This window comes from Perna viridis, chromosome 14 (assembly GCF_037379345.1).
Source record: "Perna viridis isolate PV_CMFRI_1.1 ecotype Kerala chromosome 14, ASM3737934v1, whole genome shotgun sequence".
Taxonomy (NCBI): domain Eukaryota; kingdom Metazoa; phylum Mollusca; class Bivalvia; order Mytilida; family Mytilidae; genus Perna; species Perna viridis.
The window spans coordinates 30,792,032-30,936,210 of NC_142458.1; the positions used below are offsets into that span (position 1 = coordinate 30,792,032).

The 144,179-nt window shown below is 33.1% G+C and overlaps 4 protein-coding genes and 1 long non-coding RNA gene across 15 annotated transcripts in view; 2 read left to right on the top strand and 3 right to left on the bottom strand.

The window, feature by feature from the left end:
- Window positions 1-2,865, bottom strand: part of LOC148598970 (uncharacterized) — a 6,951-nt gene extending 4,086 nt beyond the window's left edge. Inside the window, exons 1-2 of one of the 2 annotated variants that reach the window (XR_015918625.1) lie at window positions 2,681-2,865; window positions 1,947-2,100 (exon numbers count right to left, since the gene is read on the bottom strand). This is a non-coding gene — a long non-coding RNA (uncharacterized LOC148598970). Of the gene's footprint in view, window positions 1-1,946; window positions 2,101-2,676 lie in introns of both variants that reach the window. The other variant, XR_015918626.1, reaches the window with a different exon arrangement.
- Window positions 2,866-7,324: 4,459 nt separating this feature from the next.
- Window positions 7,325-28,444, top strand: LOC148598971 (sialin-like). Its single transcript, XM_088560195.1, has 10 exons — window positions 7,325-7,495; window positions 11,913-12,100; window positions 13,174-13,404; window positions 14,397-14,580; window positions 15,544-15,665; window positions 19,110-19,259; window positions 21,100-21,232; window positions 22,115-22,270; window positions 23,899-23,984; window positions 24,838-28,444. Exons 1-10 carry the CDS (start codon window positions 7,396-7,398, stop codon window positions 25,048-25,050), a joined length of 1,563 nt encoding a protein of 520 aa, XP_088416321.1. The 5' UTR covers window positions 7,325-7,395; the 3' UTR covers window positions 25,051-28,444.
- A 435-nt stretch (window positions 28,445-28,879) lies between these two features.
- LOC148598972 (uncharacterized) lies at window positions 28,880-57,904 on the bottom strand. 2 transcript variants are annotated; one of them, XM_088560192.1, is made up of 11 exons: window positions 57,582-57,904; window positions 52,116-52,308; window positions 49,646-49,799; window positions 48,203-48,425; window positions 46,716-46,784; window positions 42,573-42,664; window positions 40,376-41,157; window positions 38,025-38,069; window positions 32,571-32,761; window positions 31,758-31,969; window positions 28,880-31,111 (listed from the first exon to the last, which is right to left on the bottom strand). In XM_088560192.1, exons 1-11 carry the CDS (start codon window positions 57,783-57,785, stop codon window positions 31,099-31,101), a joined length of 2,178 nt encoding a protein of 725 aa, XP_088416318.1. In that variant the 5' UTR covers window positions 57,786-57,904; the 3' UTR covers window positions 28,880-31,098. The 2 variants fall into 2 exon arrangements, with proteins under 2 accessions (XP_088416318.1, XP_088416320.1); XM_088560194.1 differs by lacking the exon at window positions 38,025-38,069.
- A 10,738-nt stretch (window positions 57,905-68,642) lies between these two features.
- Window positions 68,643-98,236, bottom strand: LOC148598973 (uncharacterized). Of its 4 annotated transcripts, none has more exons than XM_088561293.1 (13): window positions 98,023-98,228; window positions 95,313-95,561; window positions 93,889-94,056; window positions 90,264-90,422; window positions 89,087-89,254; window positions 88,641-88,706; window positions 88,191-88,358; window positions 87,363-87,444; window positions 86,218-86,393; window positions 85,443-85,613; window positions 84,051-84,184; window positions 83,353-83,530; window positions 68,643-70,595 (listed from the first exon to the last, which is right to left on the bottom strand). In XM_088561293.1, the coding sequence occupies exons 1-13, from the start codon at window positions 98,087-98,089 to the stop codon at window positions 70,135-70,137; spliced, it is 2,247 nt and encodes a 748-aa protein (XP_088417419.1). In that variant the 5' UTR covers window positions 98,090-98,228; the 3' UTR covers window positions 68,643-70,134. The 4 variants fall into 4 exon arrangements, with proteins under 4 accessions (XP_088417419.1, XP_088417418.1, XP_088417420.1 ...); XM_088561292.1 differs by having other exon boundaries at window positions 90,165-90,422; window positions 98,023-98,227; XM_088561295.1 differs by lacking the exon at window positions 68,643-70,595 and adding an exon at window positions 75,049-75,539 and having other exon boundaries at window positions 90,165-90,422; window positions 98,023-98,236.
- Window positions 98,237-107,436: 9,200 nt separating this feature from the next.
- LOC148598974 (uncharacterized) lies at window positions 107,437-128,749 on the top strand. 6 transcript variants are annotated; one of them, XM_088561111.1, is made up of 13 exons: window positions 107,437-107,655; window positions 110,297-110,545; window positions 114,085-114,252; window positions 117,719-117,976; window positions 118,847-119,014; window positions 119,348-119,413; window positions 119,711-119,878; window positions 120,631-120,712; window positions 121,675-121,850; window positions 122,455-122,613; window positions 123,243-123,376; window positions 123,897-124,074; window positions 125,017-125,885. In XM_088561111.1, the coding sequence occupies exons 1-13, from the start codon at window positions 107,589-107,591 to the stop codon at window positions 125,280-125,282; spliced, it is 2,139 nt and encodes a 712-aa protein (XP_088417237.1). In that variant the 5' UTR covers window positions 107,437-107,588; the 3' UTR covers window positions 125,283-125,885. The 6 variants fall into 6 exon arrangements, with proteins under 6 accessions (XP_088417237.1, XP_088417236.1, XP_088417240.1 ...); XM_088561110.1 differs by lacking the exon at window positions 125,017-125,885 and adding an exon at window positions 128,094-128,749 and having other exon boundaries at window positions 107,440-107,655; window positions 117,719-117,877; XM_088561114.1 differs by lacking the exon at window positions 125,017-125,885 and adding an exon at window positions 128,094-128,233 and having other exon boundaries at window positions 107,440-107,655; window positions 123,897-124,067.
- The last annotated feature ends 15,430 nt before the right edge of the window (window positions 128,750-144,179 follow it).

Here is a 144,179-nt window from a genome sequence, read left to right on the forward strand (position 1 = left end):
GGTTAAACGTATTTCTGACACTTGTTTAATATGTTGAGCATGATGAGGTCTATTGGGGAGCAAATCTGCGTAAAAATCTGTTTAGGAGAATATTATTTTGTTATTTTTAATATTTTCACTTTAAACATTCTTCTCTTCTGACATTACTGGACTTACAAGAACAAACGTTGATATAAATGTTTCTTAGGATATCCTGTCCAGAACTGATGTGAGAATTTAAAACTTTCATAAAACATGACCGTCGTTACAAAAAAAGTTCCAAAACTGAACATGGGGTCAGACAGCAGTTTTCGCATACATCTTCAAAACGGGTAGGTTCGGACATTTGGTAAAAGTGTTCATGCAGCATGATGAAATTTTTTTGCAGGCAAATTTGCGAGTAATGCGTTGAGCTGTTAAGAAGTGAATGCTCCGTTTTTTTAAACTTATTTTGCTATTCCGATACAAATACTTAAAAGATTTCCTCCTTTGACACTACTGGATCAATGAAAATCAAACTTAGTATGAGTATTCGTAGAGTTTCTGTCCAGAATTAATATGGTGATTTAAAATCATCGAAACAAAAATGGCCGTCATTACCAAAAATACAATATAAGGCCAGTCAGTGGTTTTTCGTTATTTTCATTTTTATGTTCTTTCCTAACATGCATGTTGAAATTTTCAGAATAAGTTTCCTCTTTTTAATTGGATCGGTCTTGTGTTTCGATGCTGCATAATCAGCTTAAGGTTCATCATTACCTTTTGACAAATATGGCCTTAATGTCACCACTAATTTCCCTTTGACAATGAAAAAGTTACATCAAGTTTGTGTAAAGAATAATCAAGGGAACCAAGGTTATAGCGGTAATCAAATGGGTGTAATCCAGGGACAAAACCCAGACATGGAAAACATAAAGTAACTAAATCGTACATACAAAGTAACGAAAGCAAATGAGCAATTCGGGCTCCACTAAAAACTGGGAGCATGGACCAGGTGCACCGGTAGGGTAAGCGTCCTCTGCTTTTCTAGAAACACCCGCCGAGTTGCTCATAAAAGTCATGTCCAGAGCAGACGAAAGTGGAAACGAAAACTATGACACGTTGAACAGATTTGTGTTCACTGCGCAGATGGATACACCGTAACGATCGACAATAAAACTTCTGTACTGGTGATTTCAATCTTGGAGCAACATAACCCTGTTCTAAAAGCCTATTTGTTAGAATTCCAGCGCGATACAAAAGTCTGCGTAGTTTCGGCACGCTCTGGTATAACGAATAAGTTGTGATATGAACACTCCATACGCAGGTGCTGAAGGGATGTTGCCACAGATGAAAGGAAAATTGACAATTATGAATGACAATTCATCAGTAAAATTATATAAAAAAAATTACCTGACTTTTGCAAAGTTAATGTTTTCAATTCTGCAGTGAGTGCAAAAGTGAAAAATCACCTGAGATTCACTTGATATGGTCTACTCATTTACACAGTTTAAGAGAAATCAAGGGAACCAAGAGTCTAGCGGAAATCAAGGAATGTAATCCGGACTCCACTAAAAACGGGGATCTTGGACCAGGTGCATTGGTTTAAATCACCTATTGTGAATAGGTGGCTATTGTCCTTCTATTAGCCAGCACGTCAGTATGAATGAATTTACCATAGGGAACATCTCATATCAAGACTTATTTCATTTTCGCCCTCTCTGCAGAATTGATAAAATTCCATTGCTTTGGTTTTCTTCATCGAGTGCACTGAATGTTAATAAAAGCTGTATATATTTTAATTTGCAATTATACAAGAAATTCCATATAAAGAAACGTGTGTGTATTACCTAAGTTCTTGCGAAGTCAGGCAATAGTCTCTTTTGGGAAAATTGGAAGAATTTAATCTTGGCTAGAGATGATCAGGTTTGGAAAAGGAAATTAAAGGCTTGCAAAATTTCTTTAACAGACTTGGAAAAAGTCAGTACCTTCGTGGTAATAATAAAATCAAAAGCTTTAAAGTTCAGTTTGTCCTTTTGCATCTTGGACGGTTGCAACTCTGTACCTTTTAGCCGTGATGCCATCGATTTGCTAAGTTCACTTTCCTATAGAATCCGAATATAAGAGTAGCTTCACGCTCATCTGAAATATAGTCAGTAAGGAGAGGAATTATGTTTTGCTATCAAACCTTTGTCACATTACACAGAATGTAAGTATCACAGAAACACATACATGTCGGAACTAGGATACCAATATGGTAAGGATAGAAATAGGAGATGTGGCATTAATACCAATGAGATAGTCATCCACCAAATACCAAGCAACAAACAATTAAACGTCTACTGCTCAACACACCGTTTTCAATGATGGGCAAAACCCATACAATCAAGCAAGCCGTAAAAGGCACTAAAATAAGTAATATGAAACTATTCATATAAGACGAAAATCGACCTAATCTAAACATAAAAAATATAAATGAACATAAAAACGACAACCACTGGACTAAAGGTTCCTGTCTTGGGATAGGTACATAAAGTATATGGCTGGGTTAAACATTATTGTGAGCGCTTAACCCTCTCCTCACTGGGACAGCTGTGGGGAAATAAAACAATGAAACGAACTATTAAAATCTGTCCAAATCGGATATTACTCTTGAGATTGATACGGAATACCAATACTTTAACAAACAGGGTAAAAGACAACAAGCTGTATACGTACCTACCTCTAAATAGAAGTTGCTGTTTCTGTAATCTTGTTCAAATCCAAGGGCAACTGATAAGCACACCTATAACGAGAATGGAAATGGTGAATATATCAAAGAGACGACAACCCCACCAGGATGCAAAATGCCAGATCAAGGCAACTCGTGGGTGGGCATCAATGAACGACGAGGAAACCTTCACAACTCATGACAGGATACAGCGGACTAAAAATAAATACGAATCAATATATACAGGGGTCAAACATTTCTGACCTTGGACAGGCTAAAAACAATGCGGCGTAATTAAAGTATTTTGGTGTTATCACAACCCTCCTCTTTTTTTTAATCCAGTCACTGTGGAAAACGAATATTCCGCAATTAAACACACTCTTGTTAAAACTGACATAAAGAAATTGAGTGTACGTTACACAAAAGATCAAAGAAGGGACTACTAGCAGTTATCTGACATACTAGACCAGTTTAAACCTACAAAGAGTTTTACTCAAAAGTATCAATATAAAACACGTCCATTAGGATTAAGTGAAAACATACAATGAAATGTCAAAGAAAAACAGGGTCTTCGTGCAAATGCCAAGACAAAAGGTATTGGTAGCAGGTAGGATGAAATGTATCTAAGTTAATTAATATTAGTTATTAACAAGAGAGTCAATTATCAAAACCAATAAAAACATAATTCCAAGATTAAACAATTATACGGTGTATATAACCCTTACGTTTAAATTTGTTCAAAAAGGACTGTTTAAACTTTTGAGGTTTACCTATAACATTATCATAAAAACAAGGATGTGAAATCTCACTTTTGATTTAGTATGGACAAGTACAGCAATACTTCACCAGCATATCTTTATATTTTTGAAAAAAAAATCAGTAAAAGTCTTAACTACATTTCTGTAATTTGTGGTAACGAAAATCTTATCAATTTACAGGTAATATAGAGACTTTGTTCATTAAATTCTAAATTATCGTTACAAGCAAGGGCATATCGAACTAGCTGAGAAATATATACACCGTATGGAGGAGCCAAAGGACCGTCCCGCAAAGGAAGGAAAAATTAACAATTGGAAACGCAAAATTGTCCTTCTTGACGTAAATTTTAGTTTTAAGTTTACCTTGTGAAATATGAAACAACCATATGAAAAAGGACCGTTCTGGCGCAGTGGTGTCTATATCATGGGTCATTATCTGTCTCAAGGATGTCCACTGTTTGATCTGGTAGTGGTCAATTTAGTTCTTCTTGAAAGTGTTCTGCTCCCTTGCCTCTTCTTCACTCTCTGTAGTCAGTAGTTTCCCATTTTTATCTTTCACATGGATGTTCATGTTTCACCACTGACAAATTTTGTTAATCTATAAAGCTGTTCTTGTTCTTTCTTATCAGCACCATCTCCTGCTTGTCTAGCATTTTTCTCTTGGTAATTTCTTTTATCCTCCTAGCTAGTTTCTACGTCGGCTGCTGTAGGCCAGTTTTTATCAATAGCTACCCATGAGGTAGGTGTAGGCCAGTTTTTATCGATAGCTTCCCATGTGAAAAGTGTAAACAATTTTGTTTATCAATAGCTTTTCATGCAGTAGGTGTTAGTCATTTTTTGTGATTTGGCATCAAGTTCGTTGAGTTTGATGGTTCGTCTTTTATTAATAGCTTTCCATGTGGTATAATAGACCCTTTTGTGCTAACCTTAGGGTAGTCGATGAACATGCGTGGAGCATGCTCAATATACACTTCCGTGAGGAAAATTTATTGTTCTACACAAGCCCTACCTCGCGGAAATGTATATTGAGCATGATCACCAACTTACCACAAAAGGGTCTATTTAACTGTCACTATTAGATTTATTTAAAGTGAATTCCTTTGGGTACCTTTCAGTTGTTTATTTGAACAAGCCATGGTTATTCAACCTAAAAATTGCATTAAGGTAGCGATAAGTATTGTGAAATTTGTCTTTTAAATCAGATTTAGAAGGGTCTTTATGAAATCTGGCTATAAACTGAGATTGTAATATTCAGGATTATATTTGCTATTAAAGGAGCACAATGTGTTCCAATCGTAATTGTTACAACCTGTCGATAAATTTTATTGCTGAAACAGATACAAATGTTGTCAAGAAGAAAATGAATTAATTATGCTCACATGTTAGTAGGTATAATTTTTATATTTGTGTCATTTGTCTACGAAAAATTAATAAATTTCAATATCATTTTTATCTGTTTTATTGAAATACCATTTCATTAGATAAGAAAACTTCTGTTCAATAAGATAATGTGAAGTGTAGTATTAAGTATGGAGAAATCATAACTGTCCACACTTTCTATGGGTTTATCCGAAGCATGTAATTTATCTAACATTTCCAGAGAGTTTTTCACACTCCAAAAATTGTTAACATCTTTATTTTCATAGGCTTTATTACAATAATTTATTATAAGTTCCTTACCTTTAGTGAGAGCACTGGTTTAAAGGACAGAAATTATAGTTGTAATACTCTTATTGGACGCTAAGATGAAACCGAATTTGAAGGGAATAATGCGTAGTATTTTTTCAATTTATGTAGGGACTTGGAAACATTGAGCGAGGACTTTTTACTTATCTATGTCAGTAATGTTATATTTATCATTTGACTTTCTGGTGAGTATATGGCTTGGAAATAAATGTAGAATTAAATATTTCATTCTTAAGTACATTTATAAAGTTTACCACTGCCACATTATTGGCCGCTTTGTTTGCCCGTGCAAATACGTACTGAGAATCGAGTTTCTGAAATTGGTTTTTAATTTTTGAACATGGATTAGGTTTTCTGTTGATTTCTTAGTTGTATTCAAATGAGGGATTCGAATATTCACAACGTTTTTACATTTATAGAGAAAGGTATGGAAATATTGTTTTCGCTTGTCACTCTCCAAGTTATTTTCATATACTCTGTACTATTTCACTACTTGTTTTACCGACTTTGACCGGTGGCACTTCGATGTGCCCATTTGTGCTGGAATAATGAGCTGTAATGGAAGTAGGAGATTTAGCGCGCTTTACACCATGATTTAACCCACCTTTCATTCTGTAATGCCTGTACCAAGTCCGGACCATTGTGGTGGTTTTCCAACGAACCTGTTTTTGCCCTTATATTGTCATTTATAATACAAAATTTCCCTTTACTCTATTCATTTTTACTTCTGCCTAGATTTTATTAGTTTGGTAATTTTGTTTTTACCCTTCATTTTTTTTTTCAAATTTCATAATTGTGTACGTCTGAATTACTCTAACTCGAATAGTAACTCGAATTGTTACTATGACGTGGCGTAAATAAGCTAAGATAAAATAAAACAGTTTATTCACACATCAAGTCGTAGCACGAAATACAAAAATAGATAGAACAATCAAAGCGGAGAAGAAGTAGCTAGGATTATAAGAATCTACACTGATACTCAATTGTCTTTCGTATTTTTCAAACTCTGTTAATTAACAACATTGTGGATCGTATATAGTGAATTACTTACTTACTGCCCTTTACGCCACTGGCATGTAGGGCAGCAATATATAGTGAATGTCTATAGTTATATTCATCAACCACGTTGTTCTTAGAAGTAACACGTATTTCATTATAAGCAACTGATCAATAACTTAGCAAGAAGAGAAAAGAGTGGGGATATATTAGTATTGATTGGTTCTTTATAAACAAACACTGGTCACTGTTGTTGGTGGTCTGTTACATAACATAATCTAAAGATGTCCAAATAACTAATGATAATAACCATTATGTTGCATTACTCGAATTTAACTCGAACTCAATTTTTAGTTCGATAAATGAATCAAAAATTAACATCTGAGTTTACCAGAAATTCAACTCGAACTAGTTACAGTACTGTACATGTAATTCGAACCTTCGACTGACTCGATTTGTACATACATGTAGCTTGAACTTAACTCAACCTCTAATTTTAACTCTTTAACTGGAGAGCATTGTTTCACAAAATCATATCTCCTCCACCGAGGATTGAAGTGACAAGCCAGTGAAAAACCGATTCGGTTTAACATTACTTCTTTAGCCAAGTCAATTATAACTGGTTATTGGATATTTCACAACCTACTACAACACAAGTAGGCCGCCCTGTCACACTTTCCTCACCTCAAGAGTCTTTCTACTACGATCGACTCTTAACAAGTATTTAATTAGCTATAGCTATATAAACCCCGCGGTTTATTTAGTTGGGCGCCAAATGTAATTTCACGTACAAAAATCCTCGGGGTTGGCACTCCAGTAGGTCCCACTTGGATTCTGTAACCCCACCCTAATAATATATTTTGCTTTAAAAAAATAATTTGTCATAAAGAAAAGACCTTATCCCAGGTATATATGTGTGGAGTACTGTCCCTTGACACACTAGGACATAACACTAGACTTTGAAAATAAGACAGTTTCTAACTGCTAACATTTTAATTTTAATAAAATGAACAATTCACAATAATGATCAAATTCTAAACAATAACAGTTAAAACATACTTAAGATGTTTTCAAAATTTATATCGAACTGTTTAGAAACAAGAAAGAAAAAAAATGTCTTAAAATACATGCAGGTCTCGATATACTGTCTCGATGTAAAACATTTAAAATTCCCGCCAAATTTACTTGTACTTGCTTGTCATGTGATACGTATTTATCTCCCTTTTTGTTTACATCTGATGATGGAGTAGATGAGCTCCTACTTTTTGACTTCTGAAGATCTGTATAATGTCATTTCTTTCAGAAGAGACTCCGGTCATATATTCGAAACAACCAGTAAACGGGGACTACACGAAAAATGAGGGTGGCAAATTGAAGCCTCCTCCAGGTAAAAGTAACGAGTAACTTACATTTACAACCATACCTCGATTTCATCTCTTTCGAGATTCGATGGTCAAAAAAAAAAAAATATCTCCAGCGCCGAATTCCAAAAGTGATTAGACCTCAAGGTACATATACATTGTACTTTTTAATATGTGCCATGTTTGTTTCTTTCTTAGACTTAGACCAGGGGACTTTATATCACAGGGACTGGTCACTTCTAATCAATTCTATATATGCAAAAATAACTGTGCCTCCCCGATCTTTATACTGGTTAAACTTTAAAAGCCTATAGGGTTTACATTTGACATATGCATACTGGGGGAGAAAAATTATTCAGGATTTTAGTTATATGAGTTTTAAAAATGAAAAATTGATAATGACAAAGTTATGGTGAAAATACTGAGAAAGGGTGTGTTCTCAAAACACTAAAATATAATAAAATTGTCATAATTTATCTGTAAAAATCAGTACTTACTTATTATTTATCAATAATTGCCACATGAAAAATTAATGAAACTGGCCAACTTCTGTTAATTAAGTATTTCAAACTCATTATAATGTAATAAAAATGATATCATTTTAAAGATGTTTTTTTTATATTTTAATTTGTAATAAATTCATATGGTTAAACTAAAAGAAAAACACAACAATTAACAGCTTACTGGGGCATGGTTTAGGAAAATGAAAATTTTGATATCTCTTCCTCAAGACATAGGTACATTCATTTAGTTATCATTTTATTGTTCAAAATACCCTTATTACAAATACAAATAAATAAAATAGTTTTTTAAACACATTCAATGACAAATCATATTTTATGAACCATTAAAAAAGTGTAAAAAGACCTAAATTTGAAATGGAAAATATTTATATTCCTCTTATTTTAAATTAATAAAAAAAAAAGATGTTGCCATTTTCCAATCTTCTACCTTTAATTTTGGACATCACTCATCAAAATCCATCAAGTGGTTTTGACAGACACTCTTAGTAAAGTTATCGTATTTTCAACAGAGAAATTTACGAAGAATTGGATAATAAACAGCCATATAGCAAGGGCAGTGTTCTATATAGATTATTTCAAGTGACATCTCCCTCTAACATACACTCACTGCTTAGAGCAAGTCAAGCACATGTTACAAACATAAAACATAACATTACAGAAACATTAAACAGGTACGTACATGTACATATTCTTTACATACATGTGCAAATGAATGAAAAGAGCATTCAAACTATCTATACATGACAGTCTGGGATAACACATGAAGCCTGGACAAAAATCTGTAAAAAGTATGTTATGTAATTGATACATGTAGTTATACATGTAAATATTTTAACCCTAGTGAATGTTTAAATAAATAATGTTTGTGACCATATAATAAAAATGAAAAAATAATCTGCACAGTGTACATGTAAGTAAATGAAAAAATAAATTTTGTAGCACACTGAAATAAATGATTGTTGGAAAAAAGGATCTACATAACTTCACTAAGCTCATATGTACATGTAGAGTAAATATATATGGGTATACTGTTATGTATCAGTTGAGATTAGTATGCCATTCCAATGTATACTAATGACTTATGAGAGGTTTGGTTAATTTGGCAGTTACAACATGTATGTACACTGCAATATAAGGGCATTCATGTAAATACACGATATGAGCATTCGTTTAAATACACTATAGAAGCATCAATTTTGTACATTCATTATTTACTTTATTCAGCTTTTATTTGTATATTTTTTGCTGTTATTAATTTTTGTATTTTCATTAATTCTGTTTGTATTTTTCTTTCTTCATTATTTTTAATACATATTATCATTTTTCACTTTTAGCTCACCTGGCCAAAGGCCAAGTGAGCTTATGCCATCACTTGCCGTCCGTCGTCATCATCATCGTGGACAAATTTTAAAAAATCTTTTCCTCTGAAACCACTGGACTGACAGGTATTAAACATGGCATGATTGTTCTTTAGGGTGTTCTGCACAAAATGACCCTTGGGATTTTTGATCCATGAAAAAAACATGGCCACTGTTACAAAAAATAGAACATAGGGGTCAAATGGCAGTTTTTTGCAAATAACTCAAAAACCGTTACCTTTAGCAAATTTCTGGCATGGGATATAGTTCAGCATCATGAAACCTATGCCAAAATAGTCAAAACAATTGGTCTACTGATGTAGGAGTTACTGCCCCTGAAACAGTTTTTTTTTGTATCTTTACATTTGAAACTTTGAAAATCTTCTCAAAATCCATTACACAGAATTCAATGAAAGTTGGCATATATCTTAGGGTATCCCACACAAATTGACAGATGGGATTGTTGATTCATGAAAAAACATGGCCGCCATTACAAAAAATGGAACATAGGGGTCAGATTGCAGTTTTTTGCAAATAACTCAAAACCGTTGACTTTAGCAAACAACTTTGAAAATTTTCTTCTCTAAAACCATTTAAGATCATTGAATGAAAATAAGCATAATAGTTCTTTAGTGTATTTTGCTCAAAAACAGTCATTTTTAATCTGTGAATAGATATGGCTGCCTATACGAAAAATGAAACTTAGTGGAAATAAGACAGGTTTTTGAAAAAAAATTCAAAATTGTTGCCCTTAGCAAAATTCTGGTTCAGGTCATGGAAATGCTATGAAAAGCATTTCCTGCATTTGACAATTTAGTTGACTTTAACTTAGTCTGTCTCATTCCTAAGTTTTTCAAATAAGCAAATGGTTAAGCAGGTGAACATTCAGGCTCTCTTGAGCCTCTAGTTAGTCTATCAGGTGTTTAAAAGCATGCTAAAAGGGTATGCATGTTTATTGTGTATTTAGAAGCATAGTGGGAGTATTCATTTATCAAACATTTTAATTCTCTTGGGTGTTTCTAGAGGACACTTACCCCATCTGTGCACAGTGTGAGTGTTCATTTATCATTGATGGAAATTTTTAGCTATAACATATTTTTCCAGTGTGATGGATGCATTTTTCAACAAACCGTCGGTATTCCAATGGAAACAAATTTTGCTCCTCTACTTAATGACCTATTCATTCACTCTTATTAGGCTGATTTTATCGCTGATCTGATCTGAAAGAAAGAACATTGTGTAGCTAGATTCTTTAATCTAAGTTTCCGCTATATAGATGACATATTATTGTTAAACAATCCTAGTTTTGGGGATTTGATAAATCTACCCCAAAGAACTTGAAAGAAAGGATACTGCAGACATTGTGAAGTCAGCCTCATATCTTGAACTACACTTAGATCCATGGTAAGGGAAAACTATCGACCAAACTTTATGACAAACGTGAAGACATTTCATTCAGAATTGTCAACTTTCCTTTCATCAGTGGCAAACATCCCTTCAGCACCTGCGTGTGGAGTTTTCATATCACAACTCATATGTTATGCCAGAGCATGCAGACTTTTTGTATCGCGCTAGACTTCTTACATTTAGGCTTTGGAACAGGGTAATGTTGCTACAAGATTGAAGTCATCACTACTGAAGTTTTATGGTCATCATCATGAACTCATGGAGTGTTGTGGTATATCCAACTGCACCATAAAAACGGATTTGTTCAACGTGTCATAGTTTTCCTTTCCTCATTTGTATGCCCCAGAGTTGACTTTATATGAGCAACTTAGCAGGTGTTTCTAAAAAAACAGAGAACACTTACCCTACCGGTGCACCTGGTCCATGCTCGCAGTTTTTAGTGGAGTCAGAGTTGCTCATTTACTTTTGTTATATCGTATGTATGATTTTCGTTACTTTATGTTCATTGTTGTGTTTGTCTGTATTTCAAGTCTGGTCTTTGTCCCTGGATAACATTCTATTGATTTTCTCTATAATCTTGGTTCCCTTGGTTACCTTTTTTAAACATATTTATGATTGGAGGGTTTGTTTAATCACATAATAGAAGTGTTTATCATGTATTTGGTGAGTGTTTTACGGGCATCTAGATGTTGTGTGAGCAAGAAACATACATTTTGTACATATAGTAGTATTTCATGATGTACAAGAAGTTTATACTGGAGGATGAAATCTCTTGTTATAAGGCCAAGGAAAAAATATGTCTGTTTATTATTATATTATAAAAATATAGAGTAGGCATCTAAAATGTAGGCAAAATCATTTCATTTATCAAAATTATTTCTTATATTTAAGACACTTATGGAAAGATTTCTTAACTTTAAATGTGGTCTTTTATAGAATGTTAGTTTAGGGGCATTTCATTAAAAACAAAATACCAGTAAGATGTGCATGGGTAGACATAAAAAATAGTCAGGGTAGATATGTAAGGTGACCATAAACAGACAATTGGCCTAATATATATTGAAATATGTCTCATTGCTTTTTACATCAGTTGCTCTCCTATGTAATTGAATATTTGAGTGACATTGTATAATATGCTGCATATCTTTTGACAGGAGAATGTTTAGGAACAAGACATTTTTTAGCCTTTATGGCTTTCCTTGGCTTTGTCAATGTATATTGCTTACGAGTCAATCTAAGTGTTGCCTTAGTTGCCATGGTGAATGATACTGGTACTGAAAAGAATGTGACAGAGGAAACCTGTACTGGTCCTGAATCAGGAAAAAATTCAACCAGTAAACCTGTAGGTTTTACACTATTATGCAATGTAAATGATTGACTTTCAATAGTTGTAGGAATAGCTGTCCCCCTCTCCATATACAATGTACTTTAATGCATAATTTAGTTAAGAATGTACCAAACCCAATTGAAATTAGTCATGAGTTTTTGTCTGTAAATCAGAATAAATAATTGATATTGGACATTGAATTCAGAGGTTTTACGCCCAAAGAACAAGGCAACAATTTTTTTTGCAATATGCAACTTTAAGGTAAACACACTTAAAATAATACTATTGTTTCAAAATTGTTTGATGGTCTGGAACTTTTACTCAAGATCTTTACTGAAACAGAAATATTGTCCTTTTTCCTACAGGTATGTTTTTAAGTAAAACAAAATGTAATGTAATCACCCCCAGAATGTAATCTCATCCTTCCTTTTTGTGGTAAGGAGACTTTATTGGGCATTACACAATTTTATAGCGCCATGGCATCCAAAGTTCAGGTGTAGCATGTAATAGTCAGGGACATTTTGTTTTAGCCTTGTCAATCTGTCTGTCCATCATGTGGGATTGAGAAACGCAATCATCAATTCAAGTGAAATTTTCAGAAAGTGTGTATAGTTATGGTGGGAACCTTCTTTTAATGTTTTTTTTTGTATTCGAGTTTATAATTGAAATTTGTATGTAAAAAGATCTTTTTTCAGATTTCACACAAATACATGTACTCAAAAGTGCTTTCAACAAATTATAATTATTTCTAATTTTTATAACGTTTATATTCATTGGAATCTGCCTTTAATGTTTTGCTCACCTTACCATGTCAGGTATTGCAATCACGTAGCGTCCGCCATTCTCATCTCTTGTTGTCGACATCACTTACAATTTTTACAACATCTTCTCTTTTGAAACAACTGAATTGATTTTGATAAAACATGACATGATTGTTATTTGGTGTATCCAGCACAAAATGGCCATTTTGATTTTTGATCCATCAAAAAACATTACTGTGGTCATTGTGTTTCTATTTCAAAATAGTTCCTTTTAACTTAACACTGTTTCTAAGGAAGAAGTGACAAAAGGTTTTACTTTTTTTGTAGGGAGAATTCAACTGGGACCAGGACACACAGGGAATAATACTTGGGTCATTCTTCTATGGGTACATATGTACTCAAATTCTTGGTGGAAAACTAGCTGAGATTTTTGGAGGGAAGAAGATGTTTGGATTTGGAGTTCTATGTACAGCTGTTTTGACTCTGTTGACCCCACTGGCAGCCAGGGCTGGCCTTGGCTTTTTCATAGCTCTAAGAGTAGTTGAGGGTATTGGGGAGGTGTGTTATATATGATATCACTTTAAGTATAGGTTCCTTAAGCATAATGCTGGATGTTAAAAGTCCATATTTTGGTCTAATATCTTGCAATGCAGGTTTACATGTATATCAATACTGGGGAATAACAGTAATTTTTATTATGGTCTGTTTCCCTTTCTGACTTGTACTGAGACTGAATAAAGAACATGAAACAAGGAAAACAGACAGTAAAGCAGTATGATGAATTTATTTAGTACATTTTGTTTTAAAGATCTGGCAAATCAGATTATTGATAATGCTCATTTGTACATTTCACACTTATTACAGTCTGAGACATTCATTTTTGTCTGACTTTCAGAAGAAATCTTACATGTCTTTTTGAAATGTGCTCCTAATTTGTTCATTTGCAATGCATTTGGTTATTTTTATTTGCAATAAGTATGTGAAATATCTTTTTGGAAATAGATATCCGATACTGAGTAAATCAAAAGGTAAACAAATTGCATGAATGGTAGTAAGAGTGTGGTAACATATTTATTTAATGGTGGTAATTTACCAGAGACTGTCTATTGAAAGCAATATATTCTGTTATAAGAGTTCAGCACTGTATTTCTACATTTGATAAATTTGACAAAAAAAAATAGGACCATCTCTTATCTATTATTCCTCCTATACCACTGAATGGAATTTGATAAACTTTTTTTACAGAATCTTTCGGGAATGTTTCACTTATCTACAATTTTAATCTGAATCCATTAGGGGTTCCACATAGCATAACCTGGACTTTGTCATTTATGAATATGAGGCCAGGGAGGATCCATCTTTCATCCGATACTCTTTTTCTACCACTGAATTACCCACAGCAGGAGATATTGAACTTTACTCGGAATTCCGAATGAATTACATGTATTTCAGAAATCTAAATGTAAAATTGAATGAATCTTCCACAGTATCTTTATTACATGTTCCCATGAAATTGATGGTTTTACTTAAAATGTGCACCTTTATTTCAGGGAGTAACCTTTCCAGCTATGCATGCAATGTGGGGACACTGGGCCCCTGTATGGGAAAGAAGTAAACTTGCTGGATTTAGTTATGCTGGGGCACAGTTGGGAACAGTAATAGCCATGCCAATATGTGGCATACTAGCTGATTCTAATTTCTTAGGAGGATGGCCTTCTGTGTTTTATGTTTTTGGTAAGTATGAGCACTGTAGGTTAAAGTTAGCACAAGAATATGGGGATTGTAAAATGGTAATTTATTCTGACTTTTTTATTATTGGTTAAAAATGTGACTGATGGCAGTAATAAAACTCTCATTATGGAACTTTAACCATTGATGCAGAATTTTCTTAAAATCACCAAAAAAGTTAAATACTGTATTTGCTGAAATGACAAAAGTGGTGGAATGGGGTACCCCTGGCATGCCACATGCTGTGGTGACAGACCATAATACAAAAAACCTGATTGCAAACTATAGTGGTGCAACGTGTTTGGAAAGATGCCACGTTTCTGGCATGTCAAAGATCCCTGCTGTGGTATTCAATAGAAGTAGGAAACTTTGCTGGAGGCTTAATTCTTAGACCCTTCCCCCTCGCCCTCTTTCCAGTGGCAATAGAAATTTGTTGACTCTATTATCCTTTTGTCTCATCCCATTTTTCATTTCATCATAATTTTATGTTCATTGGCCTGATTATAGCTTAATTAATATTGGTTGGGCGTTAAACAACAATCAATCAATCAATCAATCAATCGATTAATTGAATAATTCGGATACATTTATTTTAAAAGTTCATATAAGATTCTGAACAGTCTGAAAGTGGGTTTTTTTATGCTCCCACATTGATATTGTCACAGAAGGGGGGGATTGTTGATATGGGTAGGCTCCCTCCAAGAGACTTTACACCTATGTGAATAAAGACTACCGGGCAGTCGAGACAAAATGATCAAACTATAATCGTAAAATGTATATGGTGTTAGGTGTTGGTTGCTGTTCATGATAAAAATTGAGCACTGATCAACTGTGAAATTCTCTTTTTTACTTCTTGAGCCATAATTAATTTCAGTAATAGAAAGATCACACATCCTTGAATTATGAAACTCTGTTTATCACAGTTGATTTGAATTAACCTATATAATAAATATTCTATATTTTGTGTAGGTGTGATTGGATGTGTATGGTTTGTTGCCTGGATGTTACTGGTACACGATTATCCTTCAGAGCACCCCAGAATATCTAAAGCTGAGAGAGACTTCATTGAAAAATCAATAGGAGTAAAAGAGGTACATAAGGGGGTTATATATAACAGTGAAAAATATAAACTGTTTGAATATTACCTGATAAATGTCTTAGATAGTTAACCATACAAGAAACATCTACATTCTCCTTGAGTCTCAAGGGGATTACAAGATTGCTCCATTCGAGATAGTTAAATTTTATATTTCAACCCACAAGCTTCAGGGGTTGGGATAAATCTAAATTTTAACTATCTAGAGTGGAGAAATCTTGTTATCCCTGAAAGCATTGGAGGAGAATCTTTTTCTCCCATGAATTCAAAGCAAACTCAAAAAATGTAAAATGGCAGAATTTTTATCAACACCCAATGATTTAAAGGATGTGTGCATTTTTTATCCTTGGCTAAGAATTGGAGAAAAAGAAATCTAAACTCTTTTTATTTCATAGTTTTATTTAATCTAAGTTAATATCTATTGCTATCAATTGGCATCCGTAGTTGTTGTCATCCATGGTTGTTAACAATTTTTCGAAACTTTTCTCCTCTGACATTACTTGGCCAATTAGAACTAAACTCAGTTTGAATGTTGCTTTGGGTTTTCTGCATAGAATTGTGGTGAGGATATTTGATCTGTGAAAAAAAATGGATGTTGTTACTGAAAAAAGAACAAAGGGTTAAACAGAAGTTTTTCACATATTTCTCCAAAGCCATTTGGTTAATCTGAATTCTGATGGAATAAAAGTGTTTAGTATGATGAGATCTATTGGTAGTCAAATTTTCCTTTTAATCTTTGAAGCCATGCTGGAGTTATTGCCCTTTTTCAACAATTTTTTGCTCATTTTAATATATTTTCTTTCAGAAATCTTCTCCCCTGACATTATTTGACCAATTTTAACAAAATATAGTGTGAATGTTCTATAGGGTATTCTGCATAGATCCAATGTGGGGATTTTTGATCCGTTGAAAAACATGGCCACTGTTACTAAAAATAGAACATAAGTGTTGGACAGAAGGGGGGGCAGAATTTTTACATTTAAACAAACAGGACCAGAACTTAAAGGGTACTATATTGTTTTCACCCTGTCTGTCTATCTGTCCATACATAATGTAAATCTCCCTATATTCCAAGCTACTAGCAATAGTAAGTAATCAGTACAGTTCCTATGCTGTCCAATCAATTGTCTGTTGGCCAAAATTTTCACAGCTTTATATAAGATGAGTTATAGTTGTTGATTTTGGCCCTTTGGTGTGAGGGTTTCCTCGTCATTCTTTGTATACCCATTGGTGGCCTTGAGCAGACATTTTTCATCCTGATTGGGTTGTTATTTCTTTGACATATTAACCAGATCTGTTCTTGTTAAATTGTATTTCAATATGACCCCAAAATTTTGCGGTCAAATATTAATATGGTGCTGTTGTCATGTATGCTTTTGCCATTGTATTCCGAGTATACACTTGTTTTTCATGCCATAACTTGAGTATATGTTGGTTGATCTTTATAAGATTTTATAAAGAGATTTCAAAACACAAAAGGAAGGTTGGTACTGATTCTAATGGTTATGGCTTCAAACTGTTTCAGAATTTGGGGTCAAAACAGGGCCTTAAACAAGCATTTCAGGGAATTTAACTATATAACTCCAATAAAAGCACAGGAATGTCTATAATATTGTTCCTCAATATTCCATAACACAATGGTCAGACATACATGGATTAATTGTTTGGCTAAAGAACTTTTGAGAAATTGGGGAGGCAGAAACATACATTTTCCTGATGTCCTGGAGACTCCAGACAATAACTTGACTATAAGTGCATGAATCTTTTAAAAGTTGTATTATTATACAAGGTGCCATACCACAAAAGAAGACTGGGATTGATGTTTGGGGTTGTGACTTGAGCCAAGTAAGAATAATTGGTCATGAAGGGGCCAAAAATATGTGTTTTTTTTTCTTTTTTCTTAGTGAAAGCTTGTCTATTTCTGGTTTGATTCTGAATATTTTTCTTAGATTCCTCATGAAAATCCTTGCCTGCATTTTTCAATTATATATCAGATATCTTGTTCAGTTTTCAAATAATAAGGGCCAAAGATGGCCATGCCCTAAAAAATTATCTTTTTTTTTTCATTTTTTGTGGTGATTTTGAAAATTATATTTAATAGATTGCTCATAAAAATAATCAGATTTCAGATATATCTAACAATTTTTTTAGTTATAAGAGTTTAAGGGGACCATGCCTAAAAAAATGGACTTTTATATTTTTGGTGCAATTTGAAAATTATTTTTTATGGGATTCCATTAGAAATCCAAGCCAAAGTACAAGAGCTTTAAGACGTATGCATACCTTATCATTCATTGTTTTTGAGATAATGAGGTACAATGTGATACATGAAGGTACCCTGAAGCCAACCTTTATACTGAACTTGAATATCAAAATATTGTGCATTATTGTGTCCATAATGAATTGTAAGTTCCTATGTTTAGTGTGTCATAAACAAATATTGTATTCACACTTGCCTTTGTTGAACAGAGTTCAACTGTCTGCAGTCATAACATGCTGTGCCCAGAGAATCTTTTTATTTTTTCTGTTTTCCTTTCTTACAGACCTTATCCTCCTAGTAATAAGGTAATAGAATTTTGACGGTATCTTTGGTACCATGCCACCAGTACTTCCTTCATTTCCCCCTGTGTTACATGTATGACAGTATATAACATAGAAATTGATATGTAAATGACCTCCCTGAAATCACCATAGTGACTATGGACTTTTGTGACATTTACTAGTACACTCCTTGAGACGTTGACATTTCCCATTTTAGCGTTCATGCTGCGTTTATTGTGCGTTTACACATCATTTTGTGTTCGTTTAAATGCACGATAGAAGCGTTCGTTTATCATGTGTTTAAATGCATGCTGGGAGCATTCGTTTATTGTGCATTTAAACGCACGATAGGAGTGTTCATTTATTGTGCGTTTGGTGAGCATTTAGCATGTGTTTTGGTATTGTGTGTGCGGGAAACCTAAACGTCTCAAGGAGTGTAGTAGATTTGTTATCAGAGATATCTGAACAAGCAATAAACTGTTTTCATTTATTCCTAAAATCTTAATAGAGAAAGGTTCCATTTGTTAATTTCGAAGGAAGAATGTACTTAGTAGAAGTATTTGTATTTGCAATTAAAGTGATTTTTTTCTGTTGTTTTTATAGTAAGATGCATAACAGTAAGTAATACAATTTTAATGGTTTTTTTTGTGAAACTTGCTATCGCTTTTCTGCATGTTCTGGAAAAAAATGAAAGATACACTACTTTTTACTAGTATAATATTAACTTTTTTTTCACTACTTGTTGCAAATGCAGAAATTAATAACTAATTGTCCTAACTAAGTGTGCATACATCAATATTTCACACTGAAGTTATTTTGACCTATTTCCATAGAAACATGTATATTATTTGAATAACACTGATGGCTCATCATTATTAATTGTTTTCTTTCATTTCAGAATTTACCAACACCATGGCTCGCCATTCTGACCTCACCAGCTGTATGGGCAACCAGTGCTGCCCACTTTGCTAACAACTGGGGTTTTTATACAATGCTGACTTGCCTGCCTACATATATGAAAGACATTCTTAGATTTGATATTAAATCTGTAAGTATAAACTCTGCCCTGAAAATTCAAAGTGTTGTAGTTTGCTTACCAAAACTCCAAGAGAGGTATACTATTTTATCAGTGCAATGTTCTGTCTGTGCTTCTATCTGTAAGAAATTTCTCTGACAGTTCTCAGTTCTTAGTAAATGTGCCAACTTTTATCAGTTTTGTCGAAATTTTATATGGGTATACAACAAAGTGGAATATTTGTTTTTTCTTATATTCATAAGAATGTAATCCAGGGACAAAGACCAGACATGGAAAACAGACATACACAACAAAGAACATAAAGTAACTAAAATCATACAAACAAAGTAACAAAAGCAAATGAGCAACTCGGACTCCACTAAAAAACTGGGAGCATGGACTAGGTGCATCAGTAAGGTAAGCGTCCTCTGCTTTTCTAGAAACACCTGCTTAGTTGCTCATAAAAAGTCACGTCCGGAGTAGACAAACAAGGAAAGGAAAACTATGACCCGTTGAATAAATCAGTTTTCATGGTGCAGATGGATACACCATAATGATCCATGAGTTTATGATGACGACCATAAAACTTCTGTAGTGATGATTCAATTTTGTAGCAAGAGTAATCAAGGGAACCAAACTTAACCCTGTTGCAGAAGCCTATTTGTCAGAGTTCTAGAGTGATACAAAAAGCCTGCATAGTTTCGGCAAGCTCTGGCATAACGTATGAATTGTGATATGAACAGAAAGTTGACAATTTTGAATGAAAAGTCATCACTTTGTCGTAAAGTTTGGTCAGTAGTTTACCTTTCCCTTCGATTTCTAAGTGTAGGTCAAGATATGAGGCTGACTTCAAATTGTCTGTAGTATCCTTTATCTCAAGTTCTTTGGAGTAGATGCAATGTATCAAATCTCCAAAATTAGGATTGTTTAAAGATAATACGTCATCTATATAGCAGAAACTGAGATTAAAGGATCTAGCCAAACAATATTTTTTCTTTTGGATCAGATCAGCAATAAGAAAGGAGCACAATTTGTTCCCATTTTAATGCCGACCGTTTGTTGAAAGAAACATCCACCACACTGGAAAAATCTGTTTTTTCTGCTTAAATACTATTGAAATTCTTATACTTGAACCATGAATAGGTCAAATAAATTGAACATTTAATTATTATTTCACTACTATATAAAGAACATTTATATTAAAAGTACACATCTTTGTGGTACATTCAGAGATTTTTGAAAGGTTTGACAAAAAATTGTTTAGGAAGAAAAGTTAAAAAATGTGTTTAATATATTTTTTTGTGTTAAGATTAAAATATTAAATAACAGATTTGGATGATTATATCTCGAATTATGATAAAGTCTGGGTATTATTTATTCAAAATATATAAAATTTTAACAAACCGTTTTAATTCCTTAAGTTGGAAGCCCAGTTAGGTAAGCTTATGTATAGGATTCTGATTTCTTACCATCTTTAATGTGATTCCTGATTTTGTCCTGATTTTTTCATTGATCTCTGCTTTTATTCTATCACCAGGATGGTTTATTATCAGCGCTATGATTTTGTCCTGATTTTTCATTGATCACTACTTTTATTCTATCACCAGGATGGTTTACTATCATCAGTACAATTTTGTCGTGATTTTTTATTCTGCTTTTATTCTGTCACCAGGATGGTTTACTATCATCAGTACGATTTTGTCGTGATTTTTTATTCTGCTTTTATTCTGTCACCAGGATGGTTTACTATCATCAGTACGATTTTGTCGTGATTTTTTATTCTGCTTTTATTCTGTCACCAGGACGGTTTACTATCAGCGCTACGATTTTGTTCTGAATTTTTCATTGATCTCTACTTTTATTCTATCACCAGGATGGTTTACTATCAGCACTGCCATACCTGGTCTGTTGGATATGTCAGAATACTTCATGTCAGCTGGCTGATTTTATACGAAGTAGAGGTTATCTGTCAACACTCAATACAAGGAGAGTTATTAATTCATTTGGTAAGTACAATTCAACTTATACATTTCAGTGCTCATCACTTATCATTAATGACTGATCACTGATTCGCTCGTTGTCAGTCTTCATGACCCAATTAATCAGCTTTAACTAAGTTTGATCATATACTGTACCATAGGGTTACTCAATGAATATTGTCCAATACTGGTCCAAGCAGATGTCATATTACATGAATATGCAAGTGCAGTATGAAACTTTGTGAGGGCTAATATTCATGCAAAAATCCTCTGATTATATAGTGATATTTTTCATGTGTCCCTGAAAGTATTATTTTTTGCTGAGGTATGGGTTTTACAAACTGTTCAAATATTGCACTATTTCTAATAAAGCAACATTAGCACCAGTGCACTATGACTTTTTTTTCCTTTGACAGTACATTATTTTAATGATTATGAATTAAGAATATTTAATAGTTTCTTTTTATTCTCTTAACTGAAACATGAACAATTAATTTGATTTTTCACTCGTTCCTGTGAACTAGCTAAAAAATTAAACAATATCCTGTTTACCATTTTATTTTGTTTATCGAATGACAAATGTGCAATATGAAAATCGACATTTGAAATTGTCTCTGTATTTTACCCAGATTAGATAAAGAGTGAGAATTAGAGTAAAATCAATGTATTGCACACTATTTCTAAATGGATTAAATAGAAGAATGAAGCTGTTGGTTATCTTTGTTCACATTGATAATTTTTTATGAAATTTTCAATATACCATTAAAAATAAGTATAAAGATTTTTTTTACAGGAAAGTGCACATGTGCTGTCTCAACCCATGGGTGACTATAACATTTACTATATATTAGGTTTGTTTTTTTCAGGACTTTTAGCCCCAGCTATATATTAGGTTTGTTTTTTTTTCAGGACTTTTAGCCCCAGCTATATTACTGTCTTGTATAGGATTGGTAGGATGTAATTACATTGTTGTCGTGGTGATGGTGACTTTTGGAGTTGGTCTTGGGGGATTCTGTATGGGAGGATTCAATATAAATCATCTTGATCTAGCTCCAAATTTCTCAGGTAAACTTTGACCTTTTTAGTCATTTTTAAGTATTTATGAATATCAAACAGGAGTTGTTACATGCTTGTCAGAAATCCAGATGTTATAGAACATGTTGGTTTATAAAATAGCATAACTATATTTTACTGAAGTTACAAAAGGCATTTTGCTGGATTTTGTTGATGTTTTAACATGACCAATTTATGCACAAATTAAAAACAGAAGTCTTTCAGACATTTTTTTAGTTTGGAATTGTGATCCTTTAATTTCTGTTAAAAAATGTTTAGAACTTGAAGCTTTCTCCCTAATATATGAATATAGTCAGTGAGACACAGACCATTTTCATCTTGAGGGTGGCCTGTGAATTTATGTTGACTAAGAAATTTTTCAGCAGCTAATGAAATTATGGCCCTTGGACTTGGAAAAATTTCAGTGAATTTAAAATTTTCTGCACTTTTTTTTTCACATGGGACATTGGAATGCTGTTCTTTTATTCATTCAGATTTCAGGCACCTCTTACAGTTTCTGTGCTACAAAGGTCAAAGAGGCCACAACTTCTCATTTTTTGGTCCTATTTTGAAATTGATTTTGTTGGATACCTTATGAAAATGCCAGCCTGTGTTTTCATCCTTCCACATTTTCCGCACATTTTTTGTAATGCTTTTATCAAATAAGTGTGTTTTTGGTATGTGGCCGTATTATGAAGATTAAGTTTGACTTTTGTTACGGTTGAATGATTTTTACGGAAGTTATGGTCCTTGGACATAGAAAATTTTAGTGAATTTACAGTTTGCAGCACTTTTTTTTATAATGCTTTTACCAATTTATTTTATATTTTGTATGTAGTCTTTCTATGGGAAGTTATAGACTATGTTCGACTTTTATTATGGTTGAATGAATTTTACTGAAGTTACAGCCCTTGGACTTAGAAAATATCAGTGAATTTAGTTTTCCACTTTTTTTTTTATAATGCTTTTACCAATTAATTTCATATTTTGTATGTAGTCTTACTATGAGAAGTTACAGATAAAGTTATACTTTGGTTATGGTTGATTGATATTTATGTAAGTTATGGCCCTGGATGTAGAAAAATTCCAGTGAATTTAAAATTTTCTGCACTTTTTTTTTCATGGGGACATTAGAAGACTTCTTCTAGAAGTTCTTTTATTCATTCAGATTTCAGGTACCTCTGACAGTTTTTGTGCTATAAAGGTCAAAGAGGCCACAACTTCTCATTTTTTGGTTTGGTCCTATTTTGAATTTATTTTTATTGCATTCCTTATGCCAGCCTGCAATTTTCAATGAGATTTCAAAGGGGCGGGGGCAAACCCCAGAAATTGACTTTTTATTTTTTGGTCTGATTTTGAAAATTTTTAATTGAATTTTAATGTTTTGTTCTGTATTGTGTCCAAACCAGTTGTTATTTACATAGTCAATTGTAAGTCCCTATGTGTAATTGTGTCAAAAACTAATGTTGTGTCCACACTTGCCCAAACTGTTCAGGGTTTTACCACTGCGGTGGTATCATGCTGCACTCGGTGAAGCTTTACATCTGAGTTAATAATTGACTCTACATTTTAAAGTTTGATCTTATAAAAAAAACAATGATTTGTACCCTTTAAAAACAACAGTAATTGAATGCTTTCAGGGACATTAATGGGTATTACAAATATGGTAGCTACAGTTCCAGGATTTCTCGGACCTTATGTTGTTGGTGTTCTTACCAATGACAAGGTAGGCACAACAATACAGAAATATATCAATAGTAACATTTACTGTGCATATCATTGAAACACTTGTGTTATAGTATAATTGGCTTTACACATGATATTTCAAATTTCAATGAAAGGCATTTCTAGCTTTATTTATAAGCCATGCACACAATTATCGGAGTACTTTTATTGATCGCTGTTTATTGCATTTCTAAAAGGGAAGTAAATCTGAAGGAATCTGTGTTTGCTAGCACAGACTCTTTGATTAAAATGAATTAGAATAAAAGAACATGTCAAATATAATAATAAGAATTGAATGTTTAAATTTTTATGTTTCTTTCGCATTTTAAAGCATTGCGTGGTTCACATATTTGTCTCAAATAATTGAAACTTGTTACTAAACTTACCTTTTATTCCATGTAAATATCAAAGATGCTATATTAATTTGATGTTAAACTTTTGTAGTTTTATTTTTTTTTCTCACATACTTTTTCTTTAAATTTTTTAAGGTGGAGAAATAACCATGATATATTTGAACACAAATTTGATAATGATTTTATTTTTACGTTCCAACAATAATTAAAATGTTGCAAAAATACTTTTACTGTGGTCAGCATAAATTATTTATACTGCATGAGTAACCTTGAAACATTCAATTTAATCTTCTATTGATGCATGTCAATTCAGCTTTGTGTGATGTTTAGTTTTTCCTTTATTTATTCTGATGGTACAACAACTAGTACATGTACATTTGATGTACTACAGAACCTACAGTATTTTATAGGATTTATTGGTCTCTTACCAGTTTGCTAATTCATTTCCTTTGTCCATTTCAGGAGTTATTTAATTCATTTTATTTATTTGTTTGTTTTTAGGAGACCAGGGGCCAATGGCAGATTGTGTTTTACATTTCTGCAGCTGTTTATGTTACTGGTGCCTTGATTTTCGTACTGTTTGCCAGGGGAACTGAACAGTCATGGAATCGACCTAATGGTGGACTGTCGTTTAGAAATAATAAACGAAGTGTTCCATATGGCTCTTTGTCGGAGGATGAGCCACACCACGAGAATATCATTGTTAATCGATAGTATTCATGATTACTTAGTACCAATGAGTGCCAAATGATAAATTAACTTGTTCCAAGCCTACATGTTTAAACCCAGAGATTATTGTTTTATATATGAAAGAAGAAATGTATAGCTTCCATTTTATCAATATTTGATGAAAGTTGATTTTTGTGTTTGTTTCAATGATAATTGTAATTGTGATAACCAATTTTAATGCAATTCAACTAATAATGCAATGTAGAAGACAATTTGCTCCTGCTGCAATTAATTCTCAGTTTAGCTGTTTGATTAACTGAACTACACGCTATGTTAATGCCCTATCATAGACCAGGACCAATTCTGATGAAACCACGGAGTCACATGATGCAACTTACACACCCTTTACTGTGTATCAGTTATTTTTAGGTCTTCTATAAAGCAATTATTTATGGTGCTTCAACAAAATATTTCAAGATAAACAAAGATACCTCTGCTATATTGTCAGTCTTCATACCCAAAAATGTTTAAATTGTTTAAATTAAAATTGGATGTAAATTTAACAACTAATTTTTTTTTATCATTTGTTTTTCATGTTTTTGGACTTGATTTGATTATAAAATGGATTAGTGTTTTTGTGTTGTTGCCCTTACTTGCACTGCTTTACTTAATTTCAAAGGGCATTTATTAATATGATATGTCTTGTATAGTCATTTATTTATTTTGGTGCTTTCAAGATCAACATTAATACCTCTGCTAGTGAGTCTTCTTACACAGAAGTTTAAATTGTGATCAAGAAAGTGAAACCATAAAAAATGGACATAAATATGAAAAAAACTTATTTTTTCAACCATTTCTTTTGTTCTTGTGGTGGTTACTGGTACTCCTTTACTTAATTTCAAAGGGCATTTATAAACTTGATATATCTTAAAATGGCTGTTGTTTCTTTAATATGCTTTAGGATCAATATTTATAACTCTGTTAGTCTTCATACACAGACGTTTAAATTATGATCAGTAAGTGAAACAATCAAAAAATGAATGTAAATATAAGAACTAATTTTTTTTACATCATTTGGTTTTTTTTCTTGTGACTGTCACTGGTAATGCTTTACTTAATTTCAAAGAGCATTTATAAATCAGATAGGTTGTTCCTTGTTTATACATTGCTGGGCGTTTTGCAATGAGATTTGCTTAATTATATCTGTAATGTGGTATTGTTTTTGATAAAATCATGAAAATTGTGAACACAAACTGTTATTAAATATATTGTCCAACCATTCTTCTACTGTTGATACAATGATACACGTCCCTCTTTAAACTTTCCACATGGATATAATTACCATGTATTGTGTCCATCATTCTGTCCATTCATTACAATATATAAACTTCTAGAGTCATCATCATTCAATAATTTTGGAAACAATTTGGAAAAAAAAATGTCTCTTGGTCAAAGAGTCTTGTTTTAAATGCAATTATAAGCAGCAGATGTCTTTATCTTTAGTAGATTCCTGACAGATGATATTTCCAGAAGGAACTTACCTCAAGAGCTCGAAGTTCTGCTTGATACAAATCTTTTATTTAGGAAATTGTCAGCAGTATCTTAAAGATCACTTATGTAATTAAAACTAGACCTACCAATTGTTCAGCTCAGTACGTGCTTGAAAGATCTAACTAATCCATTCATTGTAAGAGGTTGCTATTTAAACATTCTTCTATAAATATGAAATATACAAAGTAATGTTGATTTCAGCAGAATACTATTTGTAGTTAATGGGTAGGACTAATTTGAACATTAATTTGTAATTAATTTTTATCCAGATGATATATTAAGATCATAACAAAGGATTGTATTCAAATTTTACCTTAATTGTTTAGTACTATAATATAAAATTCGCTTTGTATTTCATGCACAATCCCGTTTTTAAGTCTCCAGTGATGCTGCTTTAAATAATTCACCTTTTTAGGTTTTCGGATGATAAATGGATGAAAGATTTTTTTTCAAATTGCCAGAATCTGATATGGTTTTATAAGTTAAACTTTTGTATTAATATTGAAATATTGGACCAGTGAATTGCATATATATCTTACTGCCCGATAATCTTGTCCTTTTTAACATATTCTTAAAAACGTAGATTATATATATTTATCTTAAAGTTTGCCTGGCTTCTCCACTGAACCAAAAAATCGAACTGATGAATAATTAATGTGATATGTTCTTACACAGGTTTGATAACACTTGTATGGGTATATAATTGGACAGCAATTTGTTTTTCTTGTTTACTAAAATGAGGAAGATATATGATATGTTTAATAAGCTATTTAGAAACCAGGCAGTTCCTTTGATGTATGTGGCAGATGGTAAAATTTATCACACAGAAAGTTTTGTTACGATGTAATATTTATATCATATGTATTTCAAATAATACCAAGATTTTTTAAATCAACAATGGTTGGATCGGAAACGATTCTAAAATTTCCTAGGAAAGCACAAAATAAAAGTGGTTATCTCCCTTTTTCAATGAATTCAAATGCTTCAAATGTAATTTATTTCTCGTTAACCGTTGTAATTAATCAAAAACAAACATTTAACATTGAGAAAAGATGAAATGGATTAACATTTTTTTTAACTTTGTCATGTGCCACCTACTGCCTGGTTTTTACAAAGGCATCCTCTAAAATTGTCTTAACACATAGTGAAAATATATTGATTTTATATCATTCCTTGATAGCTGTTTACATTTGTTTTTTGGTTGTGAGCTCTACTGCCTATAGTTTGTTTCTGTTTCTTTTAATTTATCTTCTTATGTTTTTTTTAATATATTAAATTCAAGCAAATTTACCCAAACTCATACTCAATTAAGATGGTTGGTTTATGCATCTAGTTTTTAATATCATAGTGACAGTAGCAACCTCACGCATTATACTTTTAATGCCCTAGAGAATGTTCATCAATTGAAATATTGTTTGAGAAGAAAAGCACAGGTTTTCCTCTGTAGTCTTCTCATCTCTGTTGGATAATTAGACTTAACATTTATTGATTTCATAGATATTGATATTTGCTTTAAAAGTACATCAAAATGACAATACAAAAATATACTGTACTCGTAAATAGTTCAAAATTAAAGCTTGAATGGTTTGTATTGCATCTTTTATATGGGAGGGTGACTGCGAGAACGGAAAATTCGACAAATTATAGAATTTATTTAGACCTTTTGAGAATCCGGTATTAAAGTGAAAAAAATATTAATTTTTAGTCTGTTTGCAGTGGATTTGTATGTTGTTTGCATCTATTACTACTATATGCGTCATAAATTGAACTAGATGTAGGAGTAAATTATTAAGTTACAATAATACGCATTGGTGCAATATTTAAAAAAAATGATTGTGATATGAATTATCTTTTTATATTGATATGATAAAATATATTTAACCCTAGATTTAAAGTGCATTATTTTATTTATCACATTTCGTTTTTTTGTTTTTGTTTTTTTTTTTTTTGTTTTTTGTTTTTTGTTTTTTTTTTTTTAAGTTTCCATTTAAACAATGCATTTCTGGCACACCCATATTTTGTGATAAATTATACAAAACAGTACTTGCAAAGGCTATATCGCCTTGTAATTAAGTAAGATAAAGATCATGTTCATTTATTGTTTACACTGCCATGATTGTCCATGGCATAGACTGATACGAGTATATAAAAAATTATGTTTGACAGCATATTGCAATACCCAAACTGAATTTTTCTGTGTTGCTGAGATTATTTTCTGCCACATCCCAGTTTTAATCATATCGGACCAAGAAGGATTTGTGTTTCTTACTACTTAACTATCTATCGAACTACATGTATATCATAGGAAGATGAAAATAGCGAAATGTGGCAAATTATTTTTAAATTCCCCGAAATGAGAACTAAAACTAATTATCCTTGATGATAATATAATTGCTTAGCTAACACGACGAGACGTTCTTATTATTATAAGAAAATTTTAATAATAAAAATCATTTATTAACCAAGAAAAGCTTTTGTTCATGGAATAATTATTTTTAAACTCCGAAGTATTTGAATTAATATTCTTTCCGTTAGGTTTTATCTTGTGTGCGTGTGTGGCATGTCGGATTTATGCAACAACACAAATATATCCGACAGAGTCGATGGAATTTATCAAATCGCGATCAACGAGTGCATTTGGTTTGAAAAGGAATATATTTTACATATCTTATTTTAAAAAGAAGAAAAACACACAGACACACAAAGGGCGAATCAATAAAGATAGGACGAACAATATAATGTTTTATTTTATGTTCACAAAATATACACAATAAATATCAAGGATGTGAAGATTTGTACTCTTGCAACAAACTCACTACATGCATGATTGTCACAGCATCACGCTCAATACGACACCCTTTTGTTATACGAAATGTGCATGTAATTTAAGACAATTTAAACAAAGATATGTGTCAATTAAGTTATAAACCAATTTGCAATTCGAATTTGAACATTATAAACTGACGTGTTTCATCCCATTGGGGTTGTTGTCTCTGACATATTCACCATAGCCATTCTCGTTACACTTTATATATATATATATATATATATATATATATATATTATATAATCAAGAATCCCTTTTTTTTCCTTCCGCGGGACTCGAACTCGTACCGCTGTGACATCTATGGGAACACCGCCTGCACGAATTCCAGCGACCTAGACCACTCGGCCAGCTAGGCTATATAAAAATATAGCTTTCGCTGGCCGGGTCATTCCTCCTCGTAGGATTAATTTAGGGCTGTAACTTAGTACACGATGTATCATGTGTATGGTAGTATGGGACAGTTCATCTAGGGCTTATTATGTAGGATAGAGGATCGAATCTGTAATGATGACTTCAATCTTGTAGCAACATAACCCTGTTCCAGAAACCTATTTGTTAGACTTCTAGCGCGATACAAAAAGTCTGCGTAGTTTCGGCAAGCTCTGGCATAACGTATGAGTTGTGATATGAACACTCCATACGCAGGAGCCGAAGGGATGTTGCCCCAGATGAAAGGGAAGTTGACAATTCTGAATGAAAAGTCATCACGTTTGTCGTAAAGTTTGGTCAATAGTTTTCCTTTACCATCGTTTTCCAAGTGTAGGTCAAGATATGAGGCTCACTTCACAGTGTCTGTAGTATCCTTTATCTCAAGTTCTTTTGGGTAGATGCGATGTATCAAATCCCCAAAATTAGGATTGTTTAAAGATAATACGTCATCTATATAGTGGAAACTGAGACTGAAGGATCTAGCCAAACGATATCCTTTCTTTCTGATCAAATATGCTATAAAGTCAGCCTCATAAGAGTGAAGAAATAGGTCAGCAAGTAAAGGAGCACAATGAAAACTGATTTATTCAACGGGTCATAGCTTTCATTCCTCGTTCGTCTACCCCGGACTTGACTTTTTATGAGCAACTCGGCGGGTGTTTCTAGAAAAGCAGAGAACACTTACCCTATTGGTGAACCTGGTCCATGCTCCCAGTTTTTAGTTGAATCCGATTTGCTCATTTACTTTTGTTACTTTGTATGTAAGATTTTAGTTACTTTATGTTCTTCGTTGTGTATGTCTGGTCTTTGTCCCTGGATTACATTCTTTTGATTACCGCTATAACCTTGGTTCCCTTGATTACTTTTTAGGCACAATTTCTTAATAACATTAAGAACTTTTTAATGTAAGCAGTTCCAAATGTATCCTAGAGCGACTGTAAACTGTTTAGTGTTTAAATATCTCTACCTAGCTAGGCACCTTAAAGCTTGCAAGACATTGTACATATGTCTTTTACCTAGCACCATATATATATTTTGAATATTGGGTCCAACATGAGATTACATGAGGTCTATACAAAGACGCTTAACACTAATAATACAAAGTTCATAGTGATAATATTTCGGTGATAAGAGATTGAATGGTTGAAATCAATCGCACTTAAATAATTATCTCAAGGCATTATCAGATCAGTAACTAGTCATCTGTCTCTTTTCTGTAAATGTTTTGTAGAGATTACACATATACTTGTAATCAATGCAACCACTCATTTCATTTTAACATCAAGTTACGATACAATGCTGAAATGTCAAAAATGATTAAGATATAATTTCGTGTTTCCGTTTATATGACATTAACAAACACACGTTTCTATTTACCCTTGGTTTTATAATCAATCCGTATTTCAAGACATTTAGAACATTAAAAATGTACAGAATGCCATATGTGTTTGATTTGTAGATCATATAAACATAAAACATGACTGACCTATACGGAGTGTAACTTTCACATCGTTATATTCTTAGTTGTGTGTTATCACTCTGTTGTCTACCACATTTTCCTTGTAAACATAGATGAAAATGTGTGACCAATTGATTTGTTGCCAATTATCTTTCAATCTATCTTTCAAACAAAATATAAAACAAGTAAAACGAGCAATCACATTACTATATTAAATTGTTAAAAATCTAATTGAAATGTAAAAAATGCTTGTTTCAAATATTTTCTAAAGTAACACTAAATGATTGCTACTCGCTAATGAATTGAAACGCTTCAGTTTGCCTTTAAGGAATGATTTTTACTCCTTTCTAATACGCCATAATATGCTTTTAGTGTTTTCAAAGCTTTGACAGTGACTACTAACCATAAACTAACATGCGCAGGAAGGCTGATTATATTATTGGGAAAATTCTTTTTAAATTTCGTTGCAATAATTGAATTACTTACCATCCATTTCTGGTATCACAAAACGAGTCCTTTTCACCAAGAATCCTTAATAAATATTCGCCGTCATGCTCCCGCACTTTTACATAAGGCACTATTACGTAGCTACCCTCTTCCAGGTCAAATCTAGCAGTAATCTCCCTTTGTTCATCACGTGATTCATGATGACCAACACACTTGTACTTAGAAAAGTCTTTACACTCTGGCTGTTTGCACTTAATGAGGGAAGGTGAGAAGCATTAGATCAATTTATATAATCACAGAAAAAACACAAACAGCTATTGAAATAGTCCAGGCGTTCACAAAAAACCTGTTACAGATAGTTAAAAAACCTACTTGTTTTCACTGTAAACCAATCTTCTGAGTTATGTCCCTCTTGAACACCGAGGTTTTGTAAATATTTTCTTATATTTTTTATAATTGAAACTTTTAAACCATGAGTTCATATAGCAAAACATGAGTTCAAATAACATGTTGGGCAATTCCCATGCCTTGTTTGAATATAATGTGTAACTTTGTTCAATTCTAATTCTTTGTTAAAAGTCCTGGGAAAAGTCTGAACTGCAATATACAATGTAAAAAACTTGTATACTTTGAAGTACAAACTCCAAAATGTCTTTCAAATGATGTTAGATTAAAAATAAATCGTGCTTATTTCGAAGACCATATCTCATCATGCATATTTACTGTATATAATACATTCATTTTTTTCATATTTCTATGATCATTCTTACTCAGACTTTATAAAACTGAACATGTTTAACTGATAACTTTTATTATTACCATGATAGAACAAAGCATATACTAAACATTCACCTTGTAAATGAATACTCCTATAGGCACCAACTGGCCATTCCTTATGGGACCACGCCTATAATCCTGCGTCAAAGATAAAAGGACGTGGCATTTGCCACGAAAGTTTTGTGGTATCATCTCATTAACTACATTTGCTTTGGTTATTGTGAAGTAAACCCGTGGGCATTTTCCGACATCTGAACATTCTTGCTCTAAATGATAGAAAAATACATAACCCTTTATTACAGAAATAATAATTCATTTCAACTTTCACAATCAAGTTAGAAAGATTTGCTTCCCATGTGTTATCTTTATCTGACAAATCATTGTGTATGTGATACAATAAGAACACAAATATAAGTGTTGTTACAACTTTCAATAAACTGTCCACATAAAAGCATGCGTCTTAAAAGAGCTTCGTACGGAAAGATAAATTCTAATGGTGCAAGAAATATGAATCCGGTAAGTGCAATACATACGAGTGAAGGCTAAAATATTCGATAAGCTAAACAATAAGATATATCAGTTCAACCTTTAAATAGTTCGCTACAAGCTCAATAAAGGGCAATGAAAAAACGGTAAACTCTAGGGAATGGTCAAAAAGAAAATGCAATGGAAAGTCCAAATAACAAATGTCACAATATTTTTGTGGCCGTTTAAAACCGAAGAGTTGAAAAAAAAACTGATATGGTTCTGAACTGGTTAAGGCATTTAAGATGAATATGTTGGGGTAAACCAAGTTTTATAGCGCGCTACATCTCCTGCTTCCATTGCTTATTTTGCAATGAAATAGTTCAGGTTTTTAGTTATGTCACCAAGTGTGCTAATTCTTAACAATAAAAAGAAAGCACAAACTTCACTACAAAGATATATATTATAAAATGAAATTCCATATTTCATCACTCGTTTTTTGATAAATATTAAACGTTGAAAATATATTTCCGACACAACATGATTGATTCTCATAAATATATACCCAAATGAAATCAACTCATTTAATGAAGGTTTTTTAGCATATTTCTGTTTCTAAAAAGCAGAGGACGCTTACGCTACATGGTCCATGATTGTGAATACTCTAGAAAATCTTAAAACACATATAGGAAGGGAGACCGTATGTAAAAATCTATACTTAGTAAAAAATTTGTTTTATAACCTATGTGACAGCTACAAATCCATTGTCTCTATAAATGATAATGAAACATCGCAGTCTTTTTTTTTATTTTTATTTTTTTCTAATGTGACATATTGATAGATTTAAAAATTATAATATACACGAAATGAGTGTCTCTTTCTAATGAAACTCACTCGAGTCACTGATTAGTGATAAAAATTAAAAAAACAATATGTATGACCAGGGTAGCCATATATGACGCGCACATAAAATATCTGATGTATTGACTAGTCATCATCATTATAATTTCTCCTCCATCTGCACCATGAAAACTGATTTATTCAACGGGCCACGGTTTTTCTTTCCTCGTTTGTCTACCCCGGACTTGACTTTTTATGAGCAACTCGGCGGGTGTTTCTAGAACAGCAAAGGACGCTTACCTTATCGGTGCACCTGGTCCATGCTCCCAGTTTTTAGTTGAGTCCGAGTTGCTCAATTACTTTTGTTACTTTGTATGTAAGATTTTAGTTACTTTATGTTCTTTGTTGTGTATGTCTGTTTTCCATATCTGGTCTTTGTCCCTGGATTACATTCTTTTGATTAACTGAATGTTAATTTTTGTTTACTATAGCAATTCAAATAAAATATCAAAAATAAAAAAAAAGGCTTTTTACCCATGAATCACATTTTGAATGATTCTTAGCTGGAATGCTACTTAATAACTTGGAAAAGCACTTTTCAGGGGTTCTTTCAGTACAATCTCAAAATATTTAGGTATTGAATTGCATTTAACTAAAACACAATGAAAACAAAGACACCAATTCTTTTTATTGAACTGTAAAATATAATTGAAATATTGCCGTAACAATACATATGGAATTTATTTTTGTTGTAAATATTTCCTAGTCTATTTTGTATTAGTTCAGTTTCGTTAGTTGATATTTCTCTAATTAAAGTCTACTGGAACAACCAACAATTCAAACAGAGTGATCAGAACTTAACTAGTCTCGTTTTCGTTTATGTCCGGACATTGATTTAAAACGTCTCATTACAACCAACACTTTGAATATTTGACTTTGCCTACAGAAACAGAATTCAACTAAAACACTGAAGTACATAACTAAATGTTCTCTTTATTTCATCATCAGGTTCTAATTTTAAATCAAATATGAGAGAATAATCAACAGAACCAAGGTTATAGTGGTAATCAAAAGAATGAAATCCAGGGTCAAAGCCAAAACATGGAAAACAGACATACACAACAAAAAACATAAAGCAACTAGAATCATACATACAATTAACAAAAGTAAATGAGCAACTCGGACACCACTAAAACTTGGAGCATGGACCAGGTGCGCAGGTATGGTAAGCGTCCTCTACTTTTCTAGATGCACCCGCCGAGTTGCTCATAAAAAGTCAAGTCTAGGGCAGACTTTGAGAATTAACAATTAACTTTGTAATTGTAATTTTATGACAAGCACTCTTATCTATAGGTTTTTTTTTGCAGTTACAGTATAATCATGGAAATCTGAAACGCCTTAACTATTATTAGGTGAAAAATGGAAGGACTCAGGTCTTCAGTCCTATAAATTTCAAGCAAACTTTTTCCTCACAAAGACTATTAGTAAACGACTAAAAGTTATAATCCATACGTAACACAATCAGTTTTAGAGTCTTATCGTGATGAACATAACAAAATAATGGTCAATTACTTCATATATACGAATCACTCATATTGTTTCAAATGGGGAGTATCATTCAGTCAATCTCCATTAGAAGTTAAACACCGCATTTATATTTGAGCAAACTAGGAAGATTTTGATTCACTCAAACCATGCGTTAAAACTTTAATCATTTTAGGGGTTGTCAGTGCATATTATCCACTGATGATCTCAAATTTCGAGGAAGTTTCAATAGAAAAAATTTTTTGGGGGAGAGAATTATTTCTTTTTACTTTTGGGGTATAATTTAATAATGAAAATTTCTCATTCATATTTCATTAAAAAAACTTGAGATGTGTTTAATGGTATCTAACAAATTTAATTTCGATTATTTTCTTTGTTTGGAAAACCCAATTTTTGCCAAATTATGTCATTTTCACGCCAAGGCCTTCACTGTACTTAAATTTTAACAAATGTGTTTCGAATACATAGTACATAAAAAATGAATGCTATATTGGTCTACAAAATCTCTCTAGGAGGAGAGGGCTATGCTGACCCATAGACTATACAGACTTTTTTTATTTTGGGTCCTATTTCGAAATTCTTTAATTGATTTTCAAATTTTGTGCTATATCGTATCCAAACCAGTTGTTGTGTCAAATGATTAACCGTATGTCCGTATGCTTATATTGTGTCTACCCTTTTGTTCATGTGAACAGAGTTCGGCATGCTGCTGTCGTATAAAGCTGCGCTACGTAAAACTCTTCATTTTATGTTTTTTTCTTTTCCTTTAAAGACAAAAACAAAGATAAAAAGTATATTTTATTCTTATCTTTTTTCGCTACTTTAATTATTTTGTCTTTTCTTTTGATGTATTTATTTTTTTCTTTTTTATGTCGTTTTTTGCGTTTGTTTGTTGGCTTTGAGTGTTTTTAAACGTTTTGTATTGTTTTATTTAATTTTAATTAATTTCGTTTTGTATTGTTAATATTTTGCTGTCGTTGTCGGCACAAAGTTCCATGCACAAATCACAGTAACGACCTTGATGGCGAACTCTAAGTAATAAAATAATCAATAATTCGAGCTGTTACTATGGTATTTTTCTAGATAATTAAGTTCCCAGGTAGATATTTTCTGTAAATTATGATGTATGTATAAAATTTCCAGAACATCTTTGTTATGAAAAGCAGATAATGACTTTTCTTATTGATTATTATATATAAAATGATATATTTTTAGCAGAATCGTGACTTAGCTATTGATATATTTGTCTATAAAAAGTAAAATCATGTGACAGTACCATGTGACCTATAGAAGAGGTTATATGTTTTCAAAACACCTGAGATTAAAATTGAGTATATAAGTACTGAATTATAACATGCACTAAACAAGTGAAATATCTAAGAACTGAACTGCGTTTAGGCTTAATATATACAGGTATTGATGATTTCTGAAAGAAAAATATGTGCTAGGATTTAAACATACCTGCAAAATGAGAAAGATCATCGACGTCTGTCCATTAAACAAAAAAATGTCCTTTGAGTGATTATTAAGGTGAAAACCTGCTTAAAGACAGCAGGTAAAAAACAGTTTTGAAATAGAAATATTGTAACTAAACCTTCAACAAGTTGAATAACGTCAGACATACTATTTTTAATGCAAGGGTTTTCATTTTGCAGAAATCTTTGTTTGGCAATTGGAATAAACCACTCAGTTGAATCATTCAATCCACAAATCGACAAAAGAAAAACAACTTAAAACCTATGACAAATGCAATAACATTTTATTCCGGATCATCAATTTGTTTATAAGGACACACATGTCAATGTAATACCGACTGTTTAGGTCACTATCAAACAAACTTAGACAAATAAAGTAAATAGTAAGACAGAAACAATAAGAAAACTCATAACCAAATAAACACGACGGTGAGCGACCTTTTTCCACTAAAAATATTGGAACATGAACCCAATCTTCACTTCAAACCACGAACAATCACTATCGAAATAATCACCTACCAGATGCGCCGGTCTTCACCTCTGCTTTACTAGAAATATCCGTCGAGTTGCTCAAAACAAGAGGCTCCAGAAGCCTGAATCGCTCACCTGATTGAATTTTGCCTTTTAAGGGTAATAACTCTAACAAGGAGTTGTCATACAATTTTGACTCCATTTAATTCATGGGCACACTTGTAAGCCCTATAATAAGGGTCATTTCAGCAATTGAAAGCTATTGGCTAAACCTAACAGATTTGAAGATGTATGCAAAAATCTGTTGTCTGACCCCATTGTTCTATTTCTAGAAACGGCAGCCATGTTTTTTTCAGCGATCAAAAATATGTCACTTCGTTAAGGATACCCTATAAAACAAAAATGTCAACTTTCACTGAATTCTGTAGAGCAGTTTCTGAGGAGAGATATTTTAAGCAATAACATCATAAACAGAAAAAAACGTCCAAAAAGGGCAATAACTCCAACATGGGTCAACAAATTTTTACCAACATTTGACCACAGATAGATCTCTTCATGCTGAATAATTCTACCCCATGTCAGAATTCGGCTAAACCTAACGGTTTTCGAGATAAATGCGAAAAACTACTGTATGACCTCTATGTTCTATTTTTAGTAACGGCGGCCATGTTTTTCAACGGATCAAAAAACCTCCCATCAGTTCTATTCACGATACCCCAAGAAACATTCATACCAAGTTTGGTTCCAATTGGTCTGGTGGTGTCAAAGGAGAAGATTTCTGAAAGAAATAACATTCAAAATAGCAAAAAACAAACGTCGACAAAGGGCAATAACTCCAACATGGCTTAACATATCAAAATGAAAATTTGACCACAGATAGATCTCATCATGCTAAACACTTTTACCCCCATGTCAGAATGCAAAAATCTACTGCCCGACCCCTATGTTCTTTGTTTTAGTAACCAAATCAAAAATCCCCACATCAGTTCTATGCACGATACCCCAAGAAACATTTATACCAAGTTTTGTTCCAAGTGGTCAAATAGGTTCAGAGGAGAAGAGTTTTGAAAAATTTTTAACGACGACGACGGACGACGACGGACGCCAAGTGATGGCAATAGCTCATATGGCCTTCGGCTAGGTGAGCTAAAAAGTCAAGTCCGAGGTAGACGAAAGAGGAAAGGAAAACTATGACACATTAAACAAAGCGGTTTACAAAAAAACATAGAAGTGTATGTACATGTAATAGTAACCATCAATAGATTGTTTGAAAAAAACTGACGAAGTAGGACGTCGACAAAGTACAAACATTGGCGTCTCAAAATTGATACTTATCATTGCATATGTTACAAACCATATTATTATTATATCATGCTCGATTCACATGTAGGTATCCGCCCACTGCTGACGCTTCGGTCTATATTTTTATCGATATTTATCAATACTTCTCTCGAATGTTCCTTTGAAAATTGCTTTTCCGTATCAAAAATCAGAATCACAGGAGAAAAGACATCATACATTACATTTTAACAAAGTCAAGGAAAATGATGTCGAATAAAATAACGACAGCATAAAAACATTTTAGTATTGCTGTAAAACTTCAGGTTGAACAAGGTTCAGAAACAAAAATCTGCTTCAGATGCTTTAATGCATAATAAAATGTGTTTGAAGCTGATCGCTGAACAAATAAAACTAAAATAGGTTTATGAACTGATTACATGACAACTTAAGTGTTAGTCCCTGTAAGAATCAGGCAGTCAGAGAAACATGGTATGAAAAAATCCACCATTTTGATAGTGTAATTTGACTATTTGCACCATCAGAATCAAGAAAAACAAACAAGATTGTCCGTATCTTGCTGGACCATTGAGTAACAATTTCATTAAAATGCACTGAAAATGAACATTTTAATGGCAGCGAACTCTGTCTAAAACCTCAGTTTTTTAAGTTTCTATTGAAAATTTCTGCACAAAGCGAGTGATTCAGAGATAAAATAGTGGTATTTTCAAATAGAGAAAGAATCATTGAGAGTGCTAATGCATTGTCATATCGGTGGGGGTTTAACATGCATGTTTCTGATTTTTCCTATTTGCCTGATTCTTACAAGCACATACACTTAACGATCATATTAAGGATAATATTATATCAATATTACTTTTTAGTTTTGGTACCAGCGTGTAAATAATCCCTGGGGTGAAATATTTCTGGGCAAGTTAGACATTTTCATTACAGTGTTTCTCCTTTTCCTAAAATATGACTTGATTTTATGTCCTGTTATCGATCCATATCGTTTTGTTTTTGTTTTACTTTTACATTTTCGAATCATTTAATATTGGAAAGTTTACATGACAGAGATATATGTACACCATAAATTTGAATATCCGTTTTATAAATTGATAAGACGAGTGATAGTGATTTAGGCTATTGTTGCGGCTTTTTCTTGAAACATCTGCTACATTACGAAACATTTGATTGGTAATTGCAGCCGTTGAAGAATGTTTAACAAGGCTATGGTTTTCCCATACATATATACGCCAATTACGAATAAAATTATGCTTCTCACGAATTTGAATTGTGTCAGATGCACAACATACCTAAACCAAACGAAAATTGTTTATGTTTATTTTACATATGATTATGGACTATGTTAATTTTCGCTTATTATATCACACGTGATTCACGTGCTTATCATACGTTACAAACAATATGATTATCATATCATGCTTTATCACATGATCACCATACATTGCAATCCATATGACTCCCATCTGTAGAAGTTTTGGCTGTGTACAACTGACGTTACATGTTCATCTCCATCACAGTAATGTCAATCAACACTATAATATGAATTTGCACATTTGTATCTTGTAACTTGAATTCACTGAAACTGCGATAATTAACAAAACGATCAAAATACTATACCGCAAATGCTATATTTTGTTATAAGTATAAAGATATAAAAAAAAACTCTATTAATCTTGTCAATTTATAAGGCGAAAAGATCTAAATTATTGGTCATGTTTAAACAATCTATCGTAACGACAATGCAAAGATTTTATATTATTTAGTTAAGAGAATACTCACTTCGCCATCTGTCACGGTGTTGCACGATAAGTTTCCATCCACCATGTGACCGGAAAAAGTCAGTTTTCGTTGCTAGGAAACTACTATGCGTTAAGTGCGATAGTGAAGATAACGAGTAGTTTCTTCCTATCAGAGGAGCACTTTTACGTCGATAGGCATATGCGAAACACTTTGGATCAAGTTCTCCATTAATACTATCGCCATCTTGAGACTTTTCGGAACTGATACTCTCTATGCGGGAAAATGGATGAATGGAAAAGTCATCGGAACTTCCACGGCGCCAATTCCAGCGCTTTTTATAAGCTGGCATTTTCGAATACTCTCCATTATTATTATTGTTGTTCAACGAATTATTTCGCCCATTAAATAACCTTGTAACAATACTGTCATTTGGTGAGTGTGGATTGTGTTGGTTTTGAATTTCGGGGTCTGGCACTGAAAGGGTTGGGATAACCTTTCCTTGATTAGAAGGCTGTGGAGTGTTCTTTACCACGTATGGCGACGAAGCCAGTGTACTAGGCACAGAGTTGCTTACTGTTTTTTGTGTTGTAGGTGTGCACGATGACCGTATGTCACGCTCAATTGATTCCTTCCGTTTGTAAAATCGGTCGACACAATATCCTTCAGTTCGGAATGGATCAGTCCCACTGATTATGATAAGACCGCCAAAATTACATCGGAAGTCTTCGTACGTCATCCAATACTCGTCTTTGTCCTTACAAGAAATAGGCTTATATTTGTCCATGAACCAATGAGAAACCGAGCCCCATGATATTTGATCCCTATAAGAAATGTATATGTTGATAATTAAAAAGAAAACCAATCATATATAAACGTTTTGTACATATGTTTCAAGGAGTAACCCTTCATCATCAGCATTAAATCCAAATGTATAGGAATACTTAAGTAGCAGTCTTTGTAAGAATCATGCAAAATGTGAAAAATGTGATACACTCCAAAAAGGCTACATATTTTTATTTTTGTAATTAATTTGTTTTATGGGTCTCTACTATAAAATGTGTAATTATTCATTCAAATTTGCCTGCTTTTAGGAGATAATCAACAGTGAAAATTCAATAGATTCTATTGCATTTGAGTGTCATTTACAGAGTTATCTCCCTTAATTTTGAAATATACAGTGCATTCTATATATTTTTCATCTCCTAAGCACACGGGTTATATGAAAAGTTGAATGTTTATTTTTTGTTTACTATGGCAATTCAAACAAAATATCAAAAATAAAAATATGTAGGCTTTTAACCCATGAATCACATTTTGCATGATTCTTAGTTGGAGTGCTACTTAAATCCAACAGTATATGGTATACAAGAAGTACTGAAAACTTTTGTCCTATCTCATTTGTTATAGTTGAGAAAATACATTTTGTTAAAAACTTAACTACTAAAAACAAAAAAAAAACCAAATCTAGTACCGAGAAGTTGTACCATGTTCAATCGAGTATTGAAGCCTTAGTACTTCCATCAGCAGTTTTGAATTTTGTGACTCTACAAATTCCGGTGACAACTCTATGACATAATTGATGTAGTCTAAATCAGGGACATCCTGAAACATCCCAATGTGCAATATCTCAGGATAGAAAAAAAATAAGTCCCTCCTTTTGTTAGAATAAAAATCAACATTCCTTTTCCAAGGAAACAAAAGATGCTGTAATTATGTCTGGTATTGAAGAAGTTAAAATTGTTCACTTGTAGAAATTAATTTCATTCAAACATATACGCTATGGTGGTAAACAATTCAGATATATCAAAATCCTTGAAAACATAACGTTGATGTTACCCTTATTAATGGGACAGGGTTATCATAGGAATTCATTGCAATTTCAATCCAGTAATGACATAATATCAACCAATCTAAATCAAAATGCAGATATGTTGTCAAACAAAATAAAGGCACTCATTTACATGAACTTTTGAGTTATGAAAGTGGAACATACATGTAGTATATACATGTTAGTTTCATTATGACGATCGTCGTCTGGTATTGGCTACAGTTTCATTATAAATTCTCAAACACCAAACCTTGTAAGATAGGATTGTATTCGTCACGTGTATTAAAGTCAAATTTATATAAAAAAACGGCGTCATCCATGTGTCAGAGAAGCGACAATTATGCCGAACCATATTTTTTAAATAAATCTGCATGACAATGATGGTTATAAATAATATGGATAACTTACCCATCAGTATATTTCCCATGCCAGCACGGCTCAACCGGAAATGGACACTTCAATCTTACCATCTCTATGAGTCTTCCGTCGGTCGTTGGAAACTGAACCAAAATAAAAGAATACATTGAGTGATGCGAAAATTATAGTAACGGACATCGATACAAATGGGTCGATGAAAACAGCCAACAAATTAAAACAAATTGACGACCTTAATGAACAGTGCACGTAAGCTTACGTAAGGTAGTACAATTCAGTTAGGTCATTTCTGAAAATTTTGTCTCATTTAGTTGAACAAAGCTGTTTTGAGGCAGTTCGCACAGAAATTTCTAGTGTTTTGTCATAAAAAGTGCATAATTTTTAAATCCTTGGTGTGTGGAGGTTCAAGTCATTTATAAGTAATTTAGTGATTATTCTTATAAAATTCAGTAGCCATGGTAACATACTGAAAAAAATATTCCTGAGTTATAGTACAAATCAGGGGTGCCTTTCCAAAACTAACACCCAAATACTATGCTTAAAATTATCTTTAAACAATCCTAATTTCGGGGATTTGATACCTCGTATCTACCCAAAAGAACTTGAGATAAAGGATACTACAGACACTGTGAAGTCAGGCTCATATCTGTACTTACACTTAGAAATCGATGGTAAAGGAAAACTATTGACAAAACTTTACGACAAACGTGATGACTTTTCATTCAGAATTGTCAATTTTCCTTTCATCTGTGGCAACATCCCTTCGGCTCCAGCGTATGGAGTGTTCATATCACAACTCATACGTTATGCCAGAGCTTGCCGAAACTACGCAGACTTTTTGTATCGCGCTAGAACTCTAACGAATAGGCTTCTGGAACAGGGTTATGTTGCTACAAGATTGAAGTTATCACTACAGAAGATTTATAGTCGTCATCAGGAACTCGGGGATCGTTATGGTGTATTATCAGCACCATGAAAACTGATTTACTCAACGGGTCATAGTTTTCCTTTCCACGTTTGTCTACCCCGGACTTGACTTTTTATGAGCAACTCGGCGGGTGTTTCTAGAAAAGCAGAGGACGCTTACCCTACCGGTGCACCTGGTCCATGCTCCCAGTTTTTAGTGGAGCCCGAGTTGCTCATTTACTTTTGTTACTTATGATTTTAGTTACTTTATGTTCTTTGTTGTGTATGTCTGTCTGTTTTCCATGTCTGGTCTTTGTCCCTGGATTACATTCTTTTGATTACCGCTACAACCTTGGTTCCCTTGATTACTCTTTATAAAATATCTGGCACTTAGACACTACCACAGGATGAAAGCATTCATGGAGTAGGTGGAAAAAAGGTAAAAATAATAAGACCCTTTTCGATTCATTCTCTCACAAATGTAGTCCCAAAAGTGCCAAATAAGGTATTTTGAAAATCAGCCATCTGACGCTGAGGAGAGAACCAAATACGGCAGGGGACTGAAACGTTCCGGATACCATTTTTCATTTAAATTACACCTATAACATATATTACATCTGTCTATGTAAACATGCTTATCTACATTTTAACAATATATCCACCAAATTTCAACTTTTAATTTTAAGTTTTACAAAATTTACAAAACTTGGTTTGCGAAACAGTGCGTCTTAATGTAACTACGTAGTGCACCCTAAAACTAAAGTACACGTAAGTCTCACCGGTTTGTTATGGATTTACGCGTACGTACACATGTGTCTTACAAGTGTTTTGTGAAAAGATGCCCTGAGTCAGAGAAAATCACGTAGAAGCAATGTATACAATGCTTTAAATTTGGAAACAGGGGTTTTCACCCATCGCCGCCAAGTAATAAAGAATTGTGTTTAGAGAAAGTATTAAAATAAACCCTTCAAAATACAATGAATATTCCGTATTTAAGAAAAATCAAATAGATGTCAATTGAGAGGAAAACTAATATCAAAGAAATGTCGAATCAGTGACCACTTTAGCACTGCTGTCCCTAATGGTGCGTTACAATTGCGTTGTTTTTTTTTTCACCAGGCCTAGGCACCACAAAATTGAATTGAGTCTGTGACTTTGGTTTTGTACCAAGCCTAGCATCACACAACACTCGAGCCAAGTCTCAGATAGACTTACTACACGTTCCTCTCTTTAAATTAAGAATAAATGAAAACAAGTTAGCAGCAGTTAGTAAAGGTTTATTATATAGATATTCTGTGATTTATATATATATAATAAAAAAGTGACTTGTATCAAATCTAATGGTAATATTAATATATTGGTTTGAGGAAGATTGTCAGAAAGTATTATCAAATCAAAGCAAAACGTCGTGTTCAAGTAATACGACAAAAGTAGTCTTGTAGAATTTTTTTTTTTTTTTTTTTTTTTTTGTCTAACGCGTCATAGATTTAAACCCAGTATACTTGAATATCTCTTTCGTATATGTGTTAACTTTCGATAACAAGTCATTAGTTACTTCGTTAATTTATAACGTTTTCATGTTATTATTTACGCCACACAGACAAGATAATAAACCTTGTAACCAGATCAACACAATGTTTATAATTAGGAGAAATTTAACACATGGAATCAGTTACGACATTTTATTCATTATCAGGAAAATAAAATCTGGCTAAACGATTAGCAAGACGTGACTGTACACTTAATTCTGTCACCAAATTCATCTGTTCGATTCAAGTACACATGTAATAGTCTGACGGTACTTTATGCAATCATGTTTTAATTTTTAGTATACAGTAATGATGGTAATATTGCATGTGATTTAGTTGTTTGCAAACAAAATTCGATTTTTACCTAAAGCCACGCCAAATATTGAGAAAATGTCATATTGTAAGTTTACAAAATTACGATTATAATCTTGTAGCGCAAGACACGAAAAATCAAGACCATCTGAATAAGTTTTTTTTAGTTATAGCACTATACTTGTATTTCAGAAGTTACACGATTTTGAATTGGACAGAAAATATCGACTATCAAGTCAAGGACAGTATTTCATGTAACTGTAACGCCATCAACTCATTCTTTCTTTCTTTCTTTCTTTTTTAGAACTAGCAGATCGTTAAATTTTGATACTAAAATTGAATTATAAGGAATGCCTGTTATATTGGCTCTGTCTAATTGACATATTCTTATGCCCTTGTTGCACACTTGAAAATAATCTGGGTTGCTTAGACATAGACAGAAAAAGTAAAACAGTAATTACAAAATAAAATACTAAAATAATATGCATAACATTTCCCTACAATATGAATTTCTTATCGCATAACTTCAAAAGCAATACTAGGCCTCATCTTGTAATAAGTGTAATGGGAACTCCGACTTTCATTATTGCAAATCTTATGCTCTAAGGATAGCGAAAAAAAAAAACCTACATTTGAACCAATGATTTCTTTAAATAGTCACCTATACATCATTGCTGAAACTATCCAAAAAATAATCACTAAAATCATTTCAGAAGAAAATTAATACCTTGTTGTAAACATTAATGCTGTCTACATAGCCTGAGATGTGGCTATTACATCAAACTATTTCAACTATATTGTAAAAAGCTCAATGCTACTCTGAGTTTACATTTTTAATCATGTTCAATGACGTTGCATGCAAACAACAAACGAAAGCAACAAGATAATCCTTCGGCAAAATTCCATCTAAAAAGTCGAAATTTTTCCCATTTTTACATTTTTAAGCAGATACAGACAACATATGAAATATGGTATGCTAACAAAATTGAAATTGCATTATTTTGACACCAATTCATATTTACATGTAGAAATACATGTAACTACAAATCTTTATTTTATTTGGGAGGCTTTATGACAATTATCCTTCGTAAGATCATATAATCAATATTGAATATTGGTGGAAATGATGTATAGATGAAGTAGAGCATATATAAAGCATATACAATTTACATCTATAATACGGAAAGTTTCAGTCGCATTACGTGAAAAAACATTTTCTTACTGTTGATACTGTACAATATAAGGTGCAAGTGTGCAACAATTTGCAAAAAATAATTCTGATATTATAACTGAATGTTCAGTGATTTTAAAGTTAGTTTCGTACTTGTCACCTTGGTTACTGCAGTGACAATGTGGTTAGTGTCGTACTTCTTACATATGTGTACCATAGTTATTTCTATGACAATGTGGATAGTTTCGTACTTCTTACCTTGGTTATTGCTGTGACAATGTGCAGATAGCGAATTCTATCTTCGTGTTCATCTTCAAAACTGTTCCTCTGAAATCAAACAACGTTTATTTGGTCAGCTTATTTTCGTGAAAAGTATACCTAAATTAGTTTCTTTGTTATTGGGTTATTTTATCTACTTCTTGGATGGTTAGATATTTGCGATATCACTTTATAGGGCAATGTGATATGCAAATTTCGTCGTTACGATCGGTTGTTGTGTGGTAGTGTTTCATTTGGTTGGTTGAAAGAGGCAATGCAACGTTTCTTACGTTGTTCTCCCGTTTTGTTCCCAATTGATGACGTTATAGATGGAAGATCGCTAAAATGTCCGCCAAAGCAGATGTCAAATGTCAAGCGACCAAATATTTCAAAGGAATCATAGAGTAACGGGTTTCATAAGTCGTGAAATTTGAATATTGCAAAATATCAACTCGCGTCATTTAATTTCAATGTCATAATAATTGTGTTGAAATTAAATAACTTAAGTTGATATCTTTCACACATTGTGAAACCTATAAAAAAATAGAAAATTTTGACGTCTGTAATGAATACTCAGTCTAGTATTAAGGTCACAATGTTTAATCGGTGACAGCTGATTTATCTCTTGAGTTTTATTTGCGAAAGGACTAAAATTAGGGCGCTGACACTTGGAAAATGTTCACGATCTAAGTACAAATGTATTTGGTAATTTTTACGTATAATTACGGTAAATATTTATTTCAAGTTTTCATAAGATTCAATTTAATTGTCGTTTTTGTTAGATGTACTTTTGGTAAATAAAACAATTGAGAATCTCTGTTCAATATGTAAAAAGTCACTTTTATTAACACCTTAGGTACGTCTACTTTGGGAGAAAGAAGACAAAGAACTTCAAATCCTATACTTGCTTTCGCTATTGAAATTGCTTACCATGTACATTAAAAAAAAAACATTGCCTTTTTGTTCGACGTGTGTCAATCGTTTTAAAAATCCCGACTGATCATGGGATGAAACTTGCATGTATTCACAGTTGAGGTTTTTATAAGCGTGTACAATCATAACTCATTTGAAGGATGGTTATAATCCACTTTTATCTATTTTACATGTCATCATTTACTTTTCTGACTTGACTTCGTATTTTGTATGCTGTTTCTTTACTTTTAATATATCTGGAAATTCTACTCCTATAATTCATCATTATGCTTACTTACTTGTTACAGTAATTCTACACTTCATCCACCCACCCAGACACCCCCTCCTAAAAAAAGAGTTACTGCTAGCAGCGCTTACAAAATAATACACCACTCCCCACCCCAGTAGTCAAAATATGAAAAACGTCCAAAATCGAATCCATGATGTGGCATACATATATAAAGCTTCTGTCAAACGTCAAATGGTTGATACATAGTTGCAGAGAAATTATAACGTAAAAGTAGTGCAGGACAGAAACCAAGATTACTATAACAATAATAAATGGTAGCTCTTACCTCAAATGATTCCAAAATATGATGAAAGCCGGTATGTGTCAGTCGTTTCTCATTCCTCCAGCAGATAAGCATGGACCTGTTAGAGAAGGATTTATACATGAGATAGAACAGGTTACTGGGAGGATTTATGTCTTGGGTGTAAAATTCACATATATCCCCCGTCAGATCCGATAAGGCATTCAACAGGTTCCCGACTTCTACTGATTCATACGTCTTCATAATTCTGAAACGGAAAAATGTAGGAATTGGATATTGAAAAAAAAACAACAACAAAGCGAGTTCGATTATGAAATCTTCCTTTATTTACTGTAAGTGAGGGGCAGGTGGGCTGAATAGGAGTGTGAATGAACCGACTTCAAAAAGGTCAAATTATACAAAATAACCTTGGTTGTCAGAGCCAGCTAATTAGATGGCGTGACCACTCCTCTATCTATAAATCTACCACTGCTTTGGTAATGATGACTAATTATTACCTACATAGTTACGCGTCATTTGTATATATATTTGGTATCAAAAATGACAGAATAGTTTTGAAATTCGAGTGTATACATGTATGTAATGACTTATTTTCATAACGATATACTTAAAAACATAGAGTATGCCCTAATAGGTCCTTTCACAAGGGTTTACAATCCGTGTCTGTTTGTCGACCTCACACGTCAGAAAACTGTCTGTGTACAAATTCTTAAAACTAATAATTGAGCTCATTGGATTGTAATGTATTAATTAGGTATTGGAATGCACCAAAATACAATATTGAATACGTCTGTGTTTCAGATGGTCGTGTGGAAATGTACATGTAAAATTGTAGGTGTCGTTGTTCGTTGTTGATCAGCACATGAGAGGTATGACCACAAACCGAATTAAATGGCATCTTAATTGAAATAAAAATTTCGAGTGTATTATAGTTTTGAAAAGCTAAACTGTCATCGTGATATTTACAAAAAACTTTATATAGTAGTACTGAGTAGACAAATATTCAAGTCAACTAGACGTAACTTGGTCTCGTTTTGTCTATTTTTCAAACAAGTAGTGCCAGACACTGCTCAAGAGACCTGATTCAGATATATAGTAGAAACATGGCATGTTATATATAATTAAATTCACTTTTCTATTTGCTGGAAATATTAAAAATTGGCAATCACAGTAATGAATACCCTACATGTTTACTATTTAAACAGGTTAAAACTGATAGTTTAACATTAAAGTTGACATTTACTCTGGGGTTCTACAGCAAATACAAAATCTGAATTGATATGCCCTTCCATACACGATTTGATTTTAGTTTTCAATTTGTCTTATAATGTGTATAATTTAATAATTATCCAATAAACCCTTAAGTGTACATGGACATTTCATGTACATAAAAAGTAAGGGAGAATTGATGTATGTCAAAACTTGGATTCATTAACTTATAAGGACGCACATGAATTAATTACCTACTTGGCATAAGCTTTTTCTAGAAGAGGACCCCAGAACTCTGGTGGGTCTCCGAAGGCTTGGCAGTACATCAGGTTACTCTGTAGACAGGGAAGATTATCGTCGACTATAGTCTCTACCCAATCTCCAAATCTCCATATGTTGAAACGAAAAGCACCTACAACAAAAAAATTCACATGTAATCCTAGGTAAAAATTACTATATATGATCTATTTTTTTGTTTTTTTGTTTTTTGTTTTGTTTTTTTTTTGTTTTGTTTCTTTTTTGTTTCTTTTCTCGACATTTTCACTGATTATATATCATATATATTGCTGATGTAGTATTATTGGATGAACGAATACAATCTCTTCCGCAGATCTATAACCGCTTCCTGATGTACTACGTATCACTCCGCCATATATAGCATATATTTTTTTTCTCAAAGCATGATCACTACTCAGTACAGATCCGCGAAGCTGTTTCGGTTCTATAATACAAATAATTTTTAGTAGAGTTGGGGTTTAAGACTGGGAGCGACAGATATGTTAAAGCTTTGAAATAGTGCCATCTGTGCAGGAGATCGGAACTAATTGGCATTTAAGACCAGTCAAATGACAGAGTATGGTACAGTAAGATTGAACTCTTGTTGTAATGAAACCGGAATCCAGATATTTAGTTTCGTTCTGCTCTGTTTTATTGTTTTATTTGATTTCGTTTGTATTTGACTGAACTTTAACTTTATTTTACTATAGTTAGATTCACTGTGTTTATTATATTATTAGTTTTGCGGATATTTACGGGAGTTTTCTGACGCCGTAGTAAAATGAAGACTAATATATTCCGCTGCAGGGTCACTAAAGGGGTTGACCAGGATCGATGAAAATTTTACATCTGCTTCAAATATTGGATTTGTGAGAATCTATCTCATATTAGTGATATAACTAATGAAGACTACTTTTACAGTTTTATAAATTATGCATCTGGTGCACCGTAAGAATAATAATGCTGGTTTGATATGTCTATTTATGGACGTAGTCATTGTCAGTGTGAAACAGAAAAAAAAAATAGTCAAACTATTAATACATGTATCACTTGATTATAGATTCACATAATCGAATGCTATGACTCATCATACAACTAGAAATACTGAACATTTAAAATATCAAATCATAATACCATGTCGTTACCATAAGAATACTTTCAGTGGTGAAGTCATGACGAGAAAATGGGGAGACATGTAAAAGGCTTGCAGCAGATTTTTTTAGAAATTGAGTAACGTGGGACGGGCAGAAGGTCCAGAAGGACAGGAAAATACATATGTATAAAGACTAAGTAAACACAATTATTATAATTGTTTGCACTTGTAAGTTCTTTTTCAAAGTTTAAAACTTCCCCGCAACAGTATCCTGGAGATAGCGGACAGGAATGCATTTTTCCTACGTGGAAATATATTTCGCCAATTTAGCAAATTAGACAGACTACACAAGGCTCGTATATGGTTCCCCTATGTGTACTTTGATTAAAAACTTGAAGTGTACATTCAGAGATGTTAACGGTGTTAAAATAATCAAAATCTTATGCACATCTAATCTGTTAGCGTATCTGTGGACGGTATAAAATTCATAGATTAAAAATCGCTAGATTTCACAGTTTAAGACAATGGCCTGTCGCTTAAACTCGTGTCGTTCAACTCTTATTGCTTATTAATAAATATTCCTCTACAATCGGATCCAGTTTGGGGGAACACTGCCTGTAATAATGATACGCATTGTAAGACTGCATGAAAGGTATTATTTCCAAATTCATTAAGCGAATGTACATGTAATCACCAGCTTCCACATTTATTACGTTACAGGGGAGATTTTTTCTTTCACCCTAAAAAATGTGCCATTGATCTTTATATCTGTTTACCGTTAGCGACTTTGAATATGTTTATCCTATGATTTATATGCAAGATTCATTGTAAGAGACCACTCTAGCTGGTTTATACCTTAAAGCGAAAACGGTCACTGGGAATCTCACGTGGAAAAATCACTCAACCCAAATCAGCCGGAAGTCCCTTTAAACTGAACCACATGTAGTTTTAATAATATTCATAATGGTGTACATTGGCCCACACCTATTCCTAACACATGTGATGGTGTACATTGACCCACACCTATTACTAACACATGTAATGGTGTACATTGGCCCACACCTATTTCTAACACATGTGATGGTGTACATTGGCCCACACCTATTCCTAAGACACGTGATGGTGTACATTGGCCCACACCTATTCCCAACACATGTAATGGTGTACATTGGCCCACCCCTATTCTTAACACATGTGATGTATTATGATTAAATATAGGCAAACGTTTGGGACTCACCTCATTTGTTTCGTTTCCAGATGATGTAAAATTATTATAATAGATGTTAAAAATTTCACGAAATATTTCCACATGTGCTACATGTATAAAGTAATCAAATGATTATAAATCAATAAACTTACCAATGTAGTCGTTGATAAAATTCTGTTCACAGTTTCTGTAACCCGGAATGAGCTTCTCAAGATAGCGAACACCCAAAGAGACGACGATTATAGCCGCCTGGAACCAGTCTCTTTTGTTAAAGGTTTTCCATGGAAACGGGGCATCCCAAACACCTCCCACGCCGCAAAAAGTAATTTCATCAGAATGAAGTAGCTACAAATAGTGTTTTAAACGTTTATAAGTTTCCGTACATGTTTTGACATGTTGTACAGTATACATACAAGTATATATAATTGCATGCGTTGTGCTAAATATATGTATACCTCACTCGTACAGAAAGTTGACATCGCACAGCAAACAATTACGCTTATAACGTATGCCCCATCAACCTGAAGCCACAAACCAAATACGAAATCAATCCGTCTAGTGAGAGAAGAGATTTCTGTGATGAAACGAGACGAATGAATGACGAACGGGCGAACGGAAAGGGTGATTCCAATCGTTGGGTGGGAATATAAAAACACGACAATCACTTTACTACACAAATGTATTTATCATTATGTATAGGTTGCATGAAACTCTCTTATGTATATCAGAAAATTCTGCCGAATGCTTTTGCTTAAACTGTGAGGAATTGATCTTGTGTCATGCGTGGAATGTTTTGATGTTAAGTTTTATTTAATCCAAAATTCACGACTTGTGCATTTAACTGTTGACAGAAGTCGGGGTCTCCTTCTTCTGTTTGTGGGGAAATTGAGACTGATCATATAGGTTAAGTGTTCTACAAAATAAATGGTCTGTAGTCTTAATTCAACCAAAATTTGTCTGTCCTTGCTTTGAGATACTTGAGTAATACACCCCTCACCATAATATCTACATTTTGTTGTGACATTTAGCAATTTGGGCCGAATTGGCATCGGATCGCTCTGAAAACCCGTCTCAGCCTGAAATTGATCCAGATTATAAGTATATGATCAACTTCCGCTTTTCTTTTTACAAAAACTCAGTAGATAGTAAGATATTCAAAACAGACAGTTTGCGTAAGATGTAAATAGCCACATAGTACAAATGAATGCCCATATGTTCCTTAAAGTGCAGGTTTCTTTAAATTAATGTGGTAAAAATTAATGTGGTAATTACATTTTAAAAATGTTTATTATGTTTATAATTTCAACTTTATTGGCTTAAATGGCAAAATAAAAATGGTAGAGAATGTAATTTATTTATTTATTTATTATTTATTTATTTTTTGTTTTTTGTTTTTTGTTTTTTTTAAATGTCAGTTTTAAAACAATCTGCCTGTGTGGATGATGTACTATTGATATCAACTGTTAAAAGTGTTTTGATTCATTGCAATATCGGGATCAAAGTCCGCTTCCTTAACTATTGACGATTTAATAAGATTTAAGGTTTTTATTAAGGATGCTCGATGGTTTAAGACTTCAAAGGGTTGTAAAAATTTATAAGATTTTTCATGAGAGAAAAATATAAGAAGAAAACATAAATGGATCGGTGTGCTCGTTTTTGACATATAAGCATTTTGAAATTTTGGCGGGAAAAGGATTTCTCTAGATTTCCCATAGGTTTTATCTCGGTAGGTTTTATCTTTTAAAACCACTAAAGAAATAACAAGGATTTTATAAAAAGTTCCCAAATAACATTTAAAATGTTATAAAAAAAAACCTTCTTTTACCGATTGCCTCTGTTATTCATTTATTTTTCACTTGCAATGTTTACGTGGGATTCCTTGGAAGTTTACTTTTGCACACCTGTAAATGTATTTGGGTGAGTATTTTTCTAAATTGGATTACATTGTACATATGAATGCAGAGCAAAATGTACATACCCCTGTTTACAATAAATATAGGGAGAATTCTTCGTGGACAAGAGCAAACAAAGGAAACATTTGACCTTATCTTATAAGTGAGCACATTCGTCATTTATAGTGCCACTGGGTGAGAAAAAAAAATGATGCCTTAAACAATTGAACGATAAGGCAAATCTGTCACATGCAACAATTATTTTCAATGTGCTCAAGGGTATCAATTTCGTTTTTTTAAAGAATAACCATTCTTTTCAAATATATTTGTATGTTCTTTGTTATGCCAGATATTCTTGATTCATGATTGCTCGAGTCGTGTCGGGGACAAGACCGATAACTCCCCACGTTACTGTAACGGAGACTACCTGAGCCGTAGTAGCAAAGGGCACACACCCATAGATAGTTAAAGAGAGACATTTGAGTTATTTCTGTGATTTCTGATGAAAAGAACCATTTACAATCTCGTGCTATGATTTACTACAAAATTTAGATACCATTTAAATATTAAACTTTAATGCAACGTGTGCATAAATTATTTCCAATTAATGCTCATTCTGTGCTATTGGTTTTTATTAGTGCTCATTCTGTGCTATTGGTTTTTATTAATGTTCATTCTGTGCTATTAGCTTTTATTAGTGTTCATTCTGTGCTATTGGTTTTTATTAATGCTCATTCTGTGTTATTGGTTTTTAGTCATCTTAAATAGTAGTCATACAATAGGTATATTGCAGTTAATACATGTACATGTACATGTAAATGCCGTTATTGTTCGAACTCGTTAACAGAAGGTATACAGGAGTATATAATTTCAATTGTAGGGGTTTAAGGTGTTTCCCGACATGATTTTTATCCGGAATTATGTATAAAGACGTAATCCGGGCTATGTTTGCTCATTTTTGCCAAAATATTACATGGTATTAACGACATTTTGCAACAAAAGGGAGGGGGTTCTAAACCCGTAATTTCACCTGGATACGCCATACGTGTACATCTAATAACGTATTTGTTTTTTACAGCACTAGCTACATTTGTACAATTTACGTTGTAAAACGTTGAGGTTTTCTACATTTGTTTACCCAGGGTCACACATACGATTCCTGATGTCGAGATAATGGTGTTTTTCGTGGAAAAGAGTGATATGCGTAGTGTTATCAAAATTCAATCAATATTCATATCTGGGGCTACAATGCACTCTATGATTACGAATATTATAATTGTAAACAACATATATACAGAGGAGTAAATAAAAATAATATTTACACAACTGAGGGACCCAACCTATAAAATAAAGCCAAAAAGCTAACTCCGCAAACCCTAAACATAACCTGAGATTTCATCATTTAATGTGCAGATTTGAAAAGGACATACAAATGCGTCAGCAAATTTCTTTTTATACACATTCATATTTCAGTTAAATGCTCATGTATGTACATTTTCGTCATGAGAATGGGACTTTACTGTATCAGAGACAACTCATTTAGATATTATGGCTGTTCTTGATGAAATGGACAAAAACCAATAAAACTTTTAAATTGTCCTATATTGTTTATATAATTAGATAGATCGATGGTATGACACAGCAATTCTCAAGATTATCCTACTTCTAGCATTTCTCAATATTTTATTTTTACCCAGAACCATTATCAGCTGGTTTAACGGTTAATTGGATTCATCATTTGAGAAAAGAAAATGAAAAAAAAAAACATACAAACAAATTCATTATTACTTTTTATGATCAACTTGGCAGGTGTTTCTAGAAAAGCAGAGGACGCTTACCCTACCGGTGCACCTGGTCCATGCTGAGCCTCCCGGTTTTTAGTGGAGTCCGAATTGCTCATTCGCTTTTGTTACATTGCATGTATGATTTTAGTTACTAATGTTCTTTGTTTTGTATGCCTGTTTTCACTGTCTGGTCTTTGTCCCTGAATTACATTCTTTTGATTACCGCTATAACCTTGGTTCCCTTGATTACTCTTACATTAATTTTGTTGCAGTTATAAAGTGATTAGTTGTATAACATGATCCACAATAATAAAAAAAAAACAAAAAATAAACATAAACATAAATCAAAGTTAAATACCATTATTCCGCGGGAAATCAAAGGGGAATAATTCTGTATCTGCGTATTCGGAACAATCGCGGCTTTTCAGATAAAACGTCGCTTTAAGGTGGGACGATACAAATAGGCATTCTTCCGAATTTTTTCTGATTTTTTACACGGTCATAGATAGTATTGATGTACATCAAACTCCGTTTTTTTTAAATTGGGTGACGGATTATTTTAAAATATCCCCTGGTTAAATTTGAATAATTTGTCCTCTTGGAAAGTATTTCATACAAGATACTAGTGAATGTTACATATACACCTTTGGTTAGTACTTGCGTACGCATTTGAAATAAAACATTTTTTTACCACGAATATATTTTACCACAATTTATAAATTGTGTAATAGAAACAAATGTCACTGTAATAAAAAAGTGGCCACGTCAATAATTATATCTTTCTTATGACTTAGTTAAGGTTCTTCACAAGATGAGATTCAGTCGTAAGAAAGCACAATTACATACATTATAAGACCTCAACGCAAGAGAGAAGTGAACATATATTTTCCCGTGAAAAATGCTTTGCCCGTCTCTGCATTTTTTAAAAAATCCCAAATCACATAAAATAATGTACTTCATATAACGGGTGAAAAGAAGAAATATATTGAGAAATGTATATTGTGTACAAGCTTTTCAGAAGGGTTCCGAACATTATTCATAAAAATAATTATAATATTGACAATTTTATGTGTTTATTTTGTATACAAGCTTTTCAGAAGGGTTCCGAACATTATTCATTAAAATAATTATAATATTGACAATGTTATGTGTATATATTTTATACAAGCTTCTCAGAAGGGTTCCAAACATTATTCATTAAAATAGTTATAATATTGACAATATTATGTGTATATATGACATTGTTTGCGTCGTAGATATTAACTTAGCAAGAGCCTTAATTAGGCCAATTTTGTTAAGTATTGAAATTTCATCAAGCATACGTCTACCCAGTTTTCATATCATAACCATGAAAAATATGATACAACTGACAAAGCTGATAAATATAACTGATTTCTATCCAAGTGTTGTTAACCGCTAAGATTTTTTCGGATATCGAATGAACATGTTTTGATTAAAAGCATATAAGTAGGTCTTTTTGTTATATCAATTAATTTGTGTTTAAGATAATATAATTGTACATCGTTTTTTGAACGATAAGGCAGCAGATTTAAGTCCTTTCCGGTAACAAAGGTATACAATGCGAAAAACTTATGCGTAAATTACTTGTGCAGCGCACAAATAAAAAGACATCATACAAAACCAGTCAGGCAACTTTGATGACAAGATTTAAACTCCAACAAGCACACACTTATATTTGTATACATGTACCTTTCAGAAAAAAATTAAAAAATATTGTAAATAGCATTAACAAATAAATTTTGAATGCGTGTATAATCCTCTCTTCCTGGGCCGGGTACAACACGTAAATTTGAAAATTTAAGAATTCCTTTTTTTAAAACACAAAATTACCGTACGAAAATAACAATAAATTAATCTTGATTGCACATGCAAATCATTCCTCATTGGGGAACCGTGGACAACACGTACACGCAAACCTTACCTTTGGTCTTTTGAACACCATTTTCTCGTACCGGTCATCTCCCGTATACACGTACGTCAGTGACGTAAGATCTGGCGGAAAAGATGGATCTACGAACAAATCTGAATCGCTCAGCCGTGCCCGCAAATGACTTTTGCTTTGAACATTGCGTTTTATCAAAGTATAGTTCTGATACGGTACTTCTGAGAATGGTTTTGTAGACATTATCTCAATTGAAATGTATCAATGTTTATACTCCTTAAACATTTTTTTCTTCGACACAGAAAACGTTCTAAAATTGTTCTTTTAAATCATATCATAAATTTCCATATTTATCACTATTGTCTGTCCATCAATCTATATTACCGATATTGTAGATGTTTATCATAGCGAACCTTTCTACCTGTAATCCAAACGCTAATGTGACAGTAATTTTATGAGCAGACGACATTTTGTTCCATCAGCAGGTGTTTCCATGGAAATCGATAAAGATATGCCTATTTACAAGTATAACATTATCTACTACTAGTTTAGCATTGATTTTGGTAACGATGAAAGATTGGACCATATAATAAGTGTTAATTAGATGACAGTTAGTGTGATATTCAGTTGAATAACCTAAGTTTCGTGTATGATTTATTATATCAAATATTCATTATCAATCTCATTAACCTTTTTGCTAATGATTACTGACACAAACACAGTTTGACCCTTTATAATTATGTCGAACAGTTATGACCTACATTTTAAATGGTTGTGTACTGCTGAAATTAAATGTACCATTGTTTTAGCATCATTATTTAAGGTTTGTTTTTTGTTTGTTTGTTAAGGTCTTTCCCTGTCAAGGAAAAACATTACTACTATTCGCATGTCCACTATTATCATTTTTTTCCGCTACATTTTGACTTTGTCGTTTCAAGAGAAATCAAGTTGAGTTGTATACCAAATAAATTTCTGTTGCTTCAGAAGGTGCTACGAAAACACATGTGTCTTTACAGAGTTATTTCCCTGTCTTCAAAAATAAAACTTCGCTCTTCTCCTCCTGGGTTTTAATAAATAAATCAGAACTTTTTATGTTATCATTATTTGTAACACTTCGTGGTTTGAGTGCTAGACTTTTAGAAAAGTATGATTTGTGTAAGATGAGTTATAAACCTTTGAAATTTAACTTCAAACCGGATGTTGAAAACCGGAAGTGTTTTTTTTTAAAGTTAAAACTAACATCAAACTAAAGTACATACAAAAATATGTCAGAATATATTATAAACTTTACAGGTGAAAAATAAAAGTAAATGGTCTTAAATTGAGTTTGAAAAATCCCCCCTTTTTTCTTTCGCATATATCTTGAAAACGATAAGAGATGGAGAAAAACAATCATTAATAAAATGTTCAGACTGCAGTGCTCTATAACTTGAGACCACAAAAGAAAGTCAAAGGTTAAGGTAATTTAAGGTAAAAAACCTTACTACTATTCGTATATCCACTATTATCATTTTTTTTATTTCGCCACATTTTGACTTTGTCGTTTCAAGAGAAATCAAGTTGAGTTGTATACCAAATAAATCTGTGTAGCTTCGGAGGGTACAGAATTACCCTGCTAAGAAAACACATGTGTCGTTACAGAGTTATTTCCCTTTCTTCAAAAATAAAACTTCGCTCTTCTCCTCGTAGGTTTTAATACACAGAGGTGAAAAATTGTAAAGTCAAAAAAGGTTTGAACATTCTGTCAAGAGTTATGGCCACTATCCACTTCCTGGTGTTTATATATCTCAGATTTGGATAGGAAATTATAACTCGTGAACAATTTACCCCAAAAAAACTGTAATGCGATAAGGTATTGTATTTGCATAATTTCTTTTAGAAATTTTGTGTCATATTTGTTGCAATTGCTAATCAATAACTGAACTTTTATTTAATTTTAACTTGTATAGAAAATCTGTCCATCGATATTATATATATACTATATTCGTATACAACGAACTTGCTGTGGTGCGTTTATTATTTTTGGTAAAAATAATACACCTCAATCCATCTCAGATTTCTATATAAACGTAAAACATTAGAATTTTAGTATGCAACTAACTACAAATACTTTCCACTTTACGGCGGTTTTGTTCGTGGAATGTTTGTAATTCTTTCATTCATCATTTCTTTCCCTTGAAAACAATTTTGCGTATCGACATTAATGATTTGTTTTATATTTGACACAAGAATACCTATAAAGAATTCCCCAAATTACTAATATGCTGCGAATTGCATTTTTATGATATCATTAAAATTGCACGGTCAAAACGCCGTAACTCAATATGGTAATTTGTTAAGATTCAGTTTTTCCATTTCCTTTCATTAGAAAAGCGACAGAAGAGTTAAATAAGTTTTTTTTCCATAATGTGGAAAGTTACAATAGGAAACGATTGATTATTGGGGTTTAACGCCAGGGCAGCAATATTTATGTCAGGTATATTCAGGCGATGAACATGAAAGCTTAGCTCTGCTGCAGGCCTATTCTTTTGACACCTGGACCGGCACGGGGCAAAAAAGGCTATCATCTTTCTTTTGACATTGTTAGCTCCTTTTTTACACGATGAAGATCATTAAATTTAAAAATTTATTTCTTCAGCGTGAGTGCCTTCTGTTGCGGTTGTGACTTATTTTGTTACCTCCCTTCCCTGTCACGATGTTTACAAAAAATAGTAGTATATACTTTTGTTAACGATTCTTTTTGATTAATAAAATAAAGCTTTTGTGACTGGTACAGAATTTGAATCCCTAGTGACTCATTTCAATACCTCCTTCCCACCGAAATCACTCGTTGTATGGGGAAAATGTTATACTTTCATAACTAAGCCAAAGAAATTATTTGATGTATATGTCTGTTACCCTACCTGGTCTTTGCGCCTGAACACAATTCTATTAGAATCTTGGTTCCCTTCTTGATTACCCATCAACAACTTTAGATTAAAGATAATTTACTTCCAATGTTGCGTCATACTGTTTTTCAAAAATGTATATAAATATCAGTATTTCAGATAAACTACAGCGTTGAGTATAGTTTTTTTTTTCGTGCTACTAGGATACAATTTTTTTATTGCATTATGAGTGTTATTTATTCGTAGCCCCGATCAGATCCGGGTGTTAAAGGAATAGGCCTGCAACAGCGCTAAGCTTGTCATAAAAGGCGACTAAATAGTGCTCAGAAACCTAGCCGGGGGCTAGGCGCTCTGCCCACAGAGCAACTGGTTACATGCTGGGGTTGTCAGGCTATAATATGGAAAACCTGACCGCATACCATAGTGTTGCACCGTATTGGGAAAGATGTCACGTTCCTCGCACGTTAAAGAACCCTGCTGTGGTATTCGATAGGAGTAGGAATCTTTGCGCTCCGCCACAAGAGGCTGAATTGCCCGACCCTACCCATCCCTCCCTATTTCCAGTGGCAATCAAAATTTGTCGACCCCATTATCCTTGTGTCCCATCCCTTTTTTCATAAAGTGAAAATTTCATTTTCAATTTATCATCCATTTCATGTTCATCGTCTTAATAAAGCTGAAATATTGCTGCTCGGACGTTAAACCCCAACAATCAATCAATCAATCTTTATTCGTATTGTTACGTGTTACATGTCTTTGATCGCCTCGGAGCATAAAATACACCCATACCTCTGGCTTATGGTATGTGAATCTTTTGACCGTATATTCTGGTGGAGTTACTTTGTACTAACTAAGAAGTCCCGTATTTGTTTTATCCATACGATTTCTGATGTATATTGATAAACCATTTAGTATTTTGGGGTAAATATACACCTTTTGGTTTCCTGCAAAATATGCATGTTGTTGATATTGTCAAAACTTGTAAAGATAATAACAATAGTAATAATAATTAATAACATCTATGTTGTATTTTTGATCTTGAACTTGTTAAGCGGAACTGCAAATTTTACTGATTTAGTCTTGAACTTGATAATCGGAAATGCAAATTCTACTGTCTTAAAAGTTGTATGTAATACAGACGATCCTGTACTTGATAATCGAAACTGTTTGAAGTTTTACACAGCTGGACGTGTCACTTGCGACGTCAAGAAGAATGCATACTTGGATCTGAGTTTCGAAGAGAAAATGTGTTTTTTTTATTTTCTTATTATTCTCTTTTATTTTACCATGGTTACATTTCACTCTTAAGCTGGATACTTCTTAATCTGAAAAACACTGGGATTTAGTAATATTCATCGGAAAGACCTTAGCAATCGTTTTGCAACAATTGTTCTTTAATCTGTTTCTTCCTGCAATCTAGCGATATTTTGACAATAAAATATAACCAACGATATGATACTTTCATGTGAAGATGGTGTTGTGATTTTCACTTGTATATATATATAAGAAATATGTAGAACAGTTCAGGTGTTTAATTGCGAGGAAATCGAATCGCCAACAACTTATAAGGGGTGTTATTGATCAGGTAAAAAAGTCTGATTCAATTATTTCTCATACCAGCTTTACAAGAATGAGACTGTAGAACAATTGTTGACCTAGTCATTGAAACCTTTGTTACAAGTAGGAAATCGGGGCAAATACAGCCAAAGATAATCATACCATCTAGGGACAGGCTGCATTCTCTCCTAACTTTTTAAACTGCATTTAGCTAGTTCATCAAAACAACGCTTGTTATCCAATACTTGTAATGGTAGTAAAAGAAGATGGCTTACAGGAAATTAATTTAAGAAAACATCTTTTTTTCAAACTATAATGACTAATTAAAATCTATAGGTGACTGTCAAAACTGAAATTATCAGTTGTTTGCAGGACAATGGATTAAATAACAACATCCGTCTCTGGTGTCTTTATGCATACATATCAATTACCCTATCATGGTATACATATTTGAAGTTCAGTACCTTTATGTATGAACATAAGGACTAGAGCATTAAATCGGTTGCTCCCTATGGGGTTTTCTACACTTGATCCGGTGATCGATGTCAACGAGAGCAGATATAGAATTTTCCTTATATTTGAAAACGATAATCTACATGCCTTCTCGTCAGCCAAAGTAACTTGTATGGTGTCCGGTCGATCTTGCCAAGCTACCCACAATTGCTTCCTTAATAGCATCTCCTATTGAAATGACTCTGGTGACGGTAAGTTGTCCGAATAATGATTTAAGATCGTTGTTTTTTCAGTGGATGTTTCAAGTACACGGGATGAAAGTATTCTGAAAGCTTGGACTGCCTGAGTTGACAAGTAATTGAATCTGTCGTTAAATTGTGGTTACAAGGAATCGAGATAAGTGACGAAAAATGCGCTTTTGAAGTACAATTCTGGGGGTCTTCGCCGGGACATTAGATCTCTGTGTTTGTTGAGAGCAACGTCTAGGTGGGTAAAATGATTCGAAACCTGCTACAGCGGCCATGGACTTCATCTGCCGGAAAACGGTATCAAATATTGTTTCATCAACTCTAGCATTAACTTAAGTTTTTCTTACATTTTCAACCATCTCATAACCTTGAACAATGTCGATTATGCTTCAATGAAACTGTTGGCTCAATCCTTTGGTAGTAAACCCAAAGAAACGCTGTGCAGCTTGAAACGAAGCAATAAATGTCGAATCTGTAATTCTTTTCATTAGTCCGTAGGCTTTCATTGCGACTTTCATTTGGTCGAGTAAGGTTCATATCTTCCACGGCTTTTTCAAGTCTCCGACTACTGTGAAAGTTTTATTGCTCATGGGGTACCAATTTTCGTAGAATTTGTAGGTTGGCCAAACCACGAATTTTGGTTCCCAACGAAAAGAAGATGTCCATTGATGTGTATACTGAAAACCTCAATCCACGAATTTGTGTTTCTTCCCTAATCCACGAAAATTTGTATCCACGAATTAAAGCACTTTCACAGTACGTTTTGGTGAATACTTCCAGCTGCTTTATGTTGTTTAGCATTAGATGTACCTCTTTTAGATGTAACCCCTATTCGAAATGACCAACTCTCCAACCCAGGTAAAAATGATAAGTCTATAAAAACAAACAAACACGTGCGACACGTGTGTGGGGAATACTTCGAACTAAACTAGCGAATATTGAAAACTCCTAATGACTTCAATGAACGTTTATTGCCATCTGAATCTTACTTCCGCCCAAGCCGACGTCATTGTAACGGTAACGTCGACAGTGGGAATGTACAAAAATGTGGACGTTGTTTTCCCGCGATAATTACAACAAATCATAATTATAAGAATCTCGACAACGCACTCTAGAGGTCAATGAGGGGAGGACATGTGAAAGTATCATACGTACCTCTTATCTTGATCGCCCCGTGCAGGTTCGGGTGTCAAAAGAATAGGTCTGTAGCAGCGCTAAGCTTGTCGTAAAAGGCGACTAAATAGTGCTCAGAACCCTAGCCGGGGGCTAGGGCGCTCTGCCCACAGAGCAACTGGGATGTGTGACCCAGGTGGTAGAATGGGGTACCCCTGGCGTGTTACATGCTGGGGTTGTCAGGCTATTATACGGAAAACCTGACCGCAAACCATAGTGGTGCACCGTGTTGGGAAAGATGCCACGTTCCTCGCACGTTAAAGAACCCTACTGTGGTATTCTCCCGGAGTAGGAACCATAGGGCTCCGCCACAGGAGGCTAAATTACCCTACAAACCTCTCCCTATTTCTAGTGGCAATCAAAATTTGTCGACCTCATTGCCCTTGTATCCCATCCCTTTTCCATTTCATCATTATTTCATGTTCATTTTATCATCAGTTTCATGTTCATCGTCTGAATATAGCTGAAATATTGCTGCTCGGACGTTAAACCCCAACAAACAAACAAACAAACTTATCTTGATAAAAACATCTGATTTATCAGCGTGGGCGATCATAATCTTCTTCTCACCTATTGTTGTCTATAGACAATTATAGAAAATGTGGCTAGAATACTTTGTTGCTTCTTTCTGGCTGATTTTGCTGCTGAAACGGAATCTGTTCCGTTGCATCGAGATCGGAATAAACATGCATTAAAAATAGAATTGGAACGTCCCGCAATTCTAACTTTGAAGCCGATAAAAACATACTTTTAAACATATCAAACCAAATTAGTAGTGAAGAGATACTATTAGAGATAAACTGACTCTTTCCTCTCGCCCTCTTTCTCATTCCCTTTCTCTCCCCCTTTTTTCTAAGGGCCTCTATCGCACCCTGACACAGACCACACTTGAAGTATCTATACTACTAAAGGAAGAGAATGGTTTCTTTGAGCTGCAACTCCTCTGAAACCATACAAGGTCGAATATATTGTTGATATGAGGTATAAATATAGGGTCGTGTACTTTCTAAATTTGTTTTTGAAACAATTTTTTTTTCGACGGAAACGCAAATTTTTAGAAAAAGATCCCAATTCGGAGCCGTCATTAGGCCATGTGTTATAAATTGTAATACGCTTTCGCGCATGCTCAATCGACGTACTGTCCGGATTATGTGTACATGTGTTACAAGAGTAATGTACATGTACGTTCATTATTTTGCTTAATTAACCGATATCCACCATTTTTCTGAGATGCAAAACTGTCAAAACATAGAAAGGTGTAGAACGTGTCGGAATAAATCTCCCACTTCTATGTGTAAACATTTGCACCCGAAGTCCGGACCCCTCCCCCTACTTATGTGTAAACCGGTAAATCCCCTACCCATTGTTTTGAGTAAAATATTGAATTATTTAAAATTTAATAATTCATTATGCAACTAAAATGGGTGGAACAGAACTTTCAGAATATTAAAGGGTGTTCAACCTAGTCCCCCCCCGAAAAAAAAATGTAGTGCCAAGTCTTCGAAGCTTATAGTATACATTGCACATGTAGTTGTCTTTCTTTTATTACATTGTGTGATAAAAAGTTCTGTTCGCGCAAAATGCACAGTTGGGATAAAGTGTGAATGCAGCCTAAACTTTTTACTATGCATAAAAATTCAGTTGAATGCCTGTCTGTCTGTCCGTTCGTCTCCTGGCGTTTTCCATTCGATAAACAAAACTTTGTACAGAAATTAAGCACAAAAATACATGCAAGTTCGATATTGAGCTAGATCAAATAATATTTACATGTAGCAAGAGACCATTTGATAACCTACTTGAAAGCTCCCTTTCGACTTTTCTCGCCAATTCAACCCTTAAAAAATTACGAGCGAACAAGTCCCAGTTTGGGGTTTGATCACATATTTGTACATGTATAAACATGTGCATTTAAAAGGGTGGTTACGGAGTGAATATGTGTCTGAAAAAAAAAACACATGATACATAACTGATAAATAACTGATATCAAGGAACAGGGCTCTAATGCCTCTTCTGCGTTTTGATGTGTGAGGGTCTTCAACAATGAAAAACGTTAACTCCCTCAAATCAGACCAAGGTGGCCCCCTATAACGTGCACAAAAGCAGAATTCTTGATAAAATAAAAATCAAGGTTACTCTCTTGCTGTCCACTGGCCATGGAGTGAAAACTTGGACGAAGCCTCAGGATAACCAGCTAATGCACCAAGGTTACATGTAGAGTCTGCTAATTTTGAATTATTCGATCGCTGCAGAAAAACGTCATTAACGCAACGCATGTCTGGAGCAGTCGTATTGTTTATTGCAAATGTATTTTAAACGTTTGCGTTTCTCGGTGTCGTCATCGTCGTCGTAAAATATCAACTCCTCCCGTACCCCTGGGTTAATTAAACCTGGGACCAATAAAACAGCTTCTTAGTCCTAGATTTAACCAATTTTTCCAGTAAATTGCATTAGCATAAGGCATGAAACTTTGCTTAGTGACGTACCATTTAACATCCGGTGAAGGGAGCTTGTTTTTGTTTTTTTTTTTCTTTGGTTGTTAAAAATATTTCGATCCTTACTTTGGAGAAAAGATAATTTTGTAAGGAATAGTTAAAACATAAGTAAAGATGAAAAAAAAAAATAATTCGCTAACATGCTTTAGAAAAGTACACATTTTTGCGCGCTGCGCGCATAAAAGAACAATTCTGAGTCAAAATAAAGTCAATTCCCCTGAAAGGTTAATGGTCAACTCCTCTTAATCCACCAGTTAAGCAGTTCGAACTGTACACCATTGATGTATGGTATATGATCATAGATCCTTTACAAAAATACTTATTTTGTTTGAGTTCATCAAATTAGTGCTGTGTTCACACTCAATCGACCGGGATTTCGCAGGCATCTTCTAGTAGTTAAAATATATGATATAATGAGTAATTGTATCACATGCTGAATTATGACATTATATAATGCTCAAAGTTCATATATATTCTACTGCGTAGAAATCGCATTAATATGAATACAGCATACATTTGCCAAATCACGTGACCGTTTACTTCCAGGTGCATGCACGTTATATTAAAGAATTTAGGTAATCTTTGATCATTGAGATTCAATCATCAGTTAGCGTACACCTCCTGTTCTCTGTCGCAACCGAAAATAAAGTGCATAAAACAGCACGAACATGTTTGGTCTTTAGGAGTACAAATGTACATTGTACCGATAAGGGCACTAAAACAGCAAAGTTCCCTGAATTACCATTCTGTGTAAGAATCAGGCAATGGGTAGAACATCATTTTTCTCGATTGGTCTTGTTTGCCTCAATATATAATTTAAATTTTATTTTCTGAAATTAAAGTGTTTAAATTTATTCTGAAGCATCTGTGACATAGATGTTTTTACTGGTTATATGTGGGAAAACCATAGTGCATTTTAATTAAATTTGACCTATCAATATCTTAAAAAGGCAGACTTTACAAACACATTCTTAGACAGAGAAGTAGTTAAGTTTGGAATTCGATACAACAATCAACCAACAAATTGCTACTAAAACCTCAGGACGACAGCTCAAGTCCAGCAAGGGTAATCGCCGTCTTGTTAATTTCATGTAACACTGTCAGGCAAAATATCCGGTAAAAAATTCCCATAGATGTCGTAGGGGTACGAGTTCGAGTCTATGTAAACTGTAGAAACCCCAAAGGCTGGGCAGGAAAAGTTTCCAATATTGTCCTTGTATGTGAATGGAAAACATATAGCTATTGAATACATCATGTACAAAAAAGAGTTTCAGTTTTTTTATTTGTGATTACAGTACAGTAGAAAACTACGTAAAACAGGAAACATTTCGGGGTGACAATCAATACCAAACATTGAAAGTGCATTTTCATTACCACTGAATCAGTAAATTTGTAATCTCGAAACAATGAATTTTAAGATAACCGTCTTAAACTGAAACTCGTCTTTAAACAAAGAAAGGGGCAATAGTTATTCTATTTTCGTTTATACCAGTTTCCGGTCCAGTTGTTTTGCAAAATTTTAGCATATTTTTGTGTTTATGTTAAAGAGTATTAAAAATTGATTAAACCCCGGGAAAAATTACGAGATTTTACAGCATTTACGTGTGAAAATGACGTCACAAAGTATCGTTTTCTGCGACATTCAATACATCAAAATTTGAAAGTATGTAGGAGGTTTTCTGTCATACATTTGTATTGATCACAAACTTCAACAAATGAAGTGTTCTGTCAAAAAGGGGTCTTGATACAATGTTCTTTCCCGGTTGGTAAATTGAAATTGCCAATATCGTCTGCAAAGAAAAATATAATGAAATCAAGTGTTTTTTTTTAATGTCACAGAATGCACACCTTTCGTCTTCATTTTGAGTGAAGGTGTCACGTTCTGCACGGATTAAAAAAACAAAAAGGATATATTGGCGAGGTATGCACACCCTTTAGGGGTTCATCTTGGAACCACGATTCTTGCGGTAAACAAAGTAATGTAATCCAGGGACAAAGATCAGACATGGAAAACATACACACAAAGTAATACATGTATAAAATGACCAAAATAAAACGTCCAAAGAATAAAAGTAAATGAGCAACTCTGACTTCCCTAAAAACCGGGAGAATAGAACAGGTGTACCGGTAGGGTTGCGTCCTCTGCTTTTCTGGAAACACCCATAAAAAGTCTAGTCAGGGGTAGACGAAAGAGGAAGGGGAAACTATGACAAAGCAAAATATGTATGCATTATGCTGGTACATGTATATTTATATTTAAATGTAAATATCAAACACAATGCATAAATTAAATAATATTTTAATATATCTATATATTAAACACAATGCAAAGATAAAATAGTTCACTTTTAAAATTACATATATATTAAACACAATGCATAGATTAAATAATAAAGCGGAAAACCATATAAAATAATCAATCAAAAAAATGAATTAAATTATATAAAACATCATATAAACATATTAAGCAATTCTACAATATATTACATATAATTAGAAGATCATGTAGATATGTAAGTCCAAAATATTTTTACTAGCGCACTCTATGATGCCCCCACTTCCCTCCACAGAAACAGTATAGGAAACCCCAAACATCATTCAAATATGAATAATAATAAAAAGTAGGTGTATAATGGCATCATGGTATTTGGAATGTGTGCAATTTCCATTTATTTCCATTCAGCGGCGTTAGGGTCCCCTAAGGTCGATCAATGACAAAGTTCATTCTTCTGCATCGATCAGGAAACCCCAAAAAGTTATTGATATGGAAATAGTACCTCACAATGACATTATATAATGAAGAATATATGAAAGTTTCACCAATTTGAGAGGGGTTGCTAGATAGAATTAGGAACTTAATAATGGACAGCATGACCCCCTGCCGTCTTCAAATGATATCAGAACGATGCCTAAAAAGCGAATGTAAACAGGTGAGTTTCTAAAATATGGATTAAATAAGCTAATATTATTTTTTATATCTTGTTTAAAATGTCATAGTAAACAGAAAGTGACATGTAGCTTTTCAGATAACCCTTTTTCATAAGAGATGAAAATGTATAGAATGTACTCTAATTTAAGGGAGATAACTCTATAAATGACATTGAAATATGATAGAAACTATTGGATTTTCAAATGTGAATTTCACTCCCTGAGACGTTTAGGTTTCCCGCACGCACGATACCCAAACACATGCGAAACGCTCACCAAACGCACGATAAACGAACGCTTCTATCGTGCCTTTAAACGAACGCTCCTATCGTACGTTTATACCATAAACGACGAAAAAATGATAATATGGACATATAATGAAGACAGAAAAAAAAAATAGAAAAAAAATTAATGAAATTATATAAATTAATAATAGCAAAAAAATATAAAAATAACAGTTAAATCAAAGAAATAATCAAAGTACAAAAATAAACGAGCGCTTCTATCTTGCGCAGGGGCGTAGCTGCCTATACGCAAATATGCAGTTGCGTACTTTCGGAAAAAGTAACAAAAATAAAAACACACATTTTAAAGATGAAATAAAGGTTATTTATCACATATGCATACCATAAACGTAGTATAGACTCTGAAAAAACTGACTCCAAAATCGTTATAATTCAGGAGTTTCCCTCAGGGCTTTGCCTTGCCGGACTCACTGGGGCCTTTCCCGCCCCCCCCCCCCCCCAAAAAAAAAAAAAAAAAAAACCCTCGCCGTAATTTTGCGTACAACTAAAACAGGCCTAGCTACGCCCCTGGTGCGTTTAACCTGTATTTGAAGTAGTCCATACATTTCCTAACGCCATGCAGGGTTGTACGCGTTTTCTCCTGAAGATGGATCGTCATGTTTCTGACTGTTGCTTTCGTCAGTAGTAACTGTCAAATCAGATGCTGCTCCAAGTTCTGCATAACAATTCTGTACTTTGCTCTTCTCGCTTTCCTCGTCCTCTTTGCTATACTCTACTATATCTAGTCTTTTCTCCTGTACTTTCCATTTTTGTTTGTTCTTAATCAATAACATGACTACTATGATGATAATCAATATACATGCACAAACAATTGAAATGACAGCCGGGATAATCACACTAGTTTTCTCGGGTACGGAAGTGATGATTTCTACGTGATTTCCGGTTTTGAAATCTATCGTTATATTTGTGTCGGAAGTATCTGTTCCATCTGTGCAAGACAGCTCTAGTGTTGTTGACTGAGATGTGTTGATGATGGAACTGTAGTTTTCAAACAGGAACAAAGACAATTCTAAAATACAATATAAAGTACATTATTAGTTCATGCTTTGTAGCACCTATACTCCTATACTTACAGTTAAATATACTGTCATTTCGATGAGTGGAGACTTAAATTCATCAAAGCAAAACTTATCTATTGCTTATTATTGAAATTGTTTCTTGTTCTTTATTAAATATTGTTTTCTGTCGTGTGGTCCAGAGATGATCGATCCCATGTTTACTAGAGAGCATCATTCCTATCAACGTCAATAAATCTAAAGAGTTTGACATAGGCTTTCTTATTTGACACACTGAAAAAAAACTTTAAAAATTTATTAAAAATAATAGCAAATGACCTGTAAAATCAACAGTATAATGTTAAGCAGAAAATTATTTGTTTAATATCTTTTAATTAGTAACAACATGTGATGAGCACAAAACCATGTCGTGGAATTTCTTTTAATGTAGTCTTTGTTCCAAATGGAAACGCCGAGATATCCTTATTATAGCACAAACGGGGATTTGGGAAAACTGTGACGGGGGAAAACGACTCTTTGTTGATATAAACATGACATTTTAGTGAACATTCAACGTCCATATGTATAATCGGTAAAAATGTCATGATATAGCATCTTCATACTTTGCCTGGGTTGAGCAGACGATAATTAGATCACGAGGACAAAAGAAGTCATGGTTATATAAACATGAGGTTGGTAACGTGGTAACGCCTGCATCTATCCCGTGCACCGGAGTTATTCCACAGACTTCTCCGAAAATGCATAATCTATAGGAGGTGGTAAATAGTTGGCTAAGAGTCTAAAAACTGAGTAAATTTACTGGCAGCCCCTCCAGTTTTAATCACAGAAGCCTACCAGGGAACTTTGTCTTGAAAATTATATAATAACTTTACACGAATATAATTTGTTTCCTATTAAGTAAGTCAATAACTGCATATCGACATAGGTCATCTAATACAATTATGCGAGTCTTGAAATTCAGTAAAAATTGAAATTTAACATTAAAGAATAGTGAGTCACACATTTCTGTATTACATGTAGCATACTGTAAATTTACCACAAAATATGCATTTTGCATTACCATGTTAAAAGGTTGTGTTCACGAAAATTAGCGACACACTATGGCGTTATCTGACGTTTCATTGCGGGGTTTCAGAGTGGTGCGGATACTTAAGAGGACATTTTCTGAGAGTACCCCATATTCTGACTGAATGGCTTATCTGTTGTGCTTAATAATTCTTGACGTTACCTTTTACCTATGTCTAATTTTAATAACATAACTTGTATCCACCGTAACTTTGTTTATGGTTAATTGAAAATATTATATTTGACCCCATAACACTACATGTTAGCACAAATAATGTATGCTAGCTTTGCAGAAATTTGAGGTAGGGACATTTTCAACCATTCTTTGCTCCACCCCTTTCCACATTGCTCCACATCCCTGACAAGGTAGTTACATGTACGATTACACAAGGGTTGAAAAACAGCAATAAAAGCCACGGCATTCAAAATAACATCCTTTTTATCGTCTTCTTCTTAGCACACAGCTGGTTCTCACTTTTAATATTCTCGGTAGAAATTGACTGGGTTAATTAGACGTGATTGTTTGTCATCAACACCTAACTGCTAGTATCGTAAGTCTTGAAATCGTTGATAACGCAACTAATATCAGCACACACAAAAGAAAGTATTAGCACTTCGTGGTCTCAAACTTAACACCGACAGTTTATGTCGGAGTCAGTGCTCCGAAAACGTCTGTCATTATTATTGAAGGGCGATTTACAAAGGGAGTAAGCTGCTATAATATCTTACGGTGGTAAGTGTACATGTAATGGTGATATCATGCTATGGAATATTTCTGCACAAAACGAGCTATAAACCTGGCGCTTTGAGAGAAAATTCATTTTGTCTCTTCCCAAATATTATAAATGGATTATAGTCATTCAGGAATCGGTTGATTATCTTAGATCTTTTGGGAACTGCACATTTAAAATATGGGTCAAAGTTTTGATGAAAAAAAAAATCAGTAAGCCACTTATAATTAAGATCGCCAAAATGAGCTATGTAAAAGGTCCGTATTCATTGGACCGATTTAACAAGGAACTTGTCAAGGTCATTGCAACACATATTGTTTTAATGTTTTAAGGCTGGAATGGTTACAGGTTTAAACCTATTGAAACAATTTTGTGTTTGCTTTTTGCAGAAAACATAATTGATATTTTTACTGAGTAGATTTGAAAGTTCGTTTCATAACAGTCGTTTTAATTTCAATCCTTTATCGATTAAGGCTCAATAATCGTGAGCAAAGTCCAATTATGAACTTGGCTAAATATTTTTTTTAATGTTTTTTTTTCCGTACAGACGGCGAGCAAAATAGGGATTTGTACCGTATAGGATAAAACTCGTTTATATTTAGAAATGTGGTACTACAAGGGAAGTTGACATTCAAGCTATAATGTCACTTTGGAAACGAGCAAGTCCGCCAACACTTGAACATTGCGTAAACTGAACATATTTAAAAATATATGAAGGGATCACAACCCTCCCCTTTTAAAATCTGGCCACTGTGGAAAAATATTACACAATTAAACACAACTAAAATGCAGTTAAAAAAAAAGGTCTGAGTTCCTTGTTACTTCGGAAATAAAGAAACTGAATATAAAATTATACAAATGTACAAACTAAGGATTACTAGCAGTTAGCTCCAGATCAGTTTTAACACACACAACTTTATATACCAATCGTATGTAAAATCAATCCTAATTCTACTCCATACGTCATACAATAAAGACACAACCGGTGTCTTGTCGAAAACTGCTTTTAAATAGAGTGTTTTAATTTCTCTGTAAAGACACTATAAGCGAATGAATGTTAATACCAACAAATCTATCCTTAACAATTTGTCAACAATATCATTATATAATATGTCTTCCGAATAAGCCTATTCAACGGTTTAGTTAACTTATTTGGTAAGAATCGAGCTTTCCGTGTGTAGAATATTACCGTAAAACAAATGGGTGATAAATACCCGCACGTATCAATCTTTTAGAAGTACATATGTATTTAATAGTGAGTTTTTTGTATCGGTTGAAACATTTGCCTATACCAACGTAGACCAATACCAACGTAGACCTATACCAACACCAACGTAGACCTATACCAACGTAGACCAATACCAACGTAGACCTATACCAACATAGACCTATACCAACACCAACGTAGGCCTATACCAACGTAGACCTATACCAACACCAACGTAGACCTATACCAACGTTGACCTATACCAACGTAGACCAATCTTCATGAATAATGATCAAATTAATTAAAGAGTTCAACGAAACCAAAATTCTAGCAGAAAACAAAAGAATGCAATCTAGGGACAAAGACCAGACATGGAAAACAGACACACACATCAAGGAACATATTAAAATAAGCAAAATAATACATACAAAATAACGAAAGTAAACTCGGACTTCACTAAAACTAGGAGCATGGACCAAGTGTACCGGTATGGTAAGCGTCCTTTGCTTTTCTTAAGCATTAACAAATGCTTAAGAAAGTCAAGATATTGCATGGGTCTGAATTGAAACATTCACTTGTATTTCACGTTAAATGGGTAATTTACTACCTGGTTTAGTGCAACTTCAGAAAACTGGTTATTATGACCAATTATATTACCTAAGTGTACAATACAGATAGTATGTAAATATTGGTTTTGACACTTTAGTTTGGCAGGTAAAATTTTACATCGACTCATAATATTTTCCTTTTCCACGGAAGTTTTGCTTTTTATTTAAGATATAAAACGTTCTCTGTTGTCATTCAGCCCCTTTTGTTTTATGTATTGTTACATCGTTAAGAGCAGATGACGTCAATACTATACCTACGAGGTGGATAATGAAGATTTCCTTAGAATTGTGAGCCTTAAACGGTGCAAACAAACGGTTAAAATTGCACCATTATTCATAGAAATATCTACAAATTCAAGGAAAACAAAGTACACAAAATCAGAAACTAACATATTTGATAATAAATTTATGATATTATTCCACTAAATTTACCACTTTTATAGAAAGAGACGAACCCGGGAATCGTTTAATTATCATTGATTTGAATAAGACATCCTCTGATTTAGATAATAAACTTGAAAGTGTATTATTTACTGTGTGCTTCTTTGAAAAAGCGATACCTATGCATGTTGCTGATGAACCTTTATTTTTCAAAAATACTGTCGCCTAATTGACCCGATAGTCAAACTTAAAATGCATTTTATACCTAGAGTAGAGCCTTTAGTCCGAACCTCTGTATGACAAATATTTCTGGATTAAATTTCATTGATTGATTGTTGCTTAAGAAATAAATCACGGAAACTTCAAATTATTATTGTTTTACCACGAGCTAGCAATTTATGTTGCATTGTTTTACTCCGTGATTTATTTGTATTCTTATATGACTAGTTTCTGCATATTTTTAAATAACCATTGCCTGTGTGATGCACGAAATGTTGGTCATGTGTTTATCACTTTTTTACCAGACAGACAGGTATATATTTTATTCTCATAAACCATAAATACAATGGTACAGAGACATTGCAGAGAACAAGACAAGATACCACAATCCCATTTTACTTCACACACTTACTCATTCATACTCTAGGAGAACAAATACTTCTTAAGTAGGTTAAAGGGTAAGCCTAGAGTCAATTTGTTTTGGTGATGCATTTCATAAATCTACATAGTTTTTCCAAGATTTTTTAATTATGGGAACACATCATTTGTCGTTTTTTTTTAAGATATTAGGTCGTGTTGTTTCTTTTTCCACTGAAAAAGGGACACTCCATAATGAAATAAAATTCATTTCCACTTTTAAAGTCATAACACTTATTCCAGATTCATTCGCTTCTTTCAATCCCGTTCAACTGCCCTGTTTCTATTTGCAATTTGTGATTTGTGGTCCTGAAAGTGCAAACAATTTTCAAATTTAAATTCTGTTTTAAATGACATATAATTTACCCTTTAGAGGAATTTCGGATCATAGCATGCCACTCTTAAATAAGTTAGTCTTTCAATTTTGTTTTTTATGCAACTATTAACAATCGGTATTAATACAAAGCGCTCCAAGGAACCTGAATCATTCACCTGGTTAAATTTTGCCTTTCAAGGGCAATAAATTTAACAAAGAATTGTCCAACAATTTTGCCCAATGAAGACTTATTTTAAGAATCATTTCAACGATTGAAAGTTTCTTTTTATCTATCATAGCTTTCAAGATATTGGCTGAAGGGCAATAAATCTTACAAGGAGTCGTCTGACAAGTTTGATCACTGGAGACTTTTGTAGGCCTTATAATAAGCAACTGAAAAAATTGGCTAAACCTTACGATTTTGGAGATTTGATATGCGAAAATCTACCGTCTGACCCCTATGTTCTATTTTTAGTAAGGGCGGCTATGTTTTTTTAATTTTGTTTTTTTTTATGAATTAAAAATCCCGACACCAGTTCTATGCAGTTTTATTCAGAAAACTCCAAGGAACACTCATACCAAGTTAGGTTCTAGTGGGCAAGTAGTGTCAGAGTAGACGAGTGTGGAAAATTGTTAAGGACGACGTCGCCAAATAATGACAATACCTCACATGGCCTTCGGCCAGATGAGTTAAAAACAGCTTGATATAACCATATATATGAGTAACCAGTATCGTCATTTACTTCCCGTTTTTAATAGCTTTATTCAAGTGTCCTGTCCTGTTTAATAAAATTCTAAGGTAATTAAACTCATCTATTTTTTTCACATCTGTTCTATTTAAATGAAACACTAAATTTTGACTCTGTCTTTCGCATGAGCAAAATCATAATTTTTGTTTTTTTTCAATATTAATTTTTAGCCTTCAAATACAATGAACATTTCCTGTAAGCTTGTGGCGTGCAAGAGAATAAAAAGATTAAGAAAAATATCTAGTTTGCCGTTAAGGCAACTAGAATTAGTATCTAAATCTGATACTATTAGCATTTTCCAATAAAATTGCAAATCCTTGAGATAAAATGTAAAAAGAAATGTTAAGAGATTTTTACCTTGTCTGACAGCCATATTATATAGGAAATAATCAGGCTTATCATTGCTATATACAATACACGATTTTACAATTGTATAAATATTTATACATTTTAATATTCATATGGCTAAGTTATATCTTGTACCAAAGTGTATCAATCTACACCGTATCAAAAGCCTTTTAAAAAAATCGATAAAGGCAAAAAATAGTTTTTTTTTCCTTTTTGCCTTAATAATTACAAAAAAAGGAAAAAGTGTGAATAAACTGTCTGTAGTTGAGTATGATTTCCTGAATCCCATTAGATTTTCGTACAGAATATTGTTTTCGTTTTAGAAAGTGTACAGTCTATTGTTCAAAAGCAATAAAAGCTTCCCAAAAATCCCCCTTGTTTTTAAAACTTGGTTTCAAGTTTTCGATTTGCCAAAGGTTGGGTATAATACCAGAGTCAAAAATTATATTAAAAAGTTTCTTGTGTATTGACTATGTCGACACTCGATCTAAGATACTCATTTACAATACTATCTTCCTAACTGGCCTTGTTATTTTTCAGTTTAGAAATGCATCTTCTGATCACATTGCATTTTATGAATCCATTTATATATTTTCATTTAAGTTATTTGCATCAACATCTGTTATCATATGATCGAAACCATTATTTTCTTATCCCTTATTCGATGGTGTATTTTGTGTTTTGAAAAATTTAAAATGCTCTCCAACAGAAATATTTGACTGTTTTTTTTTTTGTCTCTAACTTTGTTTAATAATTTTCAGTATTCTTTTTGGTCCGATGTTTTCAAATGTTCAAGCTTCTTTCTCATTTGCGAGCGGTATATTTTACTGCATGTATCTAGAGTCTTATAATACTTTTTTTTCGGATTCAAGAAATTTGGCTTTAAAGAAGCGGGACTGTCGATTTTTTAAATTTCGTTAAAGTTTTTTTGTGGTATTTTTGACGCGTATGTCTACATTCAGTACTAAACCATGGTTTGTGTATGGCCCATGGTGATTTATGGATCTTTAAATTCTGAATTATTCTAGTGTCAAAAGTTTCTCTCGCAATTATCTATTCTGTTTACTATTTCGTTTATCACACTTTTATTTACATTATTTTATTGTGAGGAGACAAAATCATTTTCTATTTCTATTTCTGTTAAGCTTATCTCTGCATCTGATTTCTTATGAGCGACCCCCACTATTTTGTTGTAGTTTGCGATTAATCTCTAAAAGAGAGCCAAAGGTTAGAGGCTAGGTGAATAACTGATAGTCGTCATACTTTAAAGTAGCTACAATGGGAGAGAGCACATCTGAGTTCAAGTAAGTCATTGACATAAAGACATTTGGTATACATATAAAATAATCAACCACGCTAGCATTTTTACAGTTTAGTTTACCACCATATTATTTATTATGACCTCTTCGACCATTTACATTCAATACACCATTCGATTTACATAATTCAAGCAATTTATTACCGGACTTGTTTTTAACAGAAGCTAAAATTTTCCTAGTTTTAATAGTCTTGAGTTCATCAAAGATAGCAGGGACGTTTTATATGAACTCTGTATAATCATGTTCATTTATATCTATATCATATGTAATTAACAAGTTTTAATTCATTTATACTGTTAAAATCACCCATTAAACATATGTGGTAATATTTACTTCAGAAAGAATATTCAAGGAAACCAAGGTTATAGCGGTAATCAAAAGAATGTAATCTAGGGACCAAGAGCAGACATGGAAAACAGACATACACAACAAAGAACATTAATTAACTAAAAAAATACATACAAAGTACCAAAAGCAAACGAGCAACTCGGACTCCACTAAAAACTGGGAGCATGAAACAGGTGCGGCGATAGTGTAAGCATCCTCTGCTTTTTTTTAGAAACTCCCGCCGAGTTGCTCATAAAAAAGTAAAGTCTGGAGTATGAAACGAGGAAAGGAAAACAATGACACGTTGAATAAATCAGTTTTCATAGCGCAGATGGATACACCATAACGATCCACGAGTTCATGATGACGACCATAAAACTTCTGTAGTGTTTGTTAGAATTCTAGCGCGATACAAAAAGTCTGCGTAGTTTCGGCAATCTCTGGTATAACGTATGAGTCGTGACATATGAAAACTCAATACGCAGGTGCTGAAGGGATGTTGTCACAGATGTTGACAATTTGTAATGAAAAGTCATCACGTTTGTCGTAAAGTTTGGTCAGTAATTTTCCTTTACCATCGATTTCTAAGTGTAGGCCAAGACATGAGGCTGACTTCACAGTGTCTGTAGTATCCTTTATCTCAAGTTCTTTGGGGGTAGATTCGATGTATCAAATCCCCAAAATAAGGATTGTTTAAAGATAATAAGTCACCTATATAGCAGAAACTGAGATTAAAAGATCTAGCCAAACGATATTCTTTCTTTGGGATCAGATCAGCTATAAAGTCAGCCTCATGAGAGTGAAGAAATAGATCAGCAAATAGAGATGATCAATTTGTTCCCATTGGAATGCCGACGGTTTGTTGAAAAACTCGTCAACCAGACGGGACAAATATGTTGACGATTTAAAATTCCATCTTCTGTATATTTGGAATTATATTTCTCACTGAGAATGAGTAATCTTTACCAAGAACGATATATTTGTATCTAGGTGTACCATATTTTTGGAAAAACAATGGTGTTTTAATGATTTTAGTCACCCCGTGCAGGTCCGAATGTCAAAAGAATAGGCCTACAGCAGCGCTAAGCTTGTCGTAAAAGGCGACTAAACAGTGCTCAGAAACGTAGCCGGGGGCTAGGCGCTCTGCCCACAGAGCAACTGGGATGTGTGCCCCAGGTGATGGAATGGGATACCCCTGGCATGTTACATGCTGGGGTTGTCAAGCTATAATACGGAAAACCTGACCGCAAACCATAGTGGTGCACCGTGTTGGGAAAGATGCCATGTTCCTCGCACGTTAAAGAACCCTGCTGTGGTATTCGATAGGAGTAGGAACCTTTGCGCTCCACCACAGGAGGCTAAATTGCCCGACCTTTCCCATCCCCCCTTTTTCTAGAGGCAATCAAAATTTGTCGACCCTATTATCCTTGTGACCCATCCTTTTTTTATCATTTCATGTTCATTTTATCATCCATTTCATGTTCATTGTCTGAATATAGCTGAAATATTGCTGCTCGAACGTTAAACCCCAACAACAAATATGATTTTATGGGGAATAGAAGTATACAGCGTTGACAAATCATAGATTTTATTGCTGTTATATTCTAAAATAGTCTTGAACTTGATTGTCTCCAAAAGATCTTTCGCATTTTTCAAGATCCACATTGAATTGACAACACTTCGGGAGTAACAAGTATTGTGGTAGGACTGCAGACCTTCATTGACCTTCTTAAAACTTATATTTGTTTCAAAATGCAACACCTTACGGCTTTAAACCACTCTGACAGAGAATCATTGTCTTCTTTATCCAATTTCTTGCATAGTCCTCCACGGCACCCAGAAGAACTTTAAAATTATAATTCCAATTTATGGAGCGTGGTTTACGGTACTTAGGACCTTCAGAAACAAGTGAATCACTCGTTCTGTTCTGGTCGAACGTATCATTTTTGAAAGATTTGGAACATTCAGGTGGAATATTAAAATTTCCAATTAAAATATCATCATTCAATTTAGTTAGTTTTGTCGAAATTTTAAACCACATGACAATATGTGATTGAGTTTCAGTAACTTATATTAACTTTTCTACAGTTTGATTGTATGCCAAAGTAATATCATCTGACTTTTTGAAAATCTTTTTTTTCTGTTTTCATCTTTACAGTATATTCCTTCAATTTCTATGGAGTCAAGATCATTAGTTTTTGTTTCTTGTAGACAGATAATATCATGAGCAAGGAGATTTTAGACCACAACAATTCAAACTTAGCAATTTAAGACAATATCTGGGATAAGCTTTGTTGATGCTAGAAATTGATAAATCACCATCAGTTTTGCTACACATGGAGGTTTTAGTTTTTTTATATATCAATTTGAATTACAAGCATTATCAGGTGTTACACCACTATCATTTGACACATTTTAGTGAATATTATTAAGAGCTGCAGTGTCAAAAACGATGGTTCAGTTTTCTCTTTGGCAGTCCTATGCTCTCGAAGGAGTTAACTCTAGGACGTTACGACGGTCTTTGACCTACAGCACTAGCACGTGTGGACAGCATAGGTTCTTGTTCTTGCGATCTTTCAACATCTACGGCATGATCAACATTGTGTTTGATATTTTCTGTTGCAACATATAATACGTTATTAATGTACAGACGGTTCCTTACCATCAATACGTTTTTTTTTCTGACGCTTTACTTCTTTTTGAGTATAGTTTCTCCCTTCTGTCCTCAATCTAGCCCCGTGCAGGTCTGGGTGTCAAAAGAATACGCCTGCAGCAGCGCTAAGCTTGTCGTAAAAGGCGACTAAATAGTGCTCAGAAACCTAGCCGGGGGCTAGGCGCTCTGCCCACAGAGAAACTCCGTTGTGTGCCCCAGGTGGTGGAATGGGGTACCCCTGGCGTGTTTAATGCTGGGGTTGTCAGGCTATAATACGGAAAACCTGACCGCAAACCATAGTGGTTCACCGTGTTGGGAAAGATGCCAGGTACCTCGCACGTTAAAAAAAAACTACTGTGGTAATCGATAGGAGTAGAAATCTTTGCGCTCCGCCACAGGAAACTAAATTGCCCATCCTTCCCTTTTAATCAATCAATTTGTCCTCAATCTCCTAAGGGCATTGTTGACGTATTATATAAGGTCTATAACGGATATTGTAGGCATTGTTCGGCCTATCTTGGAGATCTTTATAATAAAATAAAATTGGCAAGGATTGGACGCCTCCCCCTAGGATTAAATCGGCGCAAGTTTCCAAATTCTATCTGGTAGCTTATACCTACCTCGATTTGTAGAAATACCCTCAAGAGTCTTTCGGTATCTTTTTTTCTCACTTCGGGCAACCCAGTAAACACTATATTGTTTTTCATTGACCTGAATTGTAAATCTACGATTGTGTATTGAAGATCTTTGATAGGACTTCCTATCTACCTTATGGTTTTATTTGACTGTGGTGGCGTATTTGCTTCTGATATACTTGATACCGCTAAGCTTCTGACATCCAATGCTGCTAATCTTCGGTACAGTGCTTCCATTTTAGCTGTAGGGTTTTGGTCTTTTAGTGCTCTTTATGTACCTTGGGTCGATGTTTCTTCATGTTTTTATTGAGGAATCATGACTGATTATATGTTTAATGTCTTCACTAGTGCATAGGCATGGTCAAACATATAGCTTACACTCTGGGAGCTGGTGTTACAGTCAGACGCCTTTTTAATCATTTCATTATGTTCTGTTTCTAACCTTTTCACCTCCCAGACATTAAAAGTAATGTTTGATTAAATTCGTCAACTCTTTTTTAATTTTGTCCATCTCAGATTCGAACGTTTCAGTTTTTCTTCTATGTTAGTATGGATCTGTAGAACCAAGTTTAATAGAACATTTTGGTCTTGACTTTCTTGTGTATTAATCATTTTCCGACTTTCAGCTAGTAGCTTAGAGGTTTCACTCAATAATATGGTTGTGTCCCATTGGTCCACATGTAAGGTGAAATGTCAGGGTTCAGTACTACTACTACTACTACTACTACTACTACTACGTTATCTAGAAAGTCCAAAGTCCAACTTAAATACTACATTGCTGCACACTTTTTGGGGTGTTACATAAATTAAGCCCCGGGTTACAAGACAAATCTCTATGAACACTTATGGAAAGAAAGAAAAAATCTAATTTCTTGACATTATGATACTGGCCGACAAACGACATAAATTCATGGATGTTTCAACAGCTATGCATATAATATTAACGGTTACAAAGTTCTGTCATCAGAAACTGATTTTACTCTCCTGGTAGAGAGAACTCGTGTCAACAAAACAAAGAATGGCTGTGGTCTAAAAAAATTTAAAGTCTTGTGGTTTCCAACTTGAGTAAATATATAGTCGATTTGTGAAGTAATGAAATATCCTTAAAGAATTACTTTAAAACATAAGCTACTGAAAAAGGTGACGAACAAATGCCCTTTTGCCATAACTTCGAACTAAAATTTTGATTGACTCAATTGTAGTAACACGCTAATATATGCTCAATGAGTAAGATAATATTCACTTAAAAGCGTCGTCATATATATAACAAAAAGCTACCCCACCGAAAGTCATAAAAATAATTCAAATTGCTCGAATTAATTTTTGAATTAAAGATATATCTTAAAATTAATGGCATCATCAACATGCGAAAGGCATTGTTTAGTGATTATTGTGTGAAGATTGGTGAACATCGTGCAAAATTTCCCATTTCAAAACTTGTGTACTATCAAAAAGCTTAAAACGTAAAAATAAGCATATGTGCAATCATTATATTTTCCTACTGCATAACATTGATTAATCTATATCTTTAATTCATCTTCTTCAAAAGCAAAATTCTCATTGTAGGGCCTAAGCCAGTTTTCACCAAAAAGCAGATAAAATATAATATTTGTGAATAAACAAATAAAAGATAAATTTAATTTAATTTCGACAAATGAGATTTTTATGAGATTTTTAATTATTGAACTGCTGAACATTTTGGTGCATTTAAATGAGGGTAATCCCGTTTCAATTAATTACTGCCCAAAGCAACCTGTAAATAAAAAGGTTCTAACCTCTAACCCCATTATAACCGCTCTGTTTGAGGATAATATGGTCAGTATCCATGGAGATGTTGCAGCTAATGTTATCTTTCGATGGATCTGTGATATTGAATCTACTGAATGGTTTTTCTAAATCCAAAGTAGCTGTTTCTATGGTAACATTTCTAGGCACACTTGTTAAAGTTGGTGGCTAAAATGTTAATGTGAGGGATTACTGTAGATTATGTTTTATAAAAATATTATGTAAACATGAATACACATGAATAATACCAAAACTGAACGTCACAAAACCAATGCTACGTTTACTAATTGTGTCCTTAACGTGCAAATAGCGAACGCATCATAGACAATATCATAGAACGTGAAAGTACATTTTTTGATGATGTAACCCCAGATTGAAAAACAAATAACAGCTGCATAGACAGGTGTATGACGAGCGGTATGCCATAGCAAGTATATCAAACTAGAATAACTGCGCCATACCTGTTGAGAGCTGTGCATAATTTGCAGTCTTGCATAATTCTTAATTTATGTAAGGCTTTTACATTTGATCTGGTATGTGCATATTCTTCCTTAAATCAAAACCTTACGTTTTTGATCAAAAGCTGCATAAGTATTATATACAGTTATCACCCGAATTGTTTAATCCCCTTGTTACATTTTTTATCACAAGACATAAATTTTCGTGTATAAATTTATATACAACTTACGTCGTTATATGCAACTACTGTTATTTCGAAGTCAGCCGTATTGTTACAGAAGTCAACAACAGACAGTTTGTACAATAATGATGTGTTGTGTTTCCCGACAGTGTGTGGCAGTTTTTCTTTTACATGGAGGCTTCCTGAAATAATGAAAATACAAATGAAATTACAATGTATGCACGGGTCAATAATAAAAGGTGATTATTTTTTGTGAAATTAAGGTATAGTGTTTTAGCGATGTTAGAATGGAAACGTTTTATATGCAAATAAAAAATCTATACTCGACGTCACATACAACTCATTTTCGAATTGAAGCTCTACTTTTTAAACCGTCGGGACTTACCGCTAGAGTTGTCTCTCTTTTATTTAATATAAAGATAGTTCGCATATATGCATGACGTGTTAGTACCAACGAATCGCTTATTAGCTTAAATCATGCATAACAAATCCTTACGGGAAAATCCCATACTAATATCCGCCATGTTGGTTTCTACGGGACGATTTGTTTACAAACGAAGTTCGTAAGTTCCCGTCGAACTCCGGTGACAATCGTCTGCTTGATCAACTTCTTGGCATTGTACGTTGTTCGCGTAAAATAAATCCGAGATATCCGAAATAACGCCGAAATGAATTCTGGGTTCTTCTGTTTTTGGACAAACCATTCAAATGTAAACAACGTCTCCTAGCAACCCGATCACTGTAAACATGGCCGACTTTTTACAATGTAAATATTGGCACCGAGATTTAAAATCTGACCGGAATTTAACGATTCAATGTTTAGGGAGAAGCCGTTTGGCTAAACGAATGAGCAAGTCATTTAAGACGATTTAAACAACGGTAGGTGTCAATAAAGTCTTAGAAAATATTTTTATTCAAATTTTAACAGTATGTTATTTATGTGACGCCGAGAATACAGTAATAATAAATGCTACATTTTACGTAAAGAGACATTTTTTTTTCAAATGTAAATAGTCTAATACATTTAAGGTAAATCATTGTAATATTTGTTGTTACTGGAGTAAATAATTGAAACAATTGGTAGTAAGGTTGCACTAGGATAGAAATAAGAAACTCATATGATAGGACAGTAAGTTCAGATAGATTTCCATTACTATGATAAAAAGAGAACGATGAATCAGAGAATAAAGAATATAGGACTTTGTTTTCCATTTGAAATCGGGATAGGGAAATGGGTTTAAAAATTGTCATTTGTTTATGAAAAGGGATACACGACAACATTATATTTTAATTTATTTATTCATTTAATTTAATAAGGTTTGTATGGTGAATGGATATTCCGCTATTGGGAATTTTCTATCAGGAATTTTTGACTAGCATTTGGATTGAAGGATTGCGTATAATGTAAATGGAAAGTTTATAAAAAAGGCTGTAACTTACGACGATTCGTGTCAAAGTACAAATAAGCATTGTTATAATCCAGTTCATAGTTATATACGTAGTCTCCAACATCCGGATCGTATATTGATATCTTGGTGATATGAGTATCCATATTAGAATGGTCCGGAATAGCAAATACGTCATTGCTTGTGTTGGTGTCCGGTTTTCTGTCTGCAAAAGGTAATTCATATACTTTTAAGTACTTCTCCGTCTTAGAATAGAGCAAAATATATATAAGGTTTGGCATATGAAGGAAAAACAAATTATTGTATTAACTAATTAATTATAACCAAAATAATCATCAAAGCGATTGTAGAATTTGCCTTTTTTAAGATATTGATAGATCAAATGTGTTTGAAATGCACTACGGAAAAAGGACTGCAAACTTTTCCCGCACTCGTCCCCTGTATAAGCAGTCAAAACATATCTACGTCACAGATGCCTCAGGATAACCTTAAATAGCTTTTTCGGTTGTTTTCTAGATGTACTGAATATATTGTAGACAAAAATGACTTAATTGGGAAACTGATGTGCCACCCATTCCCTGATTCTTACTCAGAATGATACTTAATACAGGGACAGACAAATAAGAACCAAATAAAAGTTGCATTGTCATAAGACATGTATGAACAGTTTGTTTTGATCTTGTTACGTCAGAAGAAAGTATACTTTTCCGCTTACTTCGGCGCAGTCGATTCTTCGCACAGAATGAAATATATTGAGATTAAAAAGTGTAATTTTTATCAAAAATCTGATACATATCTTGAAATCATACTTTCTGACGTTATGTACTTCACATCATACGACCGGTTAGGTGACATTTGTAACTCCTGAAGATCAATTTGTGTATCAGCATTAACCGCTTCTATATCTAGACTGTACACATAAGGACAGGATACATCACCGTTCAGGCATTCGTAGTATCCAATTATATTGCTTCCATTGTCGTACCTTCATCATTATAACATAAAGTAGACTTGCATAAACATAAAGCATTCATTAAATCTATCTATGTTTGGTTTTTCTTGTTATGGTTTTGTTATGTATCCGCTTTATTGTGGTTATTAATATAACCTTATATATAAAATATTTAAAAAAAGAAAAAAAAAGGAAACTGGAAACAAGCATCATCCAATGATGAGTATAATCCGCCTACTCAGTGCTAAATACATACAATACTGAAAAATGTAAGCGGCAATATTCATCTCTAAAAAACCGAATAATGTGTTGTAACATCAGTTTTTTTATTAAAAATATTGAACAGCACGACGGATGTCTAGCAGAACGCAGAACCTGGCAAAACTCTGGAACACTTAAAAATGAAAAGTAACGCTCCTCGTTTTCCTTTGTTGTCTTTTAATTTTTTTCTTTTGTTTTTACATTGGTTTTTCGTTTCTTTGTTTCTTTAGTGCAACCGGTCATATCATTTAGTACTGGACATCTACAGGCATGTTTCATGCCCGCATGGGGTTCAGCATGGAACACATTTAGGTCCAGTGTTGGGTACAAGAAATATAGAAGTTCAAAAAGACGTCAGGACTTACATAAATTATGATCGTTAAAATACAAGCATGATTTTCTTAAAATTCCTGTGCGTATTATAGAGATTACAAGGTAGTATATAATGCAAATATTGTTTTCATATATATTTATTACAGATTTATTTTATTTACATAGGTAATATACATGACGTCCTTATTAAAACAAAACAAAAAACATTATGATTGTTATTGTCCTCGCGAATAAAAAGGGGCACGATTTTGCCATAAGATAAACCTATAGATCGGTAGATTCTGTGTAATTAACGTTGATATTCAATATATATTTCTAGTGCAATAAAGACTCGTGATCGTATCAAATCATATTAGAATTTTTATCAAAGCTCTTATTGCTTAAAGTTTTGACTTTTGTTATTCTCACCATCCAAGTATGTCATTTCTTAAAATTCCAACTGATTCGTTTGCAGGCACATCATAATTTTTGTTCTGGTATATATCTGCATCTGAAGGAAATAAACGCAAATTATACAAACATAATTTTTTTAACAATAATTATATTTAAACAACATTAGAAAGAATATTGACATGCAACTAAAAAAGTAATGAAACGACAGAAATGGGGCATCAGATATCACAATAGGAAACAAGACCAGTACATGTCTAGATCTGCCTGTTTGGTACATTTATGGGAAAAATGCGTACGATTTGTACAGGAATCATACATTTGTGTCATTAAAGTAAAATTATTATAACAGTCAAACATGTTACTTTTTTTCACTATGGGTGACACCATAGTGTCCAAGTAACACTGTACTTCACTGTACTTTATATTGATAACTCGGAAGTTTTATGTTCCAGCTTCTAATTTAGTTGGGAGGCGCAAATGATGTTCTACGGTTGGCATTAATCTCATTAAACAATAGAAATCTCAAAAAAGGACAGAACCTGTGAATTCAACATCATCAAATCAGACAAAGACAGTGAAATATAGAGCAGTAATATCTTCATAAAACAGAGTTTGTACACTGCATACGAAAACAAAGTTTAAAAATAAAACTGTTTTATTTTGGGTAGATACAGTGGCGAGAAAGTGAAGAAGAGGCGTTCAAAAGATAGTGGTTTAAACTTACCGAGTATTTTACGTTTAGATTACAAAGTAGGATTGATAACACAATCAAATATTTCTTCTAGGAAATACTTCAATTGTAACTGTTCTGAGAATTAAAAGAGACATCGCAACTAAACTTACCACCAACATTAATACTGTTTGTTCCTACTACTTTGTACTTATTTTCAGTTATTAATCTGAGTACAAATATGGTAAGGTTCCCCGGATTAACTGGCATAAAGTTCCATGATACTATTCTTGCACAACATTTAATCGTGTAAATATTCCCCGTTTGAACAAATCCAGTATCTGTAAAATGTAATCAAAAAGCCACGGAACCGGATTTTTTGTTTAACCTTAACACATCACTATACCAACAATATAAATAAAAAAAAACAAACAAACAAACAAAATACAAACAAAACAAATTATATAATGATATAATATATAGTGTTTGGCGAATAAAAATAGAATAATAAGCAATGTTTTCGATAAATAATTACAAAAAAAAATGTATACATCATATGGGAAAATATTATTCAATTTAACTACGCAAAGATCAATTAGAAATTAATATTTTATCAAACATACCCACTGATATATCCTTGGAGTTAGTTATATTCGAATGCGCTGTTATCATACTTCCCGTTTGGCAACCTGTATTGTTATGGTAAAAAGGCTACATACTTCGAAACGTACTAAAGTAACTTAAAATTATTCTCACAGAACACTTTCAATACCAAAATTAATTGACGTGTGTATACCTTCCATTTCTTTTTTCTGTTAATTTTTTTCATATAACAGTTCTCTTAACAAAAATTAATAACAAATGACGAGCTAACAAAAGTTATGTGGTCTGTAACTGTTCTATATTACAAATTAGTAAATGCCATTGGTTTTTGACACAAATGAATCACCTTCTGTCTATTTTGTTTTTATAAAGACTGCTATTTTAATGCATACATGCTTTTTTCATGACTTCTACACCTACAATTCTTCATATATGACATGCTTCAAAAAGACTATGTTGTACTTACAAGCATCTTGTTGACAATGACGTAGCTCTGTTTTGTTTCCCTCACATTTAAATTGACTTTCAACATTAGCTAGTGAATCTTTGCATTCACGTGATCGTATCGTAGTTCCCCCTGTTCCACAAGAAACTGAGCACGGAGACCACTCAGACCATGCTGTCCAGTAACTACCTGAAATAATTAACGATGTATGGCATAATTAAAACTCCTAAGTATAAGATTTGATGTTATTTTAATTGTCGTTTAATCATCTCTATTCGAACCACAAACACCTAAATAGTACATTATGTTTGTAATAGATCGATTTCCCCTATTTGACAATTGCAGACGTTATATTAGTTCATAAAAATAAGTATCAGAACTTTGAAATGTAAATACATAATTATTGTTCATATTTATTTTTCTCTTAAAGTTCTCTTTACACCTTACAGTATATCCACGTGGGTTAAGTACCATACCACTGTATGCTGTGTAGCAAAATTACCTTTAGATAATATTCATCTTTTACCACAAGATTAACCTTATTTTGTTTCATAGAAATATTATAGAAAGGCTGCTCGTTAAAAGGTAAACAAACGTAGATATTTGACATATGAGGCAGTATCCCGTACAATTATCGTGATGAATATCGTGTAAGCTTTAAACCAAATGGTCAAATATAAGTTGTTTGTGTGAGAATAATTTCGTGTTGTTTGTTTTGTTTTGCTCTGTTTTATTTTTTTTTTGTTTTGTTTTGTTTTGGTTTGTTTGTTTGTTTGTTTTTTTTTTGTTGTTGTTTTTTTTTTTGTTGTTTTTATTTTTTTTATTTTTTTTTTTTTTTTTGCTGCTTGATTTTGGCTGACCTTCCCAGGAATTACTTTTGAGTTGCCCTAAATATATAGGTAGAAAAGTAAGTGATCGTATTGGTTATACTATCTTTGAGCAATTTCTTGTATATATTTTTTAATTTTGGTTTATATTTTAGTGTTTGAACAGTTACAACAAACTTTTTTGGCTCCTTTTAATAACACAACGAGTTGCCTTTTTTATTTCAAACATGGCGCAAGCGTGCCCCATAAAATACATTTCAGCTCACTAATACCTTCACATCGATATCCATAATCCAACATGGTGCACTCCTTACATGTCACGTTAAATGTAGATTCATTTAATTCAAAGTTACACGTGGAATTGTAGTTACATTTTTCTATCATCCTGTTCTTGACGTCTTTCGTGTAAAAGTCGTCAGATACTTTCATACAAGGCGACTCTTTCCAGTGTGCTAAAATAACACTGATGTATCCACTTGAACAATTCCATTCCACTCTCGAATGTGTGCAATTTGTTGCATTACCTTTGTCTCAAAACAAAAGAAGCATTACACAATCAAATCTTGAGATTGTTTATTCAAACCAAAACTAACATATGAAAATCATTTCTTATAACGTCAAAGGGCCAGATAATGAAAGCCCCCGGGAAGGCATATATAGGTTACTAGATTTGTATATTAGAAATTGAAATGCACCTGTTTGCAAAAAAAATACTTCTAAGTGTAGCGTTGTTGTGGTCTTAAAGTTAGCCAAAAGATAATGTCAGACTATTCGTCTTTCAAACAGTTTGCTTCCATTTAAATAAAGCAAATTATTTTAGTTAATACAAGTGGCATTAAAAGAAATCTATGACATTCCTATTAACTATTAGGATATGAAAAAGATGCTACATAATTAAAAAACAATTAGATTGAAATTTAAAATTTACCCTCAAACCTTTATAAATCGACTAGTAGAGGCCAACTTCATTTGGTACTGTATGCTGAGAGTGAACAAAAATTTATGATTATGACACATTTAGATCCCATATCATAGGGTTTCAAATGTTTTTTGTAAACTGAAATAGGGAATTTTACAAAAATTGCAATGACATTTTTTTTGCTATGCCACAAAATGGGCTTAATTTTTTCTAACAATGATCAAAAAGCACAAATTGCGCTACAAGCGTATATTATAATACATCATTACATATTTCATCTCTTATTTTTTATGAATATTTGACTTTATGTTTTCGACACAACATGGATGATTCTCACAAAGATATACGTAAATGTAATCCAACTCATTTATTGTTCGGTTTTCAAGGATTTCCTCATTAAATGGGTAATTTCGGTAAACATGCTTAAAATCATCAGGTTCTTATATAGGGACGTCTTAAGAAGAAAGAACGTATATCAAAATCCTATGATAAGAGAAAATTTGTTTCGCATCCATGTGTTGCAACTAAAAAAATCTATTTTTTTACTATGAAAGATAATGAAGCAGCCCAAAATTAACCAGTATTCGTCTTAAATGATGACTTTTACCATATACAGTTCAAAACCTTTCTTTTAACACAAGTATTTCCAATTTTTGATGTGCATATAAAAAGTGTAATATCCACGAAATGAGTTCATCTTTTTTTCTTCTGAAACTTACCTGAGTTACTTGTAAGAAAGAAGACATAGAATAAGGGACAAAACTCTTACAAATCCTTGAACGTTTGTATTTGGCATTTCAAACTCGTGTAAGCATCAAAGTTACTTAAACTGTTTTCTCTCTGTTTCAAATGAAAGCTTTATAGGTTTTGGGTGAATATGATAAAAAAACATATCACTAATTTCAAGAGTTATAGCCCTCACCCTAGGTTTAGCTCCTTAAATGATGAAAATTTAAACCAAAAAATATGTATAACCATAGTAGTTCATTAGGAAACACATATAAAATGTCTATTGTATTGTCTACTCATCGTCATTTTTTTCCCTCTTTTAAAACAATTATAATTTAATATTTTATGAACTTTTAAAGTATCGGGAAATGACCACAAAACTTTTATTATTTATTAATTTAGCTGTATAAATATATCATGAAGTATTTTTGGCGTAACTCTTAGCCTTCGGAATCGCACACAACTAATCTTCACTTATTTTCCACATGGTATATTTCGAATAAAAATATTTAGTCATCCTTTTTTAGAGACAGAATTCGGAGCAAGTTAAAACAATAGTACGACAATAACTGAAAAATATTGTTTTTTTTTAAAGTATCGACCAATCAAGAAGGACTAATCAACAATATTCTTCTGCATAATAAACTGTATTGTAGAGGAAGCACTTATGCTTTTCATTTGAAAACAAAGCAATGCTTGAAATGATGATATTCATATTAGATCTTTGATTTTTTTAAATTAAATTAGCTGAATGGTGTTAATCTAAAAGAAACAAATAGCCGATGGTAATTTGCCCTTATTATCGTATGAAGACACATCATCTATGTTAACATTTCACTGCGATTTTAAATGAACTGAGAGTATATGGAACAAAACATTACAAAATAAAATGTTTATCAATACTATCAAACAACAATGTTGAATAATATTTATTTATTTAATAACTTAATATAGCAGTTTGTTAGGGCATCACTCAGTTGAAGCGTATGATATGTAGACATGGAATTACATTTAACAATAACACAAAGACAATCGATAGACCATTTATATTTATTGTGAATACAAAAATATGTTGCTTTAAGCATGCATGTGGCATATTTTAAGTTATTAATATTTGCTTAACCTTTTAAATTTTTTCAGTTTAAAACTTTGATTAGATGAGATTAAACTGTCCTTGAAATGGCAATATTTTCAGTTCATCTTACTCTGATTAAAGTCTAAAATACTCAACAATCCAAATAAAGTGATAAAGGACAGAATTTAACTTGTTTCTCTTTGGTCTATATTCATGATAAGTAATATATTTTTAAACAATATCGCATTACAACCAACATTATGTATATTTCAGGAAAGAATTGTATCGACTGACTTAGAGAAACATAACTCAACTAAATAAATTGATAAGTACAAATTTTAAATTTCATAATTGTAATTTCATGACAACCTACATTAATTTAAAGTTTTACGTTGCAGATATAATTGAACAGACAAGAGTACGATTTTACTCCACAGACACCATGCGTAAAAACAATGCTTGCTTTTGCAAAAAAGATCTTTTAAAGGGTTGTCTGTGTATACTTTCCCGTGAACATCTCGAACTTTGAGAAATTTGCAATGAAATATCTGGGGGGAAGCATTATTTCCTACTTTATGACTACAATTTTATACTAAAATTATAAATCATATATTCATTACAACGCTGGAAAGGTGAGACATTTAATGGTATTTAACTTTTTTGTTGTATCTTTATTTCATGTATAAGGAAACTCAGCCAAATATTATCATTTTCACGTCACGACCTTCGTTATACCTTAAATCCTGAGCTAGCGCTGCATTTGAATTTTGGCAAATAGGTAGAAAATGTTTCAAATACATCACTAATGAATGCTATATGTAGGTCAACAAAAATACCTCCAGGGGAGAAAGGGGTATATACTGGTGCATAGTCTACATTAAATATGTTAAAATCAAAATGATATCATTTTTGTGGAAATGGTTTGCACCATGACAACTTAAGTGAAATGAGACGTATATTTCTCAATATGCATACTGTTTATCTCTTTTTTGATAAGAGTTTTTTTTTAATTTTCATTCAAAATGCTGACCTAAAGTTTCGGTGATGATTTTCTTGTACCTAGACGTCGTTGTCTTATGATCGAGAAAATGTTAGTCTACGAAGCTGTTTATTTTAGTAATTCTATTATCAATATTAATAAATATTGTCCAATAAGAAATTATTTATCGTACTGCTTAACCCGATGAAAGTATAATGGTTTAAGTGTTAAAGTTTTTGATATGAAAGAAAACAATATAAACAAGTTTGTTTCATATTTAGTACCAGTACTCACAATAACATCCTTTTGTACCACAAGGTGACATTCGTTCATTGTCTCCTTCACACTGTTTCCCATATTCGTTAGGAACTGGGTTGTTACACTTTCGCTTTTCAAGAAATTCCGATCGTCCACACGTGACTGGACAATGTGATTGTTTCCAATCAGACCAACCACCGTGACCTACAATAAGTTGTTGATCTTTTTATATATCACGTTTATAATTTACACGCTCAAGTCAAACAATGCCAGTCCGTGGTTAAATATGATTAGTATCTTCATGCTCGTGTCTTTCACGGAATGGTGACCGTTATGGACCATATTCTGTTGTAACGTTGGTTAAACTTAATAAATTATCAAACATCAGAAATATGATTGCCATAGTTTATGACGTTGGTTATATGTTTATCAGTTCTTCATTACGCCATTTGCCACTACTTTATTCGCTCTGTAGAAACAAAACAAATGAATACAGCGTTTTTTCTCGTTTTTACTATACACAGGTCCTTTGTATACATGTAAAACACCTGTAGATAGTATTTCTCAAAATGTAATGACAACATCAGAAGTATAGGAAACAAAATACTGGAATTTTTAATGGACAACATATTTGTCCAGTGTGGTGGACGTGTTTTTCAAAAAACGGTCGGCATTACAATGGGAACAAATTGTGCTCCTTTACTTGCTGATATTTTCCTTAGCTCTTGTGAGGCTGACTTTGTAGCTGATCGGATCCGAAAGAAAGAATATCGTTTACCTAGATCCTTTAATCTCAGTTTCCGCTATATAGATGATATATTATCTTTAAACAGTCCTAATTTCGGGGATTTGATAAATAGCATCTACCCCAAAGAACTTGAGATAAAGGATACTACAGACACTGTGAAGTCAGTCTCATATATTGACCTAAACTTAGAAACCGATGGTAAAGGAAAACTATTGACCAAACTTTAGGACAAACGTGATGACATTTTATTCAAAATTGTCAACTTTCATTTCATCTCTGGCAACATCCCTTTAGCACCTGCGTATGGAGTGTTCATATCACAACTCATACGTTATGCCAGAGCTTGCCGAAACTGCGCAGACTTTTTATATCCCGCTAGTGCGAGTTGCTCATTTGCTTTTGTTACTTTGTATGTATGATTTTAGTTTCTTTATGTTCTTTGTTGTGTATGTCTCTTTTCCATGTCTGGTTTTGTCCCTGGATTGCATTCTTTTGATTACCGCTATAGCCTTGGTTCCCTTGATTACTTTCTCAAATAAATATTTTACATCTTTTTCTTTAGTTTGTTTCAAATATTTGTCGAGCTTTGTTTTATCGATTTTCATTTTGCCTTTCGATAGAGTTTTTTTCATAAACATCTCCCACGTTTTACAATTTTATAATGTGTGTATATTATTGGTGTTGTCCGTCTGAATTGTAAAAGTTTACTCACGAATGCATTTGAATGTGATCGTCAATGAGGCGAGTACTTCCGTGCCACACGAACTGCCAACATTAGAATTAGTGACATTAAAATTACAGGAGCGTCTTCCGTTACACAAGTTAGCTAGACCAAATATGTCAGTGTGTTGACATGACTTTGTGTAATACTTAATAGCTTGTATTTCTATTTTTTCTGTAACTGTTTCCGAGCAGTTAATTACGGCAAACTGTCCTTCTTTAAACTCAGCGTTGTGTGGATCTGAAAACCAATGCAAATACATTACCAAAATAAGTAACACAAACTTTGATTGCTACTTCATAAATGGTGGGCTATAAAATATCCACCCCATCTTTACATGCGGTTTAAGATATTTCGGTGATGTACAACAACAGGAACTATGATCAACTCGTCATTTGTCATTGTTAAAACTTCCATAATTGTAAGACAGTATTCTACAAAAAACACAGATGGACATTCTATCCTGCATAGCGATTAATACTAGTTTTATGCTGACGGTAACTGACAATACATCCATAACTAATATTCGGAGGTTAAATCAATGTCTTTTGACAAATAAAGGCTCAATTTCGTCATAAATTCTCCTCTTGATATAGGCAAACTTGTGTACATAGAAGATGGCGAACTAAACAAACACTCAATAATCACTTGATTATTCAGTTCAAATCATCTACTGTGTATGGATGGTTATTTTTCTTTCTATTGACCAGTATGTCAATTTGAATATCATTAACATTTGATGAATAGAGAATATCTCAAAACGTTATCTCATTAAGTATATTCTCTCTGCAGATTTAATGAGGAAAAACACAGCAAAAGTTTGAACTTTTTTATTTAATTTTATTATAAAATTAAAGTAATTATCTCATATTAGGGAATGTTATCTTCTTAAGTTATACCAGGTGATATAAAATAATATTGAAACCCGAAAAAAAAGGTTGAATCTTTGCATCTAAATGTAAAAGACGAAAAAACTAAAAATAAAAGTTAACAACGCGATTTCCAAAATGCTTAAGATGTACGTAACTTAAAACTTACTTTCCCTTTTTTATTATACCAAAAGGGATACCTGTAAACGAAACTAAAGTCACATACCTGAAGAGGTTGCATCGAAAATTTGATACAAAGATCAAGTTTTTTTTGGAACTGGGAATAAGCAGACTTAAGAGGCAAGTGTAAGCGAGTTGGCAGAAACTCTCTGAACCCTGAGCATATGTGTAAATACAGTGACTAATGCTGACCAATATGACGACAATGGAAATGGCTAATATGTCAAAGAGACGACAGCCAGACATCCGGGATGGAAAATGTCAACTCAATATCAGCCATGGATTAAAAGATCTCAAAACAATTAAATATTAGTGCACAACAGAAAAAATCAACTTCAAAATATTTTTTGGATAAACATGTATGTATATTTAAAAAACCATCGTGTACAAGACAAAAAAAATACAGGGAATTGCGGAAAAAGAATTTAGGAGAAGAAAATGTATCATTAAAAAGTTTTTTTTTTTTAATAAACAACCCCGAATTTTGCAAGACAGTTGTGTTTTTAATACAGATTTTGTACATAATTTTAAGGAAAAAATTGTGAATTAAGCAAAAGACATTAGCATTTAATAATATAAACATTTTGATAAATAAAATTATCCGGGTTTACAGAAAATTGAAGATTCATTGTTTGCCAAAAAATAATGCTTCCTTGATTATAATCATTCAAACAATGCAATCAAGGGATATAAACATGCCTCGGTTTAGTTTCTCCGTCTGTGCGATTGACTTCCGGACAATATAATTTGCTATTGTATCACAAGAATAACTAGATATCCTTAAAAATCTTCTGAACTTTTGCTATAAAACAACAACATCTATATGTAGGTAGTAGAACCATGACGTTCAATTAAACCACTTCTTATAGAGACGTCAAGAGTACATTTAAAAAAAAATCAATTAGTTAAATAATATTTTGCAGTAGTTACAGAGAAATAATACTACGGGCTTAGTTCTGAGTCCAGCGTTACATTTAATAGAATTGAAAGAGTAATCAAGGGAACCAAGGTTATAGCGATAATCAAAGAGTAATCAAGGGAACCAAGGTTATAGCGGTAATCAAAAGAATGTAATCCAGGGACAAAGACCAGACATGGAAAACAGAAAGTCATTGATTTTATTCGCGTGTTGCCACTTCCTTTCTGTCAATCAAATTTGATTACTTTTTCCCTTTTAAAATGTCAAACATTTTGACCTTTTCACACATACAGAGTGACAGACCAAGGGTACTTAAATACATGTAGTTCATTCTGTCGACTTGAAACCTAATTTAGATGTCAAAATATATTGTTAAGTAATTAATCTTACCAGTAAGTTGCCTTACATACTTACATAGATAAAGAAAGAAAAACAAACAAGAAAATGTATGTTTTAATATTGATTTATACAATGACTTTTTGATAAAAGATAATTTGCTTTTTAGAAAAGTATTTGCGGTATCTAACGTTGACGTTATAAGCTTCCACAAACATAGCAAAAATTACACGCGACAATAATGGATACACGGTATGTTTTTGGCGTTTTTTATCATTCATTCTAAGGTCTACTGTTAAAAACAAACATAAATAGATGGAAGGTATACCCTTAGCGTCAACAATAATTTGATGACTTCATTTTTTATGAATAAATGTCCCTTCAAATTATAACTTACTTGCACCAGAATGGCCTAATACAGCTAAAATTATAAAGTTGTAATATCCTATGCATTTTTTACCCATCTCTGTCACAGGTTATTCGAAATTGCACCATTTATTTCCTCTTAAAATTGTTTGTGCAAATTTTCATTTTCCATTTTCCACTTCCTTGTATCAAATGATTTTTTTTTACTTTAAATACCCTACCCAGCATGTCACAAAATATTGTACGTTTTACGTTTCCTAGTACACATACGACTTCTGCAAGATTATATTTACGTGTATTTAAGAAATTAAAACTTTTTCGTGAAGGTATAAAAAGCTCATTCAAAAATTCATTTCCGGTTCGCCTGCAAATTATTAATATTAATAATTATCTATTGGTTCTTGACAGCCAAATTGGACATCACTTGAATTGACTACTGTAGTAAATGATATATCACCTCATTTTGCATTTTTAAAGTTCAAATTTACCAATACTATACCAAATGTGAAAAAAAAGATATTACTCAAAACAATGCAAAGTAAGTTCTTTTGGGTATTTTAAAAATATTGTCGTTTTATCGTAACATTCAAATCTATATTAAAGTCAGTGCATCATAATTTATAACGTTTTTACCGTAAACGACATGTATGATAACATATATACATTTTTATGAAAAAATAATTCTCCATACAGTAGTAAAGATGTGGGATACGATTAGTATTTTTCAGGAGGTGCACCCCTATGCGCATGCGCATGACGTCACATCCGGTGATCATGGACCGGAAGTGGACCGTGGATGACCGGATGTGGACTTAGATGGTCGACCCATGACCAATAAATGGAACTTGGGGACCTTATGATATAGGAAAAGGGGGTCTTAAAGGTTGGGAGGGGAAACGCCCTCTATAGGTATCCTAATTAGTGTCATTACATAGTATACTATAAACAAGTTAGTATGAAAAAGGGGGGTGTAAGACAGGGACTATCTTATAAATCTTTTTTGCTCTGGGTGCGTCCATCTCCTTTGCGAGTCGGCCAAGAAGTGACCACATATCCTTTTTCATCTCTATTTATATTTTTTCATCCAAGAACACATCCTGAATTTCCGAAAGGAAAATGTTGCTTCTCAATCTCAAGTTGTCGGAAGTGCCCCGTTTTGTCGGTGGCATACTCGTACGATTTCATAAAGTAGTTTGTCTATAAGGGAAACATTTGTTGGGCCATGGTCGTGGTCTGTGACATGTCTCTGGGGTTTTTTAAAAAAAACATTTAATGAGCATTCAGACTAATGGTTCTGTGATACAGGTTCTGAACCAGAAACATGACACTTATATTTTTATGGTGAGAATATTTCGTGAAGTGATGGGAGATAAATTCGGTGACCGAATTCATCATATCGTCTAGAATAAGCAAGTGTCTCTCTCTGGGATCCAAGGTGTCAAGGTCGAGGAGTACAAATCGACATCCTCCATGGTTCCATAAATGGTCTGGTACACGTCGTAGCACCACGTTATTCGATCGGTTATAGGCATCATCATGTGTTTCACGTTTTGTACGAATCGACCTACAAACATCGTTTTTCCACTTCCGGTGGGTCCTGCTATGACACTGGTAAAGGGATGGGCCCACGATATGAAATTGTCGTCCAAGAATCATTTGGGAACGTCGAAAACAAGGGGATCGTCTGTCGGATGTATGAAAAAGTATTCGTCAGCTGGGTCCTTGGGTAAGCTTTCTTGAGTTTCATCCTGGATCAATTGGCGTAGCCCTTTCATCGAAATATAAGGGTCTTGGCATAGTCCATTCTTCAAAGTATCTTGGTTTTTTTTCTTTTCCCAAAGCATATTGGTGTAGTTCTGTCATCAAAGTATCGTAGTCCGATAAACCAGTTTGAATCGATTCTGTCTTTTTAAGGTTGTCTGTTGCTGGATAGGATGCGTATGTGGACTGCATTGGTCTGTTGGTATGGTTCTCGTAGCGTGATAGACGCAGTGATCCTTGCGATGGTCTAGAATAAAGAAAATACCTGGTTTCACTCCGATGGGGTACATCAATTAAAGCTTGTATCCATGAGTTTTCCTAAAATGACATTTCATATTATACCTATTTGTAAAGATCATCTTGCATTCCGGTCAGGTCGTGGACATCTTGTCAAGGACGACCTTCTTCTAAGAACAAAATGATAATTTCTTTTTTACTTTTAATTTTAAGACTATTTTTTGTAAGTCTTCTCGCTGATATTCCTTCCTTACTCTAACCTCACCTTTTGAGGCTATGTTTTGTTCTTTACTTTCTTTCTTTTGACCCTTTATTATTGACTCTTGACTCGGACTCTTAACTCTAACGACTCTTGACTCCGACTCTTGACTCTAACGACTCTTTACTCAGGCTCTTGACTCCTACCCCTACTCTACCGACTCCCGATTCCGACTTTACTCCGACTCTTGACTCTTACGACTCTTTACTCCGGCTTTTGACTCGTAATCCTGACTCTTACGACTCTTGACTCGTACCCCCGACTCCAACGACTCTTGTCTCTACTCTACTGATTCTAATCATCTACAATTTCCCTTTCACTCCTCTTAACCTTAACTATTTCTATCCTTAACTTTTAACCTGACATGAGGTTTAACACTAGATGGTTATTTCTATAACAATAACATTCATAACACAAAGGTCTAACACCAAGCCTCGACCAATACAAAACCTGCGATAGACACAAGTAACCCTGTGCAATTCTGAAGATTCAACCCTAACTCTTTCATTAACTTTTTTTTCCTCTTACTTTATTCGACCTCAAGTGCACCTTCTTCTTCAACCGTGACTTAATCGATAAATTATTTCTCACATTTATTGGCCATAGCCCTAAACCTAACTCTAGACAAATAGCATGGCTAAACTCCAACCCTAAATATAAACCTATGGCTAACCCTTTACTTAACAATACCTCTAAGCCTAACTCGAACCTAGATCTAACGTTAAACTCTAACTTCTTGACACTGGACCTTATCTGAAACCCTAGTTCTTTGACCCGCACGCTAAGTATCTAAATCTAACACTGATCCAAGTCATAACCGCCAACCCGAACAAGTAACGAGGCCTGACACTAACCCCCAATAACAAATTCTATGTGTGACTTTCATAAAGTCTAAGACCTGACATAGACCTAACTCTGGACTTATCCATAACCCTAGACAAAGGGCAACAATTGATCCCAACCTTAAACATAACCATAGGCCTACATGTACACATAACCATAAACTTAACCCTTATCATAGACCTGAGTCTTCATCTAACGGTTGACTCTAGCAACTGTCTTAAGTCTGACTTAAGTCTAGATCTATCTTTAATCGAAACCTAACCTAGACCTATCTCTAGACATAATCCTAACCCTAACCCTAACTTAACCATAACCATAGACGAATGTCAACATGAACAATGAATATTTATTGTAAAAATAAGAAATATAAAAGAAAGTTAAGCACCAAACATACCCTCAAAAGGTGGGGTTAGAGTAAGGTAGGAATATAAGCGTGAAGACCTGCAAAAATAGTCTTAAAATTGAAAGTAAAAAAATTGTTATCATTTTGTTCTCAGTTGTCAAAGAAGGTCGTAGTTTACAAGATGTCCACGAAAGGAAAAAAAAACGACGTGTACCAGACCATTTATGGAACCATGGAGGATGTCGATTGGTACAAGGACTCCCCAGTCCTTGACACCTTGGATCCCAGAGAGAGACACTTGCTTATTCTAGACGATATGATGAATTCGGTCACCGAAACTATCTCCCATCTCTTCACGAAATGTTCTCACCATAAAAATATGAGTGTCATGTTTCTGGTTCAGAATCTGTTAAAAAAAAACAAGAGTGTCACAGAACCCTTAGTCTGAATACCTGTTTCTAAAAAAAAATTTAAAAAAAAACAGAGACGTATCACAGACCATGACCATGGCCCAACAAATGTTTCCCAAAAAGACAAACTACTTTATGAAATCGCACGAGTATGCCACCATCAAACCCCACGGATATTTATAGATCGACATGGAACAGAGCACTCCCTACAACTTGAGATTGAGAAGCAACATTTTCCTATCGGAAATTCAGGATGTGTTCTTGGATGAAAAAAAGTATAAATAGAGATGAAAAAGGATATGTAGTCACTTCTTGGCCGACTCGCAAAGGAGATGGACGCACCCAGAGCAAAAAAGATTTACAAGATAGTCCTTGTCGAGGGATTCATTTAGAAGAGATCACAAGTCGTAATGCCATACATGTGCAATGGACGACAGAGCGTGCACTATGCAATATAGCAGGACCCGTATTTGAAATACAGATGACACCCCGACGAATGGAACAATGAATATGAATTGTAAAAAGAAAAAATATAAAAGAAAAAATAAAATTGTGCTGTATAATAAAACTATACAAAAGGAAGACCTCCTTACAAAACAGGGTAGCTCAAAACCGAAAACAATACATGGGCTATTGAAATCACCAGTAAAAGGTTTCAAACATCTGTCTAATCCGTGAGACATCTATTCAAATTACAATATCCATTGAACACAAAGAAAATCAAATCAAAATTTAAAATCTGTTCAAAGTGTCCATTCAATTATTACACAAGACAATGAAATTACAAATAATTAGCAAAAATAATTAACAAAAAACAATGAACGTTAATAAAAATGTAAAAATTAAAAAATCAATATAAACAAAGAAATATAACTCTTGTCATAATACACCCCCTTTTTTATACTTACCTATAGTATACTATATAATGACACTAAGTAGGAGACTTAATGAGGATACCTATATAGGTCGTTTCCCCCTCCCAACCTTTAAGACCCCCCCTTCCTATATCAAAAGGTCCCTAAGTTCCCTTGTTTGGCCATGGGTCCCCCATCTAAGTGCACTTCCGGTCTATCTCCCTCTACCGGTCACTTCCGGTCCACGGTCACCGAATGTGACGTCATGCGCATGCGCATAGGGGTGCACCTCCTTGCACCGCCTGTAAATTTCTAATCGTATCCCTCATCTATATAACTCCTTACCTTAGAAGTATTTGTTTTCCTTAATATACCATTTTCGCAATATCGTGGAATGGATTAATTACTGTTGCTGTTTTCTTTGCTACAATGTGTTATGAATTTTTGGGCAGTTCAGACAAACCAAATAGCTTTTCTGCATTGCGTTTGCACACGAAATTCTAGTCCCTAAAGGTAATTTGCGATTACTATTCATTGAAAAGATGCGTGAACTTGCCATAGACATATAAAACTTTTTAGTTTTTGACACTTCGGTCCACATTTTTGCAGGACCGCTGACCTCCTGCCATGACATAGTACTACCATCAGTAATACAGTAGTATGAACGATTAACTAATTATTACAAATCACTTTAAAAAATAAAATTCAATAGGAAACAATTTTTTTTTTATTTCTGTGGGGTGTTTGCCATTTTGACATAGGCAAACAGAGTTATGTTGCCACCAGATTTATACCAGAAACATCCACCGAGCTGCTCATAAAAAGTCAACTCTGGGGTAGACGAAAGAAAAGGAAAACAATAACACGTTGAACAGTTGAACAAATCTGTTTTCATGGCCAGTTGGATACACCGTAACGATCCATGAGTTCATGATGACGACCATAAAAATTTTGTAGTAATGACTTCAATCTTGTAGCAACATAATCCCGTTCCAGAAGCCTATTTGTTAGAATTTTAGCGCGATACAACAATTTTGCGTAGTCTCGGCAAGCTTTGGCATAACGTATGAGTATGATATGAACTCTCCATATGCAGGTGCTGAAGGAATGTTGTCACAGATGAAAGGAAAGATGACAATTTTGAATGACAAGTCATCACGTTTGTCGTACACTTTGGTCAATAGTTTTCCTTTACCATCGATTACTAAGCTTGACAGCGTCTGTAGTATCTTTTATCTCAAGTTCTTAGATTAAACCCCCGAAATTAGAATTGTTTAAAGATAATATGTCATCTATATACCGGCGACTGACATTAAACGGTCTAGCTAAACAATATTATTTTTTTCGGATCAGATCAGCTATTAATTCAGCCTCATAAAAGTGAAGGAACCGGTCAGCAAGTAGAGAAGCACAATTTGTTCCCATTGGAATTCCGACCGTTTGTTGAAAGAGTAATCAAAGGAACCAAGGTTTAAGCGGTAATCAAAAGAATGTAATCCAGGGACAAAGACCAGACATGGAAAAAGACATACACAACAAGGAACATGCAGTAACTTAAATCATACATACAAAGTAAAAAAAGCATATGAGTATCTCGGGCTCCACTAAAAACTGGAAGCATGGACAAGGTGCACCGGTAGGGTAAATGTCCTCTGCTTTTCGAGAAACACCCGCCGAGTTGCTCATAAAAAGTCAAGTCCGGGATAGACGAACGAGGAAAGGAAAACTATGACCCGCTGAATAAATCAGTTTTCATGGTGCGATGGATCCAAACACATCCACAACACTGGAAAAATATGTTGTCGATTACAATTTCCAGCCTTTTATTATCGTCTTTTTCTGTATATTTGGTAGATGATTTGTAATTATTTCTTACACAGTATGAGGAATCTCTACCAACAGCTATATACTTGTATCTAGGTGTACCATCTTTTTTGGAAAAAACAACGATTTACATCAGTTTTTAAGTCGGGATTTTTACTGAGTATGGGAATAGAAGCATACAGTGTCAGAAATCATAGGTTTTAATGTTTATATATTCAGATAATAGTCTTGAACTGATTGTCCCTGAAAGATCTTCCGAATTGTTTAGGATCCACTTTGAATTAATACCACTACGGGAGTAACAAGTAATGTTTTAGGACTGTAAACCCTCTTTGACATCTGTGTATATAATTTAAAAGTTTTAAAAGAGGTTTGGTGGTACATTTTGCAGATCCAGCTATGTAACGTTGTTTGTATAGATTCGTGTGGAGTTTAGGAATCCAGTACATAGACGGTAAGTCACAGTAAACATACGCGTTAAGTCATCGTCCTTGCCAGAGAGACCAAAAGAGGACAGCACTGATTTAGGAGTTTCCACAATTTCTTTTTTGGAGAGTTTGGTAGCAGTATTGGTCATGTCACTGCTATTATTTTCTACGTCTACCTCTGATGATAAATATCGGATATAAAACGTTATGCAGAAAAAAACAATGTTATTTTGGGCTTTGTCTGCTGGTTCGACAACATACTTGTCATGTATAGTAGACAATGTTCTTCCTACATCGAGGTATTTGAAAACTGATGTAGCATTGGCACTCATTTATCTACTTAAAACTTTCATTCGTTTCAAAATTTAAGACTTCAAGGATGCCGTGGAGGACTACGCAAGAAAATGGATAAAACGAGAACTAGAAGACATTGATTCTCTGTCAGAGTGGTAAAAAACCTTGAAGTCTTAAAGTTTGAAACGAATGAAAGTTTTAAGTAGATAAATAAGTGTCAATGCTACATCAGTTTTCAAATACCTCGATGTAGGAAAAACATTGTCTACTATACTTGACAAGTATGCTGTCGAACCATAAATCTGTGCTATTCTCTTTTGTTCTCTCTACCAAGGACGATGATTTACCGCGTATGTTGAATGTGATTTACCGTCTATGTACTGGATTTCTAAACTCCACAAGAATCTATACAAACAACTTTACATAGCTGGATCTGCAAAATGTACCACCAAACCTCTTTCAAAACTTTTAAATTATATACACAGCTGTCAAAGAGCGTTTACAGTCCTACAACAACACTTGTTACTCCCGTAGTGGTATTAATTCAATGTAGAGACAATCAGATCAAGACTATTATCTGAATATAATAGCATTAAAACCTATGATTGTTGACATTGTATATTTCTATTCTCCATACTTAGTTAAAATCCCGACTTAAGAACATTACATCAATCGTTGTTTTTTTTTCCAAAAAAGATGGTACACCTAGATACAAATATATAGATGTTGGTAGGGATTCCTCATACTTTGTAAAGAATTATTCCAAATTGTCTTCCAAATATACAGAAGAAGATATTTATAAAAGGCTGGAAATTTTAATCGACAACATATTTTTCCAGTGTTGTGGATGCGTTTTTCAACAAACGGTCGGTATTCCAATGGGAAGAATTTGTGCTCCTCTACTTGCTGACCTCTTACTTTACTTTTATGAGGCTGACTTAATGGCAAACGTGATGACTTTTCATTCAAAATTGTCAACTTTTCTTTCATCTGTGACAACATTCCTTCAGCATCTGCATATGGAGTGTTCATATCACACTCATACGTTATGCCAGAGCTTGCCGAGACTATGCAGACCTTTTGTATCGCACTAGAATTCTAAAAAATAGGCCTCTGGAACGGGGTTATGTTGCTACAAGATTGAAGTCATTACTACATTTTTTTATGGTCGTCATCATGACCTCATGGATCGTTACGGTGTATCCAACTGCGCCATGAAAACTGATTTGTTCAACGTGTCATAGTTTTCCTTTCCTTTCGTCTACCCCAGAGTTGACTTTTTATGAGCAGCTCGGTGGAAGTTTCTGGTATAAATCTGGTAGCAACATAACTCTGTTTGCCTATGCCAAATGACAAACACACCACCGGAATAAAAAATAAATGTGTTTCCTATTGAATCTTTTTTTAAAGTGATATATGATAATTAGTTAATCGTTCATACTACTGTAGTACTGATGGTAGTTCTATGCTATGACAGGAGGTCAGCGGTCCTGCAAAAATGTGGACCGAAGTGTCAAAAACTAAAAAGTTTTATATGTCTATGGCAAGTTCACGCATCTTTTCAATGAATAGATGTTCAAATTACCTGTAGGAACTAGAATTTCCTCTGCAACGCAATGAAGGAAAGCTATTTGGTTTGTCTGAACTGCCCAAAAAATCATAACACATTGTAGCAAAGAAAACAGCAACAGTAATTAATCCATTCCACGACATTGCGGAAATGGCCTATTAAGGAAAACAAATTCTTCTAAGGTAAGGAGAATTTTTGTTCATAAAAATGTAGATATGTTATCATACATGTTTACAGTAAAAACGTTTTAAATTATGATGCACTGACTTTAATATAGATTTGAATGTTACGATAAAACGACAATATTTTTAAAATACCCAAAAGAACATACTTTTGCATTGTTTTGAGTAATATCTTCCCATCTTTTTTTCACATTTGTTATAGTATTGCTAAATTTGAACTTTAAAAATGCAATATGAGGTGATATGTCATTTACTACAGTAGTCACTTCAAGTGATGTCCAATGTGGCTGCCAAGACCCAATTGATAATTGATAATAATAATAATTTGCAGGCGAATCGGAAATAAATTTTTGAATGAGCTTTTTATACCTTCACGAAAAAGAGTTTTTCTTAAATACACTTAAACGTAACCTTACGGAAGTCGTATGTGTACTAGTAAACGTAAAACGTACAATATTTTGTGACATGCTGGGTAGGGTATTTAAAGTAAAAAAGTATTTGATACAAGGAAGTGGAAAATGGAAAATGAAAATTTGCACAAACAATTTTAAGAGGAAATAAATGGTGCAATTTCGAATAACCTGTGACAGAGATGGGTAAAAAATGCATAGGATATTACAACTTTATAATTTTAGCTGTATTAGGCCATTCTGGTGCAAGTAAGTTATAATTTGGAGGGACATTTATTCATAAAAAATGAAGTCATCAAATTATTGTTGACGCTAAGGGTATACCTTCCATCTATTTATGTTTGTTTTTAACAGTAGACCTTAGAATAAATGATAAAAACGCCAAAAACATACCGTGTATCCATTTTTGTCCCGTGTAAATTTTGCTATGTTTGTGGAAGCTTAAAACGTCAACATTAGACACCGCAAATACTTTTCTAAAAAGTAATTATCTTTTATCAAGAACTCCTTGTATACATTTATATTAAAGCATACATTTTCTTTTTTTCTTTTTTTAATTTTTTTTCTTTCTTTATCTATCTAAGTATATAAGGCAAATTACAGGTAAGATTAATTACTTAGCAATATATTCTGACATCCAAATTAGGTTTCAAGTCGACAGAATGAACTACTTGTATTTAAGTACCCTTGATCTGTCACTCTGTATGTGTAAAAAAGTAAAAACGTTTGACATCTTCAAATGGAAGAAGATAATCAAATTTGATTGACAAAAAGGACGTGACAACAGGTGAATCAAATCACATGACTTTCAATTCTATTAAATGTAACGCCAAACTCAGAACTAAGCATGTTGTGTTCTTTCTCTGTAATCAATTTAACTACTGCAAAATATTATTTAACTGATTGATTTTTTTAAAATGTACTCTTGACGTCTCTATAAGAACCGGTTTAATTGAACGACTGTCATGGTTCAACTGCCATTATTTAGGATATCTAGTTACTCTTGTGATACAATGGCAAATTATATTGTCCCGAAGTAAATCGCACAGACGGAGAAACTAAACCGAGGCATATTTATAGCCCTTGGTTCCATTGTTTGAATGATTATAATCAAGGAAGCATTTTTTTGGCAAAGAATGAATCTTCAATTTTCTGTAAACTGGGATATTTTTATTTATCAAAATGTTTATATTATTAAATTCCAATGTCTTTTGCTTGATTCACATTTTTTCCTTGAAATTATGTACAACGTCTCTATTAAAAACATAATTGTCTTGCAAAGTTCAGGGATGTTTATTTTTTTAACTTTTTAATGATACTCTTTCTTCTCCTAAATTCCTTTACCGCAATTCCCTGTAATTTTTTGTCTTGTACACGATGGTTTTTAAATATACATGTATATCAAAAAATATTTTGAAGTTTTTTTTTCTGTTTTGCACTAATATTTAATTTGCTTTTGATGGTGTATCCATCTGTACAATGAACACTGATTTATTCAACGGGCCATAGTTTTCCTTTTATCGTTTGTCTACCCCGGACTTTACTTTTTATGTGCAACTCGGCGGGTGTTTCTAGAAAAGCAGAGGACGCTTAACCTTCCGGTGCACCTGATCCATGCTCCCAGTTTTTAGTGGAGTCCGAGTTGCTCATTTGCTTTTGTTACTTTGTATGTATGATTTTAGTTACTTTATGTTCTTTGTTGTATATGTCTGTTTTCCATGTCTGGTCTTTGTCCCTGGATTACATTCGTTTGATTACCGCTATAACCTTGGTTCCCTTGATTCTTTTAACCCATGGCTGCCATTGGGTTGACATTTGCCATCCCGGATGTCTGGCTGTCGTCTCGTTGACATATTAGCCATTTCCATTGTCGTTATATGTTTTACATATTGGTCAGCATTAGGCACTATATTTACACATATTCTCAGGGTTTCAGAGAGTTTCTGCCAAATCGCTTACACTTGCCTCTTAAGTCTGCCAGTTAAAAAAAACTTGATCTTTGTATCAAATATCCGATGCAATCTCTTCACGTATGTGACTATAGTTTAGTTTACAGGTATCCCTTTTGGTATAATAAAAAGGGACAGTAAGTTTTAAGTTACGTATATCTTAAGCATGTTGGAAATCGCGCTCTTAACTTTTATTTTTTAGTGTTTTCTTCTTTTACATTTAGATGCAAAGATTGAACCTTTTTTTCAGGTTTCAATATTATTTTGTATCACCGGGTATAATTTAAGAAGCATAACATTCCCTAAATATAAGATAATTACTTTAATTTTTTGGTAAAATTTAATAAAAAGTGTTCAGACTTTTGCCGTGTTTTTCCCCATTAATTCTGCAGAGAGAGCAAAATATACTTAGTGAGATAACGTTTTGAGATATTCCCTATATATCAAATGTTAATGACATTCAAATTGACATGCTGGTCAATAGAAAGAAAAATAACCATCCATACACAGTAGATGATTTGAACTGAATAATCAAGTGATTCTTGAGTGTTTTTTTAGTTTGCCATCTTCTATGTACACAAGTTTGTCTATATCGAGAGGAGAATTTATGACGAAATTGAGCCTTTATTTGTCAAAAGACATTGATTTAACCTCTGAATATTAGTTATGGATGTATTGTCAGTTACCATCAGCATAAAACTAGTATTAATCGCTATGCAGGATAGAATGTCCATCTGTGTTTTTTGTAGAATACTATCTTACAATTATGGAAGTTTAACAAAGAAAAATGACGAGATGATTATTGTTCTGTTGTTTTACATCACCGAAACATCTTAAGCCGCATGTAAAGTTGGGGTGTGTATTTTAAAGCACATCATTTATGAAGTTGCAATCAAAGTTTGTGTTACTTATTTTGGTAATGTATTCGCATTGCTTTTTAGATCCACACAACGCTGAGTTTAAAGAAGGACAGTTTGCCCGAATTAACTGCTCGGAAACAATTACAGAAAAAATAGAAATACATGCTATCAAGTATTACACAAAGTCATGTCAACACACTGACATATTTGGTCTAGCTAACTTGTGTAACGGAAGACGCTCCTGTAATTTTAATGTCACTAATTCTAATGTTGGCAGTTCGTGTGGCACGGAAGTACTCGCCTCATTGACGATCACATTCAAATGCATTCGTGAGTAAACTTTTACAATTCAGACGGACAACACCAATAATATACACACAATACAGAATTTGAAAACGTGGCAGATGTTCATGAAAAAAAACTCTATCAAAAAGCAAAATGAAAATCGATAAATAAAAGCTCGACAAACGTTTGAAACGAACTAAAGGAAGAGATGTAAAATATCTATTTGAAACAGTAATCAAGGGAACCAAGGCTATATCGGTTATCAAAAGAATGCAATCCAGGGACAAAGACCAGACTTGGAAAACAGACATATACAACAAAGAATATAAAGTAACTAAAATCATACATACAAAGTAACAAAAGCAAATGAGCACCTCTGACTCCACTAAAAACTGGGAGCATGTACATGGCGCACCGGTAGGGTAACCGCCTTCTACACCCGCCGAGTTGCTCATAAAAAGTCTAGTCCCAAACGACAAACGATGAAAGGAAAACTATGACCCGTTGAATAAATCAGTTTTCATGGTGCTGATGGATACATCATAACGATCCAGAGGACTATTTGTTAGAGTTCTAGCGCGATACAAAAAGTCTGCGTAGTTTCGGCAAGCTCTGGCATAACGTATGAGTTGTGATATGAACACTCCATACGCCGGTGCTGAAAGGATGTTGCTACAGATGAAAGGAAAGTTGACACATTTGAATGAAAAGTCATCACGTTTGTCGTAAAGTTTAGTCAATAGTTTTCCTTTATCATCGATTCCTTTTGTTTGTTTGTTTGTTGGGGTTTAACGTCCGAGCAGCAATATTTCAGCTATATTCAGAGGATGAACATGAAATGGATGATAAAATGAAAATGAAATGAATAAAAAGGGATGGGACACAAGGACAATGGGGTCGACAAATTTTAATTGCCACTGGAAAAAGGGAGAGGTGGGTAGGGTCGGGCAATTTAGCCTCCTGTGGCGGAGCCCTATGGTTCCTACTCCGGGAAAATACCACAATAGGGTTCTTTAACGTGCGAGGAACGTGGCATCTTTCCCAACACGGTGCACCACTATAGTTTGCGGTCAGGTTTTCCGTATTATAGCCTGACAGCCCCAGCATGTAACACGCCAGGGGTACCCCATTCAACCACCTGGGCACACATCCCAGTTGCTCTGTGGGCAAAGCGCCCGAGCCCCCGGCTAGGGTTCTTAGCACTATTTAGTCGCCTTTTACGACAAGCTTAGCGCTGCTGCAGGCCTATTCTTTTAACACCCGGACCTGCACGGGGCTTATCATCGATTTCTAAGTGTAGGTCAAGATATGAGGCTGACATCACAGTGTCTGTAGTATCCTTTATTTCAAGTTCTTTGGGGGTAGATGCTATGTATCAAATCCCCGAAATTAGCATTGTTTAAAGAGTAATCAAGATAACAAAAGCTATAGCGGTTATCAAAAGAATGTAATCCAGGGACAAAGACCAGACATGGAAAACAGACATACACAACAAAGAACATAAAGTAACTAAAATCATACATATAAAGTTACAAAAGTAAATGTGCAACTCGGACTCCACTAAAAACTGGGAGCATGGACCGGGTGCACCGGTAGGGTAACCGTCCTCTGCTTTTCTAGAAACACTCACCGAGTTGCTCATAAAAAGTCAAGTCCAGGGTAGACAAACGAGGAAAGGTAAACCATGACACGTTGAATAAATCAGTTTTCATGGTGCTGATGGATACATCATAATGATCCATGATGTTCATGATGACCACCATAAAACTTCTGTAGTGATGACTTCAATCTTGTAGCAACATAACTTTGTTCCAGAGAACTATTTGTTAGAGTTCTAGCGCGATACAAAAAAGTCTGCGTAGTTTCGGCAAGCTCTGGTATAACGTATGAGTTGTGATATGAACACTCCATACGCAGGAGCCAAAGGGATGTTGCTACAGATGAAAGGGAAGTAGACAATTCTGAATGAAAAGTCATCACGTTTGTCGTAAAGTTTGGTCAATAGTTTTCCTTCACCATCGATTTCTAATTGTAGGTCAAGATATGAGGCTGACTTCACAGTGTCTGTAGTATCCTTTATCTCAAGTTCTTTTGGGTAGAAGCAATGTATCAAATCTCCGAAATTAGGTTTGTTTAAAGATAATACGTCATCTATATAGCGGAAACTGAGATTGAAGGATCTAGTTAAACAATATTCTTTCTTTCTGATCAAATCAGCTATAAAGTCAGCCTCATAAAAGTGAAGAAATAGGTCAGCAAGTAAAGGAGCACAATATGTTCCCATTGGAATGCCGACCGTTTGTTGAAAAACACGTCCACCACACTGGACAAATATGTTGTCGATCAAAAAGTCCAGCATTTTGTAAACATCTTTCCCTGTATATTTGGAAGATGATTTGGAATTATTTCTTACAAAGTATGAGGAATCTCTACCAAGAACTATATATTTGTATCTAGGTGTACCACCTTTTTGGGGAAAAAAACGAAGTATAATGTTTTTAAGTCGGGATTTTAACTGAGTACGGGGAATAGAAGTATACAGTGTTGAAAAATCATAGGTTTTAATGCTATTATATTCAGATAATGGTCTTGAACTGATTGTCTCCAAAAGATCTTTCGAAATTTTTCACCACTACGGGAGTAACAAGTATTTTAGTAGGACTGTAGACCCTCTTTGACAGTTGTGAGTATAGAAGTTAAAAGTTTTGAAAGAATTTTGTTGGTAACGTTTTTGTGATGGAGGATGTTAGTAAAATTAATTGCATCTATATCTTTGTTGACAAACGGTAGTGGAAGAAATGATCGTTTTTCTTCATCTTGACTTTTCACACAAACTGGTTTAAAGAGTCTGTGGAAACCAATATCCAAAATGATGACAAGTCTGTATAATGATGAGGTGGGGTCAGAAACAGGAGTGTCAAGACTTGTTTTGTAAAGGGAGTGTAGTAGAGTGAGAGGTATAGAATAAAGTTTGGTTCAAATGTTATGAAGTCCAAGAGGTTCTGTATGAAAGAAAGGAGACCATCTATGGATACATCATGTAACTTAGGTGACGTATAGTGGCGATGGCCAGGACCCCTTTCCCGTCTTGGATTTTTGTCAAATACATTCATCACATTTATGCTATTGTTATATTGGCTTGAAAGGTTTCCTATACTTTTGATGTTGTCATTACATTTTGAGTTAAACTATCAACTGTATTACATGTATATATACAACCTGTGTATTGTAAAACCGAGACAAAATACGCTGGATTCATTTTATTTGTTTCTGCAGAGCGAAAAAAATAATGGCAAAATGGCGTAATTAAGAATTGATAAACATATAACCAACGTCATAAACTATGGCAAATTGATAAACATATAACCAACGTCATAAACTATGGCAATCTTATTTCTGATGTTTGATAATTTATTTAGTTTAACCAACGTTACAACAGAATATGGTCCATAACGGTCGCCATTCCGTGAAAGACACGAGCATGAAGATACTAATCATAATTTACCACGGGCTGGCATTGTTTGACTTCAGCATGTAAATTATAAACGTGATATATAAAAAAAAAGATGCATAACCCATTGTAGGTCACGGTGGTTGGTCTGATTGGAAACAATCTCATTGTCCAGTCACGTGTGGACGATCGGAATTTCTTGAAAAGCGAAAGTGTAACAACCCAGTTCCTAACGAATATGGGAAACAGTGTGAAGGAGACAATGAACGAATGTCACCTTGTGGTACAAAAGGATGTTATTGTGAGTACTGGTACTAAATATGAAAAAAAAACTTGTTTATATTGTTTCCTTTCATATCAGGAACTTTAACACTTAAATCATTATACTTTCACCGGGTTAAGCGGTACGATAAATAATTTCTTATTGGACAATATTTATTAATATTGATAATAGAATTACTATAATAAACAGCTTCGTAGACTAATATTTTTTCGATTATAAGACAACGACGTCTAGGTACAAGAAAATCATCACCGAAACTTTAGGTCAGCATTTTGAATGAAAATTTAAAAACTCTTATCAAAAAAGAGATAAACAGTATGCATATTGAGAAATATACGTCTCATTTCACTTAAGTTGTCATGGTGCAAACCATTTCCACAAAAATGATATCATTTTGATTTTAACATATTTAATGTAGACTATGCACCAGTATATATCCCTTTCTCCCCTGGAGGTATTTTTGTTGACCTACATATAGCATTCATTAGTGATGTATTTGAAACATTTTCTACCTATTTGCCAAAATTCAAATGCAGCGCTAGCTCAGGATTTAAGGTATAACGAAGGTCGTGACGTGAAAATGATAATATTTGGCTGAGTTTCCATATACATGAAATAAAGATACAACAAAAAAGTTAAATACCATTAAATGTCTCACCTTTCCAGGGTTGTAATGAATATATGATTTATAATTTTTAGTATTAAATTGTAGTCATAAAGTAGGAAAATAATGCTTCCCCCCCCCAAATATTCCATTGCAAATTTCTCAAATTTCGAGATGTTCACGGGACAGTATACACAGACAACCCTTTAAAGGATTTTTTTTTGCAAAAGCAAGCATAGTTTTTACGCATGGTGTCTGTGGAGTAAAATCTTACTCTTCTCTGTTCAATTATATCTGCAATGTAAAACTTTAAATTAATTGAGATTGTCATGAAATTAAAATTATGAAATTTAAGATTTGTACTTATCAATTTTTTTAGTTGAATTCTGTTTCTCTAAGTCAGTCGATACAATTCTTTCCTGAAATATACATAATGTTGGTTGTAATGCGATATCTTTTTAAAATAGATTAGTTATCATGAATATAGACCAAAGGGAAACAAGTTAAATTCTGTCCTTTATCACTTTATTTGGATTGCTGAGTATTTTAGACTTTAATCAGAGTAAGAAGAACTGAAAATATTGCCATTTCAAGGACAGTTTAATCTCATCGAATCAAAGTTTTCAACTGAGAAAATTTGAAAGGTTAAGCAAATATTAACAACTTAAAATATCCCACATGCATGATTAAAGCAACATATCTTTGTATTCACAATAAATATAAATGGTCTATCGATTGTCTTTGTGTTATGGTTAAATGCAATTCCATGCCTACATATCGTACGCTTCAACTGAGTGATGCCCTGACAAACTGCTATATTAAGTTATTAAATAAATAAATAGTATTCAACATTGTTGTTTGATAGTAATGATAAACATTTTATTTTGTAATGTTTTGTTCCATATACTCTCAGTTCATTTAAAATCGCAGTGAAATGTTAACATGGATGATGTCTTCATACGATAATAAGGGCAAATTACCATCGGCTATTTGTTTCTTTTAGATTAACACCATTCAGCTAATTTAAAAAAAAATCAAAGATCTAATATGAATATCATCATTTCAAGCATTACTTTGTTTTCAAATGAAAAGCATAAGTGCTTCCTCTACAATACAGTTTATTATGCAGAAGAATATTGTTTAGTAGTCCTTCTTGATTGGTCGATACTTTAAAAAAAAAACAATATTTTTCAGTTATTGTCGCACTATTGTTTTAACTTACTCCGAATTCTGTCTCTAAAAAGGAAAAACTAAATATTGTTATTCGAAATATACCATGTGGAAAATAAGTGAAGATTAGATCGAGCGATTCCGAAGGCTAAGAGTTACGCCAAAAATACTTCATGATATATTTATACAGCTACATTAATAAAAGACAAAAGTTTTGTGGTCATTTCCCGATACTTTGAAAGTTCATAAATTGTTAAATTATAATTGTTTTTAAAGCGGGAAAATAATAATGATGATGAGTAGACAATATAATAGACATTTTTCATGTGTGTCCTAATGAACTACTTTGGTTATACATATTTATTTGGTTTAAATTTGCATCATTTAAGGAGATAAACCTAAGGTGAGGGCTATAACTCTTGAAATTAGTGATATGTTTTTATATTCACCCAAAACCTATAAAGCTTTCATTTGAAACAGAATGAAAACAGATTAAGTTATTTTGATGCTTACACGAGTTTGAAATGCCGAATACAAACGTTCCAATAATTTGTAAGAGTTTTGTCTCTTATTCTATGTCTTCTTTCTTACAAGTAACTCAGGTAAGTTTCAGAAGAAAAAAGATGAACTCATTTCGTGGATATTACACTTTTTATATGCACATTAAAAAATGGAAATACTTGTGTTAAAAGAAAAGGTTTTGAACTGTATATGGTAAAAGTCATCATTTAAGACGAATACTGATTAATTTTGTGCTGCTTCATTATCTTTTATAGTAAAAAAAATGGATTTTTTTAGTTGCAACACATGGATGCGAAACAAATTTTCTCTTATCATAGGATTTTGATATACGTTCTTCCTTCTTAAGACGTCCCTATATAAGAACCTGATGATTTTAAGCATGTTTACCGAAATTACCCATTTAATGAGGAAATCCTTGAAAACCGAACAATAAATGAGTTGGAGTACATTTACGTATATCTTTGTGAGAATCATCCATGTTGTGTCGAAAACATAAAGTCAAGTATTCATAAAAAAATAAGGGATGAAATATGTAATGATGTATTACAATATACGTTTGTAGTGCAATTTGTGCTCTTTGATCATTGTTAGAAAAATTAAGCCCATTTTGTGGCATGCCGAAAAAAATTTCATTGCAATTTTTTTTTATATTCCCTATTTCAGTTTAAAAATCATTTAATACCCTCTAATAAATTTTCATGGGATCAAAATGCATCATAATCATGATTTGTTGTTCACTCTCAGCATACAGTACCAAATGAAGTTGGCCTCTACTAGTCGATTTATTAAGGGTAAATTTTAAATTTCATTCTAATTTTTTTTAAATATTCGGCATCTTTTTCATATCCTAATAGTTTAGAGGAATGTCATGAATTTCTTTTAATGCCACTTGTATTAACTAAAATAATTTGCTTTATTTAAATGGAAGCAAACTGTTTGAAAGACGAATAGTCTGACATTACCTTTCGGCTAACTTTAAGACCAGAACAACGCTGCACTTAAAAGTATTTTTTTTGCAAACAGGTGCATTTCAATTTCTAATATACAAATCTAGTAACCTATATATGCCTTCCCGGGGGCTTTCATTATCTGGCCCTTTGACGTTATAAGAAATGATTTTCATATGTTATTTTTGGTTTGAATAAACAATCTCAAGATTTGATTGTGTAATGCTTCTTTTGTTTTGAGACAAAGGTAATGCAACAAGTTGCACGCATTCGAGAGTGGAATGGAATTGTTCAAGTGGATACATCAGTGTTATTTTAGCACACTGGAAAGAGTCGCCTTGTATGAAAGTATCTGACGACTTTTACACGAAAGACGTCAAGAACAGGATGATAGAAAAATGTAACTACAATTCCACGTGTAACTTTGAATTAAATGAATCTACATTTAACGTGACATGTAAGGAGTGCACCATGTTGGATTATGGATATCGATGTGAAGGTATTAGTGAGCTGAAATGTATTTTATGGGGCACGCTTGCGCCATGTTTGAAATAAAAAAGGCAACTCATTGTGTTATTAAAAGGAGCAAAACAATTTTGTTGTAACTGTTCAAACACTAAAATATAAACCAAAATTAAAAAATATATACAAGAAATTGCTCAACGATAGTATAACCAATACGATCACTTACTTTTCTACCTATATATTTAGGGCAACTCAAAAGTAATTCCTGGGAAGGTCAGCCAAAATCAAGCAGCAAAAAAAAACAACAACAAAAACCAAAAAACAAACAAACAAACCAAACCAAAACAAAACAAAACAAAATAAAACAGAGCAAAACAAAACAAAACAACACGAAATTATTCTCACACAAACAACTTATATTTGACCATTTGGTTTAAAGTTTACACGATATTCATCACGATAATTGTACGGGATACTGCCTCATATGTCAAATATCTACGTTTTTTACCTTTTAACGAGCAGCCTTTCTATAATATTTCTATGAAACGAAATAAGGTTAATCTTGTGGTAAAAGATGAATATTATCTAAAGGTAATTTTGCTACACAGCATACAGTGGTATGGTACTTAACCCACGTGGATATACTGTAAGGTGTAAAGAGAACTTTTAGAGAAAAATAAATATGAACAATAATTATGTATTTACATTTCAAAGTTCTGATACTAATTTTTATGAACTAATATAACGTCTGCAATTGTCAAATAGGGGAAATCGATCTATTACAAACATAATGTACTATTTAGGTGTTTGTGGTTCGAATAGAGATGATTAAACGACAATTAAAATAACAACAAATCTTATACTTAGGAGTTTTAATTATGCCATACATCGTTAATTATTTCAGGTAGTTACTGGACAGCATGGTCTGAGTGGTCTCCGTGCTCAGTTTCTTGTGGAACAGGGGGAACTACGATACGATCGCGTGAATGCAAAGATTCACTAGCTAATGTTGAAAGTCAATTTAAATGTGAGGGAAACAAAACAGAGCTACGTCATTGTCAACAAGATGCTTGTAAGTATAACATAGCCTTTTTCAAGCCTGTCATATATGAAGAATTGTAGGTGTAAAAGTCATGAAAAAAATAGCAATCTTTATAAAAATAAAATAGACAGAAGGTGATTCATTTATGTCAAAAAACCAATGGCATTTACTAATTTGTAATATAGAACAGTTACAGACCACATAACTTTTGTTAGCTCGTCATTTGTTAATAAGTTTTGCTCAGAGAACTATTATATGCAAAAATTGACCGAAAAAAAAATGGAAGGTATACACACGTCAATTATTTTTTGTATTACGTTAGAATTTCGAAGAATTTAGCACTTTTTTACCATTACAACACAGGTTGCCAAACGGGAAGTATGATAACAGCGCATTCGAATATAACTAACTTCAAGGATATATCAGTGGGTATGTTTGATAAAATATCAATTTCTAATTGATCTTTGGGTAGTTAAATTGAATATTTTTCCATATGATGTATATATTTTTTGTAATTATTTATCGAAAACATTGCCTATTATTCTATTTTTATTCGCCAAACACAAATGTCATTATAGAATTTTTTTTGGTTTTTTGGGGGGGTTTTTGGTTTTTTGTTTTTTGTTTTTTTGTTTTTTTGTTTTTTCTATTTATAATATTGGTATACTGATTTGTTAAGGTTAAACAAAAAATCCGTTTCCGTATCTTTTTGATTACATTTTACAGATACTGGAATTGTCCAAACGGGGAATATTTACACGATTAAATGTTGTGCAAGAATAGTATCATGGAACTTTATGCCAGTTAATCCGGGGAACCTTACCATATTTGTACTCAGATTAATAACTGAAAATAAGTACAAAGTAGTAGGAACAAACAGTATTAATGTTGGTGGTAAGTTTAGTTGCGATGTCTCTTTTAATTCTCAGAACAGTTAAAATTGAAGTATTTCCTAGAAGAAATATTTGGTTGTGTTATCAATCCTACTTTGTAATCTAAACGTGAAATACTCGGTAAGTTTAAACCACTATCTTTTGAATACATCTTCTTCTTCACTTTCCCGCAACTGTATCTACCCAAAATAAAACAGTTTTATTTTTGAACTTTGTTTTCGAATCAGTGTACAAACTCTGTACTAGAAAGATATTACTGCTCTATTTTTCACTGTCTTTGTCTGATTTGATGTTGAATTCACAGGTTCTGTCCTTTGTTGAGATTTCTATGGTTTAATGAGATTAATGCCAACCGTAGAATTTCATTTGCGCCTCCCAGTACAACTACATTAGAAGCTGAAACATGAATCTCCCGAGTTATCAATATAAAGTACAGTGAAGTACAGTGTTATTGGCACACCACTATGGTGTCGCCCATAGTGAAAAAAAGTAACATGTTTGACTGTTATAATAATTTTACTTTAATGACACAAATGTATGATTCCTGTACAAATCTTAAGCATTTTTCCTATAAATATACCAAACAGGCAGATCTAGACATCTACTAGTCTTGTTTCTTATTGTGATATTTGATGCCCCATTTCTGTCGTATCATTACTTTTTTAGTTGCATGTCAATATTCTTTCTAATGTTGTTTAAATATAATTATTGTTAAAAAATTATGTTTGTACAATTTGCGTTTATTTCCTTCAGATGCAGATATATACCAGAACAAAAATTATGATGTGCCTGCTAACGAATCAGTTGGAATTTTAAGAAATGACATAATCGGATGGTGAGAATAACAAAAGTCAAAACTTTAAGCAATAAGAGCTTTGATAAAAATTCTAATTTAATTTGATACGATGACGAGTCTTTATTGCACTAGAAATATTTATTGAATATCAACGTTCATTACACAGAATCTTCCGATCTATAAGTTTATCTTATGGCAAAATCGTGCCCCTTTTTATTCGTGAAGACAATAACAGTCATAATTTTTTTTGTTTTGTTTTAATAAGGACGTCACGTATATTACCTATGTAAGTAAAATAAATCTATAATAAATATATATATGAAAACAATATTTGCATTATATACCACCTTGTCGTCTCTATAATACGCACAGGAATTTTAAGAAAATCATGCTTGTATTTTAACGATTATAATTTATATAAGTGCTGACGTCTTTCTGAACTTCTATATTTCTTGTACCCAACACTGGACCTAAATGTGTTCCATGCTGAACCCCATGCGGACATGAAACATGCCTGTAGACGTCCAGTACTAAATGATATGACCGGTGCACTAAAGAGACAAAAAACGAAAAACCAATGTAAAAACAAAAGAAAAAAATTAAAAGACCACAAAGAAAAACGAGGAACGTTACTTTTCATTTTTAGGTGTTCCAGAGTGTTGCCAGGTTCTGCGTTCTGCTGGACACCCGTCGTGCTGTTCAATATTTTTAATAAAAAACTGATGTAAACAACACATTATTCGGTTTTTTAGAGATGAATATTGCTGCTTACTTTTTTCAGTATTGTATGTTTTTAGCACTGGGTAGGCGGATTATACTCATCATTGGATAATGCTTGTTTCGAGTTTCCTTTTTTTTTAAATATTTTATATATAAGGTTATATTAACTAACCACAGTAGAGCGGATACATAACAAAACCATAACAACAAAAATCAAACATAGATAGATTTAATGAATTCTTTATGTTTATGCAAGTGTACTTTATGTTATAATGATGAAGGTACGACAATGGAAGCAATATAATTGGATACCACGAATGCCTGAACGGTGATGAATCCTGTCCTTATGTGTACAGTCTAAATAGAGAAGCGGTTAATGCTGATACACAAATTGATCTTCAGGAGTTACAAATGTCACCTAACCGGTCGTATGATGTGAAGTACATAACGTCAGAAAGTAAATTTTGGCAAGATACGTATCAGACTTGATAAAAATTACACTTTTTAATCTCAATATATTTCATTCTGTGCGAAGAATTCGGCTGCGCCAAAGTAAGCGGAAAAGTATATTTTTTTCTGACGTAACAAGATCAAAACAAACCGTTCATTCACGTCTTATGACATTGCAACTTTTATTTGGTTCTTATTTGTCTGTCCTTATATTAAGTATCATTCTGAGTAAGAATCCGGGAACGGGTGGCACATCAGTTTCCCAATTTAGTCATTTTTGTCTACAATATATTCAGTACATCTAGAAAACAACTGAAAAAGCTTTTTAAGGTTGTCCTGAGGCATCTGTGACGTAGATATGTTTTGACTGCTTATACAGGGGAAGAGTGCGGGAAAAGTTTGCAGTCATTTTTCCGTAGTGCATTTCAACTACATTTGATCTATCAATATCTTAAAAAGGCAAAATTTACAATCACTTTGATGATTATTTCTGGTGGTTATAATTAATTAGTTAATACAATTTGTTTTCCTTCATGTGCCAAACCTTATATATACTTTGCTCTATTCTAAGACGGAGAAGTACTTAAAAGTATATGAATTACCTTTTGCAGACAGAAAACCGGACATCAACACAAGCAATGACGTATTTGCTATTCCGGACCATTCTAATATGGATACTCATATCACCAAGATATCAATATACGATCCGGATGTATACAACTATGAACTGGATTATAACAATGCTTATTTGTACTTTGACACGAATCGTCGTAAGTTACAGCCTTTTTTATAAACTTTCCATTTACATTATACGCAATCCTTCAATCCAAATGCTAGTCCAAAATTCCTGATAGAAAATTCCCAATAGCGAAATATCCATTCACCATACAAACCTTATTAAATTAAATGAATAAATAAATTAAACTATAATGTTGTCGTGTATCCCTTTTCATAAACAAATGACAATTTTTAAACCTATTTCCCTATCCCGATTTCAAAAGGGAAAACAAAGTCCTATATTCTTTATTCTCTGATTCGTCGTTCTCTATTTATCATAATCGTGGAAATCTATCTGAACTTAGTGTCCTATCATATGAGTTTCTTATTTCTATCCTAGTGCAACCTTACTGCCAATTGTTTCAGATTATTTACTCCAGTAACAACAAATATTGCAATGATTTATCTTAAACGTACTAGACTATTTACATTTGAAAAAAAAAAATGTCTCTTTACGTAAAATGTAGCATTTATTATTACTATAGTAGATATGTGATTTGCATATAAAGCGTTTCCATTCTAACATCGCTAAAACACTATACCTTAATTTCACAAACAAAATCGCCTTTTATTATTGACCCGTGCATACATTTTAATTTCATTTGTATTTTCATTATTTCAGGAAGCCTTCATGTAAAAGAAAAACTGCCACACACTGTCGGGAAACACAACACATCATTATTGTACAAACTGTCTGTAGTTGACTTCTGTAATAATACGGCTGACTTCGAAATAACAGTAGTTGCATATAACGACGTAAGTTGTATATAAATTTATACACGATGTCTTGTGATAAAAATGTAACAAGGGGATTAAACAATTCGGGTGATAACTGTATATAATACTTATACAGCTTTTGATCAACAAAGTAAGGTTTTGATTTAAGGAAGAATATGCACATACCAGATCAAATGAAAAGGCCTTACCTAAATTAAGAATTATGCAAGACTGCAAGTTATGCACAGCTCTCAACCGGTATGGCGCAGTTATTCTAGTTTGATATATTTGCTATTGCATACCGCTTGTCATACACCTGTCTATTCAGCTGTTATTTGTTTTTCAATCTGGGGTTACATCATCAAAAAATATACTTTCACGTTCTATGATATTGTCTATGATGCGTTCGCTATTTGCACGTTATAAAAGGACACATAAAATTAGTAAACGTAGCATTGGTTTTGCGACGTTCAGTTTTGGTATTATTCATGTGTATTCATGTTTACATAATATTTTTATAAAACATAATCTACAGTAATCCCTCACATTAACATTTTAGCCACCAACTTTAACAAGTGTGCCTAGAAATGTTACCATAGAAACAGCTACTTTGGATTTAAAAAAACCATTCAGTAGATTCAATATCACAGATCCATCGAAAGATAACATTAGCTGCATCATCTCCATGAATACTGACCATATTATCCTCAAACAGAGCGGTTATAATGGGGTTAGAGGTTAGAACTTTTTTATTTAAAGGTTGCTTTGAGCAGTGATTAATTGAAACTGGATTACCTTCATTTAAATGCACCAAAATGTGCAGCAGTTCAATAATAAAAAATCTCATTTGTCAAAATTTATCTTTTATTTGTTTATTCACAAATATTATATTTTATCTGCTTTTTGGTGAAAACTACAATGAAAATTTTGCTCTTGTGTAAATCTTCATTTGAAGATGAATTAAAGATATAGATTAATCAATGTTATACAGTAGGAAAATATAATGATTGCACATATTCTTATTTTGACCTTTTTGATAGTACACAAGTTTTGAAATTGGAAATTATTTTGCACGATGTTCACCAATCTTCACACAATGGTCACTAAACAATGTCTTTCGAATGTTGATGATGCCATTACTTTAAAGATATATCTTTAATTCAAAAATTAATTCGAGCAATTTGAAGTATTTTTTATGACTTTCGGTGGGGTAGCTTTTTGTTATACATATGACGACGCTTTTAAGTGAATATTATCTTAGTCAGTGAGCATATATTGTCGTATTACTACAATTGAGTCAATCAAAATTTCAGTTCGAAGTTATGGCAGAAGGGCATTTGTTCGTCACTTTTTTCAGTAGCTTATGTTTTAAAGTAATTTTTCAGACCACAGCCATTCTTTTTTTTTTTTTTTTTTGACATGAGTTCTTTCAACCAGGAGAGTAAAATCAGTTTCTGATGACAGAATTTTGTAACCGTTAATATTATATGCATAGCTGTTGAAACATCCATGAATTTATGTCGTTTGGCGGCCAGTATCATAATTTCAAGAAATTACATTTTTTCTTTCTTTCCATAAGTGTTCATAGAGATTTGTCTTGTTACCCGGGGCTTACTTTATGTAACACCCCAAAAAGTGTGCAGCAATGTAGTATTTAAGTTGGACTTTGGACTTTCTAGATAACGTGGTAGTAGCTGTAGTAGTACTGAACCCTGACATTTCACCTTACATATTGACCAAAAAGGACACAACCATATTATTGAGTGAAACCTCTAAGCTACTAGCCGACAGTCGGAAAACGATTGATACACAAGAAAGTCAAGACCAAAATGTTCTTTTAAACTTGGTTCTACAGATCCATACTAACATAGAAGAAAAAACTGAAACGTTCGAATCTCAGATGGACAAAATTAAAAAAGAGTTGACGAATTTAATCAAATTTTAAACGTTTTAATCCTAGAGGGTGGCGTCCAATCGTTGCCAATTTTATTTTATTATAAAGACCTCCAGGATGTACTGAACAATGCCTACAATATCCGTTGAGGTTTAACGCCCGAGCAGCAGTATTTCAGCTATATTCAGGCGATGAACATGAAAGGGATGATAAAATGAACATGAAATGATGATGAAATGAAAAAAGGGATGGGACACAAGGATAATAGGTCTACAAATTTTGATTGCCTCAAGATAAAAGGGAAGGACGGGTAGGAAAGGGCAATTTAGCCTCCTGTGCGCGAAGATTTCTACTCCTATCGAATACCACAGCAGGATTTTTTCATGTGCAAAGAACGTGACATCTTTCCCAACACGGTCCACCACTATGGTTTGCGTTTAGGTTTTCCGTATTATAGCCTGCCAACCCTAGCATGAAACACGCCAGAGGTACCCCATTCCACTACATGGGGCACACAACCCAGTTGCTCTGTGAGCAGAGCGCCTAGCCCCCGGTTAGGTTTCTGAGCACTATTTAGCTCAACGCTGCTGCAGGCCTTGACACCCAGACCTGCACGGGGCCAGATTGAGGACAGAAGGGAGAAACTATACCCAATTCAAAAAGAAGAAAAGCGTCAGAAAAGAAAACGTATTGATGGTAAGGAACCGTCTGTACATTAATAACGTATTATATGTTGCAACTGAAAATATCAAAGACAATGTTGATCATGCCGTAGATGTTGAAAGAAGAAAAAGAACCTATGCTGTCCACACGTGCTAGTGCTGCAGGTCAAAGACCATCGAAACGTCCTAGAGTTAACTCTACCACTCCTCCGAGAGCATAGGACTGTCAAAGAAAAAAATGGACCATCGTTTTTGACACTGTAGCTCTTAATAATATTCACTAAAATATGTCAAATGATACTGATGTTACATCTGATAATGTTTGTAATTCAAATTGATATATGAATAAACAAAAACCTCCATGTGTAGCAAAACCGATGGTGATTTATCAATTTCTAGCATCAACAAAGCTTATCCCTGATATTGTCTTAAATTGCTAACTTTTGCTCATGATATTATCTGTCTACAAAAAGCAATGATCTTGACTGCATAGAAATTTAAGAAATATACTGTAAAGATGAAAACAGAAAAAAAACTATTTTCAAAAGTCAGATGATATTACTTTGGCATACAATCAAACTGTAGAAAAGTTACTAGAAGTTATTGAAACTCTATCACATTTTGTCATGTGGTTTAAAATTTCGAAAAAACTAACAAAATTGAATGATGATGTTTTAATTGGAAATATTTATATTCCACCTGAATGTTCCAAATCTTTCTAAAATGATACGTTCGACCAGAACAGAACGAGCCCTAAGTACCGTGAACCACGCTCCATAAATTGGAATTATAATTTTGAAGTTCTTCTGGGTGCCGTGGAGGACTATGCAAGACAATGGATAAAACGAGAACAAGAAAACATTGATTCTCTGTCAGAGTGGTTAAAGGCCGTCAGGTGATTAATTTTGAAACAAATATGAGTTTTAAATAGGTCAATGAAGGTCTGCAGTCCTACGACAACACTTGTTACTCTCGTAGTGGTATCAATTTAATGTGGATCCTGACAAATTCGAAAGATTTTTTGGAGACAATCATGTTCAAGACTATTCTAGAATATAATAGCATTAAAATCTATGATTTTTGAACACTGTATACTTCTATTCCCCATACTCAGACAAATCATTAAAACATCGTTGTTTTTCCAAAAAAGATGGTACACCTCTATACCTATATATAGGTCTTGGTAGAGATTACTCATTCTTATTGAGAAATGTAATTCCGAATCATCTTCCAAATATACAGAGGAAGATATTTACAAAATGGTGGAATTTTAAATCGTCAACATATTTATGTAGTCTGGTTGACGAGTTTTTCAACAAACGGTCGACATTCCAATGGGAACAAATTGTGCTTCTCTATTTGCTGATCTATTTCTTCTCTCATGAGGCTGACTTTAAAGCTGATCTGTTCCAAAAGGAAGAATATCGTTTGGCTAGATCTTTTCATCTCAGTTTCTGCTATATAGGTGACTTATTATCTTTAAACAATCCTTATTTTAGGGATTTGATATATCGAATCTACCCCAAAGAACTAAGATATAAAGGATACTACAGACACTGTGATTGGAAAATGAAATTTATTTCATTATGGAGTGTCCCTTTTTCAGTGGAAAAAGAAACAACACGACCTAATATCTTAAAAAAAACGACAAATGTTTTTGTTAATGCTCAAGAAAAGCAGCGGACGCTTACCCTACAAATTTATATGTCAGGCAAAACTTTTCTAATGTCTTTCCTTGTTATGTGCTTTCTCCCGATTTATCCTTGTGTAAATTGACAGCGTTTATCATATTGCTGCAGACTAATACATTGAATTGAGTATGATCACAGAAATAAAATTGAATTCATATCGCCTTGAACATTGGTTCTAGATCCAATGATACATGTGAAAAAAATTTGGGGGTTTATTTTAACATCAATTCGGCGTTTATTTTATAGTCTCCTCACATTATTTATATAAGAAAGTTTTTATAGTCACTATAATGAACACTAAAACACTAAGATTTCTTTGCCGCTTTGAGTTTCGAAAGCAAAACTACTAACGATCAATTCATTTTACTCTACTACAGAAAAATATGACTCCTATATTGAAAAGGATATTGTCAGAACAATGTATATCGTAACAATATATCTTATTTTTTTCTCAATAAACTGAGCAAAATACGTCAGTTCTTATCTTCTTAATTTTGATTTAATTTTAGATTTGACTCTCTTCCTAACCACAAATTACAGTTCCGTTATTAACACATCTTGCACAACAACTCTAGAGCTGTCATGCACCGACGGAACTAGCACTTCCAACAAGAAAATAACGATTAATTTTAAAACGGGCAATCATGGGGACAGCGATTCCACTGGACGTGATGAAACCAGTCCGACTGCCATGGTCATCGTCCCAACTGTTGGTACATTGTTTGTCATAATATCTGTTTTTATAATAATTATCATCATTCGAAAAGGTAAAACAATTAGTAATGGAACAAGACCAGAAATAGTACAGTATGAGGTAGTAGAGAAAATAAATATTCAAAACCATTATGAAACTTTGGAAAGAGTGACTTCGCCAGGAGAGAACCATGCATGAAAATATGCGGTTTTTATCTGAGACAAATATTTCGAAATAAATGATTGATTAAAAGAAGTTTGACTGACGTAAACTTTCAAATGCCACTTACCCTGTCTAAGAATTATAAACAATCTTACCAATCTAATGTAATGTTTGAATTTTTTATGAGCTGTACAAATTGTCAACAAACAGAAACCCTACTATTTAGTTTTTATTGATGTGCGTGTTTACCAGGTTCAATGATGTAGCTTCTTAAAGTAAACCAAAATAAATACCTAAACAAAACAATCATTTACGTGTATCAGTCTTCACAAGAACCGATTAAAAATCTCTATCTATTGTCAGTTGCGTGGGGCATTATTTATAGCAATATATTGAACCAAGTGTAGTGCGTCTTGTAAATTCGAATTGTCATCATTCACGTGTGACCAATAAAAACATTCTTAGTAACATATGAATGAGCTTTTCAGACACAGTGTGAACATTTTTAATCCATCGATACATGTATATCTACACGTCATTAATTTACACTATATCATTTTTTTCTCGACTCACATACAAATCTTACTTCGTTATATGCAATAACTTTTATTTCTAAGTTTGCCGTATTATTACACGAGTCAACAACTGATAACTCATACAGTAATTATGCGTTGTGTTTTCCGACAAAGTGTGTAAGTTTTGCCTTTACATGTAGGCTTCCTGAAAAAAATATAAATATAATTCAAAGAAGGATAAATTATCAGCATATCTTTCGTTAAAACGTTCATCTATAATCCTGTGTATTTTACTTATTACGGGTAAAGAAGATAGTTGGAAAAGAGTAATCAAGGGAACCAAGGTTATAGCGGTAATCAAAAGAATATAATCCAGGGACAAAGACCAGACATGGAAAACAGACATACACAACAAAGAACATAAAGTAACTAAAATCATACATACAAAGTAACAAAAGTAAATGAGCAACTCGGACTCCACTAAAAACTGGGAGCATGGACCAGGTGCACCGGTAAGGTAAACGTCCTCTGCTTTTCTAGAAACACCCGCCGAGCTGCTCATAAAAAGTCAAGTCCGGGGTAGACAAACGAGGAAAGGAAAACTATGACCCGATGAATACATCAGTTTTCATGGTGCTGATGGATACACCATAACGATCCACGAGTTCATGATGATGACCATGGAAACTTCTATTATTTTTATATTTATTACTATCAGCTGCAACAATAAGTCATAATGCTCTGTTGACAATATAAATCTGTTTTTTTCCCCATTCATATTTATTTTTTCTTCAGATTTAAGATGAAGGCACAAATTTTCTATGATAAGTAACAAATATTCAGCAGCATTAAGAAACTTACGAGTACTCGTGTCAAAGTAGAAATAAGCATTCCCATAATCCAGTTTACGAATACTCGTGTCAAAGTAGAAATAACCATTGCCATAATCCAGTTTAAAATTGCTTATTTAGCCACCAACATCCTGGTCACTTATTGATACCATTGTGATGAGACTATTTTCATCAGAATGGGCCGGAATTGTGATATCGTCCATGTGCGGCTTTATTACGGATATTCTGTCTGCAGTTGTTTTTTTTAAATAAAATATTTTAATTCAAATAAGAATAGACAGAAAAAATTAGGTGATCGCATGATCATGACATATTCCTTTTTCACAATTCGAGGGGCAAGCCCTTCACAACTCTTACGGATTGGTTCGTTATCATAAACATTTTGTTACAATATCTTCTTACGGTAAGCAGTTGAAAATATTCTTTCAATATAAAAAAATATGTTGAATCCAGGACATTAATGCAAACCGCGTTTTAAATGATCTAATACGTACATTGCTAAATTGGAAATATAATTTTCATGTACAAGTATCAACATTGTCTACAAAAATAATTTCAATCGTAATTGCTCCGAATGTTTATGGACGAATACATTACATTTTGCTGCAATTATCTTAGTTCCACATTTAAACTTGCATCGTCACACAAAGAATTTCATATTTTCTCGTCAGGGCTTTTTTTCAGAAAATATTTCAGTTAAATTATTGAAAACTAAGTAAAAAGAACCACATTGAAACATTGGCCACCTTTTGTCTGGTCCCATGTTCTATTTTTAGTTTCAGCGGCCTTGCTTTGCAATGGACATAAATCCCCACATCAGTTCTATGCAGAGCATCACAAGAAACATTCTTAAAGTTTGAATCTAATAAGTCTGGAAGTGTCAAAGGAGACGATTTTTGAGAGAAACAATTTTAAAAATAGCCATAAAACGTGGCAATACTCCTACATGGTTTAAAAAAAATCTACACGACAGTTTGACCATTGATAGATCTCATCATGCTGAACACTTTTACCAGGTGAGCTTCACAGAATCATTACTGTTAATGCAACAGCTTTCATTACTAACAACCTGTATCAAAACGATATAAACAATGAATGATATGACAGAAATCAAATACATATGACTTGGAATTGGTGGAATGTTTTCAGTGAAATGATTTTGCGCAATCATTGGGGTTTTAAAAGACCCCAATGTAACAAGAATATTGTCTACTATACATGACAAATATTATGTCTCACCAGCAGAAAAAGCCCAAACGTTTTTGTCTGCAAAACGTAATACGTCCAAAGTTTGTTATCAAAGGCAGAGGTAGAAAATAACAGCAGTAATAAGACCTATACTGCTACCACACTCTCCAAAAAAGACGTAGTGAAAAACCATAGATCTTTGCTATCCTCTTTTGGTCTCTCTACCAAAGGCAATAATTGTGATCTACAGTCTATGTTCTGGATTCCTAAACTCCACAATAATCCATACATAGATAGATCTGCAAAATTTATCACCAAACCTCTTTCAAAACATATAACTTCTAAACTCACAGCTGTCAAAGAGAGTCTCCAATCCTACCAAAACACTATTTACCCCTTACCCCATTAATTTCATGTGCATCCTGAAAATTCGAAAGATCTGGAAAGCTTTATCAAAATACAATATCATTAAAACCTACGGTTTTTCAACTCTATATTTCTATTCCCCACCCTCAATTAAGACCACGACTCAAAACATTATACATCGTTGTTACTCCAAAAAAGACATACACCAAGATAAAAAATCTGTAGTTCTTGGTAGAGATTCCTCATACTTTGTAAAATAAATTCCAAATCATCTTCCAAACATACCAAAGAAGATGTTTTTAAAATGCAGATTTTTTTTATCGACAATATATTTGTCGAGTGTGATGGACGCGTTTTTCAACAAAGGCCAGCAATCCAATGGGAAAAAATGTGCTCCTCTACTTAATTATCTATTTCTTCACTCTTATGAGGCTGACTTTATAGCTGATCCAATAGGAGGAACATTGTTTAACGAGATTCCGGTACGTTAAACAATCCTAGTTTCGGGGATTTTGTACATCGCATCTACCCCAAAGTACTTGATGACTTTTCAATCTGTATTGTCAACTTTCCTTTCATCCGTGGCAACTTCCCTTCAGCATCTACGTTTGGAGATTTCATATCACAACACATCTATTATTTTAGTGCTTGCCGTAAGTACGTTTTGTATCGCGCTAGACTTCTTACAATTAGGATTCTGGAACAGGGTTATGTTGCTACAAGATTGTAGTCATCACTACAGAAGTTTTATTGCCGTCATCATGAACTTGTGGATAGTGACGGTGAATCCATCAATACCTTGAAACATGATTTGTTCAACTTGTCGTAGTTTTCTTTTCCTCTTCCGTCTATGCTAGAATTGAACTTTTATTAACAATTTTGCGGATGTTTCTAATAAACAGAGGACACTTAACCTACCTATGCACCTGGTCCATGTGCCCGGTTTTTAGTGGAGTCGGAGTTTATCATTTTATTTTTTTATTTTGTATGGTATGTATTATTTTGGTTATTTTATGTTCTTTGTAATGTGTGTGTGTGTGTGTCAACAACTTTTCGTAAATGAAAGCAAATAAACAGACAACGATTGAGAATCGGCAACTGTTGGACAGGCATGCATGTATATAGGTGCATAATATATAAATCATAAATAATTATGCCGTCTTCAGTCAGTAAAATTTGTCCACAGTGCCAATAGGGTACTTCCTAATAAACTTTGAAAAGGTAAAAATCCACTCGTTATAGAACAAAAAAAACAGTATTTGAAGACTTCTGATAAGAAATTCTAATGGGATTAAATACCAAGAACTTACTACATGTGGCAAATAAAATTAATTTGGATTGATTTATATCAAACGTTCAATCATAAATAATTGTGAATATAGTTTTCAACTATGTATCTTAATTTTCACAAGCCATTGAATACAACTGTTGACAAGAGAAATATTCCCTTAAATGTAACTGTATAGCAAATCATAACATTGTGTTTGTAAATCCTATTTGTCTTCGATTACGTCATGGCTACAAAGCTAAATTTTCACCATGGTATCAGGTTGCCGGTAAATTTTGCTTTTTTCCTGTAGCAAATAGCATGGCGCGTACTTAAAATAAATTAACTATATGATTGCCCATTTGTACTGGGATCAATTTAAATAAATACAGAAGTTTATTTAAAACATTCATTTTAGATTAACTGATACCAAAGCAGAAATGTAATAAATGTCTTTTTGTCATACATTTTAAATAAGTTACTTACTTGACGGTACTACATGAAATAAAAAAAAACAAGTAAAAATGATGATGACAATGCTCATAGATATTCAATCCATATATCAATTTCAATTGATTCGTTAGCAAGCACGTCATACGTTTTGTACTGAAAAGGTATCCACTAAAATAGGGTACAGATATTTATAGCTCTCGCCTATTTTTTATGAAAATTTAAAAAAGACTATATGAAAATGTTATGTATTGTTAGCTTACTACAACAATAATTGTATGGCATATTGAGTCATCCTTTAAGACATACGTTCATCAACGGAGAGAAACTTTTTCATATGTATTTATCTCTTGCTTGTGATTTGGTTTTGCCTGGAATACTGCTTTATTTTATAACATATCTGTTTTGTTTGGTAATGTATGGTAATTGCAAAAGATAAATTTTACAAAATGGAGGTGTGTTCTGACGTCGGAGATTAATATTTATTTGTACACTTAGGGATATTTACTGTCAAACGTTCATAGAAATATGAAATACAGCTGGGTGGAAAATGTCAAAGAATAGTTAAAATATTACATGTATATGTGTACAGAAATTGACAGGAAATAAAGTAAACATAAATAAATCCAATTAGCTGACCATGTAAATCACTTTACTAAAACTATTGTGTTATCAACATTGTATTTTTGGTAAATTTAATAGCTGTAAAAATACCCAAAGTCCAAACTCGGGTAAATACTAAAATTTTTGTGGCCTATTAAATTTGGAAATTTGGTCAATGCAAACATTAAGTTAGCCTACCAAACTTCATTGACACAGGACTTAATCCTCTGCACATTATATCAAATGTTCTTTCTTTAAAAAAAATTGCGTATTTCAAACGCACAAGTTTAGGTAAAAACGTTAATTTCATGCCGGTAAGCAATCTTATTATTTTGTTACAGCATTAGAATGCTTCATGAAGAAATTTTTCATTAGAGCATTAATCTATAGGAGTAAAACTAACTTATTAAAATTAAATTATAGTATAACGTGTGAATTAAAATAAAAAAAGTTAAGATTTTTTTTATTTGCCCTTACATTCAAACACTTTATGTATTTACAGGCATCCCAACCAAACTTACCAAAAACAATAATGTTGTTTGTTCCAATTACATTATACTTATGTTCGTTATTTGGTCGTAGAATGAATAAAATAAGTTTTCCTGCATTAACTGGCACAAAGTTCCATGATACTATTCTTGTATAACATTTAATGGTGTATCTATCCCCCGTTTGAACATATCCTGTACCTTGGTAAAAATGTGAACAAAAATATATGTATATGTATCAAAGTAAGAAGCATGTCTAATACCATTTATCGATTGTCTGTATTTTTAGTATCTACCTTACTGTTTCACGATGATGTTCTTAACTTGTGAAATGCAACAATATATGCTTGATTGGAACAACAATCTAGTTTTATTATGACAACAACTACGTATGCAAAAATTATAAATCTAATGAAGAAAATCGAGTGTGATTTTTTGTTGTTGTCAAAAACAATCCAAATAAATTTAGCTGTTTTGTATTAACTCAATCTGAAGTAAAAACAAATTTCTCAAACAATTCGAAATAATTAGCATTGTAATTTGCACAGCCTTGAAATTACTATTATTTTTGCTAAAGTAGATGACATTGTGTGTTCTATAATTTCCCGTTTATAAGCCGTGCTATAATGTTCTACCGTTGTAATTTCCTATATATATGAAGCGGTTGTTCTTTATGGAAAAAGTTGTTAATTTATAGATACATGAAGCAGTAAGAATATGATTAAGGACTAATTTTATATCAAACATACCTAGTGACGTTTCGTTTAGGGCAGTAGCATTCAAACGAATTGGTACCATACTTTCCTTTGAGCAACCTATCACGCAATAATTATGAAAAATATAGAATATTTTGAATATCAAAAGTCCTGCACAATTAATTTGTAATGCATAATATCAAAGTAATTCTACAGCCCATTTTAAGTCTTTACGGAATCAATAGAGTCAAATAGTTCGTAATAGTAATAAAATATATGGTATATTTTATTATAGGCTAAATATGACTCAAAAAATGTCATAGCAGTAATAACTTCGTTTGTACGAAAACATAAATGTACATAATTAGATTCATTTAAATAATTCTTTCAAGTGAGATCAAACTATAACATGTTTGAAAAAGACCATGTAATACTTGCAAGCATCGTTTTGACAATGACTTAGCTCTGTTTTGTCAGGAGTGAGCAACTTATGATACCAAGATGGCGGATCGATAAATAGGGGTAGAATGGCGAGGTAAAAATGTGACTTCAGATTTTGACTCTCTATTTTATATAGCTGTACAATGAAGAATATTACCGAAATCAACAGTTGAAATTTTAGTAATAATGGGGAGTAACGGAGAGTTCCAACGACAAATTTGCCGGAAAAGAAATTTAGGAATGACATTGAATATCTTCATATAATTTCACTTTCGTGGCAATATCTATGGCTTTTTAACTGTATAGAAATGTGTTACTACTTAATTTGGTCTTTTTAAAACCATCACTAAAGATCAATATATTTTGTGTTTATTTACACATTGCCACCTTTGTCTGTGTGGCAATTAATGCCTTCAGCTCAGACAGAGTTGTCTGCCTTAGTGGTTGTGAATGAATTACTTTGAACAATTAATGTAAAAATCGTAATGGTATAGTTATATTATTTACATTTATATGGACAATATACATTTTTTGATTTTCAGTAAAACGTTTTAAGTGTCAAATCATGTAGTACAACTGATAATTTTGCATATCAAATATTGCATAATACCATTTGATATGTTCATATTGAATTTAAAGGTATTGTTAATAAATCCAGTTAGACGACCAGGATTACTACACCAGGATTAACTGTGTAATTGTAAAATCAGTTGAACTGTAGACTGCTGCATTCTGACGTATCTGAACGTAATATATCTATGAATGAATTTTAGCCCGGTCAATGACTATAATGACTATTAATGACAAGTATTAATTGACAGACCCAGTGATATGAATCTTGGTGTAATCATGAGACTTATTTTAAAGCAAACATTAAAAATCTTTTTTTAAAAACTACAAGAGTTTATTTTAATTAAAAGAAAAATAATCAAGTCGACTTTATGTTTTATTTTTAAAATTTGCAGTTCTTGAAGTACTTTTAGGAAAACCATTGACACCAATCGAAGTCGATACATACAATTTCATGAGAAAATAACACGTTCATGTTATGCAATGCCTTGGAAAGTGTAATTTACCGGGGCAAACGCTAATGCACCTTATAAAACTCACATATATAATATGTATACGCATGCATATATGTATATACATGTATATGCATCATTTAACCTATGTACTCTTCAATGTTTTTTTTTACTTTTTGATTACATTGCATCTTTAGTTTGTATTTGATTGCTTAAGGTATTGGCATTATATCTTAATGAGGAAATAAAGACATAAAGGAAAATAAGGAAAGGAAAAGAGCCTGTTTTTACTACATAAACCGAAACAAAAACAAAATGTGCTCACAAAAAAAAAGAAAAATCCAGTAGTCTTCAAGATGTACACCTAAAACTGTTATCATATCCTTCACAACTTCTTAATAAAATGTCACTGATTTTATCCATATTGGTCCCGGTGAAGCCGAAATACCTCAATCATGGACTCAGTGGAATTCAAAGGTTGGATATAGATTTATTTAGAGACTATATAATACTTACTATTAGAAGTATAAAGTCCATGCCTTATTGGGTTAAACGTGCAATTGAGTTCCAAAATTAGTGTAAAAGTTACATGATCAAATTGTTTCTTTTTTTTAAACTTGATGCTGAATTAATTAGATGTTTATATGAACAAAATAAATGAATGAAATGTATTGTGATGCAGGGGCGTTTTAGAACCCTTGCATCCAAATGCATTCTATTCATTTATAATCGTATATAATCGTCCAATTTTTAATTCAATGCCAGACTGTAACAACTGAAAGAACAAAACCACTTTGCGAAGTATATACAAAAAATCAAATATTTGAACGACCAGGCATGAAAAATAGGAATTTTGACAGCTATCTTTTAGAAACATTTGTCATATGTATTGATTAAAATAAAATCCTTATTCATGTTAAGAAGCATGAAATGTATATTTATAACCAATCTGTCACAGGCTGTTAGAACGGCGATTTTTTTTTTTTTTGATTTTTTTTTTTTTTTTTTTTTTTTTTGTCTATACTACCCCGTCAAGTGAATCTTTGCATTCACGTGATCGTGTCCTGGTTCCCTTTCCACAAGAAACTGAGCACGAAGACCATTTAGACCATGCTGCCCAGTAACTTACTGCAATAATTTAGGACGTATTGAATACTTAAAACTCATAAGTACACGATGGGTTGTTATTTGAAATGCATTTTAATCATCTCCATTCGAACTACAAAAACATTGATACTACATCATGTTGTTAATAGGTCGATTTAGTTCTCCTGTTTAAATTGCAGACGTTGAGTTTGTTCATATAAAACAAGTATCAGAACTTTATTTGAAACATATATACATGTACATAATTATTGTGCGTATTTATTTTTCTCTAATTAAGTTCTATTTACACGTTACAGTATATTCATGTTTGACTTCTACGACTTTAAGAGAACCTTGTTTAAAACGAACATCACAGAGTATTTCAAAGGTGGCCTTGTTGACTTCTTATAACTCGAAAACCATAAGAGATATCCGAAATCTGATTGAAAAATGCAGGCAGGATTATTAATGAGGAATCCAATGAAGAGTCAAATGAAGTAAAAAAAATCAAAATCGGACCAAAAAAAGTTATGAAAATGTTTTAGGCGTTGTCCAACTTTGACCCCCTATAACTTGAAAAGGTCCAAAACACATAAAATCTGTTGTACATTTTTTTAGCCGAATTAAATGAAGAACACATTCAAAATACAATATTTAAAATAGAAAAAAAACAATCTAGATGGGTTTTAATAAAATACGTATTTTTACCTTTTTGGTCCCTTTTTCTAAAGCGGCAGGGGCAGCAAAGTCCAAATTAAATAGGAATCTTCTTAGTTGTTGGTAAAATCAGATCAACATTTCAGAACAATTCGTCAACCACAACGACGACGCGGACGACGACTGCGCCATAACATTATACGACCGCAAGTTTTTTTTTTGTCGTATAATAAAAACGGGAGATTTTGCACTCAAATTTTCTCAAAGAGGGAGATTTGTCAAGATATTTGTTTTCTCGAAATGTTTAGCAACAGACCTTATAAAATGACGAAACGAGTACATGTATTCGGAAATATCAACATACATCTACACTAGAGATATAAAGCTAAATAGGAAATTAAAGATTCACAATATGATTTTCGGGGGTTGGGGTGTTGGTTGCTACTGACTTTTGTGCTTGTACGTTTGTAAGCTTTCTGTTTTAGTGAGGGTGTTTCACGTTTTTTAGCGCATCACGAAATTTGTTTTCATAATTCCTAACATTTTTCTCATGGGATCAAATTTTCTTCGAATCATTTTTAAATGGTTGATGCCGAACTATTTACTATATCAGTATGTAATCTGATCATTTCAATTGACCAAAACGTACGAAAAATCAATATCGAATCGGATAATTAAATAATAAAACATGTCGTTTTGTTATTTTATGTAAAAAATTAAATAAGCACACTTATTTATACATGTAACAATTATAGAACGATGTACGTCGCAATAAAAACAGACATCAAATCGTACCGCTTTCGACGTTACCAAAAACGACACCAACATCGTACGCTACATCATAGCATTTTTACATAGATGTCATTATTTGGGTCATGATTGCCACTACTTGGTACAAAATATTGTACTAAAAAAAGCTGGAAAAAGCTTTCAGCTCTGTTTGCACCACAAAAAAATAGTTCAATGTCAATAATTGGTCTTAGTAAATTATACTAAGCAAACTACAGCTTTGATGATTTTCTGTCGTATGAATGCATTTGATTTTTGAATTTTTTTTTTTTTTTCAAATGATCAAGATTGAACATTCGATGATTCTACAGCTCTCTTCGTGATAGTAATTGTATCAATTAATGGACTTAACACTTTTTTTTATTCTTCGTATTGTCAAACCCTGATTAGTTATAAACAAGATTTTACCGACACTTTTACTCACAGTGGCATCCTTTTGTGCCACACGGTGACATTTGTTCATCGTCTCCTTCACATTGTTTCCCATATTTGTTCGGAATTGGGTTGTTACATTTTCGCTTTTCAAGAGCTTCCGATCCCCCACACGTGACTAGACAGTGAGATTGTTCCATCAGACAAACCACCGTTACCTAAATAGTAAATGTAACAGTATCTTAATTGTTTTTGCAAATTTTTTTTTTATAAAAGACAATGCTAAATTTGCACCTTTTTAGTAGCAGGTTATGTTGAATTATAGTGTTTTGTTCTTGCTTAAATTTTCCGGTAAATCCACACATTGTTCATTGTTTTATCAATAAAATTTGGGTAGACATAATTCATATAATATCTTTTTTTTTAATTTTATATCTTCGCACTATTAAATTGACTGACTTATCGCATACAGATTAGAGTTTTATTCGTAACTCGCCACACAATGTAGTGAGGTATTAAGTGATACCCTCCGAAATGGTGCATGCTTGTCCGTCTGTCTGTCCTCGGCGGTTTCCAGATAATAACCTCAGAAGGTATTGGATGTTTTTTTTTTTTTGGAATTTTTTGTATAGTCATTAAGAGTCACAAAATGCAAAGTTTGAAGTACAGTTTAATCGCATTAATCATACAAAAGTTATGGTCAATTTAAGATGTACTACCGACCCCCCGCCCCTATTTTTTTTCAACGTGGCGGGATATCAATTAAAGTTCCAGATGACCTATTTTTAGTTACAGGTTACTTACGAATGCATTTGAAAGTGACTTTCAATGATGCAATTCCTTTCGTACCACATGCACTTACAATATAATAATTAGTGACATCGAAGCTACATGAACGCTTCCCATTACACCTGTTTGCTATGCCAAATATATCAGAGTGCTTGCAGGACTCAGTGTGGTAGTTTATGGCAAGTATGTCTAATTCTTCTGTAACTGTTTCTGAGCAGTTAACCGTAGCAAACTTACCTTTGTTAAACACAATGGTATGTAGATCTGAAATGCCAGTTACATGTCGTACTGATTTGTTTTAAATAAACAATGGTATTCACAATATTTGAAAAATAGTCATATTTCTTTAGAGTCTAAAGTGTTCTAAGTTTTGCCCCATACATACAATACTGACAAGGCCATTATCTACTTTGTCGTACTTAAACATGTCACTGCATTCCAAAACGGGTAAATGGCCATTCCTTTTACAAATTTGATTCTACTTAAGCTTATATTTAAATTGAAATTAGTTTTTTTACCAAAATAGGTCATTATTTTGCACTGAAGTGAACAATTATATGGGTCATTCTCAAAAGATGTGCAATTCCTGGGTTGGTGTTTTGACAAAAAAAATAATTTTGCAGAACAAATGGCTCTAGGTTTTTTTGTTTGTTTGTTTTGTTTAGTTTTAGTCATTATAAGAAAAGAATAAGTCATATAGACCGTTTTTAAACATTAGACAGTTTGCAATGTAATATGGGTTCAAAACTATGAAAAAATATATATTTAAGCTTCATGATTTTTGCTATTGGTCTTTTTCATATCCAGGTGCGAAATGTAGTCGAAATCAACCTCGTAAAATCTCCAGAATAATGCTTTATTTCAAAATATCTTTGAATTTCTGTTATGTCACCATAATGTTAGTGTGATTCATCAATACAGTAACAACCATTTTAAATTGAAATGTTTCATCATGTAATTATTGAACTTTTACTGTGTGTTACACCGTGGATAAATTTATTATACCATAGACAATTTTCAAGAATATTAACCGCCTATCAAACACTGTAGAAACTCCTGGCGTTCCAATTGATGCAAATCAATTTAGATAGGGAAGCAAAAACCAAAACATACATTGAAATCCAAATATCATCTTGAAAAGAAAAGAAAATGCATCATTAATACATAAATGTCCATGGGATAACATAACAAATGTCTTTTGTGTAACAAATGTCGTCTTTGGCATAACATAAATATTGCAAAACCCTCTTCTGTCAAAAGGAATCCCGTAAATAGTCTAATGCATTTTGTTGGGTTTTTTCCAAGATAAACCATATGACAAATGAAATTTATCATTAATGCATAAATATCCATAGAATAACAAAATAATTGTCTTTGATGTAACACATTCTGCCTTTGGTGTAACAAAAAAATTTTCAGAACCATTTTCCTTCAAAAGTACCCCTGAGATAGTGTTAGGAATATTTGATTCTTAAATAAGAAATGTGTAAATTGATAAAAATATAATTACTTTGAATAATATAAACTTAATGATAAACAAAATTGATTATTACTGCATAAATGTCCGTATACAAACACAATAATTGTCTTCGGTCAAACAAAAATTGTCTTACATATTCTAATATAGTCTAACACAAACTAAAATAATATACAATTACTGTATCTGTTTTGGTATTTTAATTTGTTCGGTGTTATCTGTTATAAAGTGTCGATTCTTCGTACATTTCATTTTCCATCTTTAAAAATATAATGATTTATAAAAAGTCTTCCGTCTAATGTATTTAATCCTTTGAGTATCATTGTTTCTTGTTACACCAAGGACCGTTACAACCTGGACAAACATAAAAAAATTTTGCATTCAATATTTAAATAAATGCACCCTTTATTAAAAAAAATACATATCATCAATGGCTATCACTTATTGTGATATTTCTGTAATGTGATTTAATTAATTTCTGTTTTTTTTATTGGCTGTATATCAATGTTATCCCAAAGACCGTAAATATAGTTACTCAGTCATTTGTACTCACATATTTTGACTTTAAATCATTGTAACATTTCTGCTGCAAATCATCGTCTGCTATTTGATCACGTTTGATTATGGGGAAGGGGGGAAACTATTTTTGAGTCCTTATTCAAAGCGACAAGCCATGTCCCTCACCTTTCTTTGGCGTTATACCAAAGACGACAAAAAACGAGGGATATGTTCAACGGCAAAAAATCAACATGTTTATAAGATATAGGCATTTTTGGATGTTACCAAATCAAATTTACATATCAACACGCTAAATTATTGGCTTTATGTGTAATATCTGATGCATTTTTAAATTCCTAGACCATTGTAACGATTGAAAGGTGTGTCAGGGACATGCAAAAAAAACAGCAACAAATGCCTACTTATCTGGGTGGAATTGTTTTTATCATATATATGTTATGATTTCATATATGTTTGTTTAGGCCAAAAGACGTCAGAAAACATAAATTTTGTATATTTATTAAATAATTTCCATCAACCAGCCTACAGGGACAACACCTTGCACATTTGTGAGAATGACCCATATAAAACTTATGATACAGCAATAGTATTAGTATTGGTCGTATGAGTCATGGTTTTACAGTCTTGTAATAATAATTCATGTTATAAAAATGACAAACGCGAGAATGCTCACTTCTTACGCTACAAAGTATGCATGAGCACATGTATTTTATTATTCTTAGAATTCGTGGTGATCCCTTTTCTACTTGTTAAGACTGCTCAATATTTATTATGTATTATATTATATTAACGAGCTTTAAAAAAATCAAGAATATTTGGCCACACAAAAAAAAAGAAAAAGAAAAAAGCTCCTGAATACTTAGCTTCTGTCCCAATACAATATATATTTATTTCAGCAGCATACAATGTGGTTAATTAAATTGGATATGTACTCAAATAATAATTGAAATAATCTTCGTATTATGGGAGCATAGGGAAGTACAGAAAACCTTCTGCATTCGTCATATAGAATTCATCGCGCTTTATTTATTTTTTCCTTTGTTTGTTTGTTTGTTTTTTTGTTTTGTTTTGTTTTGTTTTGTTTTGTTTTTTGTTTTGTTTTGTTTTTTTTTTTGTTTTGTTTTGTTTTGTTTTATAACTATCATAACGAAACTTTTCATTCCCTAACTTTTCTTTCAGCTGTGGCAATATCCCTTCAGAACCTGCGAATTGGGTTAAGGTACTATTCCTACTAGAGCAACGTTATCACTTCCCTTCAGCACCTGCGTATGGAGTTTTCATACCACAACACATACATTATGTCAGAGTTTGCCATTACAACGCAGACTTTTTGTATCGCGCTAGATTTCTTACAATTAGGCTTCTGGAATAGGGTTATATTGCTACAGAAGCTTTACTCATGAACTCGTGGATCGCTATGGTATATCCATCTGCACAATGGGACCGATTTGTTTACCGTTTCATAGATTTCCTTTCCTTTTTCGTCCTATCCGGACACAACATTTTATGAGCCTTTCCGCTATGTTTTTAGAAAAACAGAGGACGCTTATCCTATAGATGCACCAGACCCATGCTCCCATGCTGATTGAGTCCGGGTTGCTTGTTTATTTTTGTTTCTTAATACTTGTTATTTTTTGTTAAATAATTTCATGTTCTTTGTTGTGTGTGTCTAACTTCCTTGTCTAGTGTTAATCCTTATAATACATTATTTTGATTTCCGCTCGAATCCCTTAATGAATGATTAATTGAAATGTTCAAAGTATCAATGATTCTTCTACATGCATTACCGCTCAAACTCTTTGAAATTAGATGACGACTGACCCTGATACTTTTAATTCAAAATCATCACAGCAGCAATAATGACAGTTCAAAGTACGCATTAAGTTCTAATTTTCAACATTTTTTTATAAATACAATACATGTACTTACCTGTACCAGAATATCTTAACATATCCACGATCATGTATACGTAAAATACTGAAATTGTCCCTCTCATCTCTTTCAAGTCTAATGAAATGTAGCAGTTTCTTCCTTTTTTTCTTCAAATCCTCCTAAGTCTTCCTATTGATAACTTAAATTTCCTTCGTCGTTATGTTTTATTATTGATACAAATTCGTTAACTTTTAATAAGTTCAACAAAAGAGTTATTTTGTAGATTTTTATG

Bases quoted from the DNA above. Each gene is read 5' to 3' on its own strand.
- LOC148598971 (XM_088560195.1), top strand. From the start codon at position 7,396: ATGTCATTTCTTTCAGAAGAGACTCCGGTCATATATTCGAAACAACCA. The intron at 13,405-14,396 runs GTGTGTTATATA...CCTTTATTTCAG, and splicing joins TAGTTGAGGGTATTGGGGAG to GGAGTAACCTTTCCAGCTAT. The intron at 19,260-21,099 runs GTAAGTATAAAC...TTCTATCACCAG, and splicing joins TTAGATTTGATATTAAATCT to GATGGTTTACTATCAGCACT.
- LOC148598972 (XM_088560192.1), bottom strand. From the start codon at position 57,785: ATGTCTACAAAACCATTCTCAGAAGTACCGTATCAGAACTATACTTTG. The intron at 49,800-52,115 runs GTAAGTTTATTG...TTTTTGTTGTAG, and splicing joins TTTTATCAACGACTACATTG to GTGCTTTTCGTTTCAACATA. The intron at 41,158-42,572 runs GTAAGTTATCCA...CATTTCTTATAG, and splicing joins CATGGGAAATATACTGATGG to GGATCAAATATCATGGGGCT.
- LOC148598973 (XM_088561292.1), bottom strand. From the start codon at position 98,089: ATGGGTAAAAAATGCATAGGATATTACAACTTTATAATTTTAGCTGTA. The intron at 88,707-89,086 runs GTAAGTACAACA...ATAACAATACAG, and splicing joins TCATTGTCAACAAGATGCTT to GTTGCCAAACGGGAAGTATG. The intron at 85,614-86,217 runs GTATGATTTCAA...TACCTTTTGCAG, and splicing joins GAAGTACATAACGTCAGAAA to ACAGAAAACCGGACACCAAC.
- LOC148598974 (XM_088561109.1), top strand. From the start codon at position 107,589: ATGGGTAAAAAATGCATAGGATATTACAACTTTATAATTTTAGCTGTA. The intron at 119,015-119,347 runs GTAAGTATAACA...ATTACAACACAG, and splicing joins TCATTGTCAACAAGATGCTT to GTTGCCAAACGGGAAGTATG. The intron at 119,414-119,710 runs GTATGTTTGATA...TACATTTTACAG, and splicing joins CTTCAAGGATATATCAGTGG to ATACTGGAATTGTCCAAACG.